General features: G+C 35.2%; 1 protein-coding gene across 1 annotated transcript; it reads right to left on the bottom strand.

Moving 5' to 3' along the window:
• Window positions 1-4,984: 4,984 nt before the first annotated feature.
• Window positions 4,985-84,328, bottom strand: LOC138322847 (neuronal acetylcholine receptor subunit alpha-3-like). The gene is made up of 8 exons (XM_069266986.1): window positions 83,933-84,328; window positions 38,914-39,140; window positions 26,787-26,896; window positions 24,167-24,624; window positions 20,000-20,086; window positions 16,109-16,227; window positions 9,666-10,086; window positions 4,985-6,662 (listed from the first exon to the last, which is right to left on the bottom strand). The coding sequence occupies exons 1-8, from the start codon at window positions 83,988-83,990 to the stop codon at window positions 6,616-6,618; spliced, it is 1,527 nt and encodes a 508-aa protein (XP_069123087.1). The 5' UTR covers window positions 83,991-84,328; the 3' UTR covers window positions 4,985-6,615.
• Between the last annotated feature and the right edge of the window lie 59,851 nt (window positions 84,329-144,179).

Here is a 144,179-nt window from a genome sequence, read left to right on the forward strand (position 1 = left end):
CTGAAATGTGGGTATAATCGCCTTGTATAGACCGAGATTTTACGTTTTTCTTCAGCTTAATGATTTCCCTGGGGCTGAGTAGTATGTGTTGTAAATGTTTTCTGACCATATCTTATAAAGATCTCCTAGATCACATTTTTAACTTTTGTGAAAAACACTTACCTAAAACTAATAATTGTTCGAAAACCACTTTAGATAAAATCTTTTTCGAAAATCGTGTTTCAGATAGACATCTTGTTAATACTAATTTGATTGTCTGGGTTAATGTTGATTTGATAGTATTGAATTCTAAAAAGATATCATTACATGTTATCAGAACAGACAAATCTTGAACACATACCATTAAGAAAAAAAACTATTGGAAAAAATAATGATAGCAAGTGTGACAGCATTTGACGAGAAAAGACATACCTAACCACCTACGTACATAAAATAACAAAAATAAATGTTTTCACGACCACTAGACGGTTTACCTTGAACGTTTTTTAATTTCCAGTTCCACTTCCTTGTAAGCATCTTAAGATTGCGAGTTGGATCACAAAGTCAAGCATCGATCGTAAATCGATGGTTTTCCTCTGGTCATTTCCAACCAGATCTCATTTAATGATCTCGTATGCCATACCTGTATTTTAACACCAATGTCACAATTCGTATAGAATAGTTATTGGTAGTAAGGGGGTATATTTTTCTTGATTGGGCGGTTCTGTTTTCTAAATATATTGACAGAATCATACACTAACGTTTAGAACAACTATTTCTCTATGGAGCCATTATTCTTCAACTTTAAGTCAAATCTGGGTCAAGTTGAAATCTAAAAAAGGATGACAATAAGTCAGCCAGAAGCCGTATAAGAATCTTAAAATTAAAGGTTTTTTGGATTCACCTCGCTAAGTGTCTTCAAGAGGGAAATATCGGGACAAAAGTCATAAAAATAAGCGGCGCTAAATTAAAAACTACCATGTATAATTTTAACTTAATAATAACGTAGTTTTAGTCTGCATGTTTCAGTTTATAATTACAAAATCCACCTATTGATAAAGATCAGATCAACAACACATCACAAACTTATTAAGCTATTTCTTAAGTATGTGTTTGGAATTCCGTTCGAAAAAATCCAGATTTAACTATGTTATAATAGTAACGGTACCGACATAGGTTAAAACTAAGAATCAACTGGACAACGGTTTATGTAAGGTTATGTTAAGATATGATGCTATGGTTCCGATAGGGAAAACATTGCTGACCAGTCTATTTGATTTAATTAAAGTAATAGAAATGAGTAGAAAAATATAGAAATAGGTAGCAAAAGGAATGGTATGTTCGGAATCATTTAAAAAAAACATCTACTGTTACATGTTGGCTACTGCTGTGAAGAGAACTCTGGTGAATTCCACTGAAAGCTAGCATGCATCGTAAGGTGCGTGCCTGCATCCGTGTGGCGTAACCATTCTTGCATTACGTACCATTCATCAGTGTTAGGGTAAAGCTTGGTGTTTATGAGAAAACATTCAAAATACATATACACAGCCATGATGAATGATGTGTTTATTCCAAAACCGTCGAGCCCGAGGGAGCTCCACGTTTAGTGTGTTCGAGCCCATGACGTGCCTGTTTGATACTCGTTTTGCCATTATTGGTCGCTTGAGAGATAAATCAGCAGATTGGATGGTATAGAACAGGCAGTCTCAGTCGGCAACAAGATGTATTACCATCAGAACCAAGACTACGTCTGCGAACGATCGTATTAGGTAATGAAGGAGGCACTTTGTAAACAACGGTCACATATCAGTCCATATTAATTTCACTTACGTTCTCTTTATCAAGATAAATTTATAATGAAACATTTTAATTATGTTTTTAATGCTGCTTTATGCGCATTATTTATTTTACCCTATCGAGCGCAATTATTTCAATAAAAATATATTTTACCAAAATAAATATCATTGTCCATCACTTTGGTGAATATTTGTGTGTTGGCTCCAAAATAACGACAAGCATTACTACAACAATAACATAAGCGTCCAAACCAACAATAGACCGAGTAACTATGGCTCTAACACCAGTGTGAAAGATTCTCCACACCAGTATGTTTTAATGAGGCAGAACTCTTATTATTACGAAATATACACCAAACACAAGTTAATATGGGCAGTTACTTTGTCAACAATAAGCAGTACAATAAAACTATCAATACCAAACTTTTACCACGCAAGAGTTTATGGAAGGAAAATGTGTGTGATTTTTTTTAATTTCTCTGACGTGTGTCCTTGCGTTTTTGTTGTTTTCATACATTTTTTATATTGTTTAAAATGTTTCCCGTGAAATTAGAATAGCCCAATTATTTGGAGGATTATAAAATAAAGTTTGATATAAATGAAATTATTTTAGGTAAAATTTAACAATGTTTAAACTTGTATGTGCCGTAATGTTCAAATTCTTAAATCCAGAAGAGCTTTTAAATGTGTTATTCACCACCAAAAATTACAAACATTTTGAGAAATACAATACTTAGAATGCAAAGGTTTTAGTCAAGACTATTACAGAACAGCCAAATCGCATGCTATTTACGTCTACTGTACAGTGCAAATAATTTCACACGGTCACCCCAACAGGGCAAGCTGTGGTCTACAATTATATTTAACATTTTACAGCGATATTAGTAAATATTAAAAGATTTATTCAAAATTGTTTTCTTCTAAACATACATCAAACATAAACACACGAACTATTACAGAGCATACAATATGTGTTGCTGAAATTGCTTAAAAGCATTATACATGGTTGGCCGAGCCTTTGAATGAGTTTACAGTTTAACTGAACTAAACATATAACATTTAAAAAATGTTCGCATAGGTTTGGTGCACCTTAAATAATGTAAAAAGAAGGAATCGACAATTCTCAAATACTGGTAGTTCTGATGTTTTTCTTTCATAATGTTTAGAACTCTCGCCTGATAATATATACTTTACCTGCAAAACCTGTATGCCAGTTTTATTCGCATGATTCCAGTTTAAAAAATTTTTTGAATCATTTTCGTCATATTTTATCTCTTTTTAATACATTTCGCACTAATATCAGGGAAGAAGACTCGCCATTGCTGCCTCTAATAAAAGTACATGTATATGTACATTCCAAATGTTACATCGAAGGAGAAAACATGTCTCTCCCTGTCCAGTAGATTCAGTGCAAATTTAAATTATTCACGCTCTTAATCGATCAGTGAAAGGAAGATAGATTAGAAATACGATTAAATTCCTTTCCCTTTCTAAAACAACTTTCACATCTGTTTAGCTGCACACCTGGTGGAATTGAAAATCACGACAAACAAATGTAATAAATGTGGATAGAATGGATAGGAATATTCTCTCCGAGGGTCACAAAATATAGTAACACTCGAGACTAGCCGATGGTTTTACAACAGTTTGTCAGCCCAAGAGTTCAATATCCTTATCCTTCCTATTCGGATTATAAAACAGTATTTTCTCCCATAAATCGATGTTGTTATTACACATATCCCGCCATTTTGATTTGTTTCAGTAATGAATTCTAAGAAAACCGCGACTGTAAATCAGTTCTCCGAACATAACAATTGTACTACATTTTCAACGTAAATCTCATTATTTTGATCATTTTGATAACAATGATACTAGTTTGCTTTCTGAATTTGGCTTTCATATTTCACCGAAAAATCATTTTTGACGCTGTGAAGTCACGCAGTTGTATTCCATTGGTAGTCATGTAATACGACCACCGGTGACAGGAGATCGTTACCAACCAGAATTTGATATACGTTGTTTAAAAAATATTGTCTTTGTATTGTAGTGAATGAAAAAAGCAATGTTAAATGATGCAATGCAAGATTTCCCAATTTTCAATATGTCTCCATAGATGAAACTGTATATACTAGCTTTATACGATTTTTACCTCATTATATACTACAAGTGACCTTTGTATGATAATCCCTTACAAATCTGATATACCCACTGACACACCCGTGCTATAATATACAGACGAATTTTAAAATTGTATTACGAAAATGTCAATCATCTTTTTAGAAATAGTACGTATTATACACCGATATATGACTTTGTAACATATATCTAGAGACAGTTTTAATTCGAGTAATGTACCCAGAATAATGGTAACGTCCTTAAAGTTGCACTTTTTAGTGATGTATTATTTTATATATGTTTTGGTATATCGTTTGAATTCCAAACACCTTTGCCGAAAGCTGTAATCAAAACGGAAGGTTGTCATATAGACCTTCAGAATACATATGTGTTCAGTAGAGTTAAATGTAAGTAGGATTTTTAATACTAGATAATTGCAATGTTGTAACCAGGAATGACAAAAACTGAACTGTCAGAACAGGGGTGTTTACGGTAGTATATATACGTTTTTTCCCTCATACCTACAGGTTACTCCAACGCAAAACACCCATGTCGGCTGGCTACGTATGTAATACAAACTCGTGACGTCACTGCGTCACTAAACTTATTTTCTCGGTTAACATTATTTTCAGAAACTACATGTATGTTTGTTAAAGATATCACATATATGACTTGCAGTTGCTGTTTTCTTAATTTTTTTCCAAACTTGCGGGATAAACGTTGAGGTATATGGAGAAAAAAGTATTTCGTATGTCGAATTATCTGAGTTCGTATCAATCAAGTTCCACTGTATGTGTGTTAAAGATATCACGCAATTTTCATATATGACTTGCAGTTAATGGTTTCTTCAATTTTTCCAAAATGGCGGGATAAACGTTGAGGTATATGGAGAAAAAAGTATTTCATATGTTAATATGAAGGATAGAAATATTCTACCATAGAACCACATAATGTTCAATACCCTTAGTAAGCCTTGGAGTTTACAACATTTTGTGACCTTCAGGGAGAATACCCCTATCCTTCATATCCACGTAAGAAAGAGTCTTATAATATGAAGCAACGCTTCATAACGATAGAAGAATAATAACAACGGAGATAGTGATGTGTCTTTATTCGTTGATTCTTTATATGGTATGGTAACGTGACTATTGAAAGGGAACAAACAAATAGCGGTGCAAGTATTAGCGGATCAAACTTGGTATACGTACCTGCACAAAAATAACATACAGGGTTATGACATCTGCATAGAGTAAAGTGATATTCTCATCAAGCATCTCAATTTCGACTTATGCTCTAAGTATTGTAAAGAAATTCTAACAATTATGTCCATAGACATCCCATAACCTTACACATATATATCAAAAGTGCTGCTATTTTATTTTGTTTATAGAGCAATTTCATTTTATCGGCGTCTATGTACATAATAATGAGAAGTGATAATAACAGTAATTGCCCAAACCCTTTGTAATTATTGTCAATGGTTCCAAACTGTAGTGTATTATTTCAGGGATCAAACAATGAACAATTTTTTGTTATGTAAATTTTCTAATTTCAAAGACGATGGAACGGTTAAACAATATCATTAAATTCCTTACGGACACACATATATTATCCAGATATGAAGATGAAAATCTCCCACGGTTTCTAGTACACGTGAGTGTCATGATGCATTTGGCTTTAACTAATATAATTCAAACATTATTGTAGCGTTTAGCATCCTTGTACAACGTGACTTGATGTTCTAAAATCCCCAGTCGAAAATGGTTAGATTTAACTCCAGTTAGCTGTACTTGCTGTCCGAATGTTCATAGCGACTACTGTTGTTTGAACTTGTAAACAGATGTTAGGTAAATGCACTACTGATATCTAGAGAGAAGGTACTAAGTATTTGGTATATATATACTCGTACAAAAGATATAAAGTATATCATCCAGGTCCTAGAACATTTTGCCATTTCCTACATCCCATCTCTTTACAATTCGTTGTCAAAACATCTGCGCTGCATTCTCTGGGATTGTTGATATTTTTTGACGCTCCAGAACGCTAAACAAGCGGACATGGCGCCCTCCACGCGCTTATTTATATAATGTGATAAAAGGGAAATGATTATGGACACCTAAAAGCAACTACTGTCCCCATGTCTTTCTAAATGATATTACAATTATATTGTTGTCTTCAGCAGCAAAGTAAAAGAATATATATATATGTATATCTAAAATAATTACATAGTACAATATTAATTATCTCATGAATGTATCGCACGCAATATATATATGTATGTATGTATATATATGTGTATATTATTTGTAAATAGTCTGGTTCATTCACGGAAAAAGGCCCTTCATGCTATTCTGATGAAATTGCAGTTCATGGCTTCCATGTTGCTACACCACTAGCTGTCTCTGAATTAGCCTTCTCCCTGTCATCAACAGTTTATTTAATATTGACACTTCCTTGCTGTTGACTGTTCGCATGACACATTCCACATATAATCGCCATCGTGTTTACAAAGTCTTTAACTATGGCCACGACAACCCATCATATAATAACGATATACAAATGTTAACATTCATTGAATTCGAAATGGAATATTTTGGCAACTCTTGTTAGATAAACACACAGTGATTAATCTCACGATGATTACATAATCTATGCACGAAATAAATATCGGGAAAACACGTGATTTTTCCTGATTCTCCAATCAGAACGATCCATGTTATTAACTTCACTGTTGTGTGGGCGATATCTTTTCTGGTATGTACAGGTCCGACGCTGGAACAAACGGACACATATATAGATTACATCTATACATATATATCATTTGATACTTATACCGTAGTACTTTGTCATTGCGTGAGGTTTGGGTGCAAGCAATTCATTTCAACAAACATAAATATTCAAACTTGATAATTAAATGAAATGATAATAAAAAGACAAAATGGTGATCAGGTTCTTAGAAAACCTTACAAAATGTCCATGGTGACTAACATCATATTTCTTAATGTTGATTACATGATAATGAATTAATCACAATAAATAGTGCTTTTTAAGAGTTTGTGCACGAGTATGATTATTTACAGCGAGCAAAATGGTGTTAAAATTCATATTTGAAGAAATTTATCACATCAAATTTTATATTACTATATACAAATTTATACTTCGACTCGCATACCATTGAACTACATCAAGACAATATAATGTTAAAAGTCTATTTGAAGTGATCTCTAATTTGAATGTTATTGAAAAAAGCAAGAAATTTGAAGATGATTTACATTTTTTCTTCCAAACAAATAACAAATTTCCCATGCTAGAAAGTTATATTCGTTAGAGGTCGTTTAAGAAACGCTCTTCAGCATGCACAGAATCCAGAGAACGGATAAAAAATTTTGCAATGGTGGAATTTTCGATAAAGAAAACGTTCAAAATATTTCAAAATAGAAGTCAATATTGTTTTTCAAACTAATATTAAAATTGTCTAACTTCCAGGAAGACTTAATTTCTCGATCCTTCGCTGGATTCCGATAATAATTATTATATAAAAAAGAAATAATTTATATTCATAAATTAGATGAAGTTAATTAATTAGAATTGGTATGAAGATTATAGACTGTTCTATGACAAACATAGCAGGCTGTAAATTTGGGCTTCTATGCAGAGAGACTAATATAATATTTTCCTGCATTTGGGTGTGATCACGAAATCACAACCAGAGGGGTATAGTTCATGCCATCCAACCCGCGGCTTGCGGAAACATAAATAGACAGGATTTCACACATGCACTCCAAAGTCTGTTTCAATACACTGTACATTATGTCTGAATTAGTCCTACTCTCATATTGAATTCAATATCAATATTTTATAACAGAATATGTGTTTTTGTGAGCAAAATTCGCGAAACAGTCACACAGAGCACGAAGATATTGCATGCCCTATCACCACGAAGTCCTTAGAATGGAACACGTCGCTTATCTCCATTGCGTAATCTATTTATTGAATATTGGAATCCGACAAAAATGTCAAGAGGGAAACACTGTACTGTGGATTCCACTGTGAACAGATTCAGCGTACTATTCCATTACTCATCTCACTCCACTGCCAAGTCAGTTTATAAAATAATGACACAATTATGCAATTATCTCCCTTGAGTAACGCTTTCTGTTCTGTTTCTGTTTAAAACATATTGCCAGGTAGCATACATACCCAGCCAAAAGTTTCTGGTTTTGAACGTAATCCAAGATTTCGATTCTTTGAAGTTGTGTGAGGCCGATGGAATCAAACAAAATGACAGCCTCGGATATGTCCTTGCAACCTTTTAATCTTTTATACAAACATTCGGCAAACGTTTGTAATTACATTACGAATAGATACGCACATACAGGATGGAGGATTAAGAAACCTTCGATGCTCTCATTCATATTTCACTTTGAAATGAGTCTATCGTTGGAATATGCTAATCTAAGGTATTGTCTATAGGTCTAGTGGTGAAACACGATTTTGAAGAGGAACACGATGACCAGACACACGTACACACACGGAGAGACGAATTAGTTTTATTTCTGATATAAAAAGTCTAGTATATAAACCACAGTGGGTATCGCGTATACAAAACAAAGGGTTGTAACATAAAGAAATGTAAGACAAGTCTGCTATTAGAACATACACCAACTGAATTTCGAAAGAGCTATAGTGAGATCTGTGACAACTGCCTTGTTAAATTTGAAACCAGCAGGAAGAGTAACAACGGATGCGTGCGCAATTATTAGCTTTATAAGTAGATAAAGAGGAATGAAGTGGAAATTATTCCAAAAATGATTACGATATGTTTCTTGTCCAGTTAGTCCGGATATGATTCAAATATAATATGCGGTCAAGTTCTTAATAATTTGATGAAAACTCAGAAGATACAGACATAAAGCATTTATCTTGGTCTGGGGATGGTGATACTGATACAGATGGAATAAGAGCTATCTGGTTAGACAGTTTGGCATCAGACTATCCTCTGATTTGACCGCAGTCGTGTTAGCACATCTGTATGGAACGGTGCTTGGCATGAATGCTCATCTTTATGTAGTATTAACGTTTTTCATAGTGTCTGTTGGGAGGATTTGTAAAAAATCATTTTTATTTCAAATATTTGTCTGGTTTCTTTTGGTTTTGTTTCTGTCCCCGGATGAGACGTTCGTAAAATCGTGATTTAGACTACCGGACCTATTTGGTTCATAAAGATAGATTGCAGTTCTCAAAATGGCTTATTATTTTTATTCTTTTTTTTAAATTTCGACCAGCATATATATGTACATTGGTTTTGAAAATGGAGGGTAAAAGTAATAATATGGTCTTCCTTTTGCCACAGGTTTTCACTGTTTATATAAATCAACTAACATTAATATGGTTTAGTTGTGTAGTAGTAACACATTTAATTGCTTTCTGCTTTTAGATATAATTGAAAAATAAGAAATAAAGAGTTAACACCGTGTTAACATAGTTCACATGCTGATTATCATAACAGTTTTTTCCTAGTTAGTCATGCCTTAACGGCCTTTAATGCTGACAAAATGTTTGAGCAGAATGCAATCATACCATTGTTTTACGTTAACAGACGTCTAGCGGGAGACTTTGAGGAAAGTTAGAGGTAAATGGAAGAAACATGTTAATGGATACAAAATGAGACGTCGTCGTCTCTTCCCGTCTTTCCGAACCAATTGACCAAATTATAACAGAATGTCTGTTAGCATCACTGCAAATCCCGTGAACACTACGCGTCCATTTACTTACCGAAGAAAATAATAACGATACCAATTATATTGACGACCAAGTACATCAAAAAGAACAAGCGGTCTGTTATACAACAGATGACTTTCCATTCGCGTATGTATTTCTCCTTCACCTCCGCCTTAGATTTCTTCTCTCGGTAAGCTTCCAGGATCTCTCGAATGATCCTGATGTCCTCAGAAAGACTCGAACGAATGATGTTAAGCCTCTCGATATTACAGTCTTTGTTATTTTGTTCATATCCGTCCTCTTTTCCCTCATCCAGTAATCTGACTTTGGCAAATTTCATTTCCGTTTCCGGAAGTTTTGAAGTGGCGCCACCTGTGTACTTTATGTTCCAGCTGTTCTTTTGTGGTGGTTCCGCTTGCTTTTCAATCAGTTTGTCTCGGATCATGAATGCCCTTGCGACGATATCAATCATGAACTGAAAAATATAACGCATATAAAACAATGAAGTAAGACTTGTTCATATCAAGAAAATGCTTTTAAATTAAATCAAAAGGTAATCTTTTTGTACAATGTCAATAATTTCACGAGCTGAAATTTCACGACCTTAAAAACTAAAGCAATATCAAATTCAAACATCCAAGTTATTAATCAAATAGTCATTGTTGTGTATTATCCATATACGCATATCTGAGGATACAGCAATCTGGGATGAGAACAACTTAGAGGTTGCTGTTTCATAATTGCGACAGAAATATTTAATGTTTTTTATTTGAATAAGTCAACGACGGAGCATAGACCTACAAAAACAGCGATTCGTTATGGAATGCCCCTTGCAAACAGGTAAACTTATGTATATTCCATCTTATATCATTTCAAAACACGGTACTCTCCCTGTTTCATATGTTGCATTTTAATATTTCATTCTTCAGTTTGATATCAATAACTACCAATGGGAATAAAGTGCCAAGCTTAAGTGCGCCTTTAACCCAGTGTACATGTGTACTGTTTCGCTATCAACTGTCAAATTCCGTGTTATCACCACATTATTCATTTTCAGAAGAGCAGGGAAACTATGCATTCCTGTCGTGTGCCCCGACCAGTAATCGAACCCGTATCTCCGGGCAGCTATGCTGACTGAACCAAACCCGCTTGCTTTGTCAGCTGAGTTACAAAGGTCATATTTAACACTATGTACAATTACCAATCCGCTCGTTTTACAATTTTCAAGGACGTAGATGATTTATTAGCGTAATTGTGGTACTGCGTCTCTTACATATCTTGTGATTCCGTTTGTGCGGCCTACCGCTTTATAACAAAAATTACCGTGAACAGTTGTTTTGGTGTTGCATGTAGACTTTAAAACAAAGGTAAAATATCTTTTTAAAATATAAAATTTTGCATATCTTCCACACAGCAAAAAAGAAAACATCGTCATTCGATAGGTAGACAATCCAACTGCCACTCTCCTAAAGCTGAAGGCAACACAATTCGTTTATGGCATTACCTATATCTACAGAAAGTTATGTGGGTGGCAACATAGACTATATACATGCCTTCCTTCACCATATATATATACACGCTTTTCGGGTTTATGGCAATGAGGTTTTTTTCCAAAGGCAGTAAATTGTTATTATATCATAAAGCCTAGGCTGTGTGAAAATCGATGATCAGAACACGAACGAAGAAGCGAAAATAAGGGGTCTATATTCTAGAACTACGCCTTGTCGTATACTTAAAGTCTGCCTGCGGGACCTTCAAAGTGGTAAAACGCGTTGTAAATGGCAACGTTATATGGTCATTCTCTTCAGAAAAGAAGATAAAGCGAGAAAAGGCCTTTAAGCTAGAATATAACGACATTTTTCATGCACATGTTTTTTTCTTATATTGTAATGACATAGACTGGGTTTCTGTTCCAATATCCTAACATGCTATCACATTGTCTTGGTCGTGTATTAATACAGTATAACTTATTCTGTATTATATATGGTTTATCATTAATGATAAAAAACAACGATACAGCTGTGCAATATTAAGTATGTGTGCATAACTCACTGACTTACAGTCCCTAGTAACTGTCTTAAGTTATGAGGATTTGAAATGGCACCCAGAGGTGGAGTGTTAGAAGTAACTTGTCGGAACACCGTGACCATTCGGCCACCGAATAGCACACCCAAATCGATCATATTAAACTGATAAAGGCATACCAGTCATCCTACTTTATTTATGTGGAGTGCTAATTAGGACAAACAGCCATTTTTATAAGTTGTTAGATATTTTGTCCCCTGATGAGAACCCAAAGTCTTTCTCAAGTACGTACGAACGTTCAACCTAATGCAAAGAATGAGGCAATGTCAATGGGATGTAAGTGAAAAGAAGGTTATGTAAGAATAAGATGTAAGAACCAAACTTGTCAATCGGTTTTAACGACATTGCAATGTGGGTCGTATGTACAATCATTTCGTGAAAGTATTTCTACATATGAATGACTTCATAGGTATGTTATGTCCGCCACAAGTAGGGACTATCACAACAGTAACCTTACCATTCTATAGAAAAGGGTCATAACATTAAATCTCCCACAAAAGTTACTTTGAAATACCGTAAAACTGGATTGGCGTTTAGGTATAATCTGGTGAGACATTCTACATATCGCCACTAGTGAATGTACAATACACGTGGCGCCGTCTAGACAGGAGGCTCAGATGATTATATCCCATCATAATCACGTAACCGTCATAAAACAAAATCTGAAATCTGGATAATGCCACATGATCAAAGTATAAACACAGTTAGACACATCAGATACATCCAGCACAACGCGCTATGGAGAAAGCTTTTCTAGGAAATCGTTACCGTAACTGTTACTGTTAAAAACTGTTGCTATAATCAGAACACTGAATGTACTAGAAATCAAGAAACATGGGAACTAATTGCATTTAAATTCCCTGTTCCTGAAATAGTATGAAAAAACTTAAAGCAAAGTGTAAAGTAATTAGACGTTGTAAGGTGCGGTGACACCTTCCCTTGCAAGATATAGGTGGCGCCTTCTCAACGTAATGACAGCTCATGCTGTGACGTGCACCACCGCTGACTTCATCCGCACGCCCTCTGGCGGCGAAGTCGAGAAAGGTGTAAAAATCATGTTGACGAGCGTTGTTCGATACATTGAAGTGATTAGCAAGAAGGTGGTAAATTCTAGGATGTGTAAGATTAAGTTGTCACACGTAATAATCCCTACCTATAGGTTAATGAGGATGGTGTTCTTCCTTATAAATTATTTAGTAACTCAGCACCATAATTAAAATCGTGTGGTATCGTCTGTCCCGCATCATCAATATCAATGTCATGATGAACTCAAAATATTCATTTTAGCCAAACCAACCAAAAAGAATATCCTGAACTCACCAAGCATATACACTTTAGCTAAAAGTAATTTAATATAAATATGCTAGGAGTGATATTACACCATGTATTTAATGTTTATCCATTTTTATTTATACTTTCACGTGATCCCACTCTAGCATTACTATACGCAGGTGCGATCACAAAAGTCCAGTAGACAAATTTATAGGTTGTCTTTAGAGGGAAAATGACAGCTTATTGTATTTTAGTAAAGTAATTTCGGATATCCACAATATACTACCAAGGATACGAGGTCAGCAAAGATTTCAATGTAGTTTGTTGTTGGTGATTGACATGTAATCAATGTAATTAGCTATCTCACTAAAACATAAAATACAAATAAGAAAAAGGAATCGCAAAGCGTAGCATTATATCCCGCTTTCCGCACTTGATGTAAAACACAAATACGTCAAGGTCAATGTTAACATTATTCAGCTATAACCTTAAATGTATGTGAGTATTGTAAAACTGAAATAAGTAACTATAGATAACAAAAGGAAAAGGTAATTTGGTATTTTTGACTGAGTTTCCATGGTAACAGAAAAAAATGGAAGGTCCGCAATTATAGCGAAAGACACAACTAGGGCACTTGTCTGATATATACAGAAAGTTTCCTGCAGCTGCGTTGAACGGTTTTGGAGTTATAGCCTGGAACCAAAAAGAAACAATTATCTGGTATTTTTGACTAAGTTTCCGTGATAACGGAAAATCCAAAATTGGAAGGTCTGCATTAGCAAAAAGTACAACCAGGGCTCTTGTCTGATGTATACAGAAAGTTGCAAGGAGCTACGTTGTACGGTTTTTGAGATATTGCCCCCGGAAAAGAATTTCGGACGGACGGACATACCCTAATGTTAAATCCCAAACGCGTTTCGCGGGAGAAATAAAAACAGGGAAAAATAATCCATTTTAGGCTGATAATGGCAAACGTTCCCGAAATGTAAATAACAGGTAGAAACCCTTGTATGCCAAAAGGGTACAGCGAGGGAGGGTATCGTATATGTCTTTGCTCAAAAGACAAGCAGGTCGAACGACCTACAGGGAAATAATAAGTCATGAAATTTATATATTGGATTGTTATAGAAGGTGATTAAATCATAGCATATACAGCAAGTCCATTGAAATACCGGTGTATGTATGTTGTCTTAATCTGCATCGCTGATTCGATTTGCAGAGTGATGATCAATTTGTAGAATATGCTCGGAACAATAATGTTTATGACATAATGCTATGCAATGATGCAGTAGTTTTGAGATTTTTGTGTTTTTCGTTCTTCAATAGTGATATGTCAAACGCACCGAGAACGATATATCAAAAATTTTAAAATGGATAAGAACAATGTAGTCTTATGTCCAACGTCTTTAGTCTAGCATAAAGATCGACAGTGTAATCAGTGTTAAGTACAGTAAAACTCACTTGTGTCTAACACGGTTGAATCGAATACATAGGTTGAGTCGAATTTTTCAATTGGTCCCGATTTTTTCCTTTTTGATATTAGTAAATAATGCATGGATGAATCGAACATGGCTTAAGCATATACTGCGGTCAAATCGAATACATTTTCCCGTCCCTTCCTTCTAAAATATACCATAATTTCCTTTTTTGTGTCGAACATTCTGGCATTACTTATTTCAGAGCAGTTCTTGAATAAAACGTAGCATCTTCAAACGTCATGATTTGTGAGTGTATATACATCGCCGACAGTTCATAAGAGAAAAAATGAACGATAATCTACGGTAAACACGAACGAGACATTCGTATTAGAAAATATCTTGCAATCAGTGTCATCCTATCTATATATGATAAAACGTGAGTGAAATCTTTATTCCAACAAAACTTGTTGTAATGATGTGAAATTATTTATTCCTTCTTGCGGAAGTAGCATGTACACGATAAAAAACACTGTGATTTGTTCAGCTGCCGCGACCTTCACCTTCTCAACGCAGCAGTAACAGTGCTGTCTGTCGAACAATTGTAGATTTGTTTACCTTGTCTTTCATACATTTTATGGAGCATACATTCACTTAAAGCCATACTGTAAGCATGTACATGCTAATCTTTCTATTTGGTTTCGTTGTCTCTATTTCTTTTGAGTGTAACGTTATATATGAGTAGTGCTAATGTCGATGTGTTGCACCACGTGCCTAATAACATATGTAAGTATGTAATAGTATCTTGTTATATGAATCATCCATTATTATTTAATAATTAAGTATATTTTCTCATCTCTGTACAGTCAGTACAGCAATTACACGTCAATATCTTCGTGAACAGAACCACGGATGAGTGAAACCATCGGATAAGTCGAATATTTTGCCTGGTCCCGCTGACTTCGACTTATCCGTGTTTTACTGTGGTTCATTTGATCAGTTGCTTATTTACACAAATGAAGTATCAAAAATATAACAGATACTACTGTCGATTTTGTAGAAAGCAAAACAGACTTCCGCTGATTTAGCATTTTGTTTCCCTATACCATCATACACGATGTAAATACAATAATTAAGATACGCACCTCGGCATTATTACTGTTACTGATTTTAGCCAATAAATTATAAGTTTGTAGATCAGTTGGGTACAGGTTGGAAAAAAAACATAGTTAAGATGTTCCCTATCCTGAAGCCATAACTAGTTAGCGACGATCGAGTGCTTTGATAGTAGATAAAAACCACTCAGGGGGAAACATCACAAACCAAATCCTTGCAACTACCGCATTTTCGTCATTACTCAGCAATCGTGACAACGACTTTTATGTAGTTGCATATTGAATTTTAACCTTTTTTGCAGGTAAATAATGATTGTGACGTAATGTGTTTGTTTTTGAACACAAAATAATCGTCGTTAAAATTGAAAAAAAAATTGCAAGGGCAGTTATATCGAGGACGGAATCGCCATACAACCATTAGGCTTTGCGTCAGTATTGTCTGAACTCAGTCAGACCTAGTACCAGATATTTGTAGGTAAGTATATGAAATAACGCATCATGGACCATCTACCTTTCATGCTAAACTATTTCGTTTATGAAAAAGAAAATAATTGATAAAACTTTGTAGCTTTAAGCTGGTCAAGCATATTATAGTGCGGTGTATACTGACCTTTCTGAGCCAGGCGGGTGCCCTGTTGATTCTCACGCCGCGGAAAAACATGTTGGCAACAATGGTAGAGAGGACTGTGGACATCGTGATCATGACCATACTCAGACAGAAGTACGCACCTGTAATACACACAGTTATATTACCATCATCCACTTATACACATTTATTGCAAAAATAGTGTGTGACGATGTGGTACACAGGTGTGTGTTATACACCTTTACAAAAAAAAAACAATACATAAGGTCGATTTCATAAAATAATTTCTGCCGCGCATATTCAAACCTTAAACGTTATTCTGAAATCATGATTTTTTAACAAAACTAGTAAATGGGAAAGAAAGGTCTGTTCTATATATGCAACGATTAAACTGTTTGAACAGGAAGATGTTGATTTAAAGGATTAGCTGCAAAATAATTCCTTGCTAAAGGCTATGTAGCCGTATATATGTATTGGAGGTGGCAGGTTATATTATATAATAAAATGGCAATTCAAACGTGGTCCTACTGGACCCCACGTGACATGCGTCTTTCCTGTGCAATTTGGAGGTTTTATTTTACACTACATCTATCTACTTCAGCATTCAAAAATAAAAGGAAGAATTAAAACATGTGAATTAAATTATTGCCAATCAACATATCACAGATCCATGTAAAAAAGGAACCGTTTATCTCAGGATCCGTGAAATGCTTTGCAAGCTTGCGGAAGGAGATATTTCCAGTGTATTTCTTATCAAAATTGTAAAGCATCTACAGGACATGCTTAGCAGATTGACTATAAAATGCTATTGTTTCAGGATTAAACCAGATAACGATAAGTGGAACGATGCATACCGAACACCGAGTTGCACTCATATAAGTAAAAACAAGAGTACACCTCGGTTTTGGGTTTATGTACATCGGAGGACACAATTTTCTAGTTCAATTCTTATGAGAAAAATTTGAAAATTGAAAAAGAAAAACTTCAAAATGCAACTATATTTCGTTTTTCCCTACAATCGTGATTGATATTCAAACAAGCATATAGTTGTGTAGACGATCGAGGAATATTGTTCTTCACAAATTCGTTTGATTGGGCGTCCTGTTTGATTGCTCACGGTGATTCACATATCAATAGCCAGAGTATTATTTGTAAACAAATGTTTCTTAGTAACAAGTTTCCCAGTTAAGATAAAAGATATCTACATGATTAAGTTCATGGTAGATTAACGAAGGAAAATAAATAAATAAAAAGGATGCATTTTGATAAAAAGATATTCATACATAATCCCCTGCAGATTTTTGCGAATAATTTACGTCACATACAAATAACTTTTAAAATATGTTAAGGCATAAATTTTATTTTTAAATATAGAATTGACGATTTTCATGTATGAAATCGGTATTATCAACAAACAAAGATTAATAACAGTTTATTAGATCAAATATTATATAGATGTGCATACAAGAAAATAGTGAAATGTGAATCTACAGACTTTTACAACACTATCCTACATCGTTCATGTAAGAGAAAACAGATAAACAGATAGGTGTCATACCATAGTAACTTGCATGGTACTAACCTTATTGAAAAGTCGCACATGACAATAATCAATAAATATTTCTAAAATATCAAAATTACAAAAACAGCATTTACGCGACAATTTCATACACATACTCTGCATCTGTAAATGATAATTATCAAACTAAAAAGATGCCTGGAAATTATGGACTGTGAATCAAGTTTTCTGCAGATATCGCATTGAATATATACTTATGTGATGCCCTATGATAAGACCTTTTTCGAGTAATACCTCTCCAATACTTAGCTACAATATTGAACCAGTTATGTTCCGCCCAATAACTTATTTTCATGGTGAATACCAGTTTGATCATGATGATTGAGACTGAAATTAAGACTGCGCCCTAAGGTGTCTTGTGTACATTATTGAAATCATTTTCATCTGAGTTATTGTAACGATTTTGAAACCAACTGAAGGCCTTTGTACAATATAAATTAACATAATTATAATTGCTGGCCATTGTTCTAAATTAACCGTTATCTAGAAAATTTTAAGAGGTTAAGTGATGGTACTATTGCTGGAACGACGTTTACATGTGTCTGAAAAGAGTATGCCATTTTCCAATATGTATAAGGGTGTTGCGTTTTAGAAAAGCTAGACGAGCTTGTTTTGAGCGTCTGGTCGTACGGTAAAAGGCGTCATTTTGTTTTTACATGTTAAGTGCACTGCATTTGGGGTTTGATCCGTTATTGGCCTGTGAGCACGAGTCGCTAAAGGAGCCCTGTAACTCTGTTGGCAGTCCTTAACAGGTATTATATGAGTGCATTACTTACATCGATATATTAACCTGGTTCATGCACACAAGTAGCCTGCTGGTGACAAGCCCAGAATAAGAAACAGTAGTCATCCGGCTACGTAATCTGCTCTCATTTCGTTTTCTGATCATTTCAGTGTACATTTTAGACATATCAAAACATGGATCAATATCACTTTATTCCCCCTGATCTCCAGCGCTCTACAGTAAATCCGGGGACGGCTAGGTCGTGTCTGTAATTTCCTTTCGATCATTGCTTGTGTCTTCAACCTGGTTGACATTTTTCTAATCTGACTGTACACTTTGCTGGCCTTTGTTATTAGTTCTGTCTCCACACAAGCAGCAATATATACTCATAAAAAACACATGTATCAGATCGTCTATCATAACAGGCAATTGATAGGAGCCTATAATTTGTTGGCCATCAGCGTTTTCCATGGCCAATCCATGCCCGTGTTACTCTTAGCTAACAAAGTTTGAGTTTAATAAAGAACATCTAAATGTGGGGGATTATTGTACGAAAATGTGGCTATGTTATGTCGTACACATTCATCTGTCATCTACTCTGATATTGAACCCATCAGTCGGACGGTCATTCTCTAGTAATAGTACTTACCGAGCTGAATAGTACATAATAAGCGAATATTGATGACCAATTCTTATCAAACGACCCATGATGTCTGTTTCGTAGGTTCTCGAGACGGAATAGAAGCTAATCGGAGTTTACTTATGATCGCGATAGTGTCTCCGGAATCCTGCTCAAATAGGGGATAAATGATGGAATACTCTGACATTATTTCCACTCAAAAACGCACATAATAATAACTCCAATTATGAAACCATCAACAACAGGGATAATTAAATAGGATGCAGTTAACATTATTGAAATACAAAATGAGGTTAATATCAGTGTCTAAGACGGAGGTAGTATATGGTAGGTCTGGATAACTAACCTTCCTCTATATCCGACAAGGAAAGTTTTCATACCACGCCTCTGCTGTAGGCAGACTAGGCACATTACATGTCGTTTGGTGATAACAAGAGTGCATTATATTGAGTAATCACTTATTTGCTGTGCAATGCCCACGTAGCAGTCTTATATAGACCGTCAGAGGGCGCCCCTGTGGGGTGGTGCTTGTGTGCGGGCTTACCAAAACAAAAGCACTCTTTGTCTAATTACATCAGTAGTTCATCATCATTTACCAAGCTATATCTGCGTAAAAAACCTTGATATTGATTTTCAGTATGGTTCGGATGATTTTACATGGACGGATAACAGAAAGGATTAAGAACTGTCTGTTGTTTTGGAGGAAGAATGACAATAATTATATCTTAACTCCAACAATAGTAAGGTAAAAAGACTACAGTTCATTGTTTACAATGTATCAATGGAGCGAACTTATTTTCAGTGTACTTATCGTGTACATAAATATCGGCGTTTGAGGCGGACTAAAATACAATTAAAAGCTAAATAATATCCCATAAAATACTCGGCTTATACAGCAGCTCCGATATATAGTGAATATGGTATACTCTAAAGCTTAACCGACATTACGGATTCCTGCAGATATATACATACCAATTAATGGAATGGAATCTGCAGCCTTTGGAGTGGAATCGGCGAGAAGCAACAGCAGCACGAAAAAGGCCACGAATACATTCATACCTGTCGAGTAGAAAACAAACTGTAACATACGATTTTACATTTGATGAAGGCGAGAACATTTATTGTATAATATAGACAACAATATATTAACTTTGAACAATATCCGATGTCGCATAACTATTTGGTGAAGTGAGCCTTCTAATGCGTTATAATTAAGACGCCACCCCAAAACATAAGATGACCGGAACATATATGTCGTTTGGATGTGGAAAAGAAGAATGGCTGTTTAGTTGCATCACCACATACAACATATACTTACTCTATTTTATGAAACACGCTCTTTGATGAGGTAGTTTGGAAGCTAATATTGTGAGGTTACTGAATAATGTGTTTTAGGTTCATATTCAAAACGAATCTTTGTAGTTGTGATATAAATTGTTTATATCAATAGACAGAAATATTTCTGATAGGTTCTATGGTCACATTGTTTACAATGATTGCAGAGGCAGCGATGTATTATCAGTATAGCAATCTTCTTTTTTTCATATAAATACTGGTAAAAGACAGAAACCCCACACGAAAAAATATGGAATAAGACAGAGTCGAAAAGGCGACTGTTTGAGGTAATTGGCTTGTCTAACCTATTTTATGATAAAGTTTGGTCTTGAGTTGAGAGTTCGCCGCTGTAAGAAAGGCTTTAGGTTCTGTTCTCTATCCAAGACACTTTATTCTATGAAAGTATTTGTTTCTGCTCCTGTTTAGCACTCAGCTAAAAAGAGGTGAGGTGCGTTATTAGTATAATGCGTTTAGTTCGGTGTAATTGGCAGCGTGCTTATTGGGGAGGATGTCCCACTATATGTGCATTTTATCCACATTATCATTAAATGACCCTGACTGTAAATGGGGCTTAGTCAACCAAACAACCGACAATGACCGTATATCCACACTCACGCTTCTATTTTGAAGCTGATTGTTGAATTGTTGAATTATACAAACCAAAGTCTAGTTAATGATAACACGTGAACAAGGGACGTGATGTGATAAAGCTGGATATGGGAATTTGTAATTCCATAAAAATGTGTGATTCATATTTCAATAGTAAAGGCAGAACAATGGATTTGGTAACCTGGGTGGTGCATGTCTGTAACATTGCACGAAATGCTAAATAAGAGAAGAAATGTAGAATTAAAAATCTAGATATAGCTTCTCAAGACGAATCTGCTACCAACAGCACGCGAGACATATGACTTGGTTTGTTAAGAAACATGGATGAAAATCAATGACGTAACCAGAAACGCCCTCTGTTGGCTGACGCTGAGGTAATTATACCTGTAGCATTCTGCATGTTGCGTGCTTTTCCCGGTAACTTGATTTACGATATATGCTTCGATCTGATTCAAATTAGGATCGACGCAAAACACTGATGAATTCGTTCTTGATCTAATTCCAAAATATTTTCAAGGAATTTTTGTCAACAATTAGTTGGTGCTTCGCCGCTCTCGTGACTAGATTAGTATTGTAAGCATGAGTAGAATTTGCATATCATTGTAGACAAACGACCCTCCTCGAACGTATCTTCGCAATTTTAGAAATAGCATTCAAACTTTCAAAGTTGGGGTTTTATCGGAGTTAAACATTTTGAAGTCAGCATTATGGAAACGGAAAAGAAGAATCCATCGTGGCCTTATATTCAGTAGGCATCTTGAGCCTGGTAAGCTGAAGGAAATTCAGCTGATGGTTATATGGGAACACGTGTACGGAACCAGTTGTAAGCGGTTGAGAGGAGGAAGCAAAGACGATAAATGCTAACAATAGAAAATATTAATGTACATTATTCAACAATGACATGGTTTAGAATATCCAATTGCATTCCAACTTTTAAAGACCTTGAATGAGGGATTATTCAGTACATTTACATACATGTATTGAGTAAAGTAAATATTACATGAGAGGTTATATATTATACAAATATTTCATAATACTTAACCTGAGGTGGTGGTAATCAAAACTGCACAAGGTCAAAGGCCAATATACATTTGTTAATTACCGTCGCCAAGGAGTAAATTCTGGAAGATGTTTGTAAATAACGCGATTATCGATATGCAAAATATAATAAAGCATTAAACTATAGAATAGTGCTATACTATTTGTTATTTTAGTTGTAAGTAGGTAAAAGAGACCAATGTACACGCTATTAACCTAAATAACGACTTTGTCATACTGATTTTTTTTAAATGTTTCAAATGGAACGAGTGAAAATCATTCCGTAATGGTGTGACAGGCGCACCGGCCACTGAAAGCCAAATTTGATAAACTGAAAATTAGCTCCCTTGTAAACACGTGGCTTCAAATAGCATGCCTTCGTTATGAAGAAACGTTCTTGGTTGCTACTGGATCATGAATTCCAAAACGAAAGGAAGTTTGTTCCGGAAGGGATCCACTGCCTCCTAGACTGCAAACAAATATGTTTACCAACAAACTACTTCGAATACTCCAAAACTGTCTTTAGAGAAATTGAATACAGAAGGTTTCAGTCGAAATAAGACTGGCGAGGCATATGTCGGTTTTTAATTGATTTTTGATCTGTATGTAACCTCCATTACCAGACGGCCATGCCCTCCTCCTTCCACTCACAATTGGTATGTCACATAACACACGGGGTTGCTATTTGCCTGTCTATATGACGATAATTACCAGCCTAGGCTAGGCCGAGACTGTAGTAGAAGGTTTCGGAGGGTGGAACAGGCTCCATCACCCTATATGTAGATCTGGCTCACCGCGTGCACTTGATGTTCAATGAGAAAGTGGTCGATATCCGACTTTTAGACAATAAAGCTGTATAACAGTCTTCCGCTACAAACATTACGTTTCCTTAATGGCTATGGAAATTGATACACCTATTCGAGTTCAAAATGCTGTGCGATAAGTAGCGTTGAGTTCGAAGCTTGCCAGTTTCTGCCCTCGACGTCTACAGCCAAGGTCAGATTGCTCATACAAATGAAAATGTTGTAAGCAAACTATTGGCGTGACGCTTGCAAAGCTTTCAGTGATGTCTAGAGACGTCTTCAGTCATCACGGAACAGTTTTTAAAGATAATATGCATGGTTATGTATTATGAACGTATCTCTTTAAACTAAGAATTAAAGAATTAATGATAAAAAATAATGATAATCGTTGATAGCATGTCACCGATGGATGAAGAACGGTATCTTCCAAATATGAAAACAATTAGTGGTATTTTGATATCTACTATTTTTCATTTAAATGTTTAGAATACCAAATTTTCGGGATTCACTACTGTGTGGATAAATATTACTTAAATTCGTGATGAGTAAAAACAAAATGGCATTTTAATATCTCTCTATGATAATACCGGGTATGTAACTGAATTCAGGCAGACATTCGCCGTAAAAGCTTCTGGTTACATTTGTTCTAAAGCTTGAAATACACCAAGCTATTATTTTATCACAATTAGATTGATCAAGGTTGACATGACTTATGCATTGTGATGGTAAATCTAACCTAGCTTATAACTATCGATAACGTTTGGTATATGATAAAGTGCTTTACTGTGAATTGTCTGCGATATGAACAACTTTGAATATTTATCGTTTCCCTTCAATTGCACATGGCACAAGTCGGTCGAATCCATATTTGCCCTGCATGCTATATCTACCCACCTCGTTATTTTTTATATAACTTGTTGCTCTGATGCCAATGCCACAAAGCTTTGAAAGGGAAGCAAAGTAAGCTCCCAAAATGTAGTAACATGAGTTTTACGATATACATGTAGTTACTCTGAAACCTTTTCTAGACGCATGTACACACCGATAACATAATCATGTTATAAAACGTTAAATATAGAGTAAACGCAATCGGATGTTTGTAGACACATAATTTCAGATAAGTTTGGTTAAGAAATTTGAAAGAATGGTTCACTATGTTTTGCTGGCATCAAGCCCTAGCTCTTAATATGGCATTTAGCGTTACCAAGCTATGATCCCATAATATCGAGAAAGTGTGGGTGGGTGGGAGTGGGGGGGGGGGGGGGGTTAAGAGTTTTATGTGGGAGTTTTATGAGATAGAATGTCAGATAGTAAACAATTTAACCACTTTTTAAATGCATTGTACATTACTTACCCAGAACAAGTTTGGCTGGAGACTCCGGAGGTACCCAGAAAATCACCAGCGTTAGTGTTGACAGCAGAGCACAAGGGAGGATGAGGATGAAACTGTAGAATGCCACTTTCCGTTTGATACTAAGATTGAACGTCAAATCTGGGTAGGGTGTATCAGGGCAGCACTCATAAAATTTCTCGTTCCTAACTGCATAATTTTCCGTAATTGTCCATTCCGTCCCTTTCATGTAATCAGACAGTGAAAATTGTTCTAACTTATCCTTGAACTGTAAGCCTAATTTCTTGCCATCATACGTCCATGATCCAAATTTAAGGAGGCATTTTTGCTCGTCAAAAGGGAAATATGTTGTGTCGAATTGACAGGAGCTTCTTAAGATAGCTTGTGGCATCCATAGCACGTTTCCGTTGGACTCTACAACCACAAGGGCTTCTCTTTGTTCCTTCAATCGAGGATCCGCACTACAATATTAACGTGTTGTGGTGAACATTAAGGATGCATCAGTCCTTCGGTATCATTTTCAAACATAATAAGAGAATGCATAATGGAAGCCTAAAACGCATAGCGTTCATTGCTTAGAGTTCAAAATAAGTGTATTTTATTTTACAAAGGTATCAATGAGTTCCACAATCAATATTCTTATGTTTAGTTATTCAGGTCTTTAGCTCAAACCATATATAAGCTAATTGCATATTCCGACGGAAGAAATCGGCTAATGCGTCTGTATCAAGAAAAGATTCGCGTTCATTACGAATTCGAAGTCAATTAACTGTTTCTATGTCGACATATCATGATATCACAAATTATTGTTTTGTAAGTATGCTACAATCATCTTTCAGATGCATATTTGTTTTTACGTTTGTGGAACTGAATACGTGTGGTAGAGCACGTGGAACTGATCATCGGTAGTCTCCCTTTTACTTGTTTTATATGAGAGTAGTCTCCCCTGACATATTTACTGGAAATTAACTAAATACACTATTTAAAGTAATTATCTATCAATTTATTTTGGAAGGATATGAATGGATGAGATGTAATAACGAGGAAATGATATCTGAAATGAAAGTGAAAGTGGCGGAAGGTTGTGAATAATATATTAAAATATGGAAATTGGTGCGAGAGTCCTTCTGCGAAAGGAATTTTTTTATATGCCTATTGAATAAAACGAAAAATTATTAAAACAATAATAATAATTATACATAAAAAACTTTCTATTGCATTTTCTTTATGCATTGATATATACGTTCCTAAATGTGGTTTGGCTTAACAAATGAGAACTATTGTGACATTGGTATACTTATAATAATGAGCATTTCATTAAAAATGTGAGTTATCGCTTGAAATTCTGTTTATGTAAACAATTTAAAAAATTCCGCAAGCAGGAAGCACTTGTGAACGCGGAAGCATTATATCAAGGTACACAACGTCAACTGTGAATGTTTTTTTTAAGCACGTTACTTTATCGCTTAGCATATTTTAAAGTTATCGGCATGTAAATATCACATTAAAAACATTTCAAAACATTTAAATATCAAATCAATTTTATTTAAACACAGATGTGTGTATAATTCGGACTGGTGTCAATGTTTTTCTGGGTTTATTGTATTTTTTTATTTTTGTTGTTGTTGTTGTTGCTGTTTACAATATGAAGAATTACAAACGTATAGATAAAATATGTTGAAGGCGTTAAGCTCAAAATCTGGTGAATACTGACGCTTAAATGATACAATATTCTCTTTACCTAGTAATAATAACTTACAGAAAAGGAGCCGCTAAGCGTGACATTATCCCTCGCGCCCCACAGTTGGTATAAAACCCTAAATACGTCAAGTTCAAAGTAACAAGTATTCAAGTATAACTTTACTTGTGAGCGAGTCTTGTAAAACTGAAAAAATAACGGCAGATAACAAAAAGAAATAGTAATTTGGTATTTTGGACTTTCCATGGTAACAGAAAAAATATCGAATATGGAAGGTCCGCCATAGCAAAAAGCACAGCTAGGGCAATATATTCAGAAAATTCCATGCAGCTGAGTTGAACAGTTTTGGAGTTATAGTCCGGAAACAAAAAGAAACAGTAATTTGATATTTTTAATAACTTTCCATTGTAACAGAAAAACACACCGAACATGGAAGGTATGCAATAGCAAAAGTCACAACTAGGGCACTTGTTTGATATATTCAGAAAGTCTCATGGAACTGCGTTGAACAGTTTTAGAGTTAACAAAAGGAAACAGTAATTTGGTATTTTGATCAAGTTTCCATTATAACGGACACAATTTCAAAAATGGAAGGCCCGCAATAGCAAAAGGCACAACTAGGACACTTGTCTGATATATATAGAAAGTTTTAAGGAGCTGCGATTGCAGTAAACGGTTTTTTAGTCATAGCCCGGAAAAGAATATCAGACAGAAAGACGGACGAACGAACGGAGCCCAATTTGTATCCCCCGCAGACGCGTTTCGCGGGGGATAATAAAGTTATGATATATAACAACAGGTAATATCTGGGGTATCGGGGCCACGTTATTTTCATTATTAAGGATTTCACTTGAAGAGTACGTCGACGCAAAACATATCAAAGTAGGCGTTTGGGGAGATTGACCAGACTGTTGTATGACTTACAAGTTGTAAAGGACTATGTCAGGCAGCCATACTCGGTCGTGAGGCACATGTACTACTTCGATGTTCTCATGTTCCGACGCGTTCCACGTTAGCATGACGTCATTCCATGTCTGCAAAATCAATGAAAATTCCAATGAATAATACAAAACGTCTTATTTCACATATTAAATTATTCTTAAAATCTCTTTGCAATTCATCCTGATATGAGGATGCACCCTGTCATTGTCTTTTTCATTTACCTTACATGTACGAAATGTATGAAATTTCTGTCAAGTATATATATTATGCTTCAAATATAGCCTTTGCTCGTTTGATTTGATGATTTTTTTATTAACGCATAACGATCTTTCCTATGTTAAAGATTGTGTCGCTTTCCTTACATTGATGTTATTCTGATCTTTCTTCTCTGACTAACATATATAACGTATATTATACATTTTTACATATATCATTGTAAAACGATTACATTTATGTTCCATTTTTTTATATCGGCCACACGTACTATACAAATATTTCAAAAACAAATATTGTGAAAATGGCGATTATTTGGTGCATGTTGGAGAAAAGGTCAAGAAAAAACAAACGATTTGATAATCGTGTTGCGTTTCGGGAGATTTTCAGATGTTGTAAACTTACAAGTTAATAAAGGACTATGTCAGGCAGCCATACTCGGTCGTGAGGCACATGTACTACTTCGATGTTCTCATGTTCCGACGCGTTCCACGTTAGCATGACGTCATTCCATGTCTGCAAAATCAATGAAAATTCCAATGAATAATACAAAACGTCTTATTTCACATATTAAATTATTCTTAAAATCTCTTCCTGATATGAGGATGCACCCTGTCATTGTCTTTTTCATTTACCTTACATGTACGAAATGTATGAAATTTCTGTCAAGTACATATATTATGCTTCAAATATAGCCTTTGCTCGTTTGATTTGATGATTTTTTTATTAACGCATAACGATCTTTCCTATGTTAAAGATTGTGTCGCTTTCCTTACATTGATGTTATTCTGATCTTTCTTCTCTGACTAACATATATAACGTATATTATACATTTTTACATATATCATTGTAAAACGATTACATTTATGTTCCATTTTTTATATCGGCCACACGTACTATACAAATATTTCAAAAACAAATATTGTGAAAATGGCGATTATTTGGTTCATGTTGGAGAAAAGGTCAAGAAAAAACAACGATTTGATAATCGTGTTGAGTTTAGAATTTTCAATGTTGATAAAGTTACATTTTATTTATTTAGTGTTATGGCGCAGAGGTATTACAGGTTAAGACTAGCAGGGTATCTAGCTGCTACAAAATACGAGAAAGATGAAGGTAGACAGGATAACCTCGGAAAGGACACAGGCCACTTCACAGCTGTAATATCAGAAAATCCCAATGTTGAATATACAATAGTGTGCAGATTTACATATATACTTACATTGCGGCTGTTACTTGCAAAAGTTAATAAGCACTGAATATTAATACGAAAAATTGTAGCAATGCAAGTATCAAATCACATCGTGTTTAAAGGTTCTGTTTAGTTGGCATGGTTTCGCAAACCTACAGATGTAATACTAGTTTATCTTCTGCAATATATGGTTACCGGTGCGTTACAACATCACGACGTCACAAACGCTGTGTATTCCAGACAACATGCTGGTAATATTACGATACAAACAGAGATTTACGTTAAGTTATCACTCAATGTCCATGTTTGGATAATTGATATGCAGTATTCTTTCAAGGACGTATATGTCTACATTTTGTGACTCTCGGGTAGAATAATCTTTATATGCTTGTATGAGTTTTATGTACTGTAACACCCGTCACTATACAAACTATTAAAAGGATCCTATTAACGCCTACATATTGCACGTGTAAAATATGTGTATAGGAGAGTACAGTATGTTCGTGTTAATTTATAATGAAATAATTGATACTGTAGAAATGAGGATCGGATGTTATTTGCTCGTGTACAGCCACTTTCTTTGAATCTACGGACGGCACGGCTATCACGAACACTTACATGAACTATATGAGTTAAACATATCAGCGTACAATTAAAATACATGCCTCAATACACCCCAGAAACGGAGAAAAAATATCTAAAAGATTTACCAAGACAACCCACTTTAATACAAGAATAGTCTCATAAGTGTTGTTTTATGATCGACATTTGACTCTGTCAGATGAAGATGTTTATGGTTCCGGTGGTGTCCATTTAACTTTAGAAATGCTGTTAAAATATTATTAAACAATTAATGGTTGTTTTGCGAGCAATTTCGTTAGTAAAATAGAACTTTTGAATGGTGGCATCAATCGCGAATTTTATCGGTATCCTCTGATATCAGCACGCTTTCTCGCTCTGCAATGCGATTTGTATAAATGACGGTTAGATATATTGGTAACGTGCAATCATCTGGGATTCCAATTCAATTGAGCTTGTGGCATATGCGCAAATCAACTTAGGTGTCGAAAGGAATATATCAAAGTAAATAACACGCAGAAAATAATATCATCTGGGAGTTGCGTGTTATCACAAAGACTGTCGAAAGCTATTAAAATACTAACTATGATCCCGTTATTTTACAGTAGTATAATGTCTGCGTATCCGTAAACCATTCTTACAATCCACAGTAATAACACTGTAGTCGAAATTGCTCTAAATACACGATAATTAAATTTTCAGAAAGTCCAATGTAACCTCGACGGACCAGCCTCTAAACTAACGGGAACATTGCTGCTTTTGAAAACGAAATAAATCACATTTTATGATTTACCTCAATAGAGAAGATGCATATTATGTAATTTTCTATAGTAATAAAACTTTACAGAGATATTTCCGGAGAGATTTACTTTAAGTGAGAGTAACGAAATCTAGAAATGTAGCTCAATGCACACGTTTTATCAACAGATATATAGATATTATATCCTACAGCGATATCACCATTGTGTGCACTTTAAACAATGAATGTATGTAGTGTACTGCTGCAGTTGTGTACATCACCACAGCGTGTCAACTTGATCATTTGCATGGACATATAACGTCGCGATTTTCATAGGACCACCATTCATGTAAGGACATGCTTGTGAATTTTAAAGAAAATATGAAAACGCGAATATTCCAAAGTTTGCAGTATGCTTTATCCCTTCTGGTATATAATTGAACTAAATATACAGCACTGATCTTTTAAGTGGTAGCTTTGTCCTGATCGAAGAGTACCAAAGCTTGTTCAGTAAACAAAAGAAATCTTTGCTGAACATCACACGTGGTATATAGTGGGTAGTCTAGATATTTAAATAATTATCGAATCAAAGTCCTTGGTATTATTAGAATGTTGCAGACACGCTAATGTTCTGAATTAAAACCTTTATAAGCTCATTTTTGATTGTTGTAGTGAACGACGACGTAATTTAATGTTTTCATTTTAAATAGAACGATCAATAATTAAAAAAAGTTATAGAGCGACGAAATTGGAGGGGAAATTCGCAAAGGAAATTAATACTCAAACCAACAACTGAAGTTCCATATTTAGAAAAGATTGGTTCCTTCGTAGCGATGCAGGTCGGTGACGACTGTGGGAAAGTTCAGCTTTCTCCATTATAATCTCTGATTCCTTATCAATTATTGGATATCAAGTCATAGTATTTGAAATTAGCTTATTTGTTTCTTTCATTGATAGCGCATGACAAATCCTTAGAAATTCCCATTTCTAATCTTGTTTAACCCATTTTCGGATGTAGCTATTCGGTGTTTGAATCATCATGCTTTTGCCTTGAATGAACTCTTCTCTTACAATATAAAAAATCTTGATTTTTGGAAGTGTGAGGTGATATAAGTATATCATAATTTAATTGATTACAACTACGTTGTGTTTGAATGAACGCCCTACTTAGAGAGCACATGTCGGGATGGCCTGTGGTGGCCAGGATTAGTCACGGATTGCTGCGTGTGACGGATCCGTAGGATCGAGCGGTAACAGGAATAGCGAAGTTCCTGGCCGCTTATAGAAACACTAAAACACGAATATTCAGAAACAACACAGGAAAGGACCACATTAAGTCTTAAACACAGCTGCAATGCTGTTTGTTCATTAGTTTAATTTGGAGGTCAGCAACTCTTTATTTCCAAAGTCATATTTCACAATCAAGCATGCAGATTAACATGGCCGATGGAGATAGGATTGGTTGGAATTTTGTTTAAGAAATTCTCTTGTTATTTGGAAAGGGCAGTTCCCTTTTTGTTCTCTTTTTTATCTGCATCACATTAATCTACTTTTTTGCAATTTTGATTATTAAATATTTTGATAAGTATGTGTTTTCGTAATATTTTAATATAAAAAACAACTATGGACGACTTTTATAATCTGAATTTTAACATAACTGAAATGTGGTGGTGATAACTTTACAAAATGTATTTTGAAAAAAATGATACTAAATTGACTGCAACATGCATCATTAAGACAGTATATCTGATGTTAGTATTGTTGGTTAGGGGAAACGTTCCACTATTTCTAAGTTACAGCAAGAAATTACTGCTATGTCCTAAAACACACTCGGACTTCACACCCTCGTTAATCTGATCTACCAATCAATTGGACAAAACAGTTACTTTTATATCTGGGAAATACACTGATAAAGGTGTCAATCCTGTAGCTTTTGTACAAATCAAATCAACTGTGGATATATAGTGTATCTAGTGTCTCATCATCGCATCTACTTTGATATCTATGATAAAACTGATTCAACTGATGTCTATTACATTGCCAATTGAACGAATCAAGACAGTGGGACACGACATTGATTCAAATTGGAACTGTATTAATTACGGACGAGATATCAACAGAGTATAAATGGTTGAACAGATGCCAATATCTTGTGACGTTGTATAAATTACGCCATTTTCAGTTTCACGATCACGGAGTCAAATACTGAAAACCAACTAATGTTTCGCGTGCGATCTACTTCCACGAATTTTGCGATTTCTTAGTCTCAATTAGCACTGTATCATTTATGTTAATAGAACGTTCCATGTTATTTTAAATTTGAGATGTTCATCTTCGCAAATTTAATTTTAAATATAATTCGCTGAATTTAATAGCCGTAAAAGAGATATTTCGTGACGACAAGGGTTCTCAGATAAAACGCTAAAGACATGCCATTTTTGCAGTTTAACTAGTGCTTTATCATAAAATATACAGCAGTAATCCGGAGTGTGTTCATTGTAGACTTTGTATATCGACCAGCAATCGCACTGAATCACCCATCACAGGCAGCCTAAGACTTCTAAGTCGACGTAAACTCATTGTAGAAAGTTGTGATACATACATGGTATGAAACAAGTCAATCTCGGTAAATTAAAGCCAATGAGGCTAATACACGACAGATTTGAGCAATATGAGATCAATTGTAATCTGTTTGATGCACGAAACATTTGATTGGTGGCTCCTCATTACTGCGGATTTGCCTTTTAAATGCAGAATGATGATCAGGTCACTGTCGTGTTTCCACCTTGATCCGTCATCAAAGATTAATGTTCATTGTACTGAAATCACCAATGTCGAACTGGGGAGTGGATTTACAATGATAGATAAAGTATACCATTGCGTGCACCCGTAGGTCAAAATCTATATAATCCAGGAGAATGTATTTGGCTATAAACTCTGACTATCGTCACATAACAACAGAAAGTAGACTTTGCACCATGTAAGCAAGTTCGTCAAATAACGTATTAAACATAAAACATCACAGATCAAATTTTCACTGTTTCTGTAACTATATCATTTAATAAACCATATGTTCAAACATGAAGAAAATGTTTAAAAATGTCTTTTAACAAGCATTATTGAATTCTTGATAAGTTATGTTAATATGAAAATCTTACATGAAAATTCACCACATTTCGAATCTGAACTAGATAAATGAAAACATGTATCAAAGTAAACTACTGTAAATGAATAAATATCCCAGCCGAACAATGCGTGTTGTTTGGTGTATTTAAAAAACCGTTTTGTCAATATTGACTCAGCAACCTCATAAGGCGGTGCTATGGCCTTGGTGTCTCTCTCGTATATGTTGAATATTACTTTGTCTGTTAATGTTAATGACCTTGTGTTGTGATAAGAAATATCAGGTTTGAACGCAGCCAAACAAAGTAGTTCATAAAAGTGGGAAAATGAAATGGTATTGCCATCTTTTTGACCACCACGCCATTAATGAAACATTGGCAAACGTTGGCCAGACAAAGAACATTTCTAGTAACGTGGCCTTTCTCTGAACACCAGATAAATCGTCGTATGAATGTCCACACCACGTGTAATGTCCCACCAATACGCCGACTTCCGTTCGTTAGAGCGTTGATATGGATCTGATTTGGGTCTTTGATCGCGCTATTGTAAAGGCTCTCTATACTATATCTTCTTCAATTCATTATAATTAAACTTTAGGAAATTAGTCTTTTACCTTTGCAGTCATGTATTTGAATATAATGTTAACATAGTGTTTATAATGACGTTTTATGGTTCATCATCACCAAATTCCAAGAAATGTTCAGTGCAGCTTGCATTTGACGGGTCAATATGTTAAGGGGGAGCTCAACATTAAAGGAGTGGGACGACAGGTTCACCGTTGTCAGTATAATGTGACCGGATATGGTGTGTTGCTTGGTGTCTTCGGTGGCATGCTTCAGTGATATAGCACTATAAAAAGGGCACGAAGGCACTAGACAAATTTACAGGTGTGTGTCAAAACACGCACTACTCACTTCATACACGCAACACACCACATACATGTTCATCATAACGGGAGTGGGACGACTGGTTCGCCCGTTGTTAGTATATTGTGACCGGGTTGGGTGTGTTGCTTGGTATCTTCGGGGGCTTGATGTCTTCGGCGGCATGCTTCAGTGATATAGCACTATAAAAAGGACAACATTTCCACTATACAAGAAGACACAACATGATTATACCGCAGTTTCCCAAAACACGCATTTCGTACATCAGAAACGCAACACACCGTATACACGTAACGGGAGGCCGTACTTACATGACCATGGTAATTAATCAAACAAACATGACCCTAGCTGTTGGTTAAATGACACCAACAAATTTAGAGAGAGCTTACTCACTTGTATAACATTCACTAAGCTGTCGATGTTGCAGTATCTACAATAACCGCATGTTTCACTTATCAACACGTTTACCATAGATGTAAAACTAAATCTGGAAATATAACACCAATATCAACGCGTGTAAAGAGTAAGTTGATATGATATAATATTTGCAATGTTTTAATACTTGAATTTCTAATCAGCCTTTTCTCTTCTATCGTATTGTTGGATTTGTTTGTAACAGCATATCTCACAACAAGCGTGACCATCATTTATCTGGCTTTTACAGTGTCGCATACATAAGCTTATATTTACACTTGCTAGGCTTGGTCACTATACGCTAAAACTAGCCGATTTTGTTTACCATAACTGCATGGTAACATTGAACTTTGAACTTGCGTAAGGAAATGTTCTGTGCAACGTAAAAGGACTACTTTTTTAAAAAAGAAACACATGGCTTTGTTTACATTTTGACGCAGCATTACGTGTATATTGTTGTTTTTCATAGAATTTTGGAAAAATGTAAACAATACATACATGTTTTATATTTATATATGATTCAAACAATTTTTAAATTAACAATTGTATAAAGAAACGGAAAAATATCCCGACCGGGGCGACGTGCTTTGGTGTCAAATGTAAACATTAACTCTGTGCCTATGTTCGTCCTACGATCGAGCCTTTGGGGTGGACGGGTGTGAGACCCTCTGATAGAGGTCAGTTATAAACATATCCTCTTGTCTTTGTTCTTTAAGTACATTGTATTTAATCATGTGTATTATAAAACATGCACCGCTAATAATCCACGTGTTGACAGTTCCGCGTCACCACAAATACATTGTTTCCATCGAACACAAGTGAATTTGTTTCATCTATCGATGGCGATATGGATCTAAGCCTAGATTATATAATCACATGGCTCCCAAGGATGTAATATCGTCAAGTCAGATGACATCTCACACACATTGAGCTACTTGAAAATCGGTGTTTTGACAACTTCGGCAAACTAAAGTGTGTAAGCGTGCGTCAGCTTCGCCTCGCTGCACAATAACGGTCACCGAGTTCACACATGTGGCCGTGTACAAATTCTTTATGTTATTACGCTATATATTAACTTTTAGCAAAATTGAACATATATTTAAAGTTCTGATCTGATTAAATAAAATTAAAATAATTGAACTTTTTTGTCGTCGCGGATGAATAATTCTACCTTACGTAAAGCGTCATCATTCGCTGTTCAATTGAGTAAGCTCCTCCCACTTTTGACCGACTTTTATTGAATAATTACGTCACTTTCAAATGACGATTTTATTGCATAAAATATGAATAAAAAGTCGTGTGAGTGTAAATATAGGGATTGGATTTCATTTTTATGTTAACCATGCTTGTATGGAGCAATTCCTCTAAGAATATATTCAATATGGGGCGCTAACGCGCCCTATAGAATATATTCTTAGAGGAATTGCTCCATACAAGCATGGCTAACATAAAAACGAAATCCAATCCCTATATAATTCTCGTTCTATACACGGGCTCAGCCAATCTTTTTGTATCATTAGATATGTCCCATAGGATTTAGCCCCTTATAGAATACTGTTAATCGATAACAGCTAATCTGTGTGTTATTCCTGTAAAGAATTAATACGGAATTATCATTCTGGAACGGTTCATCAAACTTTAAAATTCCCGAACTTAATTGGCCTATAGAGAGCCCTACTCATCCGCCACCATCCTCTCCTCTTCTCCGTATGGAGAGTACGAAATCCATAATAACGGGTTTTCTTAATCTCAGTTTTCTATTTTTCTTCAGAAAGATGATGGCTTATATATCATGAATATTTATTGAATACTGGGTAAATATTACAATTTACTTTAATATATACAAAATAATTGAACTTGGCTAAAAACTGAATTATCTGTTGTCTTCTAAACGAAAAAAAATATGTTGCCTTTACTTTGAGACAAACAAAATACCTTGCAATAGTGACGAAGAAGGCAGCATGCTCGGTAAATGTAGATTATATTGATGAGTGTTTTATTTTTATTTTTGTAAAAGTCCCTCGTGTAGTACATTGTATGTCGTCCTAAACAAGACAATGTGGCGATGACGTTTGAGATCATTATAGAAACCAATCCCTCAGTATAGGTTACCCAATATCACACAAAGTGTGGTTTTGAAGTTATAGATCCATTCGAATTTCCATGTTAATACATTTTTAATATAATAAAGAAATTGTGGTTCAATACCTTAACTGTGCTTTTCCATTAAGCAGGAACTTTTGTGCGATCGATTTGCACCTCCAGCACGGAAATATACGTGCATCTGAATATCACGTAAAGAGCATGGTACGACACCACCCATTTTATACGCACATGAATATTCATATGTAGCTTTTGGGGGCTAAATATGTTTCGTCTGCTGTCTAGGGTTTCTGAGGTTTATAACCCCACATTCACGATCTCTCGAGAACAGTTCTGCAACATAGACACATTTCTTTGTGTATGTGATACATGGACGTTTTAAAGATGGCAAGGGAAAAACAAGTTGATAGCACCCAGGGGAAGCTGATGCAGACTTGGAAATAGCCCACCATGTCAGTTTTCTGTATGTGGTGTTTCTCTCGCACTTACATTAAGACTTTATTTACCTTGTGAGGCACCAAGACGAGCCCGATGGTCATAAATCAATATAAAGTTTGAACAGGTATGTCCATAATAACGGCCTTGCCGCGCGAGCTGCTGGCGTGGACTAGGCAGAGGCCAGTCACACGTCACGTGGCAGCCTAAACCGCCAAGGCTTACACATCACTTACGAAACTGCATATCCTAACTCCAAAGCAATGTTATTTTAAAGACTGCGATGTTGTTCTATTTGACAAAATCAACCTTTTGTATGGTTAAACGCTGTAGATGATAACAAGACAAAAGCATATTACGTGTATGTATGACAAATTTTGATATAATTTTTAAATAGAATTTTCAACGGATTTCATATAAACTAATAAAACGTTAATTTCCTAATGTATCCTTTATTCTAAAATTGAGCGACTTTCCTGCTGAAGCATGACGGTAAGATAATAAATCATAAGCAACATAGTAAATACTTTGAATTTTAAATCTGTTACCGACAATTGAAATTCACAAAATGTTACTGTAGCCAACCTCTCCCAACGTCTTTTTTATCAGCCACACTAAAGTGAACTTTAAATTTCGTTGTTCGTAATGTATCTCTAGCCACTGCCTTACTTTTGGCCTTTAGCTAAGCCGATACCCCCGGGAATGTGATTAGAGTTCCTACCCTCTTATGGAGTCGAGGGATGGTCTATAAACTCCGGTATTTTATGTTTTATGCCTGGTACCACGTTTCAGGTGGGCGATGATAAGTGTTTTTCTCGATAGGCTATAACGACTGGGCCGCATGCGTTCTACCGTATCAAGGAGTAAAGTGTTCTTCGTTTTCGTTCTTATATGACCACTTAGATTTCGGAGACAGTGAATAAAGTTATATTCCATCAATTTAATTTATATTTTACACGTCTCATCTTTAGTGTATTAAAACCAGCAGATTTCAATCACAAATTAACATTAAAAGTTATCATTTCATTTTGTCAATTATGACTATTTCTGATGCACCATTTGCAGGCGGAATTTATTTCATTATGTATTTACCATTTTCTGTTAAAAAGTCCTCTCGAACGGGAAAAGGAATATTTCTGATGGTTTATGTAGAACATTTTGCAACCTTATCTAATTTTCTAAACAGTTAATGTCAATTTATAAAATAATATATCTCACAAAAGTCACAATATCTTGAAACGTTAATAAAGTCGACCACACCTTAAAGTCTTTGTGTTCTGGATAAAGACAAGGCGTTTTATGGTAGCGCAAGCTTTGCTACACCCTATTTCTATCTTTGGCTGTCGCTAATACCTATCAATATACACAGCGTGTTTGATATTGTACAAGACGTGTCTGTAATACACAATATGTCTTGCGTCTTGCGTGAAGCTATTAAGGTAGGACTACAATTTATCAACAGCCCGGGATGATAAACTATATTATATCGATATGTACGCATGTCAAATTACGGTATAGTTCTTTAATTCCAAGATCTTCATCTTAATGCTTGTACATGAGAGACTTTTTTGTCTTGTTATTTTTTTTTTCATTTCAAAGTAATTATCCGCACAAATTAGCTTAATCGGGAACATTTCGAAAATTGCCTATCCGTTAATATAATCAGCTATACAAGTACCAAACCAATACGACATTTTATATATATAATCTACAACGTGTCCGATTCAAGCAATACAGAGAATCAGATCTCGGAAAATGTCCGACAGGCCACATCAATTAAAGTTGTATGGTATGTGACTTGCTGTATATTTGGCAAATTATTTAGTATAAAGTATTTAAAGTGTTCTACATATTTTTTCTCTGCCTCTCTAAGTTTTAAGCTTTCGTTATTTCCCGACTTATTTTAAAGTTCGTATTCGTTATTAAGCAATCAAATTAAAACATTGATTTTTAACGTGTACACGTTTAAAATAGCTCGGAAGAATCCTTACTGTTCCAATCTATTAGGATCTGTACGGGTATTGCCTATATTGACCACGTGATACGGCTCGGGAGATTCTGATCTATACAAGTATCGTCGATGTCGGTCACGTGATGCAACTCGCTTTTCCGATATTATCCGAAAGTTTGAAACATGGCGTTTCCTGTGGCGGTTCTTTCAAAACGTGTGGTATTTCATACGACATTTACCGCAATGTTAATAGTGTAATGGTGCTTCCATGGATCTGAACCATCATATATAAGCATCCATATTCACACATTGTGTGTTTTATAAGAGTTTGTGATGGTGAAAATTACAAGAAATACAACTTAACAAGAAAGATGGACAATGGTGTGCCTCACGAGATAAGAAAATATTGCTGATCCGTATCAACTAAGATCACACAAAAAGCATGACATGATAGAAGATAATACACGAGTACTTACGTAAGTGAACCAAACGTTTGTCTCCAATACTTGGTTCTTCTCATCGACGTTAAGGATTTGAATAAGCGAGATTCCGAAATGGACCAGGATGCTGTCACTGGTGTTGACCACTGGTCTACCAACTCGCCCATATGTCTCGTACCGCTCCAACAACTTCTTAATGAGCAGTTTCTCTTTGGACATAAACACCTTAGACGTGTTAGCTCGGACGGATCCGATCATACCAACTGCAAATAAAGGTCATGGAGATAATTACTGTTAAATAAAAGTGATAACTATAAATTCTGATCAAACTGAAAACACTTTAACACTAAAGAGTTATATTTTTAAACCAACAGCGAATATTTTATTGAGTGAGCGCACTGAACAAGTATTCTCAATTTTAAAATCTAGAAACTCAATATTGTTGAAAATCTTTCACGGTCGTAAAATGTTTGCTGTTTGTGAGGCCTTGAACTAGTCTCATATACACCAAATTACGTCGGAACGAGCGTTCGATGTATACAATAGACACGTGAAAGGAATAAAAAATATTTGATATAAATCAGATTCCAGCTCTATCGAGACGGTCATGACAAGTAACGTTTTCATAGGGTCGCCATGGAATTCTTACAACGTCGCAATAATGTCATTACAGTTACGATTTACGATACGATATATATCACTTGACAGAATGATATATAGCAATTATTCTTTGTAAAGCCACAGATTGTAGTGATCGACCAATTTCCAAGGACAACAATTCGCCTGCAAATTTAAATATTAAACCAATGAGTCTGCAATGACCAAATGGTAATCAGGTTTCAAGCTTAATTAGCCTTGTAATATTAATGCGTTCATTTTACGACAGTAATAACATAGTCTGTGCGATTAATATTTGATAAGTGTATTAATGATGTTCATCTATTGGGTAATAAACTATATTTATTGACAGAAAAGAACAACTGTTCACATCCCTGACTTTAGTCTTGATTTCTTTGAAAACTATATGCAATGCCTCCGCCTCTGATCTTATGGATTTATGGCTTTGAACGTATTCATCTATCTAAATGATATTGGTAATACGCAAAACAAAATTAAAAACTGTATAGAAAAAAAGAGGCAAAAAGATGGGGTTGCAAAATCCGCCCACGCTCTGATTTTTTTTTCAAATTTTGCAGTGTTAAAATTCTACATACATAACTACTTTATATGTTCTTTTTATCTATTTTGTAATAAGGCATAAAGGGCTTAAAATTACGTTTTCTAAAAATACTTTGATAATGTGGCAGGTGGACCCCTCGTTTCCATCTTTTGAATGTTTTTTATTTCCAATTTTTAATTATTTTTGTTAAGATAAAAAGATACTTCATTCTTTATTTTATACCCATTCCTAAGGATATTTACGAATTATTTTTCTTTCAAATAGATTTTTCAACAAAACATTTCAATTTTTTACGATAAAAATTGAGGATATTGGGTTTGCTCGAAATATTTTGCATGTTAATGATTTTGGCCACACTTTTAAGCCATTTTAAACACATGCTATGGGCATAATCTTATAACGTACTTTAAACAAAATTGAAATTCGGGAAAAGAGCATTTCATGGGCTGAAATGTAGCCAGAAGAATTTTTTAAAAATAAAAATATTTGCCCTAGATGACTGTAAATTCAAAATTGATCACTGATAAAATAATAAAACAATACTTAGTGATATAATTTTGTAAAGTAACATAAAATTCTATAAAATTTGGGCATTTTTATTCTTGCATTTTCCCAAACAGTACAAAAAAGCCTAACAAATATATATGCTCTTGTGTGAAATAAATATATTTTTTTGATATCAGAAATGAAATAATAATTGGAAATAAATAAATTTTCGTCAGCAACTCAAAGTCAAAGATACAATTAAGATTATCCATATCTGTTTTGTAGATAAAAACTAATTTAAATTGAATTTAAAATGATTAAAGAGGGAAATAAAGTTACATTTGATTTTCAAATAGAATATGTTTAATCTAATAATAATACCAGCACCACAAAGGCTACAATTTTTTATTTTGACCAATAAGGGGGCATTTATTTCGTTATAATGATAATAATGTATTTAAAACTGTAACTATCTCATTCGGCATACCCCATAACTCATATGTACCAATTTTTACTTACATCTAATGCTATATATAATTTAACCAATCAGAGACCTCCATTTTGTTTCTGTGGCAACCGATCTTTTTGAAAATGACACTATATTATTCAGCATACTTCATAATCCCTGTATATCAATTTTCACTTAAATCTGACAATATCTTAATTTCAACCAATCAGAGGCCTCCATTTTGTTTCACTGCCAACCAATCTTTTTAAAAATGATACCATGCTAATCAGCAAACCTCGTTACCTCGTTATACCAATTGTCACTTAAAAGGTGTTACCATGATATCTAGCATCTAGAATTATTACTGTACACTTAGTTTCTCTTACATCGAGCTCTGGAATCATAAAATGGAAATGTATAGGTAGGTACCCTAACAAAGAAGTAGTCCAGTGCTACCTGCACTCTCTATTTTCAAGTCACTGAAAAACTGTTTTTCCGGATTTTAATTTCGAAACAAATTTACACATAGACCGAAAACGTCAAGAGAGTATTTTAATGGGTGTAAAATTGTGAACAAACCCGTAACAGAGTGAGAAAGATGGCAAAGAGTAATGTTTCCAAAAAGTGTTAATATTACGTAAACATATCATTTATAACATAATTTTCCGTTTAAAATCTAAAAGAAATGACCTAAATATAAATTATACGATCTACTCTAATGATGTATAAATAAAAGAATATAGACTAAGTTAACCTATTTTGGAAAGTTTGTGCAGGTATAGTTTTAATGAAAATGACTACAGAGGAATTCAGACTCTTTGGGCCTTTATAAAATCACAAAAGGAAAAAGCAGTGTCATTTTAAAAGAACAACTAGTAGTTTTTTCAATATGAAAAGTTTCAACACAATTGGGCTATGGGCAGTTTCTATTTGATTTTAACATAAGTTTGAACACCACCTATAACAGAGTAGAATTGCACATATTAGCAGAATCTGATATAGTCGTGCCCCGTTGTTAGTCAGTAAGGTATTATAATTAGACAGGAAACGGGAAGGCGGTATGCAGCTTACTTATGAATACCAAAGGGAGACACCACACCTGGTTGATGTTCACTTACAAAATATATTTCCTTGTAATGTAATTTGGTGTTCAAGTAATGGATAAAATATCAAAATCTGAGTGACTCAGAAAATTGAATCAAAACCTAGTTTATTAATATACTAGCTTTATACCGTTTTTCCCTCATTATAGTTTTGTTCAATTACATGAGTAAATTAGATTTACTGTAAAATTTTGGAAGGGGATGTATTGTCTGCATAGTATCCATGTGCCGTTTATGTAAGAAAGAAAGCATCTGTTTTCCTTTTGGAGCCGTTCGTTATATTACTGCCTGCTTTCCCATTACGCTGGAGAAAAAAAACTAAAAAAAACCCCACACAAACAATATTTCAAGGTTCTAGTGAAAAGGCGGCTACCGCATGCGTTAAGGCAATTAGTTTTAAACCATTGTCATATTGTATTATGTTTAAACGACACCAGTTCTTAGAACTTTTCCTCAGTGGAGTTACGTCCTTCTACAACAAACTTTAAAGTGACGAGTAGCTAAAGAAAGTTAAAGCAGACCTTTATATTCCAGGATTTGCGCTAGTCGATTTCGCCTACAAGTCTTAAAATAAAGCGAGATAATGCGGCGACGAGGTTTTATGAAAACATGACAAATATTCTACAACATTTCTTCTTCCATATAAGGATACGTTTTGCAATAATAGGTATGGACTAAACATGAAGTGTCTAGTTCATCATTGTCCAGTGTTAATGATAATAGAAATGATAGATTATTTAGATATCCGTACATGCATCACCTATTGTGTAGTATAAAAATACTTTAACCATTAGAACGAACATAGTATTTAGCTGGACCCGGATGTTTAAAAGGTGATTAGATTTTTCCCAAATTTTCATGTTTGCTATGAAAATGTGCTTATTTTATTTCTAGATGAGCAAGAATGTAAAGAAAGGAATACCTTGGAATTGCATAAACGTTTGTGAAGTTTGATTTCAGCTTTATTTGAAAAGTGTTCTTTATTGGTAAATTGCCTAATCACATTTTCCCTTACTTATTTTCCATTTACAACTGTGTTGTCTGTGATAAAAGATATAAGTACTGAATCATCAAGTTAAATGTGACTTTTCATGCTAAGGAATATAAAGCCATGTTGTGGTCTATTACATGTATTTCATTTCGCTTTTTATAGTGTTAATAGTAATCATACATATATGTCTATCCATTTGGATACATTTCACAGCATAATCTATTTAACATGGTTCCTGAAGAAAAAAAAAAGTTTTTGGCATATATAACTGTAAATTACCTGAAAAGGGAAAAGCGAAAAACTGCTAGGGGTATAATGTCTTCTCACAAGCCTCTTTCTCGTATTTATGTTTAGATGATGTTTGAGAGTTTTCTGTCTGAGCGTGCACAGTGCACATACGGAAATCTATTCTGCCCTTTAATCAGTGCCGATACCACCATAACAACAAAACAGCAATGTACTTTTGTCATACATAGCGGAATTATAATTCGGAAAAAATGTAATGTATTTCACTATTTTCTGAGTGGAAGACAGATATATTGGTGGTACTAGCGTGATGCTAACCAGTTATTGTGACAAACGTGTGTAATGGAATTGTGTAGCGCGATATAATGTGATAACATGCTAGCACCTTGTAACGTAATGCGATATCAGCATGACACCGTGCTGCAGTCGGCTGTAGATAAGTAACAAATCCAATTCATTCATTAAGAAATTATACAAAAAAAATCAAAGATGCTGTTTGACTGCAATATAAGAACGAGTATCGTTACAAATCACTTAATAGTAAGTTGTCATTGTTATATAATACCTGTCATATGTCCATTCAAAAAGCCGGACAATATTATGAAAGGTCAAGATCCGTAGTAAACACTACGTTACGTACATGACAAGTCGCCCATGCGGACTTAAAACATTCGATAAGCGCGAAAGATGACTAAAGATTACGGTTGAAGATTACGGTGACACCTTCGTCAACCGCTTCATTTACTTTTCATGTATCCAATTCGTTTTCAAAATAATGTCTGTGATATTATTGTTTTAGAAAGGTCATTAACTGACCGACTATTTAACGGTCATATTTGTAATCGATATTGCACCATCACACAAGGCGGTTTGTGTCAATCATACAATCAAGATAATAGCACAAATGCTACTTCTGATTGATATCCTAATCAATTATGTCCATTTCGAGTCTTTTGTGGACGTACTTTTGTAAAATACCAATATTTTAACAAACCATAAACTATCATATATAATCATTTCAAACTTTCTCTTAATTCAATTTCTTCTATTTGTCGTCATACTAGCACAAGGTAAGGTAGGAGAGCGGGATTATGGACATGGCGACAAGGTGTCATCTTTGATCGATCGAGGTGTAAGTTATCAAGCGGAAAAAAGGATCTCCACATCATTGCACATCGATTCGCAACGGTTTTTATACATTGCAGTCAAAATGCGCTGTCGACTGTTAACAGTTTCTCTAGAGGTTTCTATGCAGATAGTTGTTCATAGATTGTTTACGGAGCTGCTCTATGAAATCCCCGATGTCTCGTTGCATGACGAGTCCAGCCAGCTCGGAGGAATCTGACTGTGTTCCGTCATTCTGGTATTATCTTCAATTAGGTTTGCACTTTAACAGATAACCCGGTATCTACCTCTTTATCGCAGGGTTGACATGCTTTGTCTGAATATGGTTCACAATTACTATTGATACCAACGGAGATGCATCTTTTTGTTATAAAGTCTTTCTTTTCAGACTGACAGTATTGTGATAGCATTGGTTACAGAACAAGGAAAAGTACAGACCCAAGCTAATGACTAAGTACTGCATGAACGCAGCCATCTGGAGTGTCTTTGGGCGACAACTTTTTCCCTATCAGAGGATAGAGCGAGAACATGTCCTCATGAATTATCGCCCAAAAAACGTGAACATTAACTAATAACATATGGAGATAGCCGAACTTGGAAACATTGTCAATTCATCAATCTATAGATAATCTTCTTCACATTGAAGATGAAACCGAATCGATGACACCACTTTGTATACATATAATAATCCTGGAAAAAATCGCCTTTAAATACTGAACGTTAAGTGTTTAAAAATAATTCAGATTCAATAAAATAAATTTCACTTATTTAATGTAATCTAATCAGTCAATTCATTATGCCTAATACAAAACTGACACTCGTACCAGCCATGGTTTCTCGCATTGCTAAACAAGTGACGTGTACAGTAACATTACATCAATACAAAGAAATCATTGGATATTTTTCAATAAACAACTTCACAGCATTTTACGACGTGTTCGTACTTAAATATATGTCAAATTGAGGCGACAGGGTCAACCATTACTTGAAATTGCCGCCTTTTTTGTTTTTGTTTGTTCTACGTATACCTGCTTCTGCTTTGGAAGCGGTGTCAGATTTTGTTCCGAGATCAATGTTCTCGTTTCATGTTCATTGCGTTTGGCCAAATTATCTCCAGAGAACAGTGTACTTGTATCAAGAACATGTTTCCCAAGGACGACCCGGTAGTCTCCATCATAACTATATTTAATGTAATTGTGATGTTTTGAGGACACTTGAACAAGTATTTAGATATATTAAATGCATATGCATTTCTAAATAGTGTTTTCTTCAAAATAGGGTTTCGTTTGATAAGAGATGCTTGGAAAATGGGGAATTTTATCCAGCATTGAAGTGTTAATAATATACAAAAAATGTGATCAACTTAAAAGATAATAAATTCATGCTGACATAATAAATTAGGAATAAACATAGTGTTTTTGAAACCAGGTTGATTCAGGTTTAAAATATCAACCATTTAATTTTGAATTTCGCATACTCATTATAGAAATCCTGATACTCGTTTGTAAATGAAAGTTTTGAAATCAAGAAGTCCAGATATTGAAAATAGAACACCTGATGCCGACCTGACCTGAGCGGAATTAAAGCCGTTGTTATCAATATAAGCAAAACAAACAGAGAACGAGTTTAGCATACAAACGTCTCATTAATGCCTTTGTCAGGCTATAAAATGATACATGACGTCGTTTATAGGCACGAGTCAGTGCAGACAAACGAAGTAACGCCGTGCCCTACATACAAATGCAATGGTTGTGGTCTCTCAAACTATAAATTTCTTTTTACATGTGATGGCTAGTACAGCTATCTCTATAGCTACCATGGAATTTGTGTTTTAAGGAGGGCTTATAATTTATATGACCTATTGATCATATTTGAATAAAAAGGCTATATGGAATGTGGTTTGGTGTTCGCAGTTTTCTGGTATGACATTTTTATTCAACATTGTGTAAACAAATCGCGTCATATGCGCACAACTTGAACACGCATCGACATTATAGTCCATCTATACATTATATTCATTAAGTTTCATTATTGTAAACATATCATATGTTGTTGGCATTTTGCTGTTTAAAATATCCAAAAGCCTTCTGATCTACTAGACTGATTGACTGTTAAAAATGGAGGTAAATCTGGTAGATGACTGATACAAAAACTATTTACATGTGTAAATATATGTACATGCACGGGGTGTATTATGTCGTTATTTTATGTGACGATATAACACCACGATACCAACAGGTTCACATGGGATTTTTTACATGTAAGTATATTTTATGCTGCTTCTATTATATGCTATATTTTTATTCGATATACTAAATATGAAATGTATGCCATCTGTACTGTATTAATACATGCATAATTGCCATTGTCACATTAGGTGACACATATTAATTAGTCATACCCGAGATGGATACTGGATACAAGCTTCTGTTTAAAATTTACAAAAGTGACAATTCGTATCAAATCATTTTTCATAAAGCACCTACAACATTTGTCTTCAAATGGATAGTACATATACTCTCCAAACGACAAAATGCGTTTCCATACCTATTAGTTATTGGCTTATTATTTCCGTCTATGTATTTCATATCCGAGACCACGCCATAAGGGCCTATCGGGGTTTTTTTTCATATTACAAAGAAGAAACATGACCACCGTCTCCGATATTACCTGAGGAACAATCCTTGATATATAAATCGTACACTTACATAATGTTACAGCACGACGAGGTCATATATATACATATATATTTACAGCACTAGTCTAAATTGTTAAAGATACATTTGTATTACTTATTGTAACCACAACAGTAAAGGGTCACGCTACCATGATATGTTCTGTTTGTTCTATAACCTCATGAACGCTCGGGATAAGTGTCATGCTGTTTTTGCTTTTCTTATGATAAGCAAAACAACATGGCACGAAATCAATATAATGTCTAATGAAGAGAAACTCTGACACACAATTCGAGTAAAATACAATCACATCTTAAAAAAATAAAAGGTCCATCAACAACATAACTTACTGTAAAATCTATATTGAAAACTATTGAGTCATTTCATATTATTTATAAATGGAATTCAAAATCAAACACATCACAAAAACGGATTCTACCACTGTTATTCGAACTTTGCGATGAATAAAAAAAACGTCCGTACAAAATGACCCATATGCTGTCTTAACTCCTGGTCAATAACAAGAACTGGGAAACAATTAAAACTGTTCAAAAGTATGACTGTTATCTTCATGCGCCACGTGGATACAATTTATACCTAATCCTGCAAATATCAGAAACTACGTGAAATTGTTTGTCTAAAACAGCACCACAAATCATGTTCGGAGAATCTAACAAGTGTTACCTAATTGAAAAGATATCGATAGGTTTTTCTTGGTGATTCTAGGAATCGCATTTATACAAACTAACCCAAGTAAAAATTAATGGACGAAAGCCCAATTCTTTGACTAAAACCGTTACATAAATAAGTTACTTATGGTTTTGACTTATGTTGGTCCTTTCTGGGTTCAAAAAATCGGGACATTATACTCCAGTTTGTCCACCCTCCCATAACATTATACATTACAATCCTTTTTGTCCACCATACCATAACTACATTATACTCCTGTTTGTTCAACCTCCCATAACTACATTATACTCCTGTTTGTCCACCATACCATAACTACATTACACTCCTGTTTGTCCACCCTACCATAACTACATTATACTCCTGTTTGTCCACCCTACCATAACTACATTATGCTCCTGTTTGTCCACCCTCTCATAACTACATTATACTCCTGTTTGTCCATCCTCCCATAACTACTCTTTATACTCCTTTTTTGTCCACCATACCATAACTACATTATACTCCTATTGTCCACCCCCCATAACTACATTATACTCCTGTTTGTCCACCCTCCCCATAACTACATTATACTCCTGTTTGTCCACCCTCCATAACTACATTATACTCCTGTTTGTCCACCCTCCATATCTACATTATACTACTCCTTTTTGTCCACCCTCTCATAACTACATTATACTCCTGTTTGTCCATCCTCCCGTAACTACATTTTACTCCTGTTTGTCCACTCCTGTTTGTCCACCCTATCATAACTACATTATACTCCTGTTTGTCCACCATACCATAACTACATTATACTCTTGTTTGTCCACCCTATTGTAACTACATTATATACGTGTTTGTCCACCCTCCCGTAACTACATTATACTCCTGTTTGTCCACCCTCCCATAACTACATTACACTCCTGTTTGTCCACCGTCCCATAACCACATTATACTCTTGTTTGTCCACCCTCTTGTAACTACATTATATTCGTGTTTGTCCACCCTCTCATAACTACATTATACTCCTGTTTGTCCACCCTCCCATAACTACATTTTACTCCTGTTTGTCCACCCTCCCATAACTACATTATACTCCTGTTTGTCAACCGTCCCATAACTACATTATACTCCTGTTTGTCCACCCTCCCGTAACTACATTATACTCCTGTTTGTCCACCCTCCCGTAACTACATTATACTCCTGTTTGTCCACCCTCCCATAACTACATTATACTCCTGTTTGTTCACCCTCTTGTAACTTCAGTATAATGTGTGTGGCAAGGTTATATGCATATACTGATGATGATGTGTATGCTGTGACCTACCTCAGTGTCTTATATTTTGTCTTGGCAGAGTTTATTATCGTACCAAAACTAAACTGCAAAGTCAGTTATATGGTATTGAAGTGTCTCGGGACACGATGCCATAATTTGCGTGCTCATGATTACGTTAGCTGATAGGATAGTACATATCAACGTGCCTTTTGCACGTGGTCATTTTTTACATCTATTAAAAGCATCATGATTTTATGATGCCATTATAAAGACGGATACCGAAATAAATGATATTTTGTTAAAAAAGAGTGAGTAGATAACCCTTTGGTATGCGCAATTCGCCTTATTTGGTTTGGTAAAATGTAGTGTGATATTGTATGTGAAGAAATCTATATTGTAGAAGATATCTGCACGAAAGGCACCATACAGTATGTTCATCCAACATTGTAACTTCCAACACCTAGTTTTTAATATATATCCATATTATTATCTTGAGGGGAAAAACTTAATTCCAATTTTAGAGTAAGTCCATCTTGCAATAACCTTGTTGCTTCCCTCCCATAAGACCGATCAACATAAACGATATATAACGCCTCTATATAACCATCTCTTGAACCCGGCCCATATTATGAAAATGACTGGAATCCTTTGGTAATCAACTGCATAATGTGCAAAGATGCAACACCAGAAACAACAGTAATCAAAGTTTTAATGTTTAATTACAACGTGCGGGAAATACTTCCCGAGTTTAATAACTCTGAACACCAGCTTCTACTCGCTTGATAATAGTATTAGGTCTATAAAGCTCCCGCTTCAAGGAATTCCTTACAATATGTCTATCGATTTGCATAACAGTGCAAGTGTTTATTTCATTGCTGTGTAAAGATTTTATAATTGTTAAAGCGTGTACGAGTGTTGACGTAAGTTATCACGAGATCTGATATATTATCACAGCATCTGACATTTGACGTGTAGCCCAAATCTTATCAACACAACTGATTCGGTTATTAACTTAATTATGTCTCATCGCACAACGTCATGTCGCAAATACCTCAATCTGTAACTGTGAACAGACAGCTCTTTTCGTGAAAGTATTCACATTTGTATCTGTGTCAGCGAAAGAGACATGTGAAAGAAGAGGGGAGCCTGACTATGATTAAGGGCCAAACATCCTCGCTAGATAAGGTATGGTCTCTGATAGGGCTGGTAGGTGTGGATATGTGGTTGTGGGCGAAGCGACAACGTGTGGACGTCTGATGAATGTAGACTATTCACTACACATTTATATATGGACAGACTGTAATTTGGAAGACTAACGGGTTATGTGGTTTTCCAAACTACGAAATAGCCTGGTGAAACGAAAATGAAATTCTCACCACGCGGATAATGATCGAGACAAGACAATATCAGAAGCTTTGCATGGTGTCGCACGTTTCTGGCCTGTACGGGAGACCTCTAATTCTCAATTTACACGTATCAAAGGACAAAAACCTGAATGTCATTGACAGGAAATGACAACAACAGACGGAAGACGAAAGGTGACTTGACTTATAAAGCAAGGTGATCTTTGTAAATTATATTTAGAGGCGAGCGAGCCAAGCAATTTACTGTCCATTGGTAGCACTAAGCATCTAAGGAAGACCTACCGTATAGTATTTATCGAGAACGCGTCCGTCGCTATTAACAATTTGGTGTCTCTTTGTAACAAAAATGAATAGCTGATTACCAATAATGACTCCTTCAAGATGAAATTCCTGAATCGATCATCCTATGCATAAACAGATATGATCCTCTTCCGTATCTCTTATGTCAAAAGTTGTCTTAATTTTAAGCTTTCCAAAATATGACATATTGTGTTGTATTTTGTATAAGAGAAATATGTTCTCCTCTGATATGGGTACATTACGTGTTTGTATAATATTTGGGCGGAAATTTCGGCGTTGGACCCATCTCTGTATACGTAATTGGCTAGGTTTGTCTGATAACCTACTCGACTTGATTGAATATGCGTTGTGAAAGTCACCATCTAGTTCCGTGGGAACAGCCAAAGAACAACAGTGCAAGACCAAAGTTGACTGATATGCTAGGCAATAGAAAGGTCAATTTATAATTGATGTGCATTTATGTCGTTATACATCTTTGAAATTTAATGGATTATGTAAGCCAATCCTTCGCTTCAATAATTTGTTTGCTTCAGTTGGAAAATATAGATCTAATGGATGCAAAATCACAGAATTGAAGTAAGTAAATGGATGAAAACCACCCTTGATTAATTAATAGAATGACATACAAAGACACAGATAATATATCGAAAAGATAATTAAGTCACTTATTGTGATTGTTTTCCGAATAATGCATCACTATAAACAACATTTTCATCACGTTAATACCATTCACGGCTTTCTATTTATGGTACGCGGGTAAGGGAAACCTAATGCAAAATTTATATAGCGTTATGAGCACTAATAAAGCTATCCAAACAAAAGGTGCGAGTTTGCACGAGTGTCGGTTTTATCGTTCATATTAGTCCGTTGAGAATCACAAATTGTTTTATTAGTGTTTTTGCGTTATGCGTGTATCACCAATAGTTTATATAAACAATAAACCAGATTTATGGTAACTTCGCACGGCATGTACTATCACATGTGGCCATTTTATATTATACCATCACATGTGGCCATTTTATATTATACCATCACATGTGGACATTTTATATTGTACCATCACATGTGGACATTTTATATTGTACCATCACATGTGGACATTTTATATTGTACCATCACATGTGGACATTTTATATTGTACCATCACATGTGGACATTTTATATTATACCATCACATGTGGACATTTTATGTTGTACCATCACATTTGGACATTTTATATTGTACCATCACATGTGGACATTTTATATTGTACCATCACATGTGGACATTTTATATTGTACCGTCACATGTGGACATTTTATATTGTACCATCACATGTGGACATTTTATATTGTACCATCACATGTACATTTTTTTATATTGTACCATCACATGTGGACATTTTATATTGTACCATCACATGTGGACATTTTATATTGTACCATCACATGTGGACATTTTATATTGTACCATCACATGTGGACATTTTATATTGTACCATCACATGTGGACATTTTATATTGTACCATCACATGTGGACATTTTATATTGTACCATCACATGTGGACATTTTATATTGTACCATCACATGTGGACATTTTATATTGTACCATCACATGTGGTCATTTTATATTGTACCATCACATGTGGTCATTTTATATTGTACCATCACATGTGGACATTTTATATTGTACCATCACATGTGGACATTTTATATTGTACCATCACATGTGGACATTTTATATTGTACCATCACATGTGGACATTTTATATTGTACCATCACATGTGGACATTTTATATTGTACCATCACATGTGGACATTTTATATTGTACCATCACATGTGGACATTTTATATTGTACCATCACATGTGGACCATAACATTTGTACCATACAGGTGGACATTTTATATTGTACCATCACATGTGGTCTTTTATATTGTACCATCACATGTGGACATTTTATATTGTACCATCACATGTGGTCATTTTATATTGTACCATCACATGTGGACCATCACATGTGGACATTTTATATTGTACCATCACATGTGGACATTTTATATTGTACCATCACATGTGGACATTTTATATTGTACCATCACATGTGGACATTTTATATTGTACCATCACATGTGACATTTTATATTGTACCATCACATGTGGACATTTTATATTGTACCATCACATGTGGACATTTTATATTGTACCATCACATGTGGACATTTTATATTGTACCATCACATGTGGACATTTTATATTGTACCATCACATGTGGACATTTTATATTGTACCATCACATGTGGTCATTTTATATTGTACCATCACATGTGGACATTTTATATTGTACCATCACATGTGTGGTCATTTTATATTGTACCATCACATGTGGCTATTTATATATTGTACCATCACATGTGGACATTTTATATTGTACCATCACATGTGGTCATTTTATATTGTACCATCACATGTGGACATTTTATATTGTACCATCACATGTGGTCATTTTATATTGTACCATCACATGTGGTCATTTTATATTGTACCATCACATGTGGTCATTTTTATATTGTACCATCACATGTGGACATTTTATATTGTACCATCACATGTGGACATTTTATATTGTACCATCACATGTGGTCATTTTATATTGTACCATCACATGTGGACATTTTATATTGTACCATCACATGTGGACATTTTATATTGTACCATCACATGTGGACATTTTATATTGTACCATCACATGTGGACATTTTATATTGTACCATCACATGTGGACATTTTATATTGTACCATCACATGTGGACATTTTATATTGTACCATCACATGTGGACATTTTATATTGTACCATCACATGTGGACATTTTATATTGTACCATCACATGTGGACATTTTATATTGTACCATCACATGTGGACATTTTATATTGTACCATCACATGTCATTTTATATTGTACCATCACATGTGGACATTTTATATTGTACCATCACATGTGGACATTTTATATTGTACCATCACATGTGACATTTTATATTGTACCATCACATGTGGACATTTTATATTGTACCATCACATGTGGCATTTTTATATTGTACCATCACATGTGGACATTTTATATTGTACCATCACATGTGGACATTTTATATTGTACCATCACATGTGGACATTTTATATTGTACCATCACATGTGGACATTTTATATTGTACCATCACATGTGGACATTTTATATTGTACCATCACATGTGGACATTTTATATTGTACCATCACATGTGGACATTTTATATTGTACCATCACATGTGGACATTTTATATTATACCATCACATGTGGACATTTTTATTGTACCATCACATGTGGACATTTTATATTGTACCATCACATGTGGACATTTTATATTGTACCATCACATGTGGACATTTTATATTGTACCATCACATGTGGACATTTTATATTGTACCATCACATGTGGACATTTTATATTGTACCATCACATGTGGACATTTTATATTGTACCATCACATGTGGACATTTTATATTGTACCATCACATGTGGACATTTTATATTGTACCATCACATGTGGACATTTTATATTGTACCATCACATGTGGACATTTTATTTATATTGTACCATCACATGTGGACATTTTATATTGTACCATCACATGTGGACATTTTATATTGTACCATCACATGTGGACATTTTATATTGTACCATCACATGTGGACATTTTATATTGTACCATCACATGTGGACATTTTATATTGTACCATCACATGTGGACATTTTATATTGTACCATCACATGTGGACATTTTATATTGTACCATCACATGTGGACATTTTATATTGTACCATCACATGTGGACATTTTATATTGTACCATCACATGTGGACATTTTATATTGTACCATCACATGTGGACATTTTATATTGTACCATCACATGTGGCATTTTATATTGTACCATCACATGTGGACATTTTATATTGTACCATCACATGTGGACATTTTATATTGTACCATCACATGTGGACATTTTATATTGTACCATCACATGTGGACATTTTATATTGTACCATCACATGTGGACATTTTATATTGTACCATCACATGTGGACATTTTATATTGTACCATCACATGTGGACATTTTATATTGTACCATCACATGTGGACATTTTATATTGTACCATCACATGTGGACATTTTATATTGTACACATCACATGTGGACATTTTATATTGTACCATCACATGTGGACATTTTATATTGTACCATCACATGTGGACATTTTATATTGTACCATCACATGTGGACATTTTATATTGTACCATCACATGTGGACATTTTTTATATTGTACCATCACATGTGGACATTTTATATTGTACCATCACATGTGGACATTTTATATTGTACCATCACATGTGGACATTTTATATTGTACCATCACATGTGGACATTTTTATATTGTACCATCACATGTGGACATTTTATATTGTACCATCACATGTGGACATTTTATATTGTACCATCACATGTGGACATTTTATATTGTACCATCACATGTGGACATTTTATATTGTACCATCACATGTGGACATTTTATATTGTACCATCACATGTGGACATTTTATATTGTACCATCACATGTGGTCATTTTATATTGTACCATCACATGTGGACATTTAATATTGTACCATCACATGTGGACATTTTTATATTATACCATCACATGTGGAATTTTATATTGTACCATCACATGTTGACATTTTATATTGTACCATCACATGTGGACATTTTATATTGTACCATCACATGTGGTCATTTTATATTGTACCATCACATGTGGTCATTTTATATTGTACCATCACATGTGGACATTTTATATTGTACCATCACATGTGGACATTTTATATTGTACCATCACATGTGGACATTTTATATTGTACCATCACATGTGGACATTTTATATTGTACCATCACATGTGGTCATTTTATATTGTACCATCACATGTGGTCTTTTATATTGTACCATCACATGTGGACATTTTATATTGTACCATCACATGTGGACATTTTATATTATACCATCACATGTGGACATTTTATATTGTACCATCACATGTGGTCATTTTATATTGTACCATCACATGTGGTCATTTTATATTGTACCATCACATGTGGTCTTTTATATTGTACCATCTGTTCATTTTATATTGTACCATCACATGTGGCATTTTATATTGTACCATCACATGTGGACATTTTATATTGTACCATCACATGTGGACATTTTATATTGTACCATCACATGTGGACATTTTATATTGTACCATCACATGTGGTGTAACATTTTATATTGTACCATCACATGTGGACATTTTATATTGTACCATCACATGTGGACATTTTATATTGTACCATCACATGTGGACATTTTATATTGTACCATCACATGTGGACATTTTATATTGTACCATCACATGTGGTCATTTTATATTGTACCATCACATGTGGACTTTTATATTGTACCATCACATGTGGTCATTTTATATTGTACCATCACATGTGGACATTTTATATTGTACCATCACATGTGGACATTTTATATTGTACCATCACATGTGGTCATTTTATATTGTACCATCACATGTGGACATTTTATATTGTACCATCACATGTGGACATTTTATATTGTACCATCACATGTGGACATTTTATATTGTACCATCACATGTGGACATTTATATTGTACCATCACATGTTATTTGTGGACTTTTATATTGTACCATCACATGTGGACATTTTATATTGTACCATCACATGTGGACATTTTATATTGTACCATCACATGTGGACATTTTATATTGTACCATCACATGTGGACATTTTATATTGTACCATCACATGTGGACATTTTATATTGTACCATCACATGTGGACATTTTATATTGTACCATCACATGTGGACTTTTTATATTGTACCATCACATGTGGACATTTTATATTGTACCATCACATGTGGACATTTTATATTGTACCATCACATGTGGACATTTTATATTGTACCATCACATGTGGACATTTTATATTGTACCATCACATGTGGACATTTTATATTGTACCATCACATGTGGACATTTTATATTGTACCATCACATGTGGACATTTTATATTGATACCATCACATGTGGACATTTTTATATTGTACCATCACATGTGGACATTTTATATTGTACCATCACATGTGGACATTTTTATATTGTACCATCACATGTGGACATTTTTATATTTATTACCATCACATGTGGACATTTTATATTGTACCATCACATGTGGACATTTTATATTGTACCATCACATGTGGACATTTTATATCATCAATTTGGACATTTTATATTGTACCATCACATGTGGACATTTTTATATTGTACCATCACATGTGGACATTTTATATTGTACCATCACATGTGGACATTTTATATTGTACCATCACATGTGGACATTTTATATTGTACCATCACATGTGGACATTTTATATTGTACCATCACATGTGGACATTTTATATTGTACCATCACATGTGGACTTTTATATTGTACCATCACATGTGGACATTTTATATTGTACCATCACATGTGGACATTTTATATTGTACCATCACATGTGGACATTTTATATTGTACCATCACATGTGGACATTTTATATTGTACCATCACATGTGGACATTTTATATTGTACCATCACATGTGGTCATTTTATATTGTACCATCACATGTGGACATTTTATATTGTACCATCACATGTGGACTTTTATATTGTACCATCACATGTGGACATTTTATATTGTACCATCACATGTGGACATTTTATATTGTACCATCACATGTGGACATTTTATATTGTACCATCACATGTGGACATTTTATATTGTACCATCACATGTGGACATTTTATATTGTACCATCACATGTGGACATTTTATATTGTACCATCACATGTGGACCATCACATGTGGACATTTTATATTGTACCATCACCATCACATGTGGACATTTTATATTGTACCATCACATGTGGACATTTTATATTGTACCATCACATGTGGTCATTTTATATTGTACCATCACATGTGGACATTTTATATTGTACCATCACATGTGGACATTTTATATTGTACCATCACATGTGGACTTTTATATTGTACCATCACATGTGGACATTTTATATTGTACCATCACATGTGGACATTTTATATTGTACCATCACATGTGGACATTTTATATTGTACCATCACATGTGGACATTTTATATTGTACCATCACATGTGGACATTTTATATTGTACCATCACATGTGGACATTTTATATTGTACCATCACATGTGGACATTTTATATTGTACCATCACATGTGGACATTTTATATTGTACCATCACATGTGGACATTTTATATTGTACCATCACATGTGGACATTTTATATTGTACCATCACATGTGGACATTTTATATTGTACCATCACATGTGGACATTTTATATTGTACCATCACATGTGGACATTTTATATTGTACCATCACATGTGGACATTTTATATTGTACCATCACATGTGGACATTTTATATTGTACCATCACATGTGGACATTTTATATTGTACCATCACATGTGGACATTTTATATTGTACCATCACATGTGGACATTTTATATTGTACCATCACATGTGGACATTTTATATTGTACCATCACATGTGGACATTTTATATTGTACCATCACATGTGGACATTTTATATTGTACCATCACATGTGGACATTTTATATTGTACCATCACATGTGGACATTTTATATTGTACCATCACATGTGGACATTTTATATTGTACCATCACATGTGGTCATTTTATATTGTACCATCACATGTGGACATTTTTATATTGTACCATCACATGTGGACATTTTATATTGTACCATCACATGTGGACATTTTATATTGTACCATCACATGTGGACATTTTATATTGTACCATCACATGTGGACATTTTATATTGTACCATCACATGTGGACATTTTATATTGTACCATCACATGTGGACATTTTATATTGTACCATCACATGTGGACATTTTATATTGTACCATCACATGTGGACATTTTATATTGTACCATCACATGTGGACATTTTATATTGTACCATCACATGTACCATCACATGTGGACATTTTATATTGTACCATCACATGTGGACATTTTATATTGTACCATCACATGTGGACATTTTATATTGTACCATCACATGTGGACATTTTATATGTACCATCACATGTGGACATTTTATATTGTACCATCACATGTGGACATTTTATATTGTACCATCACATGTGGACATTTTATATTGTACCATCACATGTGGACATTTTATATTGTACCATCACATGTGGACATTTTATATTGTACCATCACATGTGGACATTTTATATTGTACCATCACATGTGGACCATCACATGTGGACATTTTATATTATACCATCACATGTGGACATTTTATATTGTACCATCACATGTGGACATTTTATATTGTACCATCACATGTGGACATTTTATATTGTACCATCACATGTGGACATTTTATATTGTATCAATTGGACATTTTATATTGTACCATCACATGTGGACATTTTATATTGTACCATCACATGTGGACATTTTATATTGTACCATCACATGTGGACATTTTATATTATACCTTCACATGTGGACATTTTATATTATACCATCACATGTGGACATTTTATATTGTACCATCACATGTGGACATTTTATATTGTACCATCACATGTGGACATTTTATATTGTACCATCACATGTGGACATTTTATATTGTACCATCACATGTGGACATTTTATATTGTACCATCACATGTGGACATTTTATATTGTACCATCACATGTGGACATTTTATATTGTACCATCACATGTGGACATTTTATATTGTACCATCACATGTGGACATTTTATATTGTACCATCACATGTGGACATTTTATATTATACCATCACATGTGGACATTTTATATTGTACCATCACATGTGGACATTTTATATTGTACCATCACATGTGGACATTTTATATTGTACCATCACATGTGGACATTTTATATTGTACCATCACATGTGGACATTTTATATTGTACCATCACATGTGGACATTTTATATTGTACCATCACATGTGGACATTTTATATTGTACCATCACATGTGGACATTTTATATTGTACCATCACATGTGGACATTTTATATTGTACCATCACATGTGGACATTTTATATTGTACCATCACATGTGGTCATTTAATATTCTCGTTCCAACAAAATGGTAACGAAATGCTTCCATATGTTTTTGTTCAAATGACGGCCCTACAATACGAAGTTTGAGACATCAACGTCTTTCGTAAATATTGCTAATTCATTCTTTTTTTCTTCGTTAATGCAGCAAAATAAGGTATAAGTCAACTTTTCGCTTTAAATGTTTCAGTATGCTGCTATTATATCACAACAAATGATACAAATGTATAGTGAATGGTGGATGTTTTATCAGGTTTGGGGATTACCTACCATGGATATAATTACTGGAAGATGGGAGTCAAAACTGAATGTTTAGCGTTTTATGGTTCAAATACATTCATGTATTTGACATTTTTTTCTGTTCTGACTACATTGTCTTTTCACACGACGGTATTTAAAAAAAAGATCAATGTAAGTACTGTTAATTAAAGTAAAATGTTTGCGCACCACATAATATCGAAACCATGTATCTCTGTCTTTTTTAAACCATTGTTTTGTTGTTGGTAGAACAACAACTACTAACATACGGTATTTAAAATATATATGATATTTTTGTCATATTTTCATCCCTCTTTTTCGAAAGGATAGAATAAGTATAATGAAAAGGTGATGTGAACGTTGTGTCTTTTTATAAGCCTTAAAGAGAGCAAAACACAAACTTCGAGAGGAGTTTCATAAAATCTTGTATTACATTTACACAAATTTAAGATTATTTTTTATTATAGAAATTCAACGCCACCATGAACTACAAAAATCCAGCGGAGACAGACATTTTATCCCGTTGTCCTAGAAATTCTAACGTCAGGTCAATTTTCCTGTCGTCACATTATTGTTAACGTCATAAAATTTAATGAGGCCCTTCTCGGCACAGCCAATAAATTTCCTCCGTGTTATATTAATATTACATTAGTTACATAATATATCTCACTGACGAAATAACTGGATATCAGGCCGAATATGTGATATGAAATAGAGGACATTTTCGATAAGACAAGTAATGTTTAGCAAATATAATTACATGTTATACGTGGACGTTTTAAAATCACCATGGTGCCTTCAAAACAAAACTATGAATTAATGAAATCACATAGTAATACTTTCAAGGATGGATTTTCAAATAATGGTTCGTTACATCGTGGCTTTGTGGTTTTCGTTGTACATTGTAGCATTCCAACAGGCTACATTCACTTAGGTTTCAGTCGATTATTGCACATTAGACTTTCATTTTTAATGTGAAACAATCGAGTTCGTTGAAATATTGATGTCCCTGTGATGGCTTTGCTGACGAAATGGCGAAGTTGGAATGATTTAAAATGTGAGCGAGGAAGGTGTTTGTGTAATGTGTGAGTTTTGTAGGAGACGTAATAAGCCTTCTATTCAATTATCGTATACCTGCAGTCCACACGAAGCTGAGTAGAGCTATGTGGACATACTTACATGACGTCGAGAGTGGAGTGATAAAAGTTCAATTAACAGCTGTGGTGAGATGCTATCCGCAAAACGACATTGATGGTAAATTCTGCGCATCTCTGCGCCAAACTGGAAGTGCATACTTAGTCAAAGTCTGTGCCAGATCGAGCAGTCGTCTCTCAAACGCATCAGGTCACGTATACCGCAGTATAACGATCAGCACAGATTATATACTCTCTCAGTACCTCAGATTACGCTCTTATTCATAGTCTGATTTGTATCTTTACAGGGTTTTATAGGATTGGTTGTCGTTCGGATTTCAATTGCACTATTTCAGGTGTGTTCACTGCAGCTATGACAAATGTGGAAAACACAGAAGATTTACTGCCATTGAAGTGGGTTTTTTTTTATTCCCAAGGTATCAAATTTAATTAAGGTATCTAATAAACATCAAAAGTATTGACGAACGATCATATCTTATATAAACGTGTTTAGGGTAAAAGAAACGAACCACTTTATCAAGGCTTTATTTTGAAATTACAATTAAGTTCCATGCATTTTGTTACAGTTAACCCGTTCACCCGAATGATACCACACATTAAAACGTCAATAACTAAGACTAAAAATAAGCAAATTCACAGTACCCTGTAGATCTTCGAGATGTATTACATAGCAATTGGATTCCTCGTTTAATCCGTTTGGTTTGACGTCACACAATTCCGAAAAAAAAATCAACAAGGTGTGCGCTCTTTTTAACACCCACGAAGTCTTAATTCTTTTATTAATTATCTTCATTATATATTTAGGTTTAGTTGATCATGTTAACAATGAGAACTGCTGGTAGTATCTACACTGAATATGCATTGCTGAAACATTGAATTAGCAATTGACGAAGTCTAGTGTCGCATAAGTACGCATGTCTGTAACACATTTTCTAAAATGGAATGGACTCGTCCATACAGAAATTAAATATAATTTCGGCACTCTTTATCAAGTGATTAAGACATTTTACAGATTGATCGACTCTTAACAGAGTTGAATGAACGTTATCAAATTGATTTTGAAAACTTTTACTGGCCTCTGACTAGAATCTTCGGTTAGTGTATTAAATGTTTATTGTTATGACGGTGTGCCAGGAATTGTGATTGTGGTTTTATTCTTTATATTTTGAATTTGACACTGCTTTGAAAGAGGTTGATTTAGTGTTTATTAGTTAAGGTAGATTTAATGAATGTACGACATCTGTATTAATTTTTAGAAACAATCATTATAATCTTTTATTGAATATTATCACACCCAATGATTTGATATTTTGAAGTTGCCTTTCTAAAACTACTATAGTCTTTTATAGCGTGCTATATATGCCACTAATATAAACTTTCTGTCAGTGTCTTGAAGGTGTCAAACACTCTTACTAGACAGCCACAATTCCCCAGAAGTGGATAACCTAAACTAATAACAAATATAAGCATAGTGGAGCGCCTTGGGTATCACCGCACGGCCAGCTTGTCTGACCGCCCAATAACCGCCGACATGAGTTACGGTACGGATGGTCACTAGAGGGCTAGTTATGTCTATTCTCTGTCTGCCGGAACTAATCAACACAAATAATTCTTTATGTTGCAATTCATAGAGAGCTCGGCTACAAATAACTACAATAAATAATAGTTTTCAAAGCGTGGATATGCCATGTCCTTAATAGCAATTCATTGATTTTTATATCACATTAATAACAAAATATATAGTAAAAACGGAAATGATCGTAGCACAAAACTATTTATCTGAAGAAGGTGCGTGAATTCAGTTTTAGTGGAATATGTTAAAATTACGCATCACGTATGACAGTCACCCTATCGGCGCACGAATTAGCTGGGTGTTACTGAACGCGGGAAATCATTTTCTCATTGAATATGGCTTTGAATGGTGATAAATTAGGATTTCATTGGTTTCAATTTGACTTCACGTGCAATACTGGAGACGAAATCGTAAAAGCGTGAGTTATAACCTGTTCCGTTATTTGATAAATGTAAATTTAAATGAATTGGCGCGGGATGATCATGTGTATATTCAATTATTGATAGGAGTGCATGGGTACTGATCACATCGACAGGGGGCAATAGAGCGCTTCATTACATGGAAGAATAAATATGTCATCAAAACAATTATTATTCGATAAATTTAAATTGTAATTATTGTCAACATCATAGATCAACCCAATAAAATGACTTGTTTAAGAATATAAAAATATCTTGAATATTCTTTTTATTTTATATCAATTCTTCAACATGATTAACATTGCATGTTATGTTTTAATGATACCCGCCCGGTTATATTATAGTCTAAAAGTCGACCATTCAGTTTGGATAAGGTTGTGAAGATGTGTTTTTGGATAATGTGTCTGCTCAAGGACATAAAACCCAACAAAAACACCCAATAGAAGGTTGTACCGACATCAAACCAAACGTCATATACAAGTTGTACGACATTTGTATTGCACTTAGGGTGTGATAGATGTGTTTATGATCATTACAAGGTTTATTCACGAATGCTAATGAATGCCAATACTATATCTGTATACGGTTCTGATAAGCGACGGCCCCGATTATCATGGACATTTGCATGCTGGAATTTTTAAGCACCAAAACCACAGAGATATGAAATGCCTAAAGGTAGCGATTTTTTTACAAGAATGTTTCTATATAAAAAGGAAACTACCTTTGAGCGTGCCCGTTATTGAATGCAAGACAGAGAATGGGAATGAGGGTACCGGCACCAATTTGTAGATTAGGCGCTCAGGGACCACACAACGTAAAGTGGAATCATCCTTTCATTTGCAGACTGCACATGTAATACACTACAACAATACTCTGATTTGCAATAACTACTGGATTATATATGTATCGTGTAATTGATCACTACGTAAAATTAAAGAAGTTTAAACAACTTTTGCGGTAAATTACACGATATCGCTTCAATTATAGGTAGTTCAGACGAAAATATCTTATGAGAAAACATACCATCTATCATCTATCAGAAACCTTACGTAGAAACCATAGCAACTAAAATGCGGTCGTCCTGTGTGACACGTATGGTATGCTAGTGTAGAGGAAAATGACCTTGGAAACCAACGTCCACATTCATGTCCGATCGAACCATTGTCACCTGGGTGAATTGCGTCTTATAGAGTACGGTTCGACCATTTGGGGTTCCACATAAATATGTAAATATATATGTCAACCATTAGCATTTTCCATTGCAATTTCGAGTCATTGTGAAAAAAACAACGGATCACCATATACCACGGTCATATGCACACTACATGTTAATTATGAAAAATAATCAAGTACCCAGAATCACCTTATCAGCACCTACTCAAGGCTACATGTTTCATCAATGCATACTGATGTCTCTATGGTACAGATGCCCGAGTACAGTCCAATCATACCAGGCTCTCAAATGATACCGTAGTTCTTTGTTATTCTAGTTAGTGATAACTGATGCGTTAATTAAGCGGATTGGTTGTGGCTCATAGCACTTTACTCCCTTGTTGTGTAGTAAGACATTTTCAGACATCACAGCCCTATGATATCGTAGGATACAAGCATATTAGTATCCTAAATAGCGGACATAACGTTAACACATACTCTACTATGTTGTAATTAATGAGGGTTGAGTGTTTTGTCTTTCGTACCTCTACACATAAAGAGCCGCCTAGACTTTAAAGCAACAGCAGAAAATGGTCGATAAGACGTCAACACGTTTGTTTATATATATAAATCTTTGTAAATTACAGAACAATGCAACATTGATATGTAACATATTGCTTTAGGAACTAGTGATACAATAAATATGGACTATGAGTTGGCTGTATAGGACACATAACAGGAGTTAACAGCAGTTACAGTTTGATAACTTAGTTCTTGTTATGATCGTATGAAGGTCCTACTCGTTTGTATTTGCTTATACTCACAAGGGTTTGGTTTTACCTCACCAGCTCAGTAGGTTTAAAATGTTTACGATACCTGACCAAAAACATACAAACATGTTGCTGAAAACACTGATATAAACAATACTTGATCCAGAAAGTAATCAGAAAAAAGTACTTGGCTGGAAATTCTAGATGGACTGTTTTGGCTTATCAAACTTCACATGATTCAATAGCTTGTAACAGTAGGAATACTATATTGAGGACAGCTTGCCTTGTAATAGTGGAGGAGTACTTTTATTGAGGACAGCTTGCCTTGTAATAGTGGAGGAGTACTATATTGAGGACAGCTTGCCTTGTAATAGTGGAGGAATACTATATTGAGGACAGCTTGCCTTGTATAGTAGGGGAGTACTATATTGAGGACAGCTTGCCTTGTAATAGTGGGGAGTACTATATTGAGGACAGCTTGCCTTGTAATAGTAGGGGAGTACTATATATTGGGGACAGCTTGCCTTGTAATAGTAGGGGAGTACTATATTGAGGACAGCTTGCCTTGTAATAGTGGAGGAGTACTATATTGAGGACAGCTTGCCTTGTAATAGTGGAGGAGTACTATATTGAGGACAGCTTGCCTTGTAATAGTGGGGGAGTACTATATTGAGGACAGCTTGCCTTGTAATAGTGGAGGAGTACTATATTGAGGACAAGCTTGCCTTGTAATAGTGGGGGTACTATATTGAGGACAGCTTGCCTTGTGTATAGTGGAGGAATTACTATGTTGAGGACAGCTTGCCTTGATATAGTGAAGGGAAGAGTACTATATTGATGGACAGCTTGCCTTGTAATAGTGGAGGAGTACTATGTTGAGGACAGCTTGCTTGTAATAGTGGGGGAGTACTATATTGAGGACAGCTTGCCTTGTAATAGTGGGGGAGTACTATATTGAGGACAGCTTGCCTTGTAATAGTGGGAGTGGAGGAGTACTATATTGAGGACAGCTTGCCTTGTAATAGTGGAGGAGTACTATATTGAGGACAGCTTGCCTTGTATAAGTGGGGGAGTACTATATTGAGGACAGCTTGCCTTGTAATAGTGGAGGAGTACTATATTGAGGACAGCTTGCCTTGTATAGTGGAGGAGTACTATATTGAGGACAGCTTGCCTTGTAATAGTGGAGGAGTACTATATTGAGGACAGTTTGCCTTGTAATAGTGGAGGAGTACTATATTGAGGACAGCTTGCCTTGTAATAGTGGAGGAGTACTATATTGAGGACAGCTTGCCTTGTAATAGTGGAGGAGTACTATATTGAGGACAGCTTGCCTTGTAATAGTAGAGGAGTACTATATTGAGGACAGCTTGCCTTGTAATAGTGGAGGAGTACTATATTGAGGACAGCTTGCCTTGTAATAGTGGGGAGTACTATATTGAGGACAGCTTGCCTTGTAATAGTAGGGGAGTACTATATTGAGGACAGCTTGCCTTGTAATAGTAGGGGAGTACTATATTGAGGACAGCTTGCCTTGTAATAGTAGGGGAGTACTATATTGAGGACAGCTTGCCTTGTAATAGTAGGGGAGTACTATATTGAGGACAGCTTGCCTTGTAATAGTGGGGGAGTACTATATTGAGGACAGCTTGCCTTGTATAGTAGGGGAGTACTATATTGAGGACAGCTTGCCTTGTATAGTAGGGGAGTACTATATTGAGGACAGCTTGCCTTGTAATAGTAGGGGAGTACTATATTGAGGACAGCTTGCCTTGTAATAGTGGAGGAGTACTATATTGAGGACAGCTTGCCTTGTAATAGTAGGAGGAGTACTATATTGAGGACAGCTTGCCTTGTAATAGTAGGAGGAGTACTATATTGAGGACAGCTTGCCTTGTAATAGTGGGGGAGTACTATATTGAGGACAGCTTGCCTTGTATAGTAGGGGAGTACTATATTGAGGACAGCTTGCCTTGTAATAGTGGAGGAGTACTATATTGAGGACAGCTTGCCTTGTAATAGTAGGGGAGTACTATATTGAGGACAGCTTGCCTTGTAATAGTAGGGGAGTACTATATTGAGGACAGGCTTGCCTTGTAATAGTGGGGAGTACTATATTGAGGACAGCTTGCCTTGTATAGTGGGATATATTGAGGACAGCTTGCCTTGTATAGTAGGGGAGTACTATATTGAGGACAGCTTGCCTTGTAATAGTAGGGAGTACTATATTGAGGACAGCTTGCCTTGTAATAGTGGGGAGTACTATATTGAGGACAGCTTGCCTTGTATAGTAGGAGAGTACTATATTGAGGACAGCTTGCCTTGTAATAGTGGGGAGTACTATATTGAGGACAGCTTGCCTTGTATAGTGGGGAGTATATATTGAGGACAGCTTGCCTTGTATAGTAGGGGAGTACTATATTGAGGACAGCTTGCCTTGTAATAGTAGGGGAGTACTATATTGAGGACAGCTTGCCTTGTAATAGTAGGGAGTACTATATATTGAGGACAGCTTGCCTTGTAATAGTGGAGGAATACTATATTAAGGACAGCTTGCCTTGTAATAGTGGAGGAGTACTATATTGAGGACAGCTTGCCTTGTAATAGTGGGGGAGTACTATATTGAGGACAGCTTGCCTTGTAATAGTGGAGGAGTACTATATTGAGGACAGCTTGCCTTGTAATAGTGGAGATACTATATTGAGGACAGCTTGCCTTGTAATAGTGGGAGTACTATATTGAGGACAGTTTGCCTTGTAATAGTGGAGGAGTACTATATTGAGGACAGCTTGCCTTGTAATAGTGGAGGAGTACTATATTGAGGACAGCTTGCCTTGTAATAGTGGAGGAGTACTATATTGAGGACAGCTTGCCTTGTAATAGTGGGGGAGTACTATATTGAGGACAGCTTGCCTTGTAATAGTGGAGGAGTACTATATTGAGGACAGCTTGCCTTGTAATAGTGAGGAATACTATATTGAGGACAGTTGCCTTTAGGATACTATATTGAGACAGCTGTTGTATAGTGGAGGAGTACTATATTGAGGACAGCTTGCCTTGTATAGTGGAGGAGTACTATATTGAGGACAGCTTGCCTTGTATAGTGAGGGAGTACTATATTGAGACAGCTTGCCTTGTAGTGGAGAGTACTATATTGTAGAGCTATTGAGGACAGCTTGCCTTGTAATAGTGGAGGAGTACTATATTGAGGACAGCTTGCCTTGTAATAGTGGAGGAGTACTATATTGAGGACAGCTTGCCTTGTATAGTGGAGGAGTACTATATTGAGGACAGCCTGCCTTGTAATAGTGGAGGAATACTATATTGAGGACAGCTTGCCTTGTATAGTGGAGGGACTATATTGAGCTTGCCTTGTAATAGTGGAGGAGTACTATATTGAGGACAGCTTGCCTTGTAATAGTGGAGGAGTACTATATTGAGGACAGCTTGCCTTGTAATAGTGGAGGAGTACTATATTGAGGACAGCTTGCCTTGTAATAGTGGAGGAGTACTATATTGAGGACAGCTTGCCTTGTAATAGTGGAGGAGTACTATGTTGAGGACAGCTTGCCTTGTAATAGTGGAGGAGTACTATATTGAGGACAGCTTGCCTTGTAATAGTGGAGGAGTACTATATTGAGGACAGCTTGCCTTGTATAGTGGAGGAGTACTATATTGAGGACAGCTTGCCTTGTATAGTGGAGGAGTACTATATTGAGGACAGCTTGCCTTGTAATAGTGGAGGAGTACTATATTGAGGACAGCTTGCCTTGTATATAGTGGAGGAGTACTATATTGAGGACAGCTTGCCTTGTATAGTAGGGGAGTACTATATTGAGGACAGCTTGCCTTGTAATAGTGGAGGAGTACTATATTGAGGACAGCTTGCCTTGTAATAGTGGAGGAGTACTATATTGAGGACAGCTTGCCTTGTAATAGTGGAGGAGTACTATATTGAGGACAGCTTGCCTTGTAATAGTAGGAGGAGTACTATATTGAGGACAGCTTGCCTTGTAATAGTGGAGGAGTACTATATTGAGGACAGCTTGCCTTGTAATAGTGGAGGAGTACTATATTGAGGACAGCTTGCCTTGTATAGTAGGGGAGTACTATATTGAGGACAGCTTGCCTTGTATAGTAGGGGAGTACTATATTGAGGACAGCTTGCCTTGTAATAGTAGGGGAGTACTATATTGAGGACAGCTTGCCTTGTATAGTAGGGGAGTACTATATTGAGGACAGCTTGCCTTGTATAGTAGGGGAGTACTATATTGAGGACAGCTTGCCTTGTAATAGTAGGGGAGTACTATATTGAGGACAGCTTGCCTTGTAATAGTAGGGGAGTACTATATTGAGGACAGTTGCCTTGTATAGTGGGAGTACTATATTGGGACAGCTTGCCTTGTATAGTAGGGGAGTACTATATTGAGGACAGCTTGCCTTGTAATAGTGGAGGAGTACTATATTGAGGACAGCTTGCCTTGTAATAGTGGAGGAGTACTATATTGAGGACAGCTTGCCTTGTATAGTGGAGGAGTACTATATTGAGGACAGCTTGCCTTGTAATAGTGGAGGAATACTATATTGAGGACAGCTTGCCTTGTAATAGTGGAGGAGTACTATATTGAGGACAGCTTGCCTTGTAATAGTGGAGGAGTACTATATTGAGGACAGCTTGCCTTGTAATAGTGGAGGAATACTATATTGAGGACAGCTTGCCTTGTATAGTAGGAGGAGTACTATATTGAGGACAGCTTGCCTTGTAATAGTAGGGGAGTACTATATTGAGGACAGCTTGCCTTGTAATATAGTAGGGTAGTACTATATTGAGGACAGCTTGCCTTGTAATAGTAGGGGAGTACTATATTGAGGACAGCTTGCCTTGTAATAGTGGAGGAGTACTATATTGAGGACAGCTTGCCTTGTAATAGTGGAGGAGTACTATATTGAGGACAGCTTGCCTTGTAATAGTGGAGGAGTACTATATTGAGGACAGCTTGCCTTGTAATAGTAGGGGAGTACTATATTGAGGACAGCTTGCCTTGTAATAGTGGAGGAGTACTATATTGAGGACAGCTTGCCTTGTATAGTGGAGGAGTACTATATTGAGGACAGCTTGCCTTGTATAGTAGAGGGGAGTACTATGTTGAGGACAGCTTGCCTTGTAATAGTGGAGGAATACTATATTGAGGACAGCTTGCCTTGTGTAATAGTAGAGGAATACTATATTGAGGACAGTTTGCCTTGTAATAGTGGAGGAATACTATATTGAGGACAGCTTGCCTTGTAATAGTGGAGGAGTACTATATTGATGACAGCTTGCCTTGTAATAGTGGAGGAATACTATATTGAGGACAGTTTGCCTTGTAATAGTGGAGGAGTACTATATTGAGGACAGCTTGCCTTGTAATAGTGGAGGAATACTATATTGAGGACAGCTTGCCTTGTATAGTGGAGGAGTACTATATTGAGGACAGCTTGCCTTGTATAGTGGAGGAATACTATGTTGAGGACAGCTTGCCTTGTATAGTGGAGGAGTACTATATTGAGGACAGCTTGCCTTGTAATAGTGGAGGAATACTATGGTGAGGACAGTTTGCCTTGTAATAGTGAAGGAGTACTATATTGAGGACAGTTTGCCTTGTAATAGTGGAGGAGTACTATATTGAGGACATCTTAACTTGTTATAGTGGGAGTACTATGTTGAAGACATGCAGTATGGAATCCAGTGGGGGGCATGTTTGTCTCAACTTTAAAACAAAAATAAAAATAATTTCAATATCATCGCTATAAACCTATATCGTTGACGTGGCTCAATGCCTACAAATTTTCACTAGAAGTCAACTTTGGGGAATGCTTTGTTTATAAAATCAATAGAATGGTAATATACATTTTTAAACATTTATTATGCTTTCGAAACAAACGATTTAAGACGTAAAATGATAAATTGTACATGGAAACAAACGATACTATAAAAAATGATGCATTCCTAATTCCAGATACGGCGGTTCATCACCTCGTGCTGTAGGTTGGCTGTACGTAATAGGTCCCTGCACGTCATGTTTACATTAATATCAACCGAAAATACATTATCATGGCAGATCAATACTGTATCTATACCAATACAGTACATCAAGGATTTGGTCCCAGTTACAATGACTTCACTTTCTGATAAATATCTCCAGAAACAGCTTTTTGTCTCAAATGCTTTTTAAACGTTTAGGGTTTTCTATATCCTGGTAGTTATCGTTGATTTTGACTTCCCAAGCGCAGCATTTTCGCTTTTCTTTCATTTCATTATTCAATGAAGCCCCATAAAGAAATGCCAAGAGATACTGAAAGGTGATTACTGAGTACATATCTCATTCGTGTTCTTGTTAGTTGTAGATAAAATGCATAATCCAACGGTAAATATCAAACAAACCCGCAATTAATTAGAATGAAGATTTACGATCGAAATCGTCTTAACTTTAAAGCTTAGTATTAAGGGTGCTGCATTTTATTTGGCCAGTGAAATGTTTCTTAATCATTTTCTTCCAATTGTAGTAAGAAGTCATTTCAACATCAATGAAAAGACTAAGAATGAACAATATGATGCTATGAAATAGTAATGTTCTGGTTAAGAATACATACTTTTAAGAAAAATTATTGATGAAAAAATATTTTTTAACATTCAGTTCCGTCTTTGAAATGTTATGTTTTGTCATAATAATTTAACATCCATCTAATATTCAGGTGAGTGACACAGGTTCTCTGGGCCTCTTGCTTTTATAACTAAATACCGTACCCACATCAGTTGACGTGTGATAACTGTTGTAAATGTAGATTGTTCGTGGCGTGATATCATTGACTCCTATCGACGCTATAGTACTATCCCGATGCAGCATACCAGCTATTTAGCATTACAACGCAACAGAAAGCAGAAAGACTTTTAAGAAGAATTAAAACCATGTAAAATGAAAACATTTCAAGTTATAGTTGTACACCGTTTTACGAAAGTAGCATGATTATTACTGAAATGGAGTTTTACTATAATAATCATTTCCCTAAATTTGTGATTAACCATGACATAAATTGGGGAATAAATCTTATATATAAAATGTAGTTCGTTCGTAGCAGTAACGAGATGTGAACTATGAAATCGGAATGACGGACAATGGAGGCAAGGGATTTGGGTACGAGATGCAAGGCTCCATCAGCTGGCGTAGTATTGCACAGCCATGGCGTCAGGCCCCATAGCACCACTCCACCAATGGAGACATATACTGAAATATTATGGAAGTCTAAAAGTTTGTCGAGTCGTTTATCTGAATTAAAGTAAGATTTGATATGTCAGGTTAACTTCAGTGGAATCGATTACATTCCCGAGGACTGAAAAAGCGCTGATGTCTGCTTTGGGACCGGCCAAGCAGATAAGACATATACACTAAAACCGAACCTAGCTACTTTTATTTCTTTCCGCTTCAGGTTTTATGTTCCTTGATATATTTGTAATTAGGAAACTGCAACGGAAAACAGTTTTCTATTTCCCGTGAGTATTTGAAGCTCTTCGAATGTAATTTGTTATTGTATAGAAATAAAATTATAACGACTCGCGCTAAACAGTCGGTGCTAATTTCATTTATTTCCTTTTGGATCCAATTTAAAGTATATGTTTCAAATTTTAACCCAGCAATATATACAAAGACAACTACTGGTTCAACAGTTAGTATGAGTATATACATTGGTTGTTATAGTCTGAATATATATTTCACCCGGAGAGACTCACGTGTGATCGCTGAAAGGGGGAAAGAGGAAATTATTAAGAATGTAGAAGTTCATATGAGAAAATACTGCTAACATCGTATGCATGTACTACACAAAGTAAGTTTGACACTTTGGCTGTCGTCTTATCGTAGAATGTTGACTGATATGCAATGTCTTTGGTGTGAATCGTGTCTGGGAACTGCCTGTCTTTAATGAAGTTTGTCAATTATTTTGGCATGAAACGCAAAGTTATCAATAATTCTTGTCTGTACATGATTGTCTTCGCACATCTACAGTTAGGGCGAAGCTTGATGAGGTAAATTAAACACGTTGTTTGTATAATCTCCATAATTTGATAAAAATGTAACTTAAAAACATGTTTTCTTGCAATATTACGATAGTTTCTCGAAGAACCATTAAAGATAGAAATGTTTTTTACATTTAAGGAGTTTCCGTACGAAGTGAAGACTGTAAAATATGACACCCATTAAAATCATTATGCCATTTACAAGGACTTTCGAATTACAAGCCCTAAATGCATTTCATTTTGCTTACATTTTATCATAGGGAACTTCACCGCCTGTGTTGGAACATTGAAGTAGTTTATATGTACCATATATGGTTATGATTTATTGTTGTTATATCCTCAATGATTAATTTTAATTGATTGTTTTTTCTTTAGAAAATAATGAACATTAAGTTAAACCTTATAATTTAATTTGATCCCGTAAAATTCCGAATTACATCAGCTAATCAGAGAAACGTTACAAACAGTGACGTCATATTTCCAAGCCAATGGAAATACTCGTTACAAGTGAAATTCATTATATGCCAATATTAATGAAAATGAAAAAGAAAATCATGTTTCGTTTAATTTGTTTTTATTGAACATTAAAATGAATACAGACGTTTGTTGTGTATATAAAATTAATCATCAAGGATAGAAAACTGAGCATTGGTTTAACCATTAACAATGCTACATTATATCATTATCATTTGAACTCATGCCACTTGTAAATTCAAACACTGTTTTGATTTTTCAAACAACCTAGCGTGAATTCTGTCATAGGTTTAAGCAGAATAGTGTGATGAGTACTTCCGATAGACGTATAACTTTTGATGACAATTGAGGTCCGACCTCATCCTGAAATATAATGCTATATTCGCCCAGGCGTCAGTCACTAAATCAGGCAGAAATATAAAACACTGCGGTCCCACTTGACAGACCAATCTTGCTGTATAGCTTTGGTATCAGAATGTTATTATTCTTCCCAGATGGACTCGCTGCCACTCTATATAAATCATGTCTTGTTGAAGTAGAACCGACTTTACATGAAAAACGATATTTCAATATTTTTTTAAAATTCTTAATGCTATGACTCATTCCTTTGATAATAAAAGAATTACTGTATTAACAAAACTACAGATGAACTTCAAAATCCATATACTTAAAAACATTATCATTAATTAGTTTTTATGACCCCAATCGTGATACATGTAGTTAATCATCGGTAGTAGAAGCAAAACCATGATTTATTCCTTAGATATATCAGAAAGATAAGTACTGGGGAGCTGTCGAAATAGTTGTAGTCTAGTATAACAGGAATGCTAACATATAATGTAGTTTAATAAAATGAAATAAAAAGACAACATTTTAACACAACAGGTGTAGGACTGAAATCTGCCCCTATGATAGATTAAAAAAATAATTTCCTCCCTTAAGTAACGCTTTCTTAATTAAAAAAAGTCATCGTATGTCGGGGAACTGACCATTTGGAATATTTGTTTCGAAGTACAGATAACCAGAAATAGACTGTAAAATGTGTAAACTGTATTAAATAATAAGGTGTCGTGTTTCTCATGGTAAAATCTACTTTTCATAGTGAAACGTATGTATTGTAATATGGGTTGCAGTCAGGCGATGGATAGATATCCTTATCCCAGAAATTTCCCTTGTGATGATTCCCATCAGCAGTAAAATGAAGTATCTATGTGAAGGTAGCATATCATTTCCAACATAGTGTATTCCTATCTATTTACACCAGACGTAAATAAGTTCTATTTCATTATTTTAATTTCAATATAACATGAGTTTAGATCGAAATGTACGATACATGTTGGAGCGCGATTATTGTTACAAGTATGTGTAAATTATACAGCGTGATTAAGATATATGAATTATATTAACAACAATTTGTTTGAAACGTTATTGCTCCAGTTAAATAAAATTTCCATGATATTTACTTTTCTACACTTACAATCGATCAATCGGTATTTAAGCATACACATTGAAGGTTTTTATCCCAATACGGTGAAATATAACTCTATCTGTACCATAAGATTTATTCGACATACTATCTATCCAGTATGATGTAATTCTATGACATCAGATTGTTAACGTTTTACAATAAGATACAAGAATGCAGTAGATTTCCCAAAAGACAGAATATCTAGCAATATAATCCTCTATCCCACACCGGCATGCTCCGAAAATTTCTAAATGGAAATCAGAGTGTTTCAATAAATACCAAACGTATCAAAGAATGTGGGGACGCTTTTAACAGTTATATTAAACAAGATGACATCGATTCAATTACCCTGGATGTAATCTCCGTCACACAAAGAAAAGATCGCTGTCACTACGTGTAACTTTTGCTCTTGATAGATCTAACAGTAACGCGGTGGTCAAGTCCTTGTGGTCCGTTTACAGTCACAATGTATTTTACCATATGTTGTACAAAGTCTAATAGCATTGTCTGATTGTGACAAGGTCGATCAGATATCGGTTTACACATAAATAAACCTAATTGATGCATAACGTTGTATAACATGTCATAAAAAGGGATGTCAGGAAAAAACATTTTTTTGAAATCGAGTATACCCAACACCGGAATTTTGCATGACTCTGAAATAAGACCTCCTTTATAAATATATTAACAATATTTATATTTAGATTTACAATCTGAAACGCAGAAATTTGACAACTACGATACATTAGGGGTGATATTTCATTGACCCCTTCTTCATTCTACATATGTTCATAAATTGTCATCTTGTTTGTGTATGTTATTATAGTTATTAAAATGTATTTGGAGTTTTTTTTTAATAAATTGGGCAACTTGTGACCAGTCCCATTGTATATATTTCAGACAAATTAATTTTTAAATCGAATACGGACGATTCCTTAGATATGATAATTTTAATAGTATATTTTCTGTAAAAAAAAACAATTTTAACTTGTTTACTAAATGACATGAGGTTATAACCTATTCATACATTCATGATTCGATACCAACCACAATATCTATGGACTTTGTTAATATTATGTCTTTTCAAATGCAAAGCTACATTTTCACTATAACGCCTATGGATAGAGGTTAAACCTTGAATCAGATTGTTATAAAGGTTAGAGAATGTATTGAGAACATTAAGTACTACCAGTTTTTGCATTGTATGAATATTCGGTATTTTCTTAAAGGGACAATTCAGTCTAAGAGAGCATTAAAAATTTGCACTTAGATCGGGAAAGACCCAGTTCTAATGAAAACTAAATCAGTCGGTTTTATTGGTATGCCAGAAAAGCCCATGGTGGTAAAATGCGTGTGAAATATTCAAACTCGTTCGCTGTCCGCCATTATACATTGTGGTCGAACATCTTGTATGCCGAACCCTGACCCTTGCTCGTAGAGTAATGCTACTTTTGTCTAGAACTGCTCAAATCACTCTGACAGTAGAGTGTTCACCTTATAAGGTGAATTGTTTTGTTTAAAAACTCATTTTATCACCTCCACAGTGGTTATGTAGTTTATTTGTTTAACGTGCGTGACTTTGGCTCGGATATGGGTACAGTATACATATTGTACCTGCTTAATCGTCGATCAACGATTTGTAATTACAACGGTATCAATTAAAATACTAAAAAATGACGTGGAATTTGTCAATATTTTATGTTATATGTTTCATAAGAAATGTAGAACAATACATTTATGCCATATTTTGCTTCTTGGATATGTAAAAGAATTAGCCTGAGTGAATTTTCCTTTTAAAATATTATATATTTATTTTTAATAATATTACATGATTTGGTAAGAGCAATGAAACAATGCTTGATAATGAAAAACGTCATGCCAACACGTTTATGGTTTTATCTTAGATAAACGTCACTCTGTCCAGATGTCGGTTGAAAATGTGCCAAAAAGTACTAAAAGACTCTTTCCTATGTTATCTTTCTATTTATCAAAGGCTTTTCTCCTTCATGCTATCTCTATCTTTTCAGGGACCAAAGTGTTCAAGAGACATCATACGTTTCAAGAAGATATATATGTTGTTGATGTGGTCTATTTTTGTGTATCATACATAATTTGTATACACGCTGATCACATACTGGTAACATTAACTCTGTCTAGCCTACATTTGTAGATCTCAATGTATCTAAGACTCTATCTAAAGCATATTCTTGCCTATTGGCAGTTCACATTGTATGTCTTCTGCGACATATACATGATTATCTGTGTGGTTTAATAAGATGAAACACTTCTTAATTATTTCCAGGCATTTCGAAAAAATTATGTAGATTTAATGCCCGTGCATAAATAATAAATTAATTAATAAAATATTGCAAAAAATATTTTATATTAAGATCCTAAAGAAGTATATACCTAAAACGTTGTTAAAATTCAGAAGCTATTGACAAGGAAACTCATTGAATCTTCCATCGCGAAGTAGGATTTTAAATAAAATTAAAACCATCATATAATAATGTCCGTTTAAAAAGATTGAAAAAAATTCAACACTTCCTGTATTTATCAAGCGTCTGTTACAATCTTCCAATTTATAATCATCACTTACTTTCCGGTGCATTGTCTTCATTTATGACATAAAAAGTAAGTGTTTCTACATTTATTTCATTTATGAACGTTTTCCCATACTAACTGTACACCATTCATCTTAATTATCAATGCGTTGTTTGATATAGCGCTACACACTCTCCTTTGTCTCGTTATATTAACACCACACCACAGTGTCCATACGACTACAAAAACAATCAAGTCATCATCTGCTATTTGTTATGAAATATTTCAGAACAAATGGACGATCGACTGCCGAGTATCTGTTTTAGAATATTAAATTAATCAGATTTTAAAACGAATTATAACGGAGATATGGAGATGAATAGCCGGTGTTCTGGAAATAGACAGTGCAACCACCAAGATCGCCTACACTTTTAAAATGTCAGTGGCTACACTTGTATTGTAGCGACACGCCAAGTACACGTTGTTCTTGAAGCTGAGGATTACCCTCTAAGAAAACCCGTATGGTTTTACCATCCATCGATGTAAAGATATGAGTAATCAGAATACATATTGGTCTAGACAATATAGTTCTTCCGGTCAATATTGTAAAGATAGTACAAAACTGAGTCCATATAAAGAAGAAAGTCATATATTATGAAAGAAGACTCAGAGCAATTCATTCAAAATAGATGACTACCGATGGCGTTAAATATCATTAACTGTCGCTAACTTTTTTGAATACTTTATTACTGAAAAATACAAGCGTAATTCCGAAGAGTGTTTTCAGGGGTTTCAATCAACAGTTAACTATTTTTCTCATCGACGTGGAAATATTTATTAATTAAATATCGTGTGAAGATTAGTAAATACATTTTTTGTAAAGCATTTCAAAGAATGATAGTACATATACTAGGCTGGTGTGACACGTTACTTTACCCCATAGGTAAATACATTGCTTTCGACGCAGTTTAAAACATAACATTGAAATGTTATATGTTATATACAATAATTCACTGTATATCAATATCGGAATACCGACGGTTACGTCTAAGTGCATCTAATTGTAACTTGATTTTGTTGTAAGTAATGTTTTATTTGACCTACTATATAAATCTAGACTACGTTAAGAATAAATATAAAATAACGCTGTACGCTGAACGATTGATATTTCATGTGCATTTTTCTATATCACAAATATTAAATAGTGTTATTTTTTAAAATTTGACACAATTCGATGATTCAGTATCTATAGCATTGCAAACATTTAGCCAAAAGTCGAAGATAAACGACCAAATATATAACTGTATTTAAAGCGAACGTCAGCCTTTATCTAGGAATGTGCATAGGTCAACAAGCTGAACTAAGATAGAATAGGATAAACACAATGCAAAGATAAACCAGGAATATCTAATTATTCCACATTTTAGGACCAAAAGGGTATCCAATGCAGACAAATTTTATTATGGTATAACATATATATATATTCAATGGATTAATTTTCTCTCATATTCAAATAGATTTTTACTTTTTGTTTAAAATTTCATACCATTTGTTTATACACATGATTTCAAGCTTTATCGCACAGAGAAAACATGACAACATATTGTTGAGCGACATAGTGATACGAAAATATTCAATATATCCAATGTAACTTTAATGACAATGTTCTAATTTACATATGTCGCACACAGACATTCATATGTTCCAACATGTTTTCATTGCGGTACAATCTAGCCGTGGCCTCGTAGTATTCTTCCACGCATGCTTAACAATAAATATGGTAACTAGTCTAGAATCACGTTCGCTACAAGGTCATAGTACTAATTCGTCCGATAGATATCGGTTCAGCAGATATTTTCAGCAGAAAGTGGCCATAAAACGATCGAACTTTGAGACAACTATCGTGTTATTCTTACTATAGGCAGTAACGATTAACCTTGGTGTGTTAGCTTGATAGCCAAGGTTTCTATAGCATAGAAAAGAAATTTTGTATAATTCATGGTACGATAATTCCTGTCTATAGTATATGCCGGGAAAGGGCAAAAGTAGGCAAGTTGCCATTTATGAAAATGTGTACACAGATTATATGTTCTGTATTGTTCATAACGCACACAATTTCGTCTAGCCCGTGTACTGGCCGATTATAATCTGGACAGCGTGTATCTCAGCATACCATTCACACCCAAAATAGTCTATAGCCTGCAGCTGATCCGACAAAACATGATTGAATTTAGAGGTTTCAGCTACTGGTAGGTTATCAAATTGTGTATTCACTTAATGTACATATTAAAGGTATATTATCCGTACTTTTCGTACTCAAAAATACAAAAAAATACCCACTTGGAGCTTTTAATATTATATTCACCATAAAAATACTTATATTTTGAGAATTACAATACTTAAAACGCATAGGTGGTTTTAATTCTACAAGTACAAATTAGATCTGAAAATGGATTTTGGCAGTACTGGAAAAGCTGAGTATATTTTCATTTACAGCGCAGTGAAATGAGTCTTATGATGAATCCATGAAGCCAAGTTGTGATCTATAATTCCATTTCATATTGTTGTTCAGTGCATGAATTCTGTGTTGTAATTTGTGTTTATGAGACATCATACAGTTGAATGATTTCAAGCTTAATCAATAATACCTGATGATTTTCAATACATTTCTGTAAAAGAACTAGAATGTCAAAATAAAATTTTCGTCCAGTTATGGCACATATACCTTTAATATAAATAATCTTTATGTAAATATTTAAGTGTATATTCTTGTTATTTAAAAAAAATTGTAATTTACACAGCACATAAAAATTAATAAATCTTTTTGTAAGAGGTGGTAAATAATGGAAAGGATGGAACACGTCGATTGCTGTAGGAATTATTAATGGTGTATTAAATAGTATCCAAATATCGAAGTAAACATTGATACAATATAACAAAATCAAATCAATTGTGCTATTAAAACTCATGAATGTTCAAAGTTATTCAAGTTCGTGGGTATACATTAAAACCCTTTTAAATAGTTTTAGTATGAATACACTGTAAGAAATTCAGCTAAGAGGATGAACTCAGGAATTTATCGTGGAATCTTGTCGGGTTTTGTTTTAAGTACAACGAAATCAGCAGCGTACTAATCAATGACCTAAATCACCTATCTTCATATGTTGTAAATATGTGTGTGTTTATTTCCTTCTCTAACCGTTCGTATCATCAAGGCCATCGATATCTGCTTACCATATGCCTATAATCTCTAGCATGCTTATCAGTTTCGCTCGGCTAAATTGCACATTTGTGTATTCTAAAGTTTTACTAACACAGAGTCAATATCGACATCATGATAAAACTAAACAATAAGACCGACCACTCTCTTATCCATCTGCATAATATTCTCTTTATAGCTTGGGAAGTGGTACAATTTTGTAAGTACATTTTAAATATAAAATATTATGGACTGAGGAATTTTTCGCGCTGAAACGTCCTAATCGTAATTAGCGAAAATTTCTGTCTCGTGTAAATTTTCACGTTTACAATAACATATCTAAGATGTAACAACTAGTACATTTGTGTCAATACCACCGCGCCAGATGATCATTTGTTAGAATATGTAACCTATAATTGCTCATTAAAATAATTGGGACTAAACATACTGTGAAATAATATAAATGTCATGAGGAAAACCAATGGCAATATCATACCAAACTGAATATTCCTAATGAACCGATACAGAGAGGAAGTTTCATAAAACGTCAATTACAGTTGTTACAAACACCAAATATTAGTTAGGAATGTTGCGGTATTTGAATTCCGGATTGAAGCCTTAATTTTCGCTCTCTTTTTAATGTTTCTTCAAATAACGAATTGACAGATTCTGTTATAGGCAATGTTAGATAGTAACAAATATTTATTATCAAAACTAGAAATAACTAATTTAATAAGTTGAAAAAAAATCAATAATATTCTATTGCAGCTATGTCACATCCAATTTCACCCCAGATGATTACTTTGAATTAATTTATAACTAAATTGAAATATAATACTATTGATAATGAAATAGGAACTTTATATAACAGCTGTTGAAGTTATGATATCCCTTTGAAAGGATTTAAATATATATGTTATCTAAAGTAAAATATACTGTTTAACATTATCTCTGTGCGGTATATTTTTATAATTTAACGACAGCTATTTCCAATTAATCTAGACATGTGCATGGTTGACATTTGCGTCATTTATTTCCTCTATATCTGTATAACGTATATAGTTTATACACTTATAATTGAGGAAAGAACTGAAGTAAAACTTAAGATACTAATAGCAAAACATTAACTTTAAACTGTACTTCAACAATTACCTGTGAGCATTTGCACAATGTTTGAACCATCAGTTTTAATATTTTCATGTAGTTCTAAATCCCGAAGAATTTCTCAATAAATATATAGTACGTTTTTTAAGCTACTCAGCGTCAATATGGTGCTGTCAAATTCTCAAACACTACATGCGATATCAAGAAACGTCTGTCAATATTCAAGAGGAAGTGTGTGGTTCTTTCTCAGATTGTTATTTGGTTCTGGAGCTGTAAATATTCCTAAATATTACGCGTTTATAATTCATTTCTGAGCAACCCATTGTTAAAAGCGAATGTATTATTACAATACTTGAGTGTACAAGCACGTCATTTAGTGACCGACCTCAAATAAAGAGAGTAAAAAACGCAAGGTCAACTGTATAAACACACAAATTAACCTCGATCTGACTAGATTGTAACGGTTTTCCGAGGTTTGTATTCCAACTGATTCCATTAGCAAGTCTTATTTCTTTCCAGTGTCAGAAGTTCTAACAAAGATCGTTCTCCATCGATAAGACATTAACCTTCAATGTTCCCCAGCCACCAAAGGTCAGAATTAAACGGACAGAGTGCATCACGACCTAGTCATTGATGTTTTCCCTTATAGAACGCACCTACATAATGCATGGGATTAAATTAAAGTAATGCCAATGTTTTAACCCAGCGATTGAATTGTATTTTACAATAGCACTCATTTTCTGTTTGAGATATATATACGTTGCTGAAACGTAAACATTATTTCTTCTGAATGACAGAAAGATACCTGCGTAGTAGTGACTAATGACGGACGTCAATTTCACTGAATGCTTACATCCGTAGTGACGTGAGCTAACTTTGTTTCACACAATGTATCAAATTGGTATTTCAGCTCATTTAAAGAGTGGAACAAACGGAGCAATAAACACTGAGACTAGCATAGGTTAAAGGTGCCGTTCGATATATTGACTGGTGGTGTATTTAGTTCAAATTCGGGTGTTCCTAGTCTATATAATAGCAGCTATCTAAACTCGGGTCTTGACCGACAGAGGCTGCGAGTAATACATACAATCTAATTACACTGATCTGAGTAACGATACTGAGTCGGGAGTAGGGCAGTGCCGGTGCGTTAAATGAGAGCACATCTCATCGATGCTGGACAATTATAACTTTCTCCGATAATGCAACTATCTGTCGTGTATAAAAATGCACGCACGTTATGGGAACCACTTCCATTTATTGTTTGAAATGACATGAATTCGGTCGTCAAATATTCGCTGTTGTGTAATATTTCTTTGTAGTTACTACAGTTACCATTACATAGCACTAACGACCATAACAGTAACTGCATCATCGGCGACGAAGAGGTGTAGCAGACCCGTAAATATATTCCATAATTTCTCAGACATCATAGACCAATTAATCGATAATGTGTTTTTGAAGATGATTAAAAGCGTATGCTACGCTTATCAACTGTGCTATCTTGTAAGAGAGCCCAGGTGTGAAATTATGCGAAACAGTTTCAGTGCAACAGTGTGCTTATAGAATTCAGGTAACTAGAAATTAATGAAACATTTTTTTCGTTCAAATCAAAACATTAACATGTCTATATTATGCAAAATAGTAATTGCACTTTCGCTAAAAGTTAAAATTATTGAAAGTTGATAAAATAACTTACCGCTCAAGATAAGAAGAAGATTGAAGACACTCCAATCGAGGTTGCATAGTGAAGGCATTCTCAGTTTTTCACTCTAACACTTGGAAACACGCTTTATAAGCCACATGTTCTTTTTCTTAACGCATGCTTAGAGTGTGTAGCAAGCCCTACTGAAATATTAAAGCTTTGTTACCATGCCGCTAGTTAGGCGAGGCGCTGTACACGTTATAGAGACAGACAGTAGTTTTCCGAGCTATTCACTGGGACTTTCCTGCTATTGGTCGCTGGTGTTCTTACGAAAAATCGACTCTCACGTGCTACGTATTGATGTCTTGTGTTTATATTGGTCGTAACACGTGTCTTTTGTAGATTTAAAGGTGTACATCTAAATTGGTCGCGACACAATACAAACGAATATAGCCGTGTCAAGTTTCTTTCACAAAAGGTCAGATGTTCTATATTAATAAACCTGTGACTAGAAGCGATGATAACAGTGCCGCTAGGAAAGCTACATTGACGCTTCGCTGGCAATGCTTAGTCCTTCTCCGGGTATGCTTAAGCTTCAGCCATGGTTGTAATATAAAATTTCACTGCATTATGTCTTCATTCTTACTGGTTGGCATCCTATTTTGGCAGCCTCGTGATACCTTCAAATGGCCCAATCGGAGCAGCGATCTAGACGGATTTGGTCGTCTGCTTTCTGACACGCGCTCCCAAGAGTAACACAGAAACCCTTCGGCATCAAAAACTTCTAGACGAATGTTGTATATTATTCTTAAATAATTTCAGTATATCATTCTGTGAAGTGTTGTTCGAGTAACATATGTAGTGACTTCGTAAGTAGTAATTGCTTTAAACCGCCAGTTGCGATTCATCTGCTTTAAGCGAGTTCATCTTGTAGCATTACTTTTAGAAACCTTTCTAGTTCACTTGAATATTGAGTCGTTCAGACCTAGAGTGCTGGGCAAGTCAGTGCTTAAATCGACAAATGTATACTTGGATGCAACCAAGCATTCCAAACAGTGTTAGACAATAAATATTCCATGAGGGAATGACAAATGCACTGAACCATTCAGGAACGAAAGGCAAGAACTGACAAACGCAAAGCACAAGTAAAAATAATTAATTCAAAAGTACAAACAAACCAGCCGTGTTTGTACCTATCGCACTTAAGTTATCGTTTGTCCTTTATATAGCACATAAATCATGATGTTTACAAAATCGTAATGCTTATCCAAAATATAGTATTCGTGACACTGGAAATCAATAACAAATACACAGTATTTTATCCGTTCATATCAGTTAATTGATGTAGATTTTACCAGCACCTTTCATTGAATGTATGGACACTGGGTCACAGGAATAAGAAAGACGACTACAACATTTTAGACTTAGTCCATCAGAATTGATAGTAGAAATTAACGGTATGCTGTAAAGGTACTTATTTATTTGGAACGCGGCACAAAGAAAAAAATGTGATTTATCACCGTGGATATGAATTAGGACGATTCCGTGATTCAACACCATAAATTATATTTTACAAAATTTAGGGTTGTTCATCAATTTGCGGTTCAAAGACAGTGCCATCAGTGGTAAATGAAACTACAACAAAAAACGTATATAAGCAAACCAAAACAAGAACATTAAATTCTAAGTCCTCTCATACCCTTGCACCCTAGAGATCAACCGCATTCTAATCGTCAATATTGACGGCGGCGTGTAGCAGAAGATCAGTATAAGGTTGGTTCTCAGATTGTACCTTGACCATGGAACGTAGTGTTGTAATGGAAGGTAACTAAACTTTCAATCAACATATTGCGGTATAGGTGTTCATGAGAATACGACTGGAAAAGTGTTTACCTGTGGTGATGTTTAGAAGCGTAATAATTATATGCATTATTTAACGTCGCGCAACAAGTTTTGATAACTTCATTAATAAGGTGATGTGAGATGTACATCCATTCCATAGCTTTAATATAGCGGAAAAGCTACGGTTTTCTGCAGCGCAGTATTTATTATAAAAAACGCTGATTTGAAGTGATAAGCTTAAAATGATGATATCTATATTATTTCAGTAGTTATTGTCGGGATACCTTTCCATCAATCATGTTTAGTAAATGTATCCCACCACACATTTTATTGAAGGTCTGATAACGTATACATCCATTGATACCTCGACAAACTTTACGTTTTACTGATGTTTTGTTCCTTTGATGGTATTTGCTCTCGTGCGATCAATAACGAGTTTCCGTCTAATATTATACAAAGTCAACTATACAAATAACTAACTACAGAAAGATCCAAACGTATAATTTATTACAAAAACAATTCTCAGATTTTAAGGTTTGTAGAATATTGTTTTGCAACAGATATCGACTTAACTTGCTTGGATTGGTATGGATACCCAAATATTGTTCTACATCTGGAGGAGGCCCTAACAATGAAAAATATCTAGGTCAACAGTTGTACCTCTTAACGAAGTCTCATCATCAGCACTACAGCCATACATATATACGTCTATAGTTTGTTCTTTAATTGATAAGTGTCGGAATTCCAAAGCACTTTATTCGAACACTTCCTTATGATCCACTCAAACGAGGTTTAGCGACTGAAGAAATCATATCTATGTTGGCTATTGTAGATAATCAAGTGAAATTCGCCTGTTTCGTGATGCAGATGTTAGTATTGTCTGCTATCATCCTTGTGCAGTCATTTTGAATGTTACTTGTAACAGAATACATTTGATAAGTCTTAGAGTTGATATTAATATCGTTAATCACCATTGAATGGAATATTTAAAGTCATATTTAACAGCAATTAAATCTTATATAACATATATTGGTTTTTTTTACTGAATGCGGTTTTCTAAACTAGGACATTGGTTTTCTATATATATTTTGAATTTCCAAATATACAAAAAATATAAACATACAGGTCTCTTAATCGTACTCCTATATACAAAAAATGTATCTGTATTAATAATCATCAAACATAAGGTATTCCTATTGATAACCTTACTAACTGAGAGCGTAGGTACTGATCCACATTATCTTTTAATAAGATATACTATTATTAGTATTCCGATTAGATCTCGTCTCTTGGTGTGACATCATAGAACAAGTAAAATCTTAAACACTAACCAGATAACATGTAGATCGACAACTACTCAGAAGCATTGACTCGGGCGATTACGGTAATTAATCGTATGGATTATTTAGTAGCATACAAGGTCTAAACCATTCAAATCAATATAAAACAGTTCCATTCAGAATATGGTTGGATTTAAATTGATATGTTTACAAAGTGCGATCTCTATCAACTTTGTCTTCAAGCAAAATCATTAAAAATGATGCTACATTGAGCGCAAACGAGCAATACGAAAGATAAACAATATCAGTATGCTACTGTATCTCAAAATACAAAAAAATACCGCTGCCTATTCCTCGCAATTCACCAATGGCCTCATCGCATAATCATAACTGGCGGCGCAATTCCAAATATTATTTTCCGATTATTGAAATACTTATGAAGTCTCACCCGTAACCTCACGTTTGGCGTGGAGTTTAACGTTTACCCCGAGCGGACGGGTTTTTGTATGATATTTGATTCAATTTTATAGATTATAGAGGACAAAACACAGAGCCGTCCTGACAGGGGTGAGTGTTCAACAACAGGTCAAAAGTGAGGCGCTCTCAAGGGAGACGTTAAGAAAAATATTTTCGAGAAGGAGTTTGTATGGTGCATGATAAACCAGCGTGGAATGGCATTGTTTTACATGCGATGTATTTCCAAGATGACAAGGAAATGCTTTATTGTACCTGCTGCCCCTTACTGCATAAATATTGTAATAGGTGACTAACTTACGTTTTCCTAACGTCTCCCCTTGACACCCGCCTCACTTTCACTTTTGGCCTTCTGTTGAGCGCTCGTCTCTGTGAGGTAGGCTCTAGATTCTGTCCCCTGTCCGAGACTCCAAAGTCTATAAAAGTGGCGCTATATCACTGAAGGCATGCCCCCGAAGACACCAAGCAGCACACCCCAACCGGTTACATTATACAAACTGCCAACGGGCGAACAAGCCACCCCAATCCCGTTATGCCCTGCAGGTAGGGCGTTATAATTGTACCTGTTGCTCCCAAAACACTCACCACGCACTTCATACACGCTACCCACCGCATACATGGGAGGCCGTCCTTACAAGACCCTGGCTGTTAATCGCTAATTTATCAAACAAAAACACTTGCTTATCGAAATTTGGGGGCCGCCACGAAATGTAAAATAGAGAAAATTGTAACAAATACGTTATAAATAGAATATACTTGCCGTGTCGTATCTTTTAAAGTTAGACATTATTGCATCTGGTCATTTGATTGTCTCTGCTTAAAATCAGGGATGCAATCAAATTTCGTGTCTTAAAAACATACTTCAGGTATGATTCGGTACTTTTTTGTTAATATATTTCAAGGACGTATATGGCATATACAAATATGTACGTTCTTAATATTTTGAAATAAATTGAATACTGCTTGTAACTTATATATAACTTTAAACGTGTGATTACTTTCAAATTTGTTAATTGTGTTCATTGTTTAAGTTTATTAATTATACATTTTTGATACGATATGCTTGTTTCGCACCTCAAAATAGTCTTCTGCTACAGCACTGTCCTGTCTCTTTGCACGTGAAAGCTGACCTACCTGTGTCATGCTAGAGCGCATATCCAGACCGATATCGTATAGTTTTCATTTGATACACAGGCTTTTGACTATTGATATACGGACGATCTCTATATGTGTACCCAGTATTTCACATATAGAGGTGTCCGTATAATCAGAGTCGAAAGCCTGTGTATCAATTGTGACAGTGCATGGCAGGTAACAATTTCTGATACATCTTATTTGTTCGGCTTGAATACATAAATTTTCAAAGGTGAAATTAATAAGTGGCTTGGGAAAATAAAACGTAATGAGCGCCAAAGATCCTCAAGATTTTTGACATCCTTGATTATAATTACATAATTAATTATTTAAAGACTTACCCGAAATTAAAAGAAATAATTGAACACATGCACGTGTTTTCGCATAAAATATACGTATTGAAGGTTACCATGTGTGCACATTTCATTTAGACGACTGGACGAGTTACGCAATGCATTATGGATAAATAGATAATGTAGCTACGTATTTTCTTCATTTCTTTATATATTAATTTCATATGTTACACTCATTTCTATTCGTTAAATCGTGGAGATTATTTTTCCATCGACCGAAAGAATTGTACGTCAGGTATTATGACTTTCTAATACAGATCAATTTCGCGGGGAATTTAAAAGCGGCGCAGTCATTGGCCAAACTGAATTATTGGATAAGATATCGATGTGCCACAACTCGATTTTTTAATAGTAAAATTAAATAAAATAAAAACAAAATTGCTAAATTGGTACCTGATTGAGTTATCTGAATTAAATTAAAATCGTTATTCTTTTCTATATACATATATGTTCGGATAAACATGGAATGAACATGAAAAAGTAAGGCGAGTTTCATTTGTTGAATTTGTTTTTGAGACAACCCCCGAATGTTGGAAGTCCCTGTCGGTGTCGGCGTTTGTACTCCGTGTCGGGCAAAATTAAAGATGTCTAATAGAAATATTAACACATATTGTATCAAAACTATTTGAATGGTTGTTTTTACCTTGTAAAAGTAAACATCAATTTGTTAAAGCATTTGGATTTCCGATTGCGATGATCATTAGGTCAAAGTTTAGTACGCGCGTCAAGCACGATCTCGGTGTCAAAAATGATACGGATTGTCCAAATTTTAAAGTAATGGTTATTTCATAATGAACCAAACCATTGAAGATCTAGATGATGTTATCTCGTCTTTGATTGTTAGATTTAGTTATATATTGTATCAAAACTATTTGAATGGTTGTTTTTACCTTGTAAAAGTAAACATCAATTTGTTAAAGCATTTGGATTTCCGATTGCGATGATCATTAGGTCAAAGTTTAGTACGCGCGTCAAGCACGATCTCGGTGTCAAAAATGATACGGATTGTCCAAATTTTAAAGTAATGGTTATTTCATAATGAACCAAACCATTGAAGATCTAGATGATGTTATCTCGTCTTTGATTGTTAGATTTAGTTGTCGTGCGGGTAGATATCCATGGTAATGTCATTAATTTGTGGGCGCGAGTCGCGTCGTTTTTTTCCGAAATGCATGACGTTACGCTCGCAAACACACGACGTCAAACAAAACCTATCCGCAAGGGGAGATCAGTATATATTTACATATGCCTCTATATAGTCAACGGAAGGGGAGTTGCGTTCAAATTAGCGTAAACGCAACGACGTATGAATACAAACACAAAGTATGATCGGACTATTTCTAGTTCACGCTTCGGTAAGATTTTGCGTCATATGATAATCTAAATAAACTATAATTACTTAATTTACATTTTACCTTTTCACAGATGACAGCTTTGCTTTGAATTAATGATAAACTAAAAAACGATTTCGGTCTTCTATTTGTCTCAAGACTGATCCTTAGGCGGCACAGACAATAACATGCTCGTCATTAGCCTACTATGTTGGCCTACTGTATGAAATGTAAACAAAGTTTCATCGTTATCGGATTCAAAATGATAATAAAGAGTTGTTATTAGATCCAATTAAAATATATTTGACGTCAAAACAGAATATGTGTTCAAGCATTGTAACGGTAATAAACAACAAAAAGAATCGCTGGTCGGGTCTACAATCGAGGGCTTTCCTTAGGAAAGTTCAAGGAATTCCATAGTTAAGTCAGTCACACACCATGCAAACACTTGTCTATTATCCGTACAATAAAATAAAAGTCGTGACTATGAAGAATTTAGTCTATATCGCGTACGTAGACCGATACACACATTAGAAACATTCAGCAGCTCAACAGTCATACCATTTGATCAACAGACTATTTCACAGTTACTTTCCTCGGTTGAAAATCAAATATGGCGGCTCGCTCCACTTCGGACCGCATCACTACCCTGGCAACGATACCGGTAGTCGCTCCGCCTCGGTTATCTCAATTTTTATTTGAAATGGACATTATTGATACATTATCAAATTGGAAAAAAATATAATTTAAAAATAATTAAAGGTGTCATTGTTATATTTCAAATCAAACTGTAGCTATAACATTCAACAATCGGAACTATATCTTCGGTCATCCTGACTACCGTAGTTACCCAACTTAGCAACCATCACCGTTTTAAATTTGACGTAAAAGTAGACTTTTTTTATGTAAATATAAAGATTGAACAGTGTTTTGATTGCGTTAAAGGTGGTATGAACGCAATGGGATACAGACATATTCTACATGTAGCGCTAACGCGCTACATTGAATATGTCTGTATCCCATTGCGTTCATACCACCTTTAACGCAATCAAAACACTGTTCAATCTCTATATGTATTTTGCAAATATAGAATATAGAAATGGAATTATAGCGATAGATCCAAAAACATTATGCAAGATAACATGCGGGTTTCCTGTTATAATATCGCTTTTTATGTGTGGGGAGATAATGTGTTCTGTATTGACAGGTTATACACATGTGCTCTGTATTGACAGGTTATACACATGTGTTCTGTATTGACAGGTTATACACATGTGTTCTGTATTGACAGGTTATACACATGTGTTCTGTATTGACAGGTTATACACATGTGTTCTGTATTGACAGGTTATACACATGTGTTCTGTATTGACAGGTTATACACATGTGTTCTGTATTGACAGGTTATACACATGCGTTCTGTATTGACAGGTTATACACATGCGTTCTGTATTGACAGGTTATACACATGTGTTCTGTATTGACAGGTTATACACATGCGTTCTGTATTGACAGGTTATACACATGCGTTCTGTATTGACAGGTTATACACATGTGTTCTGTATTGACAGGTTATACACATGCGTTCTGTATTGACAGGTTATACACATGTGTTCTGTATTGACAGGTTATACACATGTGTTCTGTATTGACAGGTTATACACATGTGTTCTGTATTGACAGGTTATACACATGTGTTCTGTATTGACAGGTTATACACATGTGTTCTGTATTGACAGGTTATACACATGTGTTCTGTATTGACAGGTTATACACATGTGTTCTGTATTGACAGGTTATACACATGCGTTCTGTATTGACAGGTTATACACATGCGTTCTGTATTGACAGGTTATACACATGTGTTCTGAATTGACAGGTTATACACATGCCGTATAGCCAGTAAGTTTCGCTATTTTGTTTTCAACCATAAACAGCATATTTTACCGGTTGTAATTATCGTGATCGTTTAAAATGTATAATTCAACCATTTATTGATATTTCACTGATCAAATTTTCTCCGAACTGAAGTAATTCGCTATGTGCTGCCCGATATTTACTCGCTATGTGTATCTCCGATTGTTGTGATAATTGCCCGATATCCATTCGCTATGTGTATCTCCGACTGTTGTGATAATTGCCCGATATCCATTCGCTGTGTATCTCCGACTGTTGTGATAATTGCCCGATATCCACTCGCCATGTGTATCTCGGGGATCCGACTGTTGTTATAGTTGCCTTTTAAGACCTCTGAAGGTCACCGCGCTATTTTTCTGGTAACTTGTTTTATTATAATAGATATCTGACAGCTTTAAATTGCATAGACAAATTAGTTTGATATGTTTTATTTCATATGAAATAATGTTAACATTTCATTCACGGTTGCATTTGACAATGGTTTGATGTCACTGACAATTTGATATTGACATTCCTGATTCTTAGAACCGAATTAAACCAACACACATTTATGCTCCAGAGAAATATTGTGATGCTTTACCAATCGCGTGTAATTCAAGTATGTATCGTCAACTGCAATGGAGTGAAGAGATGCTGTTACATGATTTCTCCAAAACCGATTTTAAAAAGCAAATTTTATACGAACATGTTTTATTTTAATCGCTTTGTAAAAACAGATGAATGTAGAATATTTACACCATCAGGTGTTTGAATAATTTGCCATATGTGATAGGTAATCTTAGAATAAATGCAAAGTCAGCACACAGTCAGGCGCAGTTTGGGTGTTTTTGCTGCATTTTCATATCTGTTTCAGTGATATTACACTACATGTAAAACAAAAAAATAACTGTTTGTGATATACATGAACGACAAGCAAATTCGTGGAATTTCCACCTCCCGCTTTCAGGACATTTGTAGGTAAGAATTATTGAGGTTAGGTTTAACTTTGGTTGAAACATGAAAAAATAAACTGAAGTCTTATTCGGAAGTAAGATGTGTGAAAACATGTTCGCTGAAAGTGACTTTTAAACTTGGCTGAGCTCTTAAAACAATTTTAACTTTGATACTAACTTTTAAGAAAATCTGTTTACATTTGTCACAATTATTACACAGGGAATGACAGAAAATTACATTTTTAGTACATCAAATGGCCATAACTCCACTACGTAATGTCGGCCAAAAGTGGCAATCGAACTTTAAGGCATTTGACATTGTTACCATTGCTACCAAGTTTGAAGAAAATTACTTAACATTTATTACGAGTTATTGCAGGGAAATGGTAGAAAATGACTTTTTTATTTAATCAAAGGGACATAACTCTGCTAAATAAGGTCAATCGCAAGTGGCGATCCAACTTGGCCGAGCCCTTAAGACATTAAATTTTGTTACCAAGTTTAAAGGAAATCGGTTAATATTTATAACAGTTTTTGTACGGAAGTGGCAGAAAATGACTTTTTTATTAAATCGAAGTGCCATAACTCTGCTAAGTAAGATCTGCCAATAGTGGCGATCGAACTTGGCTAAGCCGTTAAGGCATTTAACTTTGTTACCAGTTTTAACAATACATTGTTTTTAACATTTGTTAGATATTACACAGAAACTGCAGAAAAATGACATTTGTAGTAAATTAAAGGACCATAACTCTGATGAATAACATCCACTGAAAGAGTTGATCGAACATGGCCATGTACTTAAGGCATTCAGCCTTGTTAACATTTTGAAGAACATCGGTTAATATTTATTACAGTTATTGTACGGAAGTGGCAGAAAATGACTTTTTTTATTTATGCAGGGCCATAACTTTGCTAAATAATGTCCGTTGAAAGTCGCGATCAGACTTGGCCGAGTCCTTAAGGCATTTAACATTGTTACAAAGTTTGAAGAAAATTGGTTTACATTTGTTACACTTATTGCACGGAAATGGCAGAAAGTGACGTTTTTAGTAATTCAAAGGACCATAGCTCCGATATATAAGGTCCATCGACAGTCGCGATCGAAATTGGCCGAGCACTTAAAGCATTTAACATTGTCACCAAGTTTGAAGAAAATCGGTTTTTATTTGTTACAGTTATTGCACGGAAAAGAAGTGTTACAGACAGACATACTGACAGACGGACGAACCCAAATTAATATCCTCCGTTTCGGAGAAAGCGGGGAATAAAAACGTATATATTGCATATATATTTCCAACGACAATAAAAATAGTATTTGAATTCATGTTTAAAATTAGTGAATGAGTCTCTTCCAAAACAAGAAAGTAGCGTCTCGCTTCAAGTGAACCGAAATTAATAATTGGAAAATTGGTATCTTTTTGAATGCTATCTATAAACAAATGGTTAAAGGATTTATTAACAGAATGAACGGCAAAGCCTCGTCTTTCTTAAGTCTCGCACCAAAATAAACTTGTCTTTTAAGATATTAAGAATGTAGTCTTTATATCCTTGGTTTTATTTCAAAGGCTCATTGCGCTTATACAAACATCTACTGCACACAAAAAGCCATGGTTAACGCATTACGATCTCCAATATCCACAGTTTGCCTCACGTTTAACTTATAAAGAGTAATGCGATCGCAGCTCCTAAGTTTCATACCTTGTCACCTTTTAAGGAAATGCATGTGGCAAATGAGAGATAATTATGACAGTTATATTAAAAGTATGGTTAAGGATGTACTCCTCTGAGAAGTCAACATTTTCTTGTATTAAACTTTTTTTCTCATATAGAATTTTGGAAATAGGAGTTCATACCATAAAAAATGGAAGAAAAACATATGTCCGTGTGCTCATTTTTGAGCTATTGACACTCAAAGATACCTAATTGACAAAATATTGGATTCTATGGGAATTTTGCCGTTTTTACCATATACACAAGAGGTTAAAGCCATATTTTCCTAATGATGTGTTTGATACGTATGGATGTTTGTAGAATTTATTTTCCAGTAGTCTTCTTTAAAATTATACCAATTTTTATTATAAGACACATATTTTTTCTCCGAATAACAACATATACTACCCCTACCCCTTAATATTGAGCTACAAAATGCACCATTTTCAGTCTTTTTTTGCCAAATCTAACACTTTATAGAAAAAGTTCTGGTATTAAACTTTTGTTTATATTTTGCATAACAACAGGGAAAGGATTGTTCTTTCTAAATCAGACAGAAAAATGGGGGTTCCGTGAGCTCACTTTTTTGCCCCATTTGAATATTTGTTATTTTTCAGCATTTTAGAGTAAAAAATAAAAGTGCTCAAATTACCATTAAATGTAAAAATAAAGAGACAAAAGTGTATCATTTCACACATGAATGCTCAATATTTTAGTTACCGCGAACCCAGTAAAGATTTACAGCAAAAATTAGCTCAATACAGCTAAAAATACTGGCACAGTGATGATTAAATAAAAACAGGTTCAGTTAAAAAATGGTAAAACTGTGGCTGTACTCAAAGCGAAAAAAAAACAATTTCAAAATGGCCGCCAAATGGGCCATTTCTTAAAATCCCCGTATAAAAAAATCTACTAAAAATAGAAAAGTATTTTTTGACAAAATTTGCAACTGGCAACTTGCTACATATATTTTAGATTTTATTTGAAAATCTCATAACTTCTTTGATCTATGTCGAAACGAGACTTCAACGGGACTGACCCCTCAGAAGAATACATCCTTAAGTAAGAAAGATATGTCATACCTATTCTATACTGATTGATAGGCATCCATGGTATATTTCATGTCAATACTTAGTTTGAATGACATCTCAAGGGAAGGAAATATATCAGACCTTAGCCGCCGTGACATTTAATAGCATCTCCGTCGAATTCGATATCAAAATACATTTGGAAAGGCAGTTGAATTATGGACACAGGTTTTAATACAATTCACTTATAGACGAGAACAGTTTTCGTAAGAACAAATAAATTTGTATGCTTATGAATTTTGTCGGTGACGTTTGGTATTAGAGGTCTAGGACTATAGTGGTGCTGTACATATGTCCTTCTGCATATATCTCATCCTATAGCTAGTCGTACTCCCATGACTAAGGTTCACTGAGGGGCTATCAGTTACAACAAAGTAACATCCGCTGTTTGTTAGAAAGGGCCTGGTCTGTGTACAGCTCTATATTTATCAATATATTCGGTCAGTTACACAATGGAGCACGAATGTCCAAAATCTGGACTCTGTACGAACCATTCATATGGCAATCGTGTGGTGAAAACGAACCTCTAACCAGATATCACTTCACCGGCACAGTGTTACAGACCGCCGTCACGCCGCAGGCGTCTGTACGGGGGTCTGAATCGGACATTACATTACACAATTACATAACCTGCTAGATGATCGAGCGACCGACTTACCCAAACCGCGTAAATGGATATTGTTTTGTGAACCATTGAGACCTATTCAATTGTAAGAGATATTGTTTCCATTTCAGATGATGGAGTGTAAATATTACCGACTGACAGTCCAATCAAGGAGAACACTTATACGACTAGTAGTACTGTCTACAGCCTTTATTCAAAAGCAAAACTCAGTTCAACAGCTGGAAACTAACGGACTTTTACCGCGTAGTCACAAAGGTCTGTTTTACATCGCATTTACACAAGACGCCAATTAACATGCGTTAAATCCTTTTCGCGAGTACATGCATATAGTGACATATGAAAGACAGTCATCAACACTTTTATACAATTCAAAAATTCAAACGATAACGTCTTTTCAGTCTCAGTTAAATTTACAAAATGTACGTTATTATTCTTCAGTGATATTTTCTTTCGTATACTCCGATGTCCAGCAGATAATGTGGCTGCTCGTTAATCTGTTACTCAAAAGGATCAGGTAAAAGTTATCACAACTTATAAAAGGCTTTCCCAACAACAATGACATATGAATAATTACAATTGCTTTAAATACATATAAAGTTAGATAATGAATAAACAAATGAATATGTTTTTAGAGAGAGAGAGAGAGCATTACATTTTTATTATGGATGGGCAAAAAATATATATATAATGTGCAAAATAATACAAGCAATAATAGTATATACTCAATAATAGTCCAGTAAAGATAGGGCGTTACCCCAACATAATTGCAACAGAATTTTTTCTTTGTTTTTCATACAGATCTGACTTTGTTTTATACAAGAAAAAAAGTCGCCACAAATAAAAAAAAATCGGAAAGTGTTTTTCTTGACCCCAAAAAAATAAGAAAAATAGGGATATTTGCATAATTTGCCAACTTTGAAGCCAAATATATACTTACATGGTTATCATGAGATATTAGAAAATTAATGTATGACAAGAACGTTATAAGGACAGCACAGATTGCCAAAAACATAAGTAGAAATCAACACAGGGAAAAAGTATGACAGCATGAAAATTGCATAATTATGTCCTTGCAACAGCCAAATATGCTTTTGTTGGATTGTTAAAGATGCTCCACCGCTGACAAATGGTATTTTTTCACCATCAAAAACAGGAGCAGACGATTTAGTATTTTTCTTCCGTTACAAAAGCTACTTACTTAACACCATTACCACCATTGAAAAGTTTGAGCTTCTAATTTTACTTAAAGTTAAAAATATGAAAAATAATTAATTGCATCCCGAAAAAATTCCTTGGCACTATATTCTATATGAAATGAAGGACTGATTGCGCATGCACCAAAGGCGAAATAAATTATTTTATATCATTTTTTGTGTTAATTAGGCATATACATACACGATTAAACATAAATTGTTGTTTGAATGATGAATATCATTTATGCTCTGTCTGCGGTGGAGCATATTTAAGATAAAAAATGTTATTATCAACAATACCATTGATACTCATTTTGGTGGAATCTTTTTAAATAAAACTTGTTGATTAAAGGCTTTAAAAGTAAAACATTTTACTTTCACTACCTGAGATAATATGGTTGCTCAAAGTTGGTCTTTTGGCCTTTTTCAAGGACATTTTGAAGTCCAAATGTCTTTTTCATTCAAGAATTATTCAGTAAGTACCGTCTCAAGTGTTTAGATAGTTATTAATTCAGATTCTATATACATGTAGGCTTTACTCACCTAAAAGAGACTACTATATCAAGATATCCCCAAATATAAAAGACGTGAGGTCGATCAAATCCTCATTTAGTGCCAATTTGACCTTAAGTTGAAATGTCAAATATGTGAATATTTATTCTGTGACTAATCAGATTGCAAAATCCTTTGGCAGATATTACCACCATAATGGAGCGCTCTTTATAAAGTGAGATTGAAGTTTCTTTTTGATTAAATATTTGCATAGGTCAGTTTTTCATTTTTCCATAATGGAACTGGATGGGGGTTATGTAATTTTCAATGAGATAAAGGAATAAAATGAATTTCAAGCTCAATTTTATAGCTGAAAATCATCACAGTTCTGATTTATTTACTGGCAAAATTTTATGACAAACGAATAAAGCATATTCGAAAAATTAAGATTTTTGTATTGCAGATTTATGGACTTAGACATATTTTGGTATTCAGCCAAATTAACGTGATAGGAAGTTTTTACTACTAAATAAGATGTGCATATTTATACCGTTTTTACAACAAATGATAAAAATAACAAGTACAAAATATACAAAAAAGGATATAACATATTTTGAAGCATTTGCTTTTTTATTTTCCAAAATATTAACTACCAAAATGGGTGTTTTGCCAAAAATCTAAGTATAAAAACACTTCAAATTGGCACGATCAGTCAACTTGACATGTTAATAATAAGGTTTTTTCTAGCTAATGTATTATCGATCATATATTAATATCAAAGAAAATGTAATTCTTTAAGGCACAAAACATAAACTGATATAGTTCAGGGTAAGATGCATCTAAAAAGAACAAAAACGGTATGCTAGCTACATTCAAAAGGTTTTGAGCCGTTTTCATCTTTCTTTATTTCTCGGATTGACTGAAACTATTGTTTCATTTCAACTTATTTGTACTAACATAAAGTTTGTCTTACTATATAACCGATTCCATATTTCAAGTATTGCAAAAATAGCAGATATTGTACTTTAAAAGTGGTGAAAAGTGTAATTTCTATATATTTTCTTATTTTTTGGGTGTTGAAAAAACGACTTTCCGAACATATGATTTTTGGCGACTTTTTCATGGTAAAATACTAAGATCCTCCAACCCAAAAAGCAGAAAACAAATTCTGTTGCAATTATTCGGAGGTTAGGCCTCTATTTTTCGTATTTTTACTGGACTATAAATCATATTTTGTGAAACAAACAAAGGTAAATAATCTATTTTGCAAGTCACAATGGTTACAACATTGATTTCTCAAAACCTTTTGCTGCCCTTTATAAAATGTTGAACACATATGAATAGTTCAGAATTCGTATTTGAAGATAGTTCTTGACTACCAAATAGTAGTAAGTCAAGATCTACGGGAATATTCAAATTGAAATTATTTAATTTCTGAACTAAAATGTTTCTTTCTATATCAAAAAGGACACACTCAAAGAAAAAAATGATAAGCATTTTCACATAAATGTCCACACAAACAGCTCGGAGTTTCTGCAATGTTCACTTGAAATAAATCATAATCTAAGGAACTACACTGGTGCCTGATCTTAGTATGAATATTAATTTTTCGGTCGCCTATACCAAAGAAAGGAGGAGAGATATGGTTAATAGGTTTTAAAGAATTTTTGAAAATGGTAATTGAAGCTGACGATCTGAAAGAATTGTCTAGGGAGTTCCAACAACGAAGTGTTGATGGTAAAAATGAAGATGAAGTTGACTATAATCTATAATATGTGATTCTTTAATTATCTACATTTCTCAATGGATATCTGACATTATCTTGAACAGTAGATTTCTTTCTTTGTTTGATTAATTAACGTCCTATTAACAGCTATGGTCATGTAAGGACGGCCTCCCATGTATGCGATGTGTTGTGCGAGGTGCGTGTTTTAGGAGACTGTTATATATTCATGTTGTGTCTTCTTGTATAGTGGATCTGTTGCCCTTTTTATAGTGCTATATCACTGAAGCATGCCGCCGAAGACACCAAGCAACACACCCCACCCGGTCACATTATACTGACAACGGGCGAACCAGTCGTCCCACTCCCTGTATGCTGAGCGCTAAGCAGGAGCAGAAACTACCACTTTTATAGACTTTGGTGTGTCTCGGCCAGGGGACAGAACCCAGAGCCTTCCTTACAGGGGCGAACGCTCAACTCAAGGCCAAAAGTGAGGCATTAGGAAAGATAAAGTCAGTAGGGAAGAGAAAAGATAAGATCCTAAATTTAGTCGCCTTTTTCGATCATGCAATAGGGGCAGCAGGTACAATTCTAACCTACCTGCAGGGTAATTGAACAGTAGAAGGAAGTAGGGAAGAAAGATATTATGAAGTATATACGCTACTCACTTGAACTATATACCGCGTAAATTACGGGAAAACAAACAAGTTATAGTGTAACCTATATCTACATTCAACATTTGTTGCACATAATATTTTCAAACATACATTTAGCTTATCTACATGCAAATACCTTAAAACAGTAATTCCTATTATTGTGAAATATGTTGAGACTGCGTTTTATAGTATTGGTATATGGTTATCAGAAATTAATGTTGGTTGGTAGTTTGATGGTTATGGCTGATCATTTATTTACATGTCATACTCAAAAGTTAGTACTATGCGTTTTTTGACGATTATTTTGCTTGATGACTGCCAAAACACTCTCAACATGTTGCTTTATACCATTTAGGTTACATACAGTAATGATCTAAACCATGACCGATGTCAATTTCAAAATGGTAGGCGAATGACGCGACTGCCACTCCGGCGATTAATATTAACATTTAATGGAGGTTTAATCTATGTTCTGTTCATTTGCCATAAACAGAACTCGAATGTAGATATTGGTTGCACTCAAGTAAAGATGGTGTGCGTTTGCGCAAAGCTCTTAAATTCTTGGTCTGATTGAACATCTTTACACAACAAATCACGTAATGAAACATATTTTTGTATTGACGCTCAACACGTTATTTAAGTATTGTACACCTTAGTAACAATAAATAAGTATTTCGTCACGTTATCATCCACAATTGTTAAATCCTTATTAAAAAAACCTCCCATTATTATGACAACCGTTGATGGATTTTTATCTTTTTCTGATGAAACTACACTGTATATGAAAGAAAAACAATCACAAAAGCTCTCAATAACGCCCACTATACGATAGCATATAATGTGATTGTTTCCAATGACAATGTTTCCAATTGTCATGGTTTTATAATTGTATATCTTTATCTCATTTTCTTATATATAAGACGTACAATACATTCACAGTAGCATAGAGGATTACTGCGTTTATCACCAACCAGCTATGTCTGTCAACGGAATCCGGAACAAACCAGAACTCCCTGTATTGAAGTACATTTTGGTTATATATAGGGTTATGTGATGGATTTATTTTATTTACTGCCACCTCCATATAAACTCTATTTAGGACAACGATTAATTCAAAACAAACTTTATTGGTCCATTTTATTAATCCAGAACTATACGATAAACCCTGAAATGAGGAAGTGTATGCCGGGTGTTACATGGGGATTCGGCGAGAAATTCAATTACCAATTGTATAGTTAATCTCATTTCTCGCTTTAAACGTCTAGACCCATTCGTCAGTGACAATTGGACCCTACGTTGGAGTGAAGACACTCGTGTATTATCTCAATGGGGGCATAGAGAGAATACTAACATGGATTTCAGTACATTCCTGTAAATGGTATTATCAACAGATGCTCAATCTTGATAAAATAGTTTCGCTTTCATCAATTATCTTTGTAAGACTATCTATAAAACAGTCACGTTTTAATAATGAACTAGTTTATCCTTATTAATTTAAAAACAATAATGTTTAATAATGTACAACTTTACCCATTTTAATCTATGAAACACTCCAAGTTGAATAATATTTACCCGTATCAATCGTTTACAATTGCAACACCTTATGTCTGCAGTTATTCTCTAAGGATATGTTTGATTGAATAATCAACATCTCGCGTGCTAATACACTTTAAATTGCAAAAAAAATGTAAATAAATGTAATGTTCCATTAGATAATCATTTTTTTAAAATACCTTTTACATATTAGAGAATATCGACCGGCCTAATTCTATATCTATTATATGGTATGATTACAATTTTTGTTGGTTGGTTTGTTAATTGATTACGCGTGCTTACCTTTCATTGATGGAATGTGTTACTAAGGTGTTTTAGTGTTATGACAACAAGGTGAGCACTGATAGCATTCCCATGTTGTTGAACGTTAAACAGGAGCGGTACGACTATGGTGCATCAGGTCAGTAAAAGAGCATTTTATCTGTATGTTTTCCTTAAATTGTATTTATTTTATTGTAACATAAGCTTAATGGAAATCAAAACAGTTTTTTGTTTCTTATTCTATTTGTCGGGCAAAACGCTAAGCTGAGACATTTGGATTTTACGAAATACGGCTCTCCTTCCACGTATTGATCATGGAAGTGTAATTCAAGTCAAAGTGTTCTATCTCTTGTCAAGCGCCGTCAGGTGTGGCGCTGGCGTCTCGACAAGTATTCGAGTGCTTTCTCATCATACTCCAGACATTTTAGAGCACATGACCGGAAGTAGACTCATATGTGCCCGGAACGTAAGAAAAGCAATTTTGCAATGAAATAATTTCATGGTTAAGGTAAAACACATCTTTCTGTAAGATATTACACAGTTGGAATTGTGTTTATTAAATACAGTTTGGAAGATCTATATCTTTTCAGGCAATGCAGAATCATGAATATTTTAAAGAACTTGGCAGTTTGTATACCCTCATAGTACAAAATTTTAAAGATAATGTGAGAAATGTGGGAATAGGATCTTGGATAAAAACTGGCTTTTACACATGAACGTTTACTATAAGTAATGGCAAATTAAGTGCTAAAGTAGATTAGTTTTGACGGCTGTATTAACGTCCTATTAACAGCTATGGTCATGTAAGGTCGGCCTCCCATGTATGCGGTGTGTTGCGTGTATGTTGTGCGAGGTGAGTGTACTGGGAGACTGCGGTATGTTCATGTTGTGTCTTCTTGTATAGTGGAACTTTTGCCCTTTTTATAGTGCTATATCACTGAAGCATGCCGGCGAAGACACCAAGCAACACACCCCACCCGGTCACATTATACTGACAACGGGCGAACCAGTCGTCCCACTCCCTTTTTGCTGAGCGCTAAGCAGGAGCAGAAACTACCACTTTTATAGACTTTGGTGTGTCTCGGCCAGGGGACAGAACCCAGAGCCTTCCTCACAGGGGCGAACGCTCAACTCGAGGCCAAAAGTGAGTCGGTGCCAAGGGAGGCATTAGGAAAGATAAAGTCAGTTACGAAGAAGAGAAAAGATAAGATCCTAAATTTAGTCGCCTTTTACGATCATGCAGTGCTAAAGTAGATTAGTTTTGACGGCTGTAGTCATGCCTTTTAAAGCTTAAATCATTTTTAGTTCACGTTTTCGTTACTGAGGCTAAATTGTGTTTCTTGTGGTAATTTGCTTTTAAGAACAGAAATTTTGCTTCCATTGAAACAGAATGAAATATTTATAGAATAATAGTTTAACGATCATCAGTTTTGTGATTTGCATTTGCGTGACTTGGCTGTTACAATACTACACCACTGACAAATGGTATTTCTCTCTATCAAAAACAGGAGTGGTCAAATTAGTATTTTTCTTCAGTTATAAAAAGTTACTTACTTCACACCATTGCCACTCTTGGAAAGATTGAGCTTCTTATCTTACTTCAAGATAGAAATATTAAAATCTAGATTTCATTGCGATCACAATACGTGATTTTCATCCAGGTAATGGCATTATTATTGGTATAAAGGCGATAGATTTAATACGTTTTCCCTTCGCTTCAATTTGAACGAATAAACGGTCAGTCTGTGTATGTACACGCCATTTGAACGAGCAAATAGAGCGCTGAAAACAGTAGAACCATGCATAACACAGTAAAAATCAAATATATTCTACAATTTACACAACCGATATTGTGAATTTGATTAAAGTTTCAATTTTAAATAAACAAATGGGTTATAACTTATTTTATGTTCTTTCTCTGTTTATATTAGACATACAGTTGAGCGCTCGTCACTTTGAGAAACGCTCTGGGTTATATCTCCTCCTAGCAGTGAAAGGTCATATTCTATAAAAGTGGTAGTTTCTGTTTAACGCCAAGCTTAAAAGGAGTGGAACATCATGAAGAAAAACGATAAGGTCCTAGTCGCCTTTCAAGATTCACCCAATAGGCCTAGGGGCATGACACAGCTCTAGCGCTCTTCCTGCAGGGCCAAAAGTGTTTCTTTAACATCCATCACACTTATTTTTGAAATAAATTTGAAAGATCCCTTTATGTCTGAAAGTATAAGATACAAATAAATAAAATTAAGTGTACTCCCTGTCCTGTATGTTTTAGATAAACTTTTCAAATTCAGTCTCTATTTCACCTGTTTATAATGGATATTTAAAGAAAGATTGATCAAGACGTGATGATGTTAATGTCTTTGGTTGTTTAGTACCGGTGTGTTCTCCTATGTAGCCGCCATTAAAACTATCACACGACATTCGAACGGGTGTGAAACGTTTAAAAACATCACACGAAATTTTGAAATTCAATTACATACTTGAAATATCAATAGACGGTAGAACGGGTTTGGCAGTTTCGTAGTTTAGGGTGTTCTGAATATGTATGTCGAAAGTTTGTAACTAAAGATTCCTGTTTGTAATCAATGAACAACAAAATAAATATTGTCACAGATAAATTCACCTCTCAATTTTTGCTACTATGTTACACACTGATGATCGCATAGAAGAAATGCAATCGTAGCCATGCAGGCAGAGCGTTTAATAGGGAAGTGGGACGACTGGTTCGCTCATTGTCAATACAATGTGACCGGGTGTTGCATGGTGTCTTCGGCGGCATTCTTCTGTGATAAAGCACTATAAAAAGGGTAAGAGTTCCAATATACAATAATATCTGTCGCAAGGACACACCACAGTCTCCCAAAACACCCACCTCGCACTTCACACACGCAAGACACCATATATACGGGGGGCATCCTTAATGAAAAAAAATGGTCCTAACTGTTTAAAGGACGTAGATATATATATAAAAAACAAGCAAATGTGCAGATTAGTAAAACTATTAACCGATACCTGCCTATCTATCATATTATGTACGGGAGGATGTTGCAACATCGATATAGTTACATCTAAATAAACCAAACATTCATAAATGACAGCTGAGACATACTGCAATGTGGTATCTGTAAACTACTAACAACAATTAGTACATCACGTGACAGAATGCTGGATTCTGATTGGCTACACAGTTGGGTACTATTTGCAATTGTGCCCGGGCAAGCGGGCACTATTGAAGTGGCGCGAAATTGAACGTGAATGTATTGTGACGTCACCATAACATGACGTCATTATAACTTTGCGCTTCGACCAAGACGTCAAAATGGCGGACAGGCTGTTGTGTGCGGGGATGGAAGCAAATGTTGCTTTTCTACAGAAGACAGTTCACTCCTGTTCAATATTAATCTACTTTTAATCTTCAAGAAGATGAATCCCGTTTTATAGAAACACAGATTTCTGCAACAATTCATCTGTTGTACTTTTATTGTAACAACGTGGTGTGGAAATGGAGATAACGTTGCGAGGTGTCGCTTGACGTGCTTCTGTTACGATGACATAAAAACGGGTCGCATGTGAGGGTGACGTACTAAACCCATTATGGCCTGTTTGAGAGGGCACTATTGCCTCATAGTATTGTCTCGTGATAGGATAGTGCCCTCGCCTTCGGCTCGGGCACTATTCCATCCCTCGACAATACTATGAGGCAATAGTGTCCTCTCAACCAGGCTATAATAGATAAATATCAGTGAATACTCATCGATCAGTTATCTAACTACGTTTCACGAAGGGCGGCAACTCTGATAGATAAGAATGTCATTAGTATGTAAAAGATATCTACCGACTATTGACATACAAGATCTCCCTCATTTGACTGACATATTAGCCTACAGATAAAGCATAAGCATTAAGTTAAGTTTATTACCAGTGCATACGATCCTCTTCACCGGAATCAAATATACAACTTGGTTATGATTAGGATCAAAGTGATTGTAGACACAAATTTAAAATATACCTGATCCAGTTTTTGTCCAGCATATTCTTAAATAAATTCATTGTGGTTGCCGATATCACATCTTTTGAAAGATTGCTCAATATATTGACCACATGCGATTATCTAGCTTGCCATGCTGTGCATATAGCTTTTCTGAGTGTTTTTTTTTTACTTGACCAGATACTTTGTACCTGCTGCCCCGCTTCCACGATCGTTAAACTATACTTCAGGAATGGATACACTAAAACACTTTAAACTGAAGTTTTCTCATTTATAACATACATTTTCCCAACTTCGTCACTACATAAATTCTCCCAACTACGTCATAGCAAAAAGCATCACAATTCATTCATAAAAATGATAACATAATGATGGAGGTCACACTGACAAAATCATGTGTCATATTGGATTTTACTGTGTTTCTTGTGTGCTATGAGAAGGAAGATGTGTAAGGATATAAAAAGGACTACCAAACAATGTAATGTCTACTAAAACATATACGTGGCTATCATTTTAGTCGCAAGAATAACTTCGTCACCGTGGCCGGTTCATGCTTGTTGTAGTTTTCGAGATTAAATGTTCCTAGTCTAGATTAGCGTTCATTTGGACGTATGCATAGGAACAGTTTCTGCAGTTTGCATAGGAACAGTTTCTGCAGTTTTTTTCTTAAATTATCTTGGCTAGGTTTCATAATCTGTACTGTACCGCGGCCTAAACTTAGCAGCGAATCCGTGGACGATCAAACGCAATGTTTTACTGTTACATTGATTGATATATCCAGACATGTGTGATACAAACCAACAGAAAACATTCAGCGAAATAAGTTGTATTACTATTGTAACATAGTGATACAACTAATTATCCCCCGCCCAACGAAGTTGGCGGGGGATATACAAATGGGTTCCGTCCGTCCGTCCGTCCGTCCGTACGAATTGTTTCCGGAGCATAACTCTAAAACCAGTAGAGATATTTCCACGAAACTTCATACACACATTGGTCTTATGGTCTAGTAGTGCCTTTTGCTATTTTTAGGTTTTCATTCTTTTGTATTTTTTCCGAAACCATGGAAACATTGCTGAAAATATCATATTTTTGTACCAGGTTTGTTTCCGGAGCATAACTCTAAAACCAGAAGAGATATTTCCACGAAACTTCATAGACACATTGTTTTTATGGTATAGTAGTGCCTTTTGCTATTTTTAGGTCTTCATTTTTTGCACTTTTTCCGTAACCATGGAAACATTGATGAAAATGGCAGATTTTTGTGTAAGAATCGTTTCCGGAGCACAACTCTAAAACCAGCAGAGATATTTCCATGAAACTTCATAGACACATTGTTCTTATGGTCTAGCAGTGCCTTTTGCTATTTTTAGGTTTTCTTTTTTTGAATTTTTTCCGTAACCATGGAAACATTGCTGAAAATATCATATTTTTGTACCAGGTTCGTTTCCGCAGCATAACTGGAAAACCGGTTGAGATATATGCACGGAACTCCATAGGCACATTAGTCTTATGGTCTAGTAGTGCCTTTTGCAATTTCAAGGTTTTCACTTTATGTACTGTTTTCTGTAACCATGGAAACATTGCTGAAAATGGCAGATTTTTATGTAAGAATCGTTTCCGGAGCACAACTCTAAAACCAGCAGAGATATTTCCATGAAAATTCATAGACACATTGTTCTTATGGTCTAGTAGTGCCTTTTGCTATTTTTAGGTCTTCATTTTTTGCATTTTTTCCGTAACCATGGAAAAATTGATGAAAATATCATATTTTTGTATCAGGTTCGTTTCCGGAGCATAACTAAAACCAGCAGAGATATTTCCACGAAACTACATAGACACATTCTTTTTATGGTCTAGTAGTACCTTTTGCTATTTTTAGGTTTTCATTTTTTGCACTTTTTCCGTTACCATGGAAACATTGCTGAAATATCATGGTAAACGTTACTTTGCAAAACTCCACCCATCTTTGTGTATATAGTCTAATATAAATATCAAGGCTGTATACCTGATTCAACAATTGCAGCCCCGCTCTACTTGAATTATACTCCATCTTTCTTTCGCTCAACTTCCTTTTTCCTGGTTTTTTTCCATACACATAAGTCTCCACAATCAAACTTACTTCAGCTTTGATATCTCCATTGGCGGGGGATCTGAATGTCCTTGTTGTCATAGGTGTGTGATATATACTTAAGGTAGTCAGATTACGGTATTGGAGAGAGAGAAGATCAAGATTTGGTTTATTATATAACATCTTATTAACTGTGAGAGTCATGTAAGGACGCCTTCCATGTGTTCGATCTGTTGCGTGTATGTGGTGTGTGGTGCGTGTTTTGGGAAACTGCGGTATGTTCGTGTTGTGGGTTCTTGTCCTTTTTATAGTGCTATATCACTGAAAAATGCAGCCAAAGACACAAACCAACACACCCCACCCGGTCACATTATACGGACAACGGGCAAATCCATCTTCCTGCTCCCTGTATGCTGAGCTCTTAGCAGAAGCAGTCTGCAGTTAGGACGTTAGAATTGTACCTGCTGCCCCTATTGCATGATCGTAAAAGGCGACTAAATAAAGGATCTTATCTTTTCTCTTCTTCCTAACTGACTTAATGTTCCCTAATGCCTACCTTGGCACCGCCTCACTTTTGGCCTTGAGTTGAGCGTTCGCCCCTGTGAGGAAGGCTCTGGATTCTGTCCCCTGGCCAAGACATACCAAAGTCTATAAAAGTGCTTCTGCTTAGCGCTCAGCATACCGGGAGTTGGACGACAGGTTCGCCTGTTGTCAGTATAATGTGACCGGGTTGGGTGTGTTGCTTGCTGTCTTTGGCGTCATGCTTCAGTGATATAGCACTATAAAAAACTCGCACAACATTCACGCAACACACCGCATACATGGGAGGACGTCCTTACATGACCACTGCTGTTAATAGGACATTAATTAACAAGCAAGAGTAAACACTACCACTCTGTTATCTGTATATGACGTGTTTCGACTATGGGACAGAATCCAGAGACTACCTCGCAGGGGCGAGCGCCCAACAGAAGGCTTAAAGTGGTGCCAAGGTAAATGTTAAGAAGAAGAAAGTTAGCTAGGAAGAAGAGAAAAGATATATCACAATATAGTGTGGGCCAGCAATCCACTTGTGTGAAATGGAAAATGAATACTAGAAGAGAACAGCTCATGTTTTTGGTTATCAACAATGACTTTAGCGCTACCAAACTAATTTCCCAAGCTAAATAACTAAATCGTGATTTCTTGATGGAACTTCCAACTATAGAAAAGCGGAACATTTCCAAAAAGCCAATAGCCACGCGGTAACAAATGTGAAGTTCATCGCGTATAACATGGAACCGTATTGGATTCTGCTTTTTTTCGTGGTATACATGTATGTAATGCACTGTGTCTATATTAATGGATGTTTCTACTATGTATAACACCCAATCCATGTTCTAAGTCTAATGGCTGCGCTCCAACAGTATAGCGAGCTCGATGTTTGGTTGTATATTCCTCGATAAAGCCGGGCAATGTCACCGAAGAAAAGAGTAAAACCAATGGGGTTTAAAAGGTTTTGTCAGCATTCATAATAAAGTCAATAGATAAAACAACATTAACTTTTGTGATGTTTGTTTTACGAAAAGAGTAATATGAACAATAATATCTTATGTTTTGCATAGTTATTCAAATTATCTTCATCTTTTCCGAATCTTTATTGAAACGTTGAAACAAGACATATTTGTATCTGAAGACAACATCATGATATGAATAAAGCCAGCTACAAAATATTTTGCAATTTAGATTTAAACTACCATATAATTCACTCTATATCTAATTACAATCCATTGATGAAAAATGTCAAAACGTTATTTTCATTTAACATTTAAAGTCTATCGAATTTGGTTGTTGATATTTTTATCTATCGTGTTTTTATCAATAAAGATTTAAATTGTACTTGGATATAACTCTGGTCAAAATTCTACTCGGATGTAACCCTGGTCAAAATTCTTCTTAGATGTAACTCTGGTCAAAATTCTACTTAGATGTAACTCCGGTCAAAATTCTACTTAGATGTAACACTGGTAAATACTTACCGCTCTATACCTCTCAGCATGAACTTGTTGAGAGCTTGTGCTCTGGTACATAGATAGTATAATTCTACAAATGGGAATACGTTGGTTTGCTTTAAGAATTTTGTTCTTTTAATGATATTCAAACACAAACCAAACACTTTCTGCAGAGTGTGTACATTATTTTATGACAAAATTCATTGTTGAATTCTCGCACGCTATAGCCCTTGCTAACCGGACAGTTCAGCAAAGAATGGTGACCTTTTTTCTTGTAAATGATGCACAACCTATAAATAAATGTTAGTTTCGTTTGTAGTGCGGCCATGTCTGTCTGACGACGGGGAAGGCGGTGGGTAGGTATAAACCACTGATGTCTACTTTATTATCTCTCCATTGATGTTCATTTCTATAAAGGTAAATGTACTATCCGTGATGTTACAAAGTTTATTATTTACTGGCTGTCTGCCGGAGTCAAAGCTCTAGATGATAACTAATGCATGGCTTCGTAGACGGACTTCCGAATGGACATAAAGATACAGTTATAGTTACCATGTAGATAGGAATTAATACACTGTACTGTAGTTTATAAACGGGAACGTCATAATAAGCACGCCCTAACACTACTTTGATACATCGATAATGTTGGTAACGTATGGTATAGAATATCCAGTGACTGCAAGTAATTATTTCGAAGAGTAATTGAAATCGAAAATTTATGAGACAAAAGAATGTTAATTAACTGTTTAGTTTCTTTCATGCTGAAATTAATTTTAATATTACTTGATGCACTTCATCTCTTTTGTGCTGAAATTGTCAATTGTATTATTAGTCCTCAACAAGCTTGATACATTGTTTTATATCCTGTTAAATTCAGCTTTTGTTTTAACGATTTTAGAAATTACACAAAGCGTTCCAAACCAACAAATTTTCTTCAACTTACATACATTGAAATCGTTTAAATCATGTGACATGCTATTATCAAAATTTTGTTTGCATTTTTTTGTGTAAAGCTGCCGTTGGTTTAAATAATATTTGTATGATTAGACCATTCGCTGCTATCATTCATGGCTGACTTAAAGAGACCTGCATTTAGACCTACGTTACGACACTGTCATAATTTATATCTACGCTGTATCTCGTTGGCAGGTTATTTTAAAACCAAAAGGTATTCAATAATGAAATTTCCGTGTCAATTATATGGTTATATAGAATGAATTCATCCCGTTCAATTGAGTTTTTTCTCGGTTTCGCAATTAAAATAAAAAAAAAAACAATATAAAATGAAGTTATGATTTTAATGATTCTTTCCGACTATTTGTTTTTATTTTCTATCGATATGTTATCGATGACATATTTAGTCTCCAGTCATACAAGTCATTTGTTTTAGCATCCAGTTTGTTTAACTTTCACAACTGACAGTATTTGAGTCACAAGCCGAATATGAACTGTTACAGGGTTTGTGTAAGGAAATCATTAACGTTCACATTCACATTCTAAAATATGACGTGTGGATACTGATAAGAGTATACTCTCAAAAACATCTAAACAGACCTTATACTTAAGTACCACATCTAAACATAATACACTTAAAAAGATACCTTTGGAGAATGAAATATAAATAAGAATTGATTTTTGTTTACACTGCAGGATAATGGAGTGACACCTAAATGAAGCGACTTGTATCAAATGTACATAATTCAGTTGATCTGGGAATAAGGTATGTGAATAAAATATAATTACTTATAAAACCGTGGTGGTTGTTTGGGTGTCAAACCAGTTAACACAGCTGATACTTTGATATAGCGTGTAAAATCTGGCACACTTGTTTCTTTACACTAGTCAGATTAATATCGGCTTAAATAAAAGTCGAATTTTGCAGTTCTACCCATGGTGAAAGTTTGTTTATATTATCTTAAAACTGAAAATCAAGCAACTGAATCATTGTAGAATTATGCGTTAATTAAAATTGATTGATCGACAATTTCCATGATATTGGGACATTCCATGTTATCTCGGACAGGCATATTAACTCGAACGTTTGGTATTAAAGCGCTGTTTCATTCCATATATTCCTTGTGTTGTTGGTTTTTCGATATTGAATGCAATCGCAAACCGGAAACGATTTTTAAAAAGGGTGAGACTAAAATCAGGAACCGGTACAATCGGATTTTTTTCCCTGACATCACGTGACACCGTGTCTGCATCCCGGGAAAATTCAAAGTGAAAAGCGGTCAACATAGTTTCAATGCCAGTGATTTGAAGAGTGAACCGAGGCAAGTTTAAATTTCATATTATATTAAGAACATGGCTTTATTGTTAATAGTATTTAATGTCTGATTCTAACATTTGAAAAAAAAGTTACATACAGTATATATAAAAAACACCAAAAAATAAACTGTCCGAGTTAAATGACAACTTTTCAATGTAGTCATTTAATTTCGGACACCAATTTAGACCAGACAATTAAAAATGTGTGAAATAAATTATAGTTAGATTTTGCAATTTAGGATACAAGAGAACGAGAAGGCATATAGATAATAAAAGTAAAATGCGACATGATATTAAATGTACTGGGAATACATGGATAAATACATGTATATAATACGCATGATCCATTCAGACTAAAATTCTATAAAACAAGAAATGAAAATTAGATGAAATCCTTAGCGCTTTCGTTTCAAATATATTTTGAAGAATGGGTTAAAAACTGGACAATATTTACATCATTATATTAATGTGTGTGTAATCGATGCCTAAGAAATCTAAAACTAAGTCCAGGGGACCTGAAATGAAATACGACCGAGCTTATGTACAGCAGGTCAAAAGTGGGGCAACGTCCCTAAGAAAGCCAGCGTGAATGTTCAACGTCCCTAGGTCAACGCTGCACGATAGGGTTACAGAAAAGTCTGCGATGAATGCTCATCCCGGTCGAAAGCCTGCCCTTCCTGAAGTAATCGAAAACAAAATTGTTCATAGTGTTAAAGAAGCGTCACGGCAGGGAATAGGAATAAGTAGAAAACAGTGGTTGGTCAGGACCGTCGACCTCTGCAAAAAATTAGAGTTACACCTTTTAAAAAGGCTACACCCTCTAAACAATGGTGGGAATGACTCAAAAAAGGCACACAGAATTGGCAATTCGAAAACCGGAGAAGTTGGCTTCCGCCGGAGCGTCAAATTAGACCTTGTTGTGGTCCAAAAATACATGGACGACTTGGACCAGGTCCTACACAATCTTAACTTGACCACCAGCCCAGAACATATTTAGAACTGCGACGAAACCGGGCGCAAGTTCGAACGTACACCTGTGCGAGTCATCGCAGAGAAGGGCGCGCGCAACGTCGTTGGTAGAACGTCCAATAACAGAACAAATATAACAATAATGACGTGCATGAATGCTGAAGGAAGGAACTTGTCACCGATTTTCATCGCAAAAGGTAAAACTTCATCGTCTGTCCATGGTTTTAATACTTAACAAATGCGGCCCCTGTAGGTACTAAATGGGCATGGCAACAGAAAACGGCTGGATTACAGACAAAATAGGAGAACAATGGTTCTCTGATGTATTTTTAAATGAGTGTGGGGAGGCCAGACCTCCATTACTCATTTCGGATGGGCACTCATCTCACGAGTCTCGCCATTTTGGAACTTGCAAAGGAAAATAATATACACATTTTATGTCTCCCACCCCACCCCACCCACATCCTGTCAGCCGCTAGATCGCTCAGGTTTTGGACCATTCAGCTCTGCCTATAATACCACTACAAGTCAAATTTTAAGCGAGAACCCATTATATTCTATTAACAAGTGGAGTTTTTCCTGGTATTGTAAGTTAAGCGTGGGAAGGGCATTTAGCCCAGCAAATATCAATGATGGGTTTCGTGCATGTGGGATATATCCATATAACCCTTCAGCGATATCGTCGGCTTCCTTTGAACCGCCCAAACCTACTGACATGCTGGTATTCACCTCGTCCTCCCACAACACTGCCACCAATACTGCCTCCGCAACCACCTCTTCCAAAGCACCGACGACACTATGTAGGTTCCTGTCTTGTATCCTTTGCCAAGCAAAACCATCAACAAAGCCTCTGCTTCTGCCACCATCTCTGTTCCAAACAATTGTTCTAACACTATGACTGTTCCCGCCTCGTGCTCATATGACGATGCCGTCCCTGCTTTTCCCGGGAGTTCATGTGTCAAGGAGCAAACTATCTGACGAGACACGAAATCCTGTACAATTTGATTGTACAAAGCGTTCCACCAACAGAAGAGGAAATGCTGGAAACATTCTGGAATTCAGAAATAGAAAATATGTTTCTTCCACCTAAGATTGTTAAAAATGAAACTGCTAGCAAAAAGAAAAGAAACGCATCCCATCGTCTTTTAACTAGCGATATGCCCTCAAAGACAAAAGGAATGTTCAAGAAAAAAAAAGATGAAAAAGAAAGGAAATGTGTTATGTTTTTTTATGTTTACTTCAAGTTATAATGAACAAACAATTTGCTGGTAATAAGTCAAATAATTTTTATTCCAGAGGCGTTTATCCAAAATGATTTCATTGAGGCATTTATTATCTTGCATGACTTCCCTGCTCACAAAGTACTTGTTCCTTCATATGATTTTTCCTAGAGCCAAAATAGAAAGAACATATTTAGTATTAATATCATACACAAGTAATTAATAAGCATAATGAATCGGTACAATTAACCATACATAATATCATGTATTATGATGATACAATAATTATTATTGAAAAGTACATGTATCTCCGTATGATCCATCCTATAGTCAAAATAGAAAGAACATATTTAGTGTTATTATTATAGTTAATAGGCATAATGGATAAGTACAACTAATTACATATAATAGCACAATGTTTTATGATCATGCAAGAAGAAGATTGAAGATTTTTTTAAAGTTAATTGGTGTCCGAATTTTTGTGCCGGCTGTCCGGGTTTATATTCTTCATGTTTCCGTCTTTTGGTTTATTTATTACACATTGTACCGACCAACCAATGAAAATCTACGCTGCAAATATACCCTAAAATAGCAACGTTAGCGAGATTGTTTGTCCATGTTGAACCTAAATGATCGCAACCATCGCGAAGGGTTAGTTGAAAATTGTTGTCCCTAAAAGTGTCCGAGATTACATGGATTGCCCCTTATTTTCTCTATGTAAAAGGCGACTAAATTTAGGATGTTATCTTTCTATATTTCCTAACTAACTTTATCTTTCCTAATGCCTCCCTTGGCACCGCCTCACTTCCGGCCTTGAGTTGAGCGTTCGCCCCTGTGAGGAAGGCTCTGGGTTCTGTCCCCTGGCCGAGACACACCAAACGTCTGTAAAAGTGGTAGTTTCTGCTCCTGCTTAGCGCTCAGCATACAGGGAGTAGGACGACTGGTTCGCCCGTTGTCAGTATAATGTGACTGGGTGGGTTTTTTGGCTTGGTGTCTTCGGCGGCATGCTTCAGTGATATAGCACTATACACTGGACAATAGTTCCACTATACAACAAGAGGCCCATGGGCCTGAACGGTCATTTAACTATAAGCACAACACAATAAAATATGTAGTCGTTTAAAGATTCTAGCATATTTGACCTCTGTGACCTTGAATGAAGATCAAAGTCATTCATTTGAACAAACTTAGTAGCTCTTCATCCCAGCATTGTCACAGGCCCAATATCAGGTCTCTAGGCCTCCTGATTATTCTCAAGAAGTCGTTTTAAAGATTTCAAGAGTCCTATTTGACCCCCTGTTGACCTTCAATGAAGATCATGGTCATTCATTGGAACAAACCTTGATAGCCCTTCATCCCAGCATGTTACGGGCCCAATATCAAAGGTCCTCTTGACCTCTTACTTACTATTTTAAAGAAGTTGTGTAAAATATTTTAGCCAATTTGACCCTGTGACCTTGAATGAAGGTCAAGTTCATTCATTTTATCGAACTTGGTAGCCCTTCATCCCAGCATGCTACATGCCCAATATGACTATCTTGGGACTTTTGGTTCTTGAGAAGAAGTCGTTTAAAGATTTCAGCCTTTTTGACTCCCGTCACCTTAAATGGAGATCAAGGTCATTCATTTGAACAAACTGAATAGACCTTTATCCTAGCATGTCACAGGCCCAATATCAGGTCTCTAGGCCTCTTAGTTATTCACTAGAAGTTGTTTAAAGATTTTAGCCTTTTTGACCGGTTTTGACCTTTTGAAGATCATGGTCATTCATTTGAACAAACTTGGTAGCCCTTCATCCAAGCATGTTACGGGAGGCCCAAAATCAGGTCTCTAGGCCTCTTAGTTATTTTTAAAGAAGTTGTGTAAAATATTTTAGCAAATTTGACCCCTGTGACCTTGAATGAAGGCCAAGTTCATTCATTTTATCGAACTTGGTAGCCCTTCATCCCAGCATTACATGCCCAATATGAGCTTGGGACTTTTGGTTCTTGAGAAGAAGTCGTTTAAAGATTTCAGCCTTTTTGACTCCCGTCACCATTAAATGAAGATCAAGGTCATTCATTTGAACAAACTGAATAGACCTTTAGTATCCTAGCATGTCACAGGCCCAATATCAGGTCTCTAGGCCTCTTAGTTATTCACTAGAAGTTGTTTTTTAAAGATTTTAGCCTTTTTGGACCGGTTCTTTGACCTTGAATGAAGATCATGGTCATATCATTTGAACAAACTTGGTAGCCCTTCATCCAAGCATGTTACTGGGGCCCAAAATCAGGTCTCTAGGCCTCTTGTTAGTTTATTTTTAAAAAGAATTGTTGTGTGCAAAAATATTTTAGCAAATTTGATCCCCCCTGTGTGACCTTGGAGAAGAAGGCCAAGTTCTTTTTTCATCCACCTTTATCGAACTTGGTAGACCCTTCATCCCAGCAGCATGCCTACAATGCCCATTAATATAGAGTGTCTTGGGACTTTTTGGTTCTTGAGAAGAAGTTCATTTGTTTATCTTGGAGCCCTTTCAGCCTTTATGACTCCCGTCACCTTAAATGAAGATCAAGGGTCAATCATTCATTTGAACAAACTGCCCAAATAGACCTTTATGAAGGAACCTAGCATGTCACCAGGCCCAATATCTGAAGGTCTTTATAGCATGCACAGGCCTCTTAGGTTATTCACTAGAAGTTGTTTTAAAGATTTTTAGCCTTTTTGACCGGTTTGACCTTGACATGAAGATCATGGTCATTCATTTGAACAAACTTGATAGCCCTTCATCCAAGCATGTTACGGACCCAAAATCAGGTCTATAGCCCTCTTAGTTATTCACAAGAAGTTGTTTAAATGATTTGACCCCTGTGACCTTAAATGAAAGCCAAGGTCATTTATTTGAACAAACTTGGTAACCCTTCATCCCAGCATGCTGCAGGCCAAATATCTGTACCCTAGGCCTCTGGGTCTTGAGAAGAAGTCGTTTGAAGATTTTAGCCTTTTTGACCCCTGTGACCTTGAATGAAGGTCAATGTCATTCATTTGAACAAACTTGGTAGCCCTTTGTCTCAGCATGCGACAATGCGACAGGCCAAATAGCAGTACCCTGGGCCTTTTGGTTATTGAGAAGAAAGTGTTTGAATGAAAAGTTTACGCACGGTAGACGGCGCCGCACGACGACGGACGGTGCATGATGACAATAGGTTTTCCTGACTCTTCGGGTCAGATGACCTAAAAAGACACTATATGAATATACCGCAGTCTCCCAAAACACGCACCTCGCACAACACACACGCAACACACAGCATACATGGGAGGCCGTCCTTACATGACCATAGCTGTTAATAGGACGTTAATTAATCAAACAAACGTCCAAAAACTGCTATTGGAAAGCGTATGCGTCGTGGTCGTTGTGTCAAAACACGTGACGTTTTCGTACATGTTAAATTCGGCCCTGCAGGTAGGGCGTTAGAATTGTACCTGCTGCCCCTATTGCATGATCGTAAAAGGGCGACTAAATTTAGGATCTTATATTTTCTTCCTGACTTTATCTTTTCTAATGCCTCCCTTGGCACCGCTTCACTTTTGGCCTTGAGATGAGCGTTCGCCCCTGTGAGGAAGGCTCTGGGTTCTGTCCCCTGGGCCGAGACACACCAAAGTCTATAAAAGTGGTAGTTTCTGCTCCTGCTTAGCGCTCAGCATACAGGGAGTAGGACGACTGGTTCGCCCGTTGTCAGTATAATGTGACCGGGTGGGGGGTGTGTTCCTTGGTGTCTTCGGCGGCATGCTTCAGTGATATAGCACTATAAAAAGGGCAATAGATCCACTATACAAGAAGACACAACACGAACATACTACAGTCTCCCAGTACACTCACCTCGCACAACATACACGCAACACACCGCATACATGGGAGGCCGTCCTTACATGACCATAGCTGCTAATAGGACGTTAATAAATCAAACAAACAAACAAAAAAACATGTTAAATTGACCATTGGTACTAGTAATAAATATTGACGGACAAGAATTTCACTGATAAGTTTAGTGGATTTAACATGTATGAAACGAACTTGGTAATCTTGATGGTAATGGCTTGATGTTTATCTGGCGGGAAATAGACGATGCCGTGTCGTGCGAATGCTTTTACATATATACATGTAGTCCGTCATTTATTTTTATTTTCTGGATGCAACTATGAAGATTTGAAGCCAGTTAGACGTTAAATGAGTATTATTTAACCCTGAAGATGTTCCCTATTAGAAAAATTTGATATCGATGGATTCTTTCTGCTGATAAAAATATTATTACACCTTGTTTGCATATTTCGGTAAATACTCGTTACCGTATATCCATACCATATTCTATCCGCTGAAATAAACATAAATGTGGTAGAAACAGGTTACAATATTTAATCTATTCCCCACTCACGTAAGTTATTTTCTTTTTTTTAATTTCTAAAGCTCGTGTCTTTGTAACTTTAAAAAAATAACTTACACTTGTGGAATAAATCATCAATATTCAACAACCCACTCATTGTGTTAACCTCTATTTATAGCAATGCCACATACGTGGCGCGACAAATCATGTCCAGTAGTTGCAGCACAACCAAATATTCGTGTTATCAAACACCTTGAACAACAAGCGATACAGCCGCCATGTTTGTTTTGACAGAAGCACACCCCCGACCGAAAATGATGGGCATTTTGATTGGTCAGGCGATTTTATCAGAAAGCAGCCATAGGCTAATGAAATGGTTACATGTATCCGGGAGCCTTCCAATTTCGTTACGACATAGTCCAGGGGTGTAGAGATCGTAAGTGACATTACATCTATTTGGTTTGGTTGATTATATTTACAGTTCTTTTATGTGCGTGTTATGGGAGATTGTTATCTATCTATCGCTATGCAATGGATTTGGGGTTGTACATGAAGGATGTAAAATCCAAAAATGCAATATAAAGTATCCTACAGTTTTAGAGTTGTTGATAACTTTGCCATCCTACTGATTTGATAATAAAAAGTAACATGTCATAGAACTTGTTATCACACTCAAACATTCTGTATTTCAATATTCGAATTCACTCATTTAATTGTTTTAAAGTATTCTAAGAAAATATAATCATATCTATAAAGCTGTATGACTTGATATCCCCTCAGTATCAGAGTTCAGTATATATCAAACTAGACTTCTATCAGACAGCACTGACCTTTTGTCTGCCGTTAAGCTCTGATGAAATATATCAATGAATCTAAAAACGTGGTGACTATCATAGCACATTTGACATTTCCATTAGGCAAAACGATTAATCCCTTAAGTTGTCTTTCTAAAGTCTTTATTTTGACTAACGACTTGGTTTCTGATCTGATGTTCAAAACACTGGCTATTTGCTAAATTGGGGTTTTCTGCTATTTGACTTGAAATATAGTGTAACTCATTCCCAATATTTAAACCAGATTTGCATTTTCTCCTTATCATAAATAATATGTAAATCAGGCACGACCCATATTGTGGTTGGATACCTTGTTAAATAAATCACGTGGTTTGTTTTATGTCATTTTAATGACCAAGTCATATGCTTTGTCCAATATGCCACTAAATAGTCGTACAGTACTTTTTTTTTACAAATCACATGTGTTCCCAAATAAATAATTGATAGTTAATGGTGTATATATATCTAATTTACATATAGGACATAATGTCATGGATTTTTTTTTCCGGGACGCTCAAAATTAATATTTATTCTTATCTTCAACGAAAAAAACGAAGCTTAAACTTTTTAATGGTGGTTATGGTGTAAGAGAAAGTAACTTTTGTAACCGAAGAACTATCCTTATTTGTCTTCTCCTGAGAACACATAGCCATTTGTCCGCGGTGAAGCATCTTTAATTGAAGTAGATTATGATCAAACGCCTCCGAACAACCTATAAAAGTGTGTATCTATCAGAAATAAGCAGTCCATTGGCGTCGCAATGAATTCACCAGAAGTGCTATGTGCATTTAGATCCCTTAAAAAATCAAAGAAAATAAATGCAACGAAAGCATTTATGGAGATTTTTGGCTATTATCCCGATCAACAGACATATAAATTGAAAACTAATCTAAACAAATGTATGCAAATATCCACAGCAATATCTCTATTTCAATATTACATTGAGGATTGTGTGAAATAATGTATTGTTTACTGCCAACGTATTGTTTTCTTTTCTTTGTTATATTAGAGAATTCCATTAGCAACGAAACATGAGTTGAATGACTACACATCATGAGACCCCCAGGCTAAAGTATGTATTAGTCTATTAGAATACCCTTCTGAGATTTCTCCAGAGATAATTCTATCTTACAGACTTATCCGTTAGCAGCTTCTTTAAAATGGCAGAGATTGTCTTCAAGTCGAAACGATGAGATCAATTAAGAAGGTATACACAAATAAAGCTTTTCCCCCACACACTTTCCTTCCAAGATAACACTTGCATTATTCTATTTGATCTTTTGTTAAAGGAAATAAATTTTATGAAAAATTATCCATCAAAAATTAGAGCCGAACTGGCGACCTGTTAGTCCCTATGCATGCAACCTCCCATGTAGCTGGAATGGATTTCCCCATCCACTTTCTTTCTTATAGCACTTCGCCCCTGACGGCAGCGTATAGTAGTCAGTATGAACATCGAAGCATACAAATCCATCCATTTATTCTCTTGGAATGCTCAACAACATCGTATCTGTAAACAAGAGTAACAAAACTAAAAAACTACATTATTGTCTGTTTTGCAGAAATAGGAGAAGAAAGCAAATATTGGTTTTAGCACTGTATTGAAACGTTTACTTAGTACTTAAAGAGATGTTGACAAAATACTTAATTTTGATGCAAAATCCTGAGACCTCTAGTTAATTATTTCAAGATTCAAAGAGGAACCATCTAAATGGTTTATGGCTGTTTTGGTCCATTTTTGAAACTTGAATGATAAATTTAAATGATGAAAAAAGCATAAATTGTCAAAATATGAATTATACCTCTAATACAATTGATATGATTGTTTTGAAGATGGGTTTGATCTATGGTAAACAATCTAAAACATATAAATGAAATTGTTGTCAATATTTGGCAGTTTTCATCTGGAAATCATTATGAGCAACACTTGAGCAAACCTATTTTTCTCCAAAATGTGTACCTTAAAAGACCCACTGCCTTTACGACGGCTACAACAATTCAGGTGTTCTATAACACTAGACTTTATCATTAGACACTTTGACGAGCTTTTCACCAACACGGAATGCCAACTTGATCTAATTAAACTAAGACTTGTACTTCCAATCCAATACTTCGTTTGTTTGATTATTGTAACGTCCTATCAACAGCTAGGATGGTAAAGTAAGGACGGCCTCCCATGTATGCAGTGAGTAGCGTGTGTGAAGTGCGAGGTGCGCAGAAAGAAGACACAACACGATAATACCGCAGTCTCCCAAAACACGCACCTTGCACCTCACACACACTACACTCCGCATACATAGGAGGCCATCCTTACATGACCATGGCTGTTAATAGGACGTTCATTATTTAAACAAAACAAACATATGTATGAGTTTTTGTCCCTTAGAGACCATAAACGAATGTCAAGGTCATTAAAATCAGCAAACGTGTGGTAGTCATCTTTCTCATGCTATATACCCAATAAATGGTCTCTAGGCCTTTCACAACTTGACACGAATTTAACACTAACAAGCAATAATGGTCTATGTCATTCTCTTATCAGAATGCTACAGCCCAATAACTAGGTATAGACCTTCCAGAACTTATTAAATGGTTTCAGAACAAAGTTGGTAGTCCTTTATTTCAGCAGCGGCACAGACCCCCTTGTGACCTTGAATAAAGCGGGACTGAGCCTTCCTATCAGGGGAAGGATCTCAATTGAAGTATGCCAAAATTGCAGGTGTGGTCAATAGAGACGTTAGAAAGAAGAAAGTAAATCAGGAAGAAAGACAAGATTAAGTCGCCTTTCACGATCATGAAATAGGGGCAACTCTTACACGCTAGACACGGCATACATGAGACCATAGCTGTTAATAGGACGTAATAAATCAAACAAACAAACAGCATACATGATGCATTGGAGGCCGTCCTTACATGATCCTTGCTGTTAATTATGACGTTAATTAATCAAAACCACACACATTCAGTCTTCAGTCAGAATTCAGTTCAGAATAACTATTGTGTGAACAATTTTTTTTCTAACAGCTCTTTACGGTAGGTCTCGCCCAACCACATAAATAATTTTTCATAAAATCCGAATGAATAAAACGGAAGAAAGAAAAGGTGAAAAACATTTTTTAAAATACCTCAATTAAATTTCATAATGCGTATGATATTGAACAAATGTGTCTTGAATACAAAATTGTAGGAAATCCTTGATATATTACGATGCCAGGCTGACAAAATAGTATGCACATACAAGCTGCGATGGATTGTGGTGTGTGAGGTTTCGCGCATGAACATTGGTACGCACTCAAGTAAAATATAATGGCTGAACGAAAGCGTGTAAGGAAAACAATTATTTGAATCGGCAATAGGTAGAAAGGTAGAAAATAAAAAAAATGGAATCGGTAGTACCCTAGGATATATTTAGGGAATGAAAATTCAGAGATGGCATGTAGCAATAGAAGAAACATGCGGAACTTGCCAGGATTCTGTTGGACTCTTGTTGCGCGTTGTGAGTTAAGATTTCAACACATATACACACTGTACCAGCGGACATGCAGTGGCAGACTAACTATATATATGTTTGATGTATATAAGCTAGCGAGGGTATGTAAGTAACTTGAAGTGTTTTATAGGTTATATGATATGTATAAACAATCCATTGCACTTCATGGTTTTTTTTTTTTTTTTTTTTTTTTTTACTAAATATGGCGTGGCAAGACTGTCACTTCTATCTGATATGTTGTTGCACGCTTCCATTTGTTGACGCTGCCTCGTTTTGGAAAAAAATACGTCATGTTGTATGTAAAGCTTGACCTCGCTCTATTTTAAGAGAGTTTTTTCATGGTCAAGCTACGCAAACTGACCAGCTATGTTGTTTGTGGTATGTATCGAAAATGATCTAAAGATTATTTCTCTATGTACAGGGTAAATTTCAATTTCGCAGTCATTTATATTTCATTGGGCGAAACCTACCTTTAATTAAAGTGGAATAGTCGGTCAAAGTGTAAGACTAAAGTCAGGTAAAAAATGGTGAAAATAAAATACCCAGTATTCTTATGAAATAGAAAAACAGAGAATTTTCCCAACAAAATCGCTCTGCATCGCGAAGAAATTAGTTTATATTATAGGAATCCTTAAAAGTCTTCCCGGCTGGCTGTGTCCGTATAGACTTTCCCACTTAGCGCGTCGCTTTCAGAATTTATTTCTAGAAACTGTGCTGTGAAGTTACGCGGGGCTCTTCCAATAATTTCAAGGATTAAAAACTGAATAGGATAAGCAGAACTTGACCGTCGTTTGATATGTATTGACTTTTGAAATACCAACGAACGCATTTAGACTGCTTTTTCATTGCCGACTATTCACTTTAAGCAAAATACGCTCACCAGATGCTTCAACACATGCAGCATTGAATTATATGATTATATGTTTAATAAAACGGACTTGATATTAGCATTATTTTTTCTCTGAAAATCACATATCAAATTCCGGTACACGGTTCCGTTTTTACAAGGTCATTTGGTATGTTCAAGAGGCACAGCTTATTGAAGTTGAAAACACTGCAGCACAGTATGCATTAGGTATACTCATCGTCCTTAAATGTTACATAGGATAGCCGTTTGGGAAAAGCAGTATATCTGTAATTAGTTTTAAATCAGGATTTGTATCTCGCAAGTGACTGTCCTGGAAAGAAAATGACTTTTTACCCCCAGTCTCTATAGCTACTGACGGTTACCATTACCTCGGGGATGTCTAGGGAGTCACTCACACTATCAATTTATTTAATTCCAATTTAAAACAGAAATGTGTTTACAGTTTTTAAATCTCACAAAGCAATCAGTCCTTGTATTTCTCTTACTGCGGTATGTATGGTATTACAGGGGTGCTAGAATTGAATTGAAGCAATCCTCAATTACATTTTGCATTGTAGCTCACCTTTATCATAAGTGTATTTTACAAACTTATCCAAAACATTTTTAAAAAATATAATCGGAACTCCTCTGACGGCAATGTCTTTGTTTTATCCATATATGTATGATAGAGACATATTTCAAAGTTACCCATAAAACACTTTTTTTTACACACCAATATTTCATAATTTGTCTCTAATTAAGATACTGGTATCCACTTAAAAATTCTACTCGGTAGGGATGAGATGTAGTATTATACATTTGTGTCAGCGCGCACTGGGTGTTTTGGGTCTTTTCTTTTAAGGCAGCGTTTTTGGCTATGTATACCTTTTGCATAGTGGGGTTGATAAATCGTCCAGAACCATTTGTTCGCCTGCTACAATCATTGTTGTTGTCTACCTCTCTTACATTATTCTTTATCCAGGAGGTATAACATTATACAGGTTCTGGATATACAATTGGCTTTGTAATCCACTAGTGACACTTTACTTATTGTAGTGTAGACATCTTTCATTTTAAGGAAATATCTTGTTTGTCCTGTCGCTCGTGCAGGTCACTCGGTACGTTCTCGATTTTCAATTTTTTAATCAAGCTTGGGTTCTATTCACTGTATGAAATCTCTTCTAGTTATTGTACCATAATCATAAACAATCAGATATACGCATTGGAAAAACAAGCACTTGTTTGTTCTGTGTTTTCTGTAAAGTCGCAATCCACCACTATTTCTCGCTAAGCCATTTCTATTAACGGTTTAAACAAATTGACACATTTTAGCACGATTTGCTTGAGTTATTAGAGTAACTGTTTGTTCTTTGAGAATGGCCATAATCTGAGCTCTATGTATGGGAACTCGTCTAATTTCGGTTTTTGTTCATTATCCCACCGTCATGTAAGTTTATCCTACACGTGCGGTCAGACTTTCCTTTAATACTGTATGCTTTGTTATTTTCTAGAATGAATGAATGCAGACTAACACACGATCTATTGCGATGACATACATCTTGGACTGCATGGTTACTTTAACGTTTACATTAAGTCGCGATTGGTACAGGGTGATCTTTCGAAATATCTCTCTCATTTCACTGGTTTCTCACTAGTAAAGAGACCATTTCATTGGCGAATATTATGCTATTAAATCGTATTCCGTAACATTCATGCTAGCAACAGCTCTTAAATATTCAATGGAAAATATCGTTTTTAGTTAACCAACATCAAAATAAATTAAAAAACAGTAATGCATAACAAGATTCCAAATGAAGTCGACATATTTAATATATCTCTTCATTGCTGTAGATTTTTATGCCGTTTTTAGTTGTCATATTTGTCTGAGAAAAGATCATTTTTTTTTTGTATTCGCGGATTATTGATAACAAACAATTTTAACTTCATTGGTATTGGTTAGTTTTTATTTCGTTATTACGTTTGCACTATTTACACTGCACCATTAAAATACGGGACTATCTTCTCAGTTAAAGATTAGAATTTCACATTCAATCTGAAATAGGCGCTCCCAATAATACGTGATAATTTAGTAACAATTTGAAAAAAAATATACGCGCGTAACCCACTCTCCTACTTTATATCTCAATGGAACTTAAAAATCATTTCTAAAATTCAGTCCTCAAAAACTTATTGTGACGAAATTAACTTTCAATAACAGCCACTTTAGCATAACGTGAATCTGGAATGCTTGCTGCGCTCCTAATGTAATTCGCATATACCCCATGCAGACGTTGATGAATAATTCACTTGAATATTTTTCATGCAATTCATGAACTTAAAACTTGGGGGGGGGGGGGATTCATGAACCATTCATGAATCCTATTCATTAATAAATTTATTAAACGTTCATGAATTATTTTAATCATGAAATCATGAACAACCTATTCATATTAATTCATAAAAAGTTCATGAATATTTTAGGAATATTCATAAACTTAAAACCATCATGAATGTTTATTCATGGCAATCCATGAGTTACTCATGAACTACAACTCGCAGCAGTATGTAGAAACAAGTCATGAATATTCATGAAGCCTCATTAACTGGAACAATTCATGAATATTCATGAACTTGAGTCGTGTTCATGAAGTTTAATGAATGCAAGTTGGAGTCAGCGGCATCTGAATTTCATGAATTCTACTGGGGGTCTAGAATTGAATTTTTCTATAGGTATAATATAAATTAATATATAACAAGAGTTTAACATGAAATCACCAACAGTTTACTGTGTTCATTATATTTTCATACTGCCACAGATAAGTGCTAACAATATCTGTTTTCAGTGATACGCAGCAATCAATATCATAATACATTCGAAGTAAATTAGTTTATGACCAAAATAAACCTATAGTTGTAAAGCATGATAGTTTATAGGCAATTTAATACAATATGATTTGCCGAAATTTCACAAACCAATATATATGCATAATTACTATAGAATTATCAGTGTGCAACAATTTCATATAAAAATGAACTGCAGATAGATAAAAACTTACTGAAGGGTTCATCTGTGCTTAAAGAAATCCAGGAATGGAATAATCCGTTCACTAATGTGCTAAAACTTCCATTTTAAGATGAAGAATGTTTCCCCTTCCACACGCCAGCAGATACAGCAGCCATTTTGGATTGTGACTGTTTTGGCGGGAAAGGTACATAGAAGTCATGTGACTCGTGTAGTCAAGTCATGTGACTTCAGTGGATATTCATTAAAATTCATCAAAATGAATGAAATAGCATGTCAAGAATCATTCATGAAGTTTTATGCATAACCGATATTCATTAAAATTCTTAAAAATGAATGAAACATTTTCATTCATTTTGAAGAATTTTAATGAATAGCAGTCATGCATAAAACGTCATAAACAATTCTTGACACATTGATCATGAACAATCATGAATGTTTCATGGATTCATAAAATTTCATGAGTCATTTGATGGATATTCATGAATTTTTTTTCATGAACCACAATCTTGAAAGTTCATGAATCATTCATGAATATTTATTGAACATTCTGAGAAATAGCGGTAACAAATTTTAACTATCAAAATCCAAGATGGCTCTGGCGGCCATTTTGTTGACCGATTAGTCCCAAAATACAATATGCACAACTAGGGCCCTAGGGAAATATTCATATGAAATTTGAGAAATATCCCTTCAGTACTTATGGAGAAATAGCGGTTACAACAATTGTTAACGGACGGACGGAAGGGAGGACGGACCACGGACAAAAAGCGATTTGAATAGCCCACCATCTGTTGAACATATACCAGTTTGATATTTGCTTAATTTTGTCTCTAAATAGTAAAATTAATGAAAGCAATCTTCACATTTTTTCGACGACAGATTTTTTTCTATGACTTACCTCCCTTGAGTTCCGATGAGTTGTGACGCCATCTGAGACAATCAACTACCGGAAGCCGGTGTGCCGATCGCGGAACTGTCAACATGCATGTGTATTTTAGGCCACATGTCTTAGTACTTACGGAAATACACACAGAGAAAAATATGTTATATTTCGACTTATTGGGTAGCGTGATTTATCCCCTAACATAATGACACATTATTGACGTCCATAACCTATGAAATGACGCCACTACATGTAAACAATGATGTCATTAATGTCGCGGGTACATATGTTATGTGGCCTATGGTGTGCCAGGGGTTAAACCACGAATGAATAAGTAGTTTCTTTCCTATTCAGTCCACCCTGGAGTAATACGACTGTGCATGTACGTAATTTATTAGTTTTACACATAAAAATTAACCGAGGAGTTTTGATATACATAGAATCTACTGGTAATTTTATGTGCGAAATAAGATCGTAGCGAAAATGGACAATTATTGGGGCCCACCTCTTTAGACCTACGTTTTGATAGAAAAATCATCTGTTACAAACATACGGAGACATGAAAAAATACATGCAGATTAAAAAAAAAAAATCAATAATTTATAAGTTGTGTCTTTTTTGCCCCCCCCCCCCCCCCCCCATTTTCGTGGACTGAAATGTTCTCAAAATTCGCATTAAAAAATAAAAGAGGTCCTTCTGCACATTTTTCATTTTAGGGATTTTCATATTTATTTTGGGTTACCACAACAATGTGCCGGTGGTGTGAAACCGGTATGTTCAGATCTAGTCCGCTAAACCTGCCTATATTATTAGGCTTTTTTAATTTATCTTTTTTTTTTGCCTAATATATAGGCAAAAAAAAAAAAGAAAAAAAAGCCTAATTATATAGGCAGGTTTAGCGGACTAGTTCAGATCGAGCAGGGTTGCATAATGATATGACGACATTCACAGTTATCATTATTTAATTGCAGGAATTTAAATTCGAAAAATTACCATGTTAAGAACGCTCTAAAGTCATCAAAATACATCGTAAAACTCATCTCAGCAATCGTAAATACATTTAGTAATATTTTTCCTACCCCCAAAAAACAAAATCTCTCGCCTTAAGCCCTCGCAAAATCATTAAAATACATCGTGAAACTCATATCTCAGTCATTCTAAATTGTAATATCTTTATCGGGGTCTCCCCCGAACCCCCGAACCCCCAAAACACCACAATGCTCGCAAATTTGGCCAATTTTAGTACTCATTAATTTCCTGTTATATTCTACATAGTACACTTGCGTATATATATGTAGAATGCGAATTTTTTTACCGATTTTTTTTTTAAATTTAGACCCCTAGATCTTCTCATAATGGTCAATAGGCTATCTAGTGTGCTGTGGTCTGTGCGTATACTTTTAAAATTTACTAAGGTCGACAGGTTTCTTATTTCCAAAACTCCGCACGGTTAGAAAATATAATGAAGCGGTCTTGTAAATGATTTGTGTTTTATAAGAAATATATGTTGTTTCATGGTCCTGTGTTAGTTGAACTATTACATGTGTATCTTGTCCACGAGTACATGTCATCCATATTAGGTCATTGTATCTAGTATCTGTGTTTTGTGTCCCGTCTTTTTTATCGGCCGTGCGTGTATTGTTACTACTGTACATGTTATTCTATTTCGTTCACATCCGTAAAACTCATTATAGAACTTTAAGAAAATAAATAAGTCTAGCCCTTTCTGTGCGGTGTTCTGAAGAATTAAGCTTCAAATAGGAAATATAGAGGTGTGCAGTACGTACATAAGGCGAGATAGGGGCACGTTTATCGCGGTATGATAGGGTTTTGGAAAGGTTTTTTTTTATAAATATGCATTATATGTACATGTATGTGCATGTAGTATGTAGTCTCATTGTAATTTGGGTCCATTTTCTTGTAAAGTTATATTTCTTCTTGTTGGTTTAACTTTAAAGTCTATGTTTTGAGTTTTAAGCTACAGACAAAAGTCAAGCGCAACCCCCTTGAACCTGAGTCAGTAACACACACGTACACGGTTTCAAATGGCTTTTAAAGATGCTCCACCGCCGACAGAGCATAAATGATATTCGTCATATATGTCTAATTAACACAAACAATAATATAGAATAATTTATTTCGCATTTGGTGGATACGCAATCAGTACTTCATTCCATATAGGATATAGTAACACGGATTTTTTTCGGGATGCAATTAATTATATTTCATGTTTTTAACTTGAAGTAAAATTAGAAGCTCACAAACTGTTCAATGGTGGTAATGGTGTAAAGTAAGTAACTTTTGTAACTGAAGAAAAATACTAAATCGTCTGCTCCTGTTTTTGATAGTTAAAATTTACCATTTGTCAGCGGTGGAGCATCTTTAACATATTGAACATAACAATTTTATAGCCCAGAATATGACGATAAGAATGAGTAAGCTATCGTTTTTATTATATCATTGTATGTTATAGATTATATATTATATACGGATTCATTTCCACTATTCAATATAGCAACTACACGTAGCGCGACTGTTTTAAATATCTATAATCGCCAATTCCGCAACACTGCCCCATTGAGTTTCCCGGCTCTTGTCACAGCTGTTGGTCTCAGATGACGTCACGAATCTACGGCCACCTGGTGGGATATCAGGGGCGATAAGCGATGCAATCGTTCTAACAAGGGTCGTTGTGGACTTCGTTTCAAGCACATTTTAAGAATTCTACGTCAAATACAACTGTATTTTTTGTTGACATAAAGTGCACCACAATAAACAAAGTATTTAAAAAATTCATTTGAACATATTCTTATTAGATCTCTTCATCCCAGCATGTCACAGGCCCAATATCAGGTCTCTAGGCCTCCTGATTATTCTCAAGAAGTCGTTTAAAGATTTCAAGCCTATTTGACCCCTGTGACCTTCAATGAAAGATCATGGTCATTCATTGGAACAAACTTGATAGCCCTTCATCCCAGCATGTTACGGGCCCAATATCAGGTCTCTTGACCTCTTACTTATTTTAAAGAAGTTGTGTAAAATATTTTAGCCAATTTGACCCCTGTGACCTTGAATGAAGGTCAAGTTCATTCATTTTATCGAACTTGGTAGCCCTTCATTCCCAGCATGCTACATGCCCAATATGACTATCTTGGGACTTTTGGTTCTTGAGAAGAAGTCGTTTTAAAGATTTCAGCCTTTTTGGGACTCCCGTCACCTTAAATGGAGATCAAGGTCATTCATTTGAACAAACTGAATAGACCTTTTATCCTAGCATGTCACAGGCCCAATATCAGGTCTCTAGGCCTCTCTTAGTTATTCACTAGAAGTTGTTTAAAGATTTTAGCCTTTTTGACCGGTTTGACCTTGAATGAAGATCATGGTCATTCATTTGAACAAACTTGGTAGCCTTCATCCAAGCATGTTACGGGCCCAAAATCAGGTCTCTAGGCCTCTTAGTTATTTTAAAGAAGTTGTGTAAAATATTTTAGCAAATTTGACCCCTGTGACCTTGAATGAAGGCCAAGTTCATTCATTTTATCGAACTTGGTAGCCCTTCATCCCAGCATGCTACATGCCCAATATGAGTGTCTTGGGACTTTTGGTTCTTGAGAAGAAGTCGTTTAAAGATTTCAGCCTTTTTGACTCCCGTCACCTTAAATGAAGATCAAGGTCATTCATTTTGAACAAACTGAATAGAGGCCCTTTTATCCTAGCTTTGTCACAGGCAGGCCCAATATCAGGTCTCTAGGCCTCTTAGTTATTCACTAGCAAAGTTGTTTAAAGATTTTAGCCTTTTTGACGGTTTGGGACCTTGAATGAAGATCATGGTCATTCATTTGAACAAACTTGATAGTATCCCTTCATCAACTAGAAGTTTAAAGCATGTTACGGTTTGACCCAATGATGTTCATGCATTCATTTGAACAAACTGAATAGCCCTCTTAGTTGTTTCACAAGAAGTTGTTACACAAAATGATTTGACCCCTGTGACCTTAAATGAAAGCCAAGGTCATTTATTTGAACAAACTTGGTAACCCTTCATCCCAGCATGCTGCAGGCCAAATATCTGTACCCTAGGCCTCTGGGTCTTGAGAAGAAGTCGTTTGAAGATTTTAGCCTTTTTGACCCCTGTGACCTTGAATGAAGGTCAATGTCATTCATTTGAACAAACTTGGTAGCCCTTTGTCTCAGCATGCGACAATGCGACAGGCCAAATAAAAAAAAATAGGCCAAATAGCAGTACCCTGGGCCTTTTGGTTATTGAGAAGAAAGTGTTTGAATGAAAAGTTTACGCACGGTAGACGGCGCCGCACGACGACGGACGGTGGATGATGACAATAGGTTTTCCTGACTCTTCGGGTCAGATGACCTAAAAAGACACTATATGAATATACCGCAGTCTCCCAAAACACGCACCTCGCACAACACACACGCAACACACAGCATACATGGGAGGCCGTCCTTACATGACCATAGCTGTTAATAGGACGTTAATTAATCAAACAAACGTCCAAAACTGCTATTGGAAAGCGTATGCGTCGTGGTCGTTGTGTCAAAACACGTGACGTTTTCGTACATGTTAAATTCGGCCCTGCAGGTAGGGCGTTAGAATTGTACCTGCTGCCCCTATTGCATGATCGTAAAAGGCGACTAAATTTAGGATCTTATATTTTCTTCCTGACTTTATCTTTTCTAATGCCTCCCTTGGCACCGCTTCACTTTTGGCCTTGAGATGAGCGTTCGCCCCTGTGAGGAAGGCTCTGGGTTCTGTCCCCTGGCCGAGACACACCAAAGTCTATAAAAGTGGTAGTTTCTGCTCCTGCTTAGCGCTCAGCATACAGGGAGTAGGACGACTGGTTCGCCCGTTGTCAGTATAATGTGACCGGGTGGGGTGTGTTCCTTGGTGTCTTCGGCGGCATGCTTCAGTGATATAGCACTATAAAAAGGGCAATAGATCCACTATACAAGAAGACACAACACGAACATACTACAGTCTCCCAGTACACTCACCTCGCACAACATACACGCAACACACCGCATACATGGGAGGCCGTCCTTACATGACCATAGCTGCTAATAGGACGTTAATAAATCAAACAAACAAACAAAAAACATGTTAAATTGACCATTGGTACTAGTAATAAATATTGACGGACAAGAATTTCACTGATAAGTTTAGTGGATTTAACATGTATGAAACGAACTTGGTAATCTTGATGGTAATGGCTTGATGTTTATCTGGCGGGAAATAGACGATGCCGTGTCGTGCGAATGCTTTTACATATATACATGTAGTCCGTCATTTATTTTTATTTTCTGGATGCAACTATGAAGATTTGAAGCCAGTTAGACGTTAAATGAGTATTATTTAACCCTGAAGATGTTCCCTATTAGAAGAATTTGATATCGATGGATTCTTTCTGCTGATAAAAATATTATTACACCTTGTTTGCATATTTCGGTAAATACTCGTTACCGTATATCCATACCATATTCTATCCGCTGAAATAAACATAAATGTGGTAGAAACAGGTTACAATATTTAATCTATTCCCCACTCGTAAGTTATTTTCTTTTTTTAATTTCTAAAGCTCGTGTCTTTGTAACTTTAAAAAAATAACTTACACTTGTGGAATAAATTCAATATTCAACAACCACTCATTGTGTAACCTCTATTTATAGCAATGCCACATACGTGGCGCGACAAATCATGTCCAGTAGTTGCAGCACAACCAAATATTCGTGTTATCAAACACCTTGAACAACAAGCGATACAGCCGCCATGTTTGTTTTGACAGAAGCACACCCGACCGAAAATGATGGGCATTTTGATTGGTCAGGCGATTTTATCAGAAAGCAGCCATAGGCTAATGAAATGGTTACATGTATCCGGGAGCCTTCAATTTCGTTACGACATAGTCCAGGGGTGTAGAGATCGTAAGTGACATTACATCTATTTGGTTTGGTTGATTATATTTACAGTCTTTTATGTGCGTGTTATGGGAGATTGTTATCTATCTATCGCTATGCAATGGATTTGGGGTTGTACATGAAGGATGTAAAATCCAAAATGCAATATAAAGTATCCTACAGTTTTAGTTGTTGATAACTTTGCCATCCTACTGATTTGATAATAAAAGTAACATGTCATAGAACTTGTTATCACACTCAAACATTCTGTATTTCAATATTCGAAATTCACTCATTTAATTGTTTTAAGTATTCTAAGAAAATATAATCATATCTATAAAGCTGTATGACTTGATATCCCCTCAGTATCAGAGTTCATATCAAACTAGACTTCTATCAGACAGCACTGACCTTTTGTCTGCCGTTAAGCTCTGATGAAATATATCAATGAATCTAAAAACGTGGTGACTATCATAGCACATTTGACATTTCCATTAGGCAAAACGATTAATCCCTTAAGTTGTCTTTCTAAAGTCTTTATTTGACTAACGACTTGGTTTCTGACTGATGTTCAAAACACTGGCTATTTGCTAAATTGGGGTTTTCTGCTATTTGACTTGAAATATAGTGTAACTCATTCCCAATATTTAACCAGATTTGCATTTTCTCCTTATCATAAATATGTAAATCAGGCACGCCCATATGTGGTTGGATACCCTGTTAAATAAATCACGTGGTTTGTTTTATGTCATTTTAATGACCAAGTCATATGCTTTGTCCAATATGCCACTAAATAGTCCGTACAGTACTTTTTTTTACAAATCACATGTGTTCCCAAATAAATAATTGATAGTTAATGGTGTATATATATCTAATTTACATATAGGACATAATGTCATGGATTTTTTTTCCGGACGCTCAAAATTAATATTATTCTTATCTTCAACGAAAAAAACGAAGCTTAAACTTTTTAATGGTGGTTATGGTGTAAAGAAAGTAACTTTTGTAACCGAAGAACTATCCTTATTTGTCTTCTCCTGAGAACACATACCATTTGTCCGCGGTGAAGCATCTTTAATTGAAGTAGATTATGATCAACGCCTCCGAACAACCTATAAAAGTGTGTATCTATCAGAAATAAGCAGTCATTGGCGTCGCAATGAATTCACCAGAAGTGCTATGTGCATTTAGATCCCTTAAAAAATCAAAGAAAATAAATGCAACGAAAGCATTTATGGAGATTTTGGCTTTATCCCGATCAACAGACATATAAATTGAAACTAATCTAAACAAATGTATGCAAATATCCACAGCAATATCTCTATTTCAATATTAATGAGGATTGTGTGAAATAATGTATTGTTTACTGCCAACGTATTGTTTTCTTTTCTTTGTTATATTAGAGAATTCCATTAGCAACGAAACATGAGTTGAATGACTACACATCATGAGACCCCCAGGCTAAAGTTGTATTAGTCTAATACCCTTCTGAGATTTCTCCAGAGATAATTCTATCTTACAGACTTATCCGTTAGCAGCTTCTATAAAATGGCAGATTGTCTTCAAGTCGAACGATGAGATCAATTAAGAAGGTATAACAAATAAAGCTTTTCCCCCACACACTTCCTTCCAAGATAACACTTGCAATTCTATTTGATCTTTTGTTAAAGGAAATAAATTTTATGAAAAATTATCCATCAAAATTAGAGCCGAACTGGCGACCTGTTAGTCCCTATGCATGCAACCTCCCATGTAGCTGGAATGGATTTCCCATCACTTTCTTTCTTATACCTTCGCCCCTGACGGCAGCGTATAGTCAGTATGAACATCGAAGCATACAAAATCCATCCATTTATTCTCTTGGAATGCTCAACAACATCGTATCTGTAACAAGAGTAACAAAACTACATTATTGTCTGTTTTGCAGAATAGGAGAAGAAAGCAAATATTGGTTTTAGCACTGTATTGAAACGTTTACTTAGTACTTAAAGAGTTTGACAAAATACTTAATTTTGATGCAAAATCCTGAGACCTCTAGTTAATTATTTCAAGATTCAAAGAGGACCATCTAAATGGTTTATGGCTGTTTTGGTCCATTTTGAAACTTGAATGATAAATTTAAATGATAAAAGCATAAATTGTCAAATATGAATTATACCTCTAATACAATTGATATGATTGTTTTGAATGGTTTGATCTATGGTAACCAATCTAAACATATAAATGAAATTGTTGTCAATATTTGGCAGTTTTCATCTGGAAATCATTATGAGCAACCTTGAGCAAACCTATGTTCTCCAAAATGTGTACCTTAAAGACCCACTGCCTTTACGAACCAACAATTCAGGTGTTCTATAACACTAGACTTTATCATTAGACACTTTGACGAGCTTTTCACCAACACGGAATGCCAACTTGATCTAATTAAACTAAGACTTGTACTTCCAATACTTCGTTTGTTTGATTATTGTAACGTCCTATCAACAGCTAGGGTAAAGTAAGGACGGCCTCCCATGTATGCAGTGAGTAGCGTGTGTGAAGTGCGAGGTGCGCAGAAGACACAACACGATAATACCGCAGTCTCCCAAAACACGCACCTTGCACCTCACACACACTACACACCGCATACATAGGAGGCCATCCTTACATGACCATGGCTGTTAATAGGACGTTCATTATTTAAACAAACAAACATAGGTATGAGTTTTTGTCCCTTTGACCATAAACGAATGTCAAGGTCATTAAAATCAGCAAACGTGGTAGTCATCTTTCTCATGCTATATACCCAATAAATGGTCTCTAGGCCTTTCACAACTTGACACGAATTTAACACTAACAAGCAATAATGGTCTATGTCATTCATTATCAGAATGCTACAGCCCAATACTAGGTATAGACCTTCCAGAACTTATTAATGGTTTCAGAACAAAGTTGGTAGTCCTTTATTTCAGCAGCGGCAGACCCCCTTGTGACCTTGAATAAAGGGGACTGAGCCTTCCTATCAGGGGAAGGATCTCAATTGAATGCCAAAATTGAGGTGTGGTCAATAGAGACGTTAGAAAGAAGAAAGTAAATCAGGAAGAAAGACAAGATTAAGTCGCCTTTCACGATCATGAAATAGGGGCAACTCTTACACGCTAGACACGGCATACATGACCATAGCTGTTAATAGGACGTTAATAAATCAAACAAACAAACAGGCATACATGATGCATTGGAGGCCGTCCTTACATGATCCTTGCTGTTAATATGACGTTAATTAATCAAACCAACACATTCAGTCTTCAGTCAGAATTCAGTTCAGCAACTATTGTGTGAACAATTTTTTCTAACAGCTTTTAGGTAGGTCTCGCCCAACCACATAAATAATTTTTCATAAAATCCGATAAACGGAAGAAAAGGTGAAAAACATTTTTAAAATACCTCAATTAAATTTCATAATGCGTATGATATTGAACAAATGTGTCTTGAATACAAAATTGTAGGAAATCCTTGATATATTACGATGCCAGGCTGACAAAATAGTATGCACATACAAGCTGCGATGGATTGTGGTGTTGAGGTTTCGCGCATGAACATTGGTACGCACTCAAAGTAAATATAATGGCTGAACGAAAGCGTGTAAGTAAACAATTATTTGAATCGGCAATAGGTAGAAAGGTAGAAAATAAAAAAATGGAATCGGTAGTACCCTAGGATATATTTAGGGAATGAAATTCAGAGATGGCATGTAGCAATAGAAGAAACATGCGGAACTTGCCAGGATTCTGTTGGACTCTTGTTGCGCGTTGTGAGTTAAGATTTCAACACATATACACTGTACCAGCGGACATGCAGTGGCAGACTAACTATATATATGTTTGATGTACTAAGCTAGCGAGGGTATGTAAGTAACTTGAAGTGTTATAGGTTATATGATATGTATAAACAATCCATTGCACTTCAATTTTTTTTTTTTACTAAATATGGCGTGGCAAGACTGTCACTTCTATCTGATATGTTGTTGCACGCTTCCATTTGTTGACGCTGCCTCGTTTTGGAAAAAAATACGTCATGTTGTATGTAAAGCTTGACCTCGCTCTATTTTAAGAGAGTTTTTTCATGGTCAAGCTACGCAACTGACCAGCTATGTTGTTTGTGGTATGTATCGAAAATGATCTAAAGATTATATCTATGTACAGGGTAAATTTCAATTTCGCAGTCTTTATATTTCATTGGGCGAAACCTACCTTTAATTAAAGTGAATAGTCGGTCAAAGTAAGACTAAAGTCGGTAAAAATGGTGAAAATAAAATACCCAGTATTCTTATGAAATAGAAAAACAGAATTTCCCAACAAAATCGCTCTGCATGCGAAGAAATTAGTTTATATTATAGGAATCCTTAAAAGTCTTCCCGGCTGGCTGTGTCCGTATAGACTTTCCCACTTAGCGTCGCTTTCAGAATTTATTTCTAGAACTGTGCTGAAGTTACGCGGGGCCTCTCCATAATTTCAAGGATAAAAACTGAATAGGATAAGCAGAACTTGACCGTCGTCTTGATATGTATTGACTTTTGAAATACCAACGAACGCATTTAGACTGCTTTTCATTGCCCGACTATTCACTTTAAGCAAAATACGCTCACCGATGCTTCAACACATGCAGCATTGAATTATATGATTATATGTTTAATAAAACGGACTTGATATTAGCATTATTTTTTCTCTGAAAATACATATCAACTTCCGGTACACGGTTCCGATTTTACAAGGTCATTTGGTATGTTCAAGAGGCACAGCTTATTGAAGTTGAAAACACTGCAGCACAGTATGCATTAGGTATACTCATCGTCCTTAAATGTTACATAGGATAGCCGTTTGGGAAAAGCAGTATATTCTGTAATTAGTTAAATCAGGATTTAATCTCGCAGTGACTGTTCCTGGAAAGAAAATGACTTTTACCCAGTCTCTATAGCTACTGACGGTTACCACGGGGATGTCTAGGGAGTCACTCACAATCAATTATTTAATTCCAATTTAAACAGAAATGTGTTACAGTTTTTAAATCTCACAAAGCAATCAGTCCTTGTATTTCTCTTACTGCGGTATGTATGGTAAGGGGTGCTAGAATTGAATTGAAGCAATCCTCAATTACATTTTGCATTGTAGCTCACCTTTATCTAAGTGTATTTTACAAACTTATCCAAAACATTTTAAAAAATATAATCGGAACTCCTCTGAGGCAATGTCTTTGTTTTATCCATATATGTATGATAGAGACATATTTCAAAGTTACCCAAAACATTTTTACACCTTCACTGATTGTCGGAATAATTTACTAATTAAGATGAATGGTACCACTTACAACATCGGTGGAGGTCGATTCAATAGAAGCCACGTGAATATGGAAATATGCTTTATAGGCAAAGTATAAATGTGTGGGATGAAAACGTTAGCACATATTCGCTCAAGTAGATGGTATCACCATTATACTCCAGGGTATCAATAAAGGTTAGGAAACAATGGTTTTAATCGTACACTATCTTGTCGTGTAGACACTTTCATTTTACGGATATCTGAAGCTGCTGTGAGGTCATCGGCCGTTGATTCCATTTTATCCGCTTTGGTCTATCTGATGAACTCTTTTTGTGTTTACTAATCATAACAATCGATAACATTGGAAACAGCATTGTTGTTGTGTTATCTGTAACGTGAATCACTATTTCGCAAGCAATTTTACGGTTTCCATTGCATTGCGATTTGTTGGTATAGAGTAATTTGGTTCTTTGATGGCCAATCTGAGCTTATCTGGCGTTATTACGTCTGCTATCCCACGTATCAGTATATCCTACCGTGCGGAAATATCCTTTACTGTCTGTTTGTTTATTCGCATACTGATGGCAAAACTGACTTGATGACAAATGGCGATGTCTTCCCGTTCCAATAAGTCGCGAAAGGTCCGGATGTCCTTTCGGAATCCACTTCCGGTTCTCATAGTAAAGACCATTCACTGGCGAACTATGCTATTAAATCGATCGAAACATTCATGCTAAGAACAGCAATAAATATCAGGAAAAATATGTTTTAAGTTACCCAACACATAAATAAAAAACAGTATGCCATAACAAGATCAAATGCAGTCGACATATTTAATATATCTCTTCCTTTAGATTTTTATGCGTTTTAGTTGTCATATTTGTCTGAGAAAAGATCATTTTTTTTGTATTGCTCGATTATTGATAACAAACAATTTTAACATCATTTGTATTGGTTAGTTTTTATTTCCGTTATTACGTTTACTATTTACACTTGCACAATTAAATACGGACTATCTTCTAGTTAAAGATAGAATTACCATCAATCTGAAAATGGTACATAATACGTGATAATTTAGTTACAATTTGAAAAAAATACGTGTAACCAAATCCTACTTATGCTAATGGAAATTAAATCATTTTCTAAATTTCAGTCCTCAAAACTTAATTGTGACGAAAATTAACTTCAAAGCAATTACCATAACGTGATCTGAATGCTTGCTGCGCTCCTAATGTAATTCGCATATACCCCATGCGAGACGTTGATGAATAATTTTCGAATATTTTCATGCAATTCATGAACTTAAAACTTGGGGGGGGATTCATGAACATTCATGAATCCTTTCATTAATAAATTTATTAACGTTCATGAATTATTTTAATCATGAAATCATGAACAACCTATTCATATTAATTCATAAAAAGTTCATGAATATTTTAGGAATATTCATAAACTTAAAACCATCATGAATGTTTATTCATGGCAATCCATGAGTTACTCATGAACTACAACTCGCAGCAGTATGTAGAAACAAGTCATGAATATTCATGAAGCCTCATTAACTGGAACAATTCATGAATATTCATGAACTTGAGTCGTGTTCATGAAGTTTAATGAATGCAAGTTGGAGTCAGCGGCATCTGAATTTCATGAATTCTACTGGGGGTCTAGAATTGAATTTTTCTATAGGTATAATATAAATTAATATATAACAAGAGTTTAACATGAAATCACCAACAGTTTACTGTGTTCATTATATTTTCATACTGCCACAGATAAGTGCTAACAATATCTGTTTTCAGTGATACGCAGCAATCAATATCATAATACATTCGAAGTAAATTAGTTTATGACCAAAATAAACCTATAGTTGTAAAGCATGATAGTTTATAGGCAATTTAATACAATATGATTTGCCGAAATTTCACAAACCAATATATATGCATAATTACTATAGAATTATCAGTGTGCAACAATTTCATATAAAAATGAACTGCAGATAGATAAAAACTTACTGAAGGGTTCATCTGTGCTTAAAGAAATCCAGGAATGGAATAATCCGTTCACTAATGTGCTAAAACTTCCATTTTAAGATGAAGAATGTTTCCCCTTCCACACGCCAGCAGATACAGCAGCCATTTTGGATTGTGACTGTTTTGGCGGGAAAGGTACATAGAAGTCATGTGACTCGTGTAGTCAAGTCATGTGACTTCAGTGGATATTCATTAAAATTCATCAAAATGAATGAAATAGCATGTCAAGAATCATTCATGAAGTTTTATGCATAACCGATATTCATTAAAATTCTTAAAAATGAATGAAACATTTTCATTCATTTTGAAGAATTTTAATGAATAGCAGTCATGCATAAAACGTCATAAACAATTCTTGACACATTGATCATGAACAATCATGAATGTTTCATGGATTCATAAAATTTCATGAGTCATTTGATGGATATTCATGAATTTTTTTTTATGAACCACAATCTTGAAAGTTCATGAATCATTCATGAATATTTATTGAACATTCTGAGAAATAGCGGTAACAAATTTTAACTATCAAAATCCAAGATGGCTCTGGCGGCCATTTTGTTGACCGATTAGTCCCAAAATACAATATGCACAACTAGGGCCCTAGGGAAATATTCATATGAAATTTGAGAAATATCCCTTCAGTACTTATGGAGAAATAGCGGTTACAACAATTGTTAACGGACGGACGGAAGGGAGGACGGACCACGGACAAAAAGCGATTTGAATAGCCCACCATCTGTTGATGGTGGGCTACAAATCGAATTTTAAGGTAGACCGTCCCTTCTGGTTTCCTCTCAAGGATTTCGTGCATTTTTTAGATATTTTGATTTTGGGTATACCCTGGTCACAAAAACCGCATACAAATCATGTCACCGGATAAATTTTTCTTCCAGGGTTGCATAAAGATATGCACTAATGACTTAATATTCCGGAATTTAAGGATTTTTAACTAAATGATATTTTCTCCCTGTAACATCCCTTAACATATAAATAATGTGTCTTCGGCGGCATGCTTCAGTGATATAGCACTATAAAAAGGGCAACAGTTCCACTATACAAGAAGACACAACATGAATATACCGCAGTCTCCCAAAAACACGCACCCCGCACAACATACATGCAACACACCGCATACATGGGAGGCCGTCCTTACATGACCATAGCTGTTAATAGGACGTAAATTAATCAAACAAACAAACAAACAAACCTTTAACATGTTCATACCTTCAGTAGGTGATATAGATTTAATAACTATATTCAATAAGCTGGGTTTTCCACAATAAAACGAAATATCATTATTTTAAAATTAAATTCGGACCCAATTTTAGTGAAAAATTGCATCAAAGTAGTCGTGTTTTCTTTTTTGATCTCAAGAAAAATCGATTTTTAGAATTACCATGAAAATTGGCTTATTTGCAATAAGAATAGCCAATAAAAAGTATACCTCACCGCATTATTTTTCAAAATATGACCGATTTGCTTCCTAAGACCCCTTAGATTTTGGCCTGAAAATGTTAAAATAAGATTAGGAAGATCCGAAGCACTTTTCATTGATTTATGTTATTCATTTTCCCTTGTTAGTTTTCTATATTTATTATATTTTTGGAGCATACCAGATAACACAATAATTATATGTAAGCCTGACCTCAAACTTTCCAAAAGAGTCTAATTCAGCAGGAAATATATGAGCTTTTTCTGAGACAAATAATTTGCTCTTTGTTATACTGTATTAAAATGGATTATTTTCCATTATAGCATCTTTCAAATTATAAGTGAAGATTTTAACAAAAAATAAAATGAAAATATTTCCGGCAATTTTATTTCCGTATTTTGTTTGTCCGTTTCTAACTTATAATTCGGCATCCATAAACTGTGTATTTATTTCTATTCTGCAAAAAGATAGGTATACAATTATAATGATAACAGTCATTTATTTGTTACTACTGAAGTGAAGTTTTTCATTTTCGGTCCCCATTAATCCATGTGTATTCCATCTGATTGTTTAGCGAGTATTATGATTCTGGAATTTTACTTCATGCATGAATCTTCAAAATTATACTATATTTACCTATTGTCACACCTTTAGATTGATACACTTCAAGTAAACACTCGAAAAGGTTCTAGACGAAATACTTGCTCGAATGCCAATGTCTGAAGCGAGTTGTAATAGATGGGTACGGAGAAATAAAATACGTTTGCCGCGAACCGGATAGCGACGTTACAAACGTATGACGTCACAGAAGGGACGTTCTACGTTAAGCTCAAAAATGTATTATTTTTATCAATTTTTTTTATATTTGACTTGACGCAGCAAAAATGTTTCACGAATCAATCAGTTGACTTGACGCAGCAAAAATGTTTCACGAATCAATCAGTTCAAACAGTAACAACAACAAAACCCAATGTTAACATTGTAAAAGTTCCGGTTATGACGTCATCAAAATGGCCGCAAACTCGAATGTCACAAAAATTGTAAAAAAATAGTCATAATATTTACCTTTTTTTAACAGAAGTAGACAAATGAGGTATTAAAATGACTATAAT

The sequence above is a fragment of the Argopecten irradians genome, chromosome 5 (assembly GCF_041381155.1).
Source record: "Argopecten irradians isolate NY chromosome 5, Ai_NY, whole genome shotgun sequence".
Classification (NCBI taxonomy): Eukaryota; Metazoa; Mollusca; class Bivalvia; order Pectinida; family Pectinidae; genus Argopecten; species Argopecten irradians.

Bases quoted from the DNA above. Each gene is read 5' to 3' on its own strand.
- LOC138322847 (XM_069266986.1), bottom strand. From the start codon at position 83,990: ATGCCTTCACTATGCAACCTCGATTGGAGTGTCTTCAATCTTCTTCTT. The intron at 39,141-83,932 runs GTAAGTTATTTT...CTTTATTTGCAG, and splicing joins TCTTCTTCTTATCTTGAGCG to TTGGTATGATCGGATCCGTC. The intron at 10,087-16,108 runs GTCAGTATACAC...TATATTTTTCAG, and splicing joins CACCCGCCTGGCTCAGAAAG to TTCATGATTGATATCGTCGC.